Source organism: Lepisosteus oculatus, chromosome 9, assembly GCF_040954835.1.
Source record: "Lepisosteus oculatus isolate fLepOcu1 chromosome 9, fLepOcu1.hap2, whole genome shotgun sequence".
In the NCBI taxonomy this organism is placed as follows: Eukaryota; Metazoa; Chordata; class Actinopteri; order Semionotiformes; family Lepisosteidae; genus Lepisosteus; species Lepisosteus oculatus.
In genome coordinates this window covers 13224384-13352131 of record NC_090704.1, presented here as the reverse complement: position 1 = coordinate 13352131, position 127748 = coordinate 13224384, and the positions used below count along the sequence as shown (strand labels likewise).

The following is a 127748-nucleotide window of genomic DNA, read 5'->3' as shown; positions in this document are numbered from 1 at the left end:
CAGATTGTACGATATAGATGAAAATGTGTCTAATCCTGTTGTTCAACTAATGAAGATTCATTTTCCCCCTGTCAGAACTGTCCAGTGAATGTGCTTGAAGAACATTGATTTAGGAGTAGCTCATTCTATTTACATCTTCCTTTTGAAACCTTGATTAGTTATTACTCATCAATGATCAGTGCAAGATGTGCTTTTATTCCTTGCTGTGGAACATCAGTTCAGGAATAACATGTTCTGTTTCAACCACTTATTGTAGTACTGATTGTTCACTGGGTAATACACTGCTGTGAGCTTTAAAGCTTTGAAGCAGGAGTAGCTCAATCTGTTTACATGATAAACTGCAATTTTGTCTCAGGCTATGGTGTGTTGTCTAAAATAAAAATTTAAAATTAACATCCCTTTTGTGGGGGATTCAGTTAACATTAAACTATTAAATTAACTTAAACTAACTAAACTAACTAAAATATTTAAATTCCAATTCATATAAACTAAGCTGACACCCCACTTGGCTAGGGTATTGGATGTCCTTTGAGGACCTTAATGAACAGATGTCTGGAAAGGGTTGTTTCAGTTCCCAACTCTGAAAACGCATGCAGATAAGTAGCCTAGAGAAAGATGGATTAGGTTAAGTAAAAAAAACTTTGACAAATGTGACCTGTATCTGCATAACGTTATACATACTTTTACACATTTTTTTGGAAGTTTTGGTAGCGCATGTACTTGTTAAATACAGTAGCTACCTTAGTTGCACCTGTTATATTCCTAGTCGTTGAGTAGCTTAAGCTACTGTATTTTTGTCACTGTTGTGATATAAACCATCACTACATCTTGTCTTTGCTGAGTATTTTATGTCATAATAGAATCAAATTTTAGCAGAGCAGAAATTAAATCTGAAAAATGAACTATTGGAAGGCTATATCTTTGGTATCCTGTGTAGTTAAGCTAAAGTAAATTGTACATATTTTTAAAAAGAAAAAGCTGTCCGGAAGTTGAACTATAAATACTTTTCCCAACAGCTGCTTTTGTTTCTTGTAGTTCTTGTGCAGTGAGGTATTTTTTGTGTTAATATAATATTCCAAAAAAAAAGCAGAAGACACTTGGTGCTTTATAGTTTCTGCAGAGTAAACAGCACTGCAGGCAGCATAGTGATAACACTGTAGTTTGGGTCTTCTGGAATGTTAATTTAACCTTGAAAGTTTCTCTAAAATTTTCCTGTTAAATGGATTTTTACACACAGCATGATACTTTCACAGCCTGGGGGCAGTTTCTGCTGTAACACCCTAGGAGCTTCAGGGTTCAAGTAGCACAAAATCCATTCTTGGTTGTCAAAAGGTTCAGTCACAGCAAACAAGATTATATTTTTTGAGAGGAGGAATTTTAATTTGCTGGACTAGTTTTTCTCTTTTGTAGAGATGTCGTCTTCATACTGAATGATGCTCTGACCAGTTTAGTAAGAGAACCAAATTCAAGGTTAAAATGTTATGAGACTGTTTTATTCATTCATTATTTCACAGAAAAGTTAGTCGAACTGTTCATGTGGAGTGTTTTTTTTTCTTTTACGCTCAAACTTGAGATCAAAGTGATCACATTAACTTATTGTTTGGAAGTTGTAATTCTGTGCCTTCTGTCTTCATAAAGGGTAGACCAATTTGTTTTTAGAAATTGCAGGCAACTTGAATTAAGATTTGGTATAAATAAAGAGTTCAGCAGTTAGGTTATATTTTATCTCAGAAGTAGACAGTAATGGAAAGTACATAAATAACACTTCACATTTTTTGGTGCAGAAACAGGATTAAAAGGTTAATATTTAGTTATGAAGTGTGTGTATAACAGAAAAATAGACCATTTTAAACAGAAATCAACACATTTCTATTTTAAGAAGGAATAATTTTATCTATTAACAAAGATGCAGTAGTTTGCTGCGTTTGAAAATTTGTGCAGTCTTAAAGGTATGGTTGAGTTAGAAAACCTGATTCAGCCTTAGTGAATTATCTTCATCGGTGGGTGGATATTTTCAAGTTGATTCATTTGAGATTGAGCTGTTTAGTCATGGAGTAGGTGTGTGTGAAGGTCTAGTTACGTTCGGAATTTTATAAAGGAAAGAAAAATGGAATGACGGGCTTTGTTCTCCTCTCTTTCTGATCAGTCGTTTTTGTGAATTACTAGTGTGTATTTTAATTATTGGTCCCCTTCATAGTGTGAAACAATTAACTTAAATATAATGGGGTGAAAAGATAAGACAAATGTAGTTTTAGGTATAAAGGTTCCTGTTTTCTAGAACAGACTTTTTATAGAAAATACATTTAGGTAAAAAGCAGAATGAATGCTTTATATTAACAAAGAAATGCAGATGCTTCTCCATCTTTTAAAATGCATAAAATAATACAAATGATCTGCATTCTCGTTTATTAAATTTTACTTCAGGTGTTATTTAAATGCCTTTGTTGGCATTAATCTGGTGTGGTTGGAGTTCTTAGAGGGGTATCACATCCTTAAATAATCCATTCCTAAAAAGAATCTTGAAAATCAATATCTAACCCATAATGGGTAGCTAGCAGGTAGATATTGGAGACTAGGAAGTTAATTGTTGGGATTCAGTGGCACTTAGTTTTCATTATGACAAGTAAAACCATTGTGAATTGAACATTTTCATGAAATTTTACTGACTTTTTTCTTAATTACAAATTATTGCTCATCAATGTTCCTTATTTCATGGTGGATTGTTGATGTTTTTATTTCCAGCTTTGAAGTACTTTAAGTGTGTTATTATCAAAGTACTTTAAAGAGGTTATTCTTTTTACAAAGATTGTGTAATTTGTCATTTTATGGTGGAGATAATTGAGTGACCCAGAGAAACTGATGCACTGTAAACACTGTAAACTTGCACTGAAAGATGTTTCTAAAACTCTTCAAATATTGTCTCATGTGAATGTGAGTTTTCTGTTGAATAACTTCAGAAATGTACAGAGTAGGGAAATAAGGGCACAAAGAACATGACTTATTCAGTTACCATGTATAAGATGTTTGATGAAATGAAAATGTTTTACATGACAATGATGCTGTTTATGAATCTCACAATAAAGAATGTCTCCTGCTTTAATTTTTATCCAGTTTTTATTTGCTTTGCTAAATATTAATCATACCTTATTTATTTGTAGGATTACCCATCAGTATGCTTTTGAAGTGAATGTGGATTTAAACTGTAGCCCTTTGAATCTGATCAAAGCCTCACTGAAATCTCATATTCATTATTCAGTACCTATAGGCTCTTCATCTCCTGAAGAATTTAGCATTTTTTTCCCCATGTCTTTTGTTAGGGTTATTTTAAGATGTACATCTCTAATATAATATGGATATTTTACAATCTTTGAATATTTTCATCTGTACGTTATATTTTAACACTATTGTGTGGTATTCTGTTCACCTTACATAATCTTACAGTGAATCTTTTATTCACTCTGATACTATACAATAAGCATTCATACAAACTAAGGGCATCTTAAAAAGGGCAAAAGTTTCACAGTTTAGAGAGTGATGAAAGTAATAAAATATTTGCATCTGCTACCATGTTTCTTTTCTTAGAATGACATGTGTAATGTACAGTTTTAGGAATTAAGTAAAATGTAATCCAACTAGCTCAAATGATTTAATTATCAAAAGTTACTACTTGACAAAAACAATACGAGCAGTACAAGTTGTAACGAGTTCAGAACTACATATGTACAGTACATATTCATAGCTACAAAAATAGCCCAATTCAAATAATAAACAAAATATGAAGTATATGAGATTTAATTAGATTTTCCTCTTGGTTTAATTCTGAATCTTACTTCTAACTTCATGGTTTGTCTTTTTTTTAAATAAAAGCAGGAACAGTAGGTGAAAATTCATTTAATCCCATTCATAGAAATTATGTCGCGATGATATTACAAAACCACTAGAAGGCAGCATGCTCCTTTAGCATTTCTACTCAATGTTAAAAACATTAGCTCTCTCCTCAGAGCATCATTGAACTAGTTTTGTTTTTCAGCCAAATTACATTCAATAGTTGTTGTTGGACATAGACCATTCAACTTGAGGTAGTTTTGAAAACCTTGTATTTTAAAACAAATGCATTAGATATCAGTACATTGTAATGTAATCTTATAATGAAGTATGCTTATATTTGTCTTCAGTTTTTGTAATACAAAATATAGGAGACTAACTGGACCCTCTCTAAGTAGATGAAGAATCACAAAATCTTGTCCAGTCATTACTTCACAAATTTGTCTGGGCATTCTTTTGTAGAGCTTCACAACTCTTCAAATAATGAAGTATGTCCTGTTTTCAGGTAATCTTAGAAATTAGCAACATTTTAGTGGTCTTTCATGTTAACACACACAAAAAAAATATCCAGCCATTTATTAAGCTTAAGTTTAAACTATGTTAAGTTAAACTGATTACAGTCCTCCATACCACAGTTCTGAATTCTGAATGTTTTCTTAGATTAACACGAAATGAATAATAAAAGGAGAAAGATGAGCTGTCCTAAATACTTAGGAAAATGCCACCAAAATCAGCAGTTTAAACTGCTTTTACTTACAATTAAAAAAATGTCTGGAGGTTTTAAAATCTCCAGGCCATTATAACAAAACTCTGTTATTCAATTCTAATTATATTACATTATTCTAATTTATCATGATTATTTATTCAGGAGCTGACTGCCCAAAACATTAGCAGACTGCTCTTGCAAAGTTTTTATGAGAGTCTGTTTCCCTCTGTATTTTCTGAAGAAGTTTCTTAGCTAATGTTAGCCCATGATTATGAACAAAGATACTGAAGATCTGTAATGGAAAATGAGGTATTCCATCCTTCTTTCCGTTTTCCTGCAATGAACACTAGAGTTGTTGTGCCGATACAGAAGATACCCTCTCTTCCTGAACTTGTAACATTCTTCTGTTCTTTGGTTGTTTCAGCTTTGCACAGCCTGAGTAATATTGAATGGCTGAACTTAGAATACCAGTTTCTAAAGGTCACAACTTTCAGGATAGTCAATAATAGCAGTATTGTCTAGGGATTATGAACTTGTTTTTTATGGTGTGCACATAGCCAGATATCTGTGAGGTATGAATAGAATATAGGCTTTCACAATGACTCTGCTGGTTATCAATACAGCTCCTGAATGCAGGGGGATATTAAAAGAAATTGAAGGACATGATTTTCCTCTAACAACTGTGCTGTTGTGACGGAGTGGTTATATAAAGGAATTTTATTCCTAGTGACCCACCATTTTTTTGCTTACAGATATATAATTATTGCTTACAGATTTTTCAGAAATCAGTCATTGTGCCATTAAAAAAACCCAATTGTTAAGTTTTATTATGCTCAAAGCTCTAGAAATGATGACTGTTTGATGGTCTTAAGCTTATAGTGCGTATCATGATGCCTCCAAAAGTGAAAATTAAATGTAATTAAAAAGTGAATAAATTATGGTTTGTTCACCATCTTATATTTGGACTTACCTTTTCATAATGTGCTTCAGTAGTATGAGCTTCACTACTTCAGTCCGAGTTCTACAATGAAGGACTTCTGGGTTAACCTCTGAGAACTGTACTCCCCTCCCACAGTATGGTTCCAGCTAGGCCCACTGTGACAGCCTGTGAAAGTAGTTTTCTCTTTTTCTCCTTGGTGCTCCATCTGTGAACTTCTCCTACACCTGAAGGGCTTAAGCATGTACCATAGTGAGTCAGATACCTCTCGAGCTAGGACTATGGGGAATGGTGTCTGACAGTGACATCAGCACTGAGTTCTACCCCCACTCAAAGTGTGCGAGTTATGGGTGGCTTTAGGCAGTGATTGTTGGCTGCCGTCAGCGATGATTTCAGGGTAGGCCTCTTAAGGACATAATACTGTAATACTTCGTAAACAAAGTGCTCATCAGTACTTGGCTGCACCTCATTAAAATCCGAGGTACTGATGACTACCTTGCAGAACTCCTGTCTTGCAATGAAAGAAGCAGATATTACATGGCATAATGTCTGGAGGATGATAATTATTAATTAATTGCTATTTTTGGGAAAAAAGAATGAATCTTAATAACATAACTTATTTTTATACAAAGCTCTTATATGTGCCTCAAATGAATGGTAATGAAATGCCTCCAAGGTATAAAACAAAACATTGTTATTAGTATAAGTATAAGGCAGTGCAACATTCTGATCTTTGCCCGGTTTTATTTTGGATCTTGGAAGTATTTCAACAAGAAATAGCTTAAGGAGAAAAAAAATGTTTTACAGCTGTATTTGCAACCATTCTTTATGTGTGCTACTTTTTCATGCAATAAAGAAATGGCTAAAAGCAGACTTGGAAGGCCCATCTGCTGTGCTGCCAAAATGTAGTACATTTTAGGGAGAAAAGCTTTGTTAAGCATGCATCAGGCACTCAGGACGATTGCTGAAAGGTGACACTTCATTGAGTCATAATTAATTACTTATGATTTCTTTCCTTTAAATTTTTGGAGTGCATGAGAAATTAAAAGAATCGAGTTCTAATGCATGATAAGAAGACATTTTAAAGCTCAAAAGTAGCCTACTCTGTTATGGAGCCTGGACTTTTAGTTTAAGTAAATTCTTGAGATTCCCCTGAAAAGGCTTTCTGCTTCTCAGTGACTGCTGGGGAATGCAGATAGTTTTTACAGCATACAGTACCCTAATCCAGGCTGTGCTATTTGCCTGTTGCAGCCATGGATCCCTGGGTACAAAACTGCAATTGAGACAATCAGGGCATCCTTAGGCCCTGTCACTATGGTGATGCTAGCACTGCATGAGAGGATAATTTAATTGGGAGTGGTCTCTAGTTAACACTTAGCTTATGCTGGTTCCATTTCACAGTCTCAGTGCAGAAAAACTAATTGCCCTAACAACATGTCTTGGAAGGCTTGTTAGTGTCTGCAAGTCCCTTAACTCAGTGTGGGGGTAAGGCTCAATAACATCTGATTTGAGCATTTCAAATTGAAGGGAAATTGTCAATTCTAAATAGTCATAAGAAATCTGCATCTTATTGGCACATACATGATAACAGTCAAATACATCAATTCTTCTGGCCACAGGGGGACTTTGGCTTCTCTATTTTATTTCTAACCAGACTTGTGTGTAGAATTTCCAGATCAAAGATGATACTCCTGCAAAATCACACAGTCCACAGACAAAGCTGAAGGCAGATTGATAGAAAACATTGTGCATTTGTCCCTGAATACTAAACATGCTGCATGGCACACTGCACTTAGAGACACAATTACCACCCAGCCCAAAATGAGGCTGTGAATTATTAATGAACCCTGCGACTACCTGAGAGCCGAGCAGCATATAGATGTACCTGGAGACAGTCCTGGCTGCCATCAGGCAAGGCTACCTCATTAAAGGAAAGAAGAACATGATTTTGCCATAGCCTCCTTATCTTAGTAACAATTCTTGAGTTTACAACTTATTCCATGCCATCATAGTTTACCCATCTATCAGAAAGTGGTTTATTCTAGTGGGAGTTCCAGAAAAAACTAAACACTACACAAAACTGAGAGCACCTCAAACTGCTCTTTCTGTGGAAGAGACCTCAGCTCAGATTGCCAGTCATCATAACGAAATCGTGAATATGAACTGTTAGCAATTTATTATGTCTTGCACTGGAAACAAATCTTCATCATTACAAAATCATTTGATATGAAATACAAATCATATCATATGAAATACAACCTATCTCTTGGAGACAATAATTTGTCCAGTTGGACAGGTGGATGGTCAGATAGAAATATTTGTCCTTTGATCAGTCTATTTGACAAACATGCAATTCTTCAGTTATATACCCATGAAGCTTAATTTTTTATATAATTAATAATTTATCAATGAAAAGCAGTCTGTGCATGAATAGCTGACTTTGAGTGTGAGTTTTATTACTTAGCTTCATATCTTTAAAACTTTTAAAAATTGTAGCTTTCATACAAATATAATCATTTTAAAAGCTCATTAATTTAGAATGAGGTTTTCTTTTTAATGCTTTATATAGAAATCCATTACATTTGGTTACACATTATAATGCCAAATTCCTTTATTCATTTCTAGATTAATCTCTGACGCATCAAAAGTTTAAATCTACTTGAAATTTTCAAAGCAGAAAATCAGAATGGTATATTAACTACTGATAGAGTTCTCTGAATAACACATTTTTACCAAGTAGCTTTGATTTAACTTGATCTCTGCTACTATACCTTTTCTTGTACATAATTCCCTTAGGTGTTTTAATATAGATATATTTTCCACACATTACTGCATATATACTACATGTTGCTTTTGGTTGAATATTTTTTAATAAAAAAGTTAAAGCTATCACTGACAAATCCTTTAAAAAGAAAGGAATACATTCTTATTCCACTGTGTGAACCAGCTACATCATTTTAATTTAAATGTTCATTTCATACATAATTTTTCAATGAAGATTTTCAGTATGGACTCACTACACCCAATGTTTTTGTGTTCCATGAAAAACCAGGTTTATTCCTTTAGCCCTCCTTCTTAAGATGTATTCAAACAACCCTATGATTAAAACATTCATGCCTACTGTAGATTTCCCTGCTTAGACCTGTGTTAATGAGACTTAACACCACAAACATTTAAAATTTAGCCATAGCTTGTCTATGTATAGAACTATAAAACAATTTCCACATATGCATATAATTATATAAATTGTACGTATTATCAGACAGTAACAGAATCAGTCAACGAAGACAAAAAGTTTAAGTAAATTGTAAAGTAAATGTACTGTACAAATAACCATTAATAACCTCTTTGGATGTAACCACATCTTGAATGACTACATTTGCAGCACAGGTGAAAAAATAAAAGGGTGACCAGCTGGTGGAAAAAAAATATCATTCTCTATCAGGCAGCAGCAGTTTTTAGGTTTTGTTTCATTTTTAATTTTAACCTTGGAATGATGTTCATACTACCCCACTAGTGTGATGGCTAGGCATTAAATGGGTACTTTCTGTGTGCAGTCTGTTTCTAACAAGGTAGGACTGGAGAGAATAAGCATATTAATAGTGAGGCATAACTTTCTTCCCCAGCTATTAACATCCCCATTAATCAAACAGCAATAAATATGAATATGAAACAGTTATTTTACACTTAAAATTTCATCAACAACATCTTATAAAGCAAACAATACAACACACAAAAGTTTATATCATTTTCATTATTTATGGGTTCTAGATTTTTTTACAGAAAAAATGTAAAATATTAACAAGGCCATGAATCATACATGATCTCCAGTGATAAATGGATTCTTGTTTACAAGCTAGATCTACAGAAAGCTAATGCAAATAAATAAATCAATCTGATTTACATATTAATAATTTTATCTTGTTTACAAATAGAAATGTCAGTAACCTTACAGAAAAGTATTTCGGTTTTACAAATGGAATGTAAGAGCACAATGTTTTAAAGAGAACATCAGATTTATTACTGAAGTCAAGCAGAATATCCCTTCATAAGTCCCATATGTGGATATTATGTATCTCTCAGCATCATTTGAAAAAGTCATACCTGAATTCTCATTCAGAAAAACAGAACAACTTCTGATGCAGAAGGTCATTTACTATCCTCACTATTGATACTTTTAGTTTTTACAACCATTGAACTTGCGCAATATTTTCAAGAGACATGCAATTTAAGTAATGCTTACTAACCTGAGAAACAACAGTCCCCTTGGAAATTAGAGCCTTATTCTGCTTGAAAGACTAATTTGCTTCCTTTTACTTTCCCACTGTACTGTGTCTCTCAAACAGTTATTAAAAAATGAGTACAGTATGTCAATGAAATGGAATTCTGTAAGCTCTTTATACAGAATATCATGAAGCACTACCAGTTTTAACAGGCTCAATGAGTTAAAAAGTATTGACAGGTCAGCTCTTGGAAAAAGCTAGCATTTTTTATCATGCTGCTTGCAAACAGCATACAGTAGGATTACAAAACAACTGTGGAAAGAATTACAGACAAGCCTATGCAATACAAAACAATTAGAAAAAGAGATCAATATGCATAAAATAGGATTTATGAGGTTTAGTTTTTAAGCAACTAAAAATCATTGCAAACTAAAGGAATGTTAAGCTGAAAAAGATCTGTGTAATATTGACTACCATAGTTTTCACGGGAAAACAGAAAATGGGAAAAGTCTTAAAACTGAAAGGAAATCAGCCTGTAAACTAAACATATCTATATCTTACTTTTTTAAACTATTTTTACATCAAGAACTGCAAAGGTTTCTTGCCATCATCATATTTTTACAATTTAATATTACCCTTATATTAAAAAAGTTATCTATTTTAATGTCTTAGGAAATGTTCATATTTATTTTTAAATCTTAATGCTACTTTCAACCTTTCACCTTAATTCAGTTACTTTTAATGTCCCTTCTTCTGACATGTTGCCAGAAATATTTTGTACATTGTACAGTAGCTTTGAATTTTTTTTAAATACACAGTTGCAGATTATCTTTAACATCAACATTGTGTTATCAAAAGTTACTAAGTAGACAAAATCCCATTATGAGTAATGTTTTTATTAACAGCAGCTATTAAATAAAACTAAGTTAATATATTTATTAAATCCAAATAATTATTCCAACTAATGTACTGTAATTGTACAATGACTCAATTATGTTAGGCGATTCCTACCTGCAAAAGCATTTTGTCCATAGCAGCATGAATAGTGTATTGTATGAAATGAAACATTCGTCAGTGCTTTATAACTCAAAAGCCTGTGGTAGCGCTCTCTCAATTCCTTTTACATGTCCTTCATTTTGTTGCGAATTCAGAATTCAAACAATCCAATACTTCTGTTCTGTTTTTTATACAGTGATATTATAATTCTAAAGATAAAAACAATCTTGTGAATCACTCTTCTTACATAAGGAACAATCCTCTTAAACACTGGCATTTTCAGTAGCCATTTTGAAATTTGTTTACAAACTTGCAATTTGTTTTTTTTACAATGAGATTTTTCTACCTAACACTTCTAAAACCTAATATCCTCAACTGCACTCTGAAAAATGTCAATGCCAAAGTTAATAAAAATCAATTTTAGTGGTTTAGTGTAATGGTAACTTTTTCCAATCTAACGGTAAAAATACAAAACAATTTCATATTAAAATACACAAAACAGTGTTTCTGACATCTATAAAATCATCAATGCTTACATCAATGGGTTATGCTTACATTTCAGATATAATTGTAAAGTTCTTCGATAAGTATGAAATCACTTTTTTTCCCCGAGTAATTGTTTTACTCCTGTGAAGCCCTTCATGTCTTTTAGATGACACGTTGTGACTTAATGTATGTGCTATAAGCCTGATCATGTATAGTAATCAGACCAAAAGTTTTATTTTTATTTATTGTCTTAAATTCTCTTACAGCTGTCTTTTTCCCAGATTAGGTAAAAATAAATCCCCAAATAATCTTCGAAGTCCATGGAAAAGACTTACACAAACGCACACTGAAACAGCCATGGAAAGTCTCACAACTCAACACTAGAAATGGTAGCCACTGACAAAAATAAACCTTAGTTGTATCTAGATAGAACCTGCAATTGTATAACTTCATTCTTAACATTCCCAAAATGGATTCTGTGCAGAATTGTGATTGAGCACTGATGACATTCATGCTACTAAACTAGATGAAAGAACCCATTCTTCATTATTTTTATGGGATATTTTTTCATTCACTGTTTAATCTTTTGTGCTCTAATGTCCAGAAAAAATTAGGAACATAAAAAGAAAGGGAAGTCTATTAGTTCCTCTCTCACTCATTTCTGGTGGCTGAAAATACTGTATTTGTTTATACAGTTGCTCATAAAATACCCCATTATTCCAGTAGTAAAACTGTCAGTCATCTGTTATTTTTTATGAAAAAGCTCCAAACCCTTTTCTTAAATATTGATGGATCTAAGAAGATTGGAGTTTACAGCCAATCATTCTACCACAGCTAGAGAAATGATTAAGTAGGGTATATTTTTTTACTTATATCTTGTAAAAACTTTTTTTCTCTCTCATACAGCAATAAATAAGTGATGGCTTGTATATTTTGTATGAAAACAAAAAGCAGCAACCTAACATTGTAGCACTTTCCTGGGCTAAACAAAGCACTTATTCTAACAATTCTGATACTCTTTAAAAGTCTTATCATACAAGTTTACAGTAGCAGTGGTGTGGTGGAATGCTTTTCTTATGTTCTCAATCCATTCACTTGCAATAAAAGCAATTAAAAAAGACCTTTCCTTACACAACAGGGATTAAGAACAGTTTTCCATGTAAACTCTGAGAAAGATCAATAAAAAATAAATTAATAAAGAATAGCTCTGACTGATTTACAGTCTGTGTCTGTTATTTTATTACAAAACAGCATTTAGAGATTTTTTCTTTGGTTGATATTTTTTGCCAGTTTGCCAGGATTTAGAACCTACCTTCTGTATAACAAATGTTCAATTATACCACAGTGTTTTATTCTACTCACTCCACACAATGCACTTCAGTTGAAATATCCTGGCAATTATTCAATATATTGTTAATGATATCTAAAAAACGTGATATTTTTTAAAATAATAAAAATCATTAAATATCATCCAGCACCAGTGGTTTCAAAAACAGGATGCATAAAATGGTGATTACATTACAAATGTGTCTGAAGTAAGTAGTAAGCCATTTAAATCTGTTAATAAAAATAGACTTTGGTCTTTCCCCCTTCTATAAACTTTTGCACTGTTTCTGACGATTTTTATGTAATCTCAGTAAAATGTTATTAAAACAAAGAATTAGTGATTATACCTATAATTTGTGAAAAAAAATATCAGTAGGATTTATGTATCCTGCCAAGGATGTGGCAGACTCACAAAGACACGATATCAACTGATCGTTCGAAAACCACAGTCTACATTACAATATTGTACTAAATCAGAGTGTTACTCAAATGACAGCAGGTCTGGATGATGCTCATCATCAACACAGGATGGCCTCTGTCTGGACATGCCTGCATCTACAGATCCATTCTCCAGGAATCCATCTTCGCTGATGCTGATCGGCTGACCTGTTTTCCCTAGACAGGGAGTGGAAACCATTCCGCTTTCAGGCCCACCTGGCTTTTGTTTCCTGCCTTGGGGAATCTCATCTTTGTGGATGAGGTCAGGTACTGAGAGGAGATGAGGTGCATCTTCTTGGTTCTCCTCACCCAATCCAGAGCTAGTACCTTGCACGCCCTCCTTGGAATTTTCACCTTCCTTGCTTTCTGGACCACATGAGATGGGCAAACCAGTTTCACCCCCCAGCTCTTCCTCTTCCAACTTTTCTAAGGACTTTTCTTTCTTGATAAGTGGGGTTTTATCAGGCGAGGACGTGTAAGAGGTCTCAGAAACCTCGGCAGTTGTCACTACTGGATCAGAAGAGATCATCATATCTTGAGTTGTCTTCAGTGCCCGGGGCATGCGTTTCTTACCTGTTGCAGGTGGTGGGTCCAGTCTAGGGATCCAGTCAATTGAGGTGCGACTGGAAAAAAATCAGAAGTTTATGTATATCAAACATGGGAAAACCTGCTCAGTAATATCAGGTAAAATTTAAAAAAAAACAATCTTAAAATAGATATATGAATTTTAAACATACAATTAAAACAAACTAAAGAAATCAGAAGTGATGTTCTTATTTAACATAAGAATAATGCTACTCATTTGGATTTATATTTACAAAAACCTAATCAAAATAGGTAACAATTTATCTGAGCTATGCCAGAATTGTACTTTAGTTATCATACAGTAAGTAGTTTGAAAGCTGTTTGTTAATTTTGCTTTTTTCTCCAATTTAAAATAATTATTTTCTTTAAAGAATTAAAGGTTAACAATATATAGATTTTTAGCAATAACAGGAAGCACGGTAATCTCAGCACCTATTAGTACATTCTCCTCCAATATGCTATACTTGATTCTCATTACTCTTTGGAGAGGCAAACTACTTAACATCCAATTTTATTTATGAGCCAATAATAAAATACTTCTTTCAACCAAATTCAAATTATTGCAATGTGGCGAAACCTGTATAGCAGAAAACACGCTAATGGTTATATAGCTCTTTTAAAAACATTTTAAGAATTATTTTTTCTTTGAGAAATATTAGCTGCTATGATATCAAAACTAGAAAACAAGAAGAGGACCTGAATCCAATTACGCTGTTTAAAACCGGTTAGTTAGAAAACCTACAGTATTCACCCCCTCCAATACCCTTTAATAAAGTACCATTTAAATTAAGATATGTACAGTAAGTACTGGTGACAAAATGAAATATAAGGAAATACTCAGATTCTTCAGTCCTCTTTGAGGCAGTAGTAAAAGCCCTGGCAAGCATTATGATTAAGTGAGCAGAACTGCACTACAAATGTAGGGACAACTTTCTTTATCTTTAAAAGTCAATGCTGGTGAATGTGTTCTTAAATCTATCAAGCTTCCTGTGCCTATCAAAACAGTGACTTGTTTCAAGGATTCAACATAATGTTCATCCTGTTATTACCTTTATGTCAATGCCTGCCTAAGGGGTTGTAAAGTTGCAAAGTCATTAACAACCCATTAAAATGTATATGTCAAGGACATTATGTTGGGGAAAAAAAGAGGCTGTGTTGACAGGTCCTATTAGCTCTTACATAGCAATAATTTAATGAATCAATAATAAATTAGTTTAATGTGTGTGTTATGGGTTTATAGTTGGGATTTTTAATTTTAATTAATGTAAAATACAGCCATACAACAGATATGAAATATATTCCCTCTGTTAAGTCTAAATACTGTACTTTGAATGTAACTACAGGGTGAAAGTTTGATTAGTCACTACTGTAAAAGTGGATCCTGAAGGACTATGTGCTGCTTAGACTGATATTACAATAACACGAAGCTTCACTTTACCTGTGTCCCGAAATCCCTTGAACACTGCTCTCAGTGGAGGACAAGACAGCGCCCACATTCTTATTCACCTCAGTTACTCCAATGTCTCCCAGGCTGGTTTGCTCTTTTCTGCGCAGGAGGTCATTGACCTTTGCTCCCATGGCTTTCCCCAGATTAAAGGCGTTTTTTAAATGCTGACTGCTGCCAGTCTTTGGGCCACTGCCAAAGACTTCCGCAGGAGTGGCTGGACTGGAGGAACTGGCTACAGAGCGTTTATTCACGGTCGAGGCAAACTTGGCATTCTGAAGCTTTGGTGTGTGAGCAGCATTGGAATTCTCAAACATGCTTTGGTCAACTGCAAAGCACAAAAAACAGCAATCAAACATTTGAGAATTATCTGCAGTTACATCACTAACAAAAGAAAACAAGTAAAATCTGAACCCAGGCAGTTCTAGCTAAAGAGTATTTAGAAGATGGATGGAAAGAAAATGGTTAAGGTGTAATGATGTGGTTGTGTGTTGTCATCACAACCATAAAAAACATTAACATCTTGTTTTCCAATAACAAGAAAAGAGTGTTTTACACTTTGTAAAATGAGCTTTGTTGTTTAATGTCACAGGTAGACTCAAGTAACAACTTGATCAATTTAAACATAAAGAAACCAAACATTTAACCAAAATACACAGACATAACAGATAGGCAGCACTTAACACAGATTACATATTGGTGAGACAGTAACTAAAATAATAAATCAACATGCAACGACCATAACAGTACACAGGCATTCTAGACAATGTAAAACTGAATCTTGCCAAAAAAAAATCTGAGGTGCTGTATCATTAAAGAATTCTTACCTCATGTAGACAATTGTTACTCGGGAAGCATTTGTATAAAACAAAAGCAAAACATTTTTTGAAAAGAGATATTGTGAAAATCTTTAAAGTCATAACTACTTCTTTATTATATAACTGATTTAAAACATATAGTAGAACTTAATTCCACACTGAAAAGTAAAAAGTAGAACAAATAAATTTAGCTCTGGTTCTCTTCTGATGTGTGGGTCATATTTTCTTCTTGTTTTCCTACTTTTACTTTTCAACAAACCTCCATTTACTTTGGAGCGTGCTCGTTTACACATTTCAACTCTAATTTCTTAGTTAAAACCATTATGGAATCATTCTCCGAATATAAAACAGAAGTGATGCCTCTGTTTTTGTTAAACTTATTACAGTGTAGGTGTTGCTCTGATTTTACAGATCATCTGAAGACCCAGAATTAGTACTTTTTAAGAATTCAGGATTTAAAAAAAAAAGGTTAACATCCATTGGGATATCTAATTTTTTAGTCTTGCTTTCCTTTTGTGATGAAAATTAATCATACAAATATTAAACCAGACATAGACACTTGAATGTCAGTTCAATACCTAATTAAAATGAAAACCAAAGGAGTAAGAAGTGACAGACTGTCACTTCAAAAAAGCACATTACTGGCTAATAAGGAGGACCGTTTCATGGTTTCATCAAAAAGAGATTAAGCCAGAGAAACATTTTCATTATATTGTCAAGACATTTTACGGAAACAAGATATGTAAAAATTCCTAATTGTGTAAATATGAAGAACTTGAAAATGCCAGCATCTACATTAATGTACACATTTAAAGTATTATATTCAGATATAATACTGTGCTAGCTAAAGTAAATATTTAATTCCATATTGTACATGGTGTCAATGATTAGCATTTAAATTTAAAACCTGGAGATGACTTAAGTAATGTAATAAGCATCTAAGCTCATAATCTCTTGGTTTCAAATAATTAATAAGGATTTTTTGACAGCTAGAGTCAGGAACTGAGAGTAATAGGGACTGAATTTCTAAACTGTACATTTATTGATTAGGACTGTTTCATTGCTTGATTATAACCTTACCTTAAGCAAAAAAGTTGATAAACCAGATATATTTTGTTTCTTTAATACAGCCCTTTTATATATGCCAAAGGTATTAACTAAATAAGTCTATTCAAGGAGTAAAGCTATTGCTTATATCAAAGCTGCAATGCTAGTCACAATCACAGTTTACCATTCAGTATTAAGTTCCTATATCAACCTACACCCTCTATACAGGAAAAATCTCAGGCATTTGTCTAGGTTTTATTAGTTATTATGAAGGAACAGGCTTCAGAGCACATGGTATTCTGTGAATATTTTTAATCAGTTGCAGGAAAAGACATTTAGTGCCCTCAATAAAAAAAAAACAAAACTTAGATTTGTTTGAACTATGTAGTTTGAAACCAAATCTTTGGCCTTCCAATTGGAAAGCACATAACACATACAAAAATATCTTCCAGCACAGAATCCTCATTTTCAACGTATACAAATAACGAGAGACACATTATTGTTTTAGTAAGAACAATTTCATTAAGTCATTTTCAAAGTCATTAAAACTTCATTCTGTTTTTAAACTGTCTATAGCCCCCTTCAAATTCCGATCTCTGAAGTATTACATTTGTAGGAATTATTATGCCAGTGGTATCATAAAAAGCTTTTTTTTGGAATAAAAAAATGTGACCATAGCAGGAGTACGGATAGCCATTCAAAAATCATATTTATGATTTACCTTAAAATTATTTTATCGACACAATGATACAGCAAAATATCTGTTGATCAATGGGGTAACTGTGGGTAGACAAAATTAAGGGCTGAATTACAACAAAATGTTAAAATACTTCTCTATTGAAATCTACAAACCAAACTCTAGATGTCAAATTTTGGTGTTCGATAAATGACTCATCTTGTTAAGCTTTAGAGCGCTTTGTACAACTTGTGGGCAAAATTAACTTTAGATCCTCTGAGTAAGCTTTTATAATATCTCTAGAAACAGAGGCCCATTTAGGCAATGCAGACAAAACCGCATCATCCCAGATACCTTGGTAAGTGCTTGTCACTTCGTTACCATTCATTTCCAACTAAAAGAAGAAAGATCCTTCCGCAACAAGAGGAAACACTGTACAGAGCACCACTACTGACAAAGACAGAAACCATGGCAATACATAATGACCTATAGAAAGTACTGTATAAATGATCACATGCTATGAACTGTCAGTTTCCGGTAGTCATCAAAACACAGACCAATTTTATTCATTAGGACACATTAAGAACAAAAATGGCTCTCTTTCTGGATGCTTGCACTTGTAGCCAGTTTACTGTGGACACAAAACAGAATGCCCCCCCTTTACAGAGTTGTATACCTTCTATTTGCAATTATTAACAGACCCAAAACAGAAACCAAATTCAAACTTGTTATTCCAGTCTAGGGGTACTAAAAGTAAAAAAGAAAATGACGGGGGAAAAAAGTAGAACAAGAAAAGATTTATTCAGCAAAAGCAAGGTTAGTGACAAGGTACAGAGTAAGTGCACTTACGCTCCCATAAGTGTTTTAGACAGAGAAATCTCACAATATGACTGACAAAAGCTTCCTTTCTGCACTCTTTTTAAGAAATGTCAGTTGAGAAATTAAAAAGAATATATCAGCAAGATGATAAAGTCTTCAAAGTAAATGCTACATAAATGTTAACTCAAGACACAGCAATTTATCTTTGAACAGCAGGAGCCTTGTTAATCGGAAATCTTGCAAAATTTCTATTCAAACATTATCCATGGTCCAGTGCATCTTTTTGGCATTAATTATAAAACCAGGAATTTAAACTCATTATTTAATGTCTTTTAAAAACCTGGCTTCACATTTTTAGCAAAAAGAAACATCCAATATCCGGATATAGTAGCTATAACTTAAAGCACAGTTTGTTAAATCATCTCCTAAATGAGCTAAAGATAGAAAGGTTTGCTTTTGTACTATTGCTCCTGTTGATTCTCAGATCCAGCCAGACAGAAACCACCATTCTTCTAGTTCTGTGATAGCACAAGTAGAACAAGCACATGTTAAAAGAGAAAAAGAACAGTTACTGTGGATTTCAAAAGAAAGATCGTTCATTCACGATTTAGGAAGAGCAAGAGACTGAGGCAGTGAAATTTAGATTTTCTTTTAAAGAAAAATCTTCTTTTCATTGTAAAGTGTCAGAAACAGACATCTGTTTGATGAGCTACTACAAGGGATATGGATATTCAAATATGATGTCTATTGCAAACCATATTACAACTTCAAAACACACCAGCCCTGTTTTGCTTTCAAGTTGGGTGAGCCCACTTGAAGTGAATACAAAACCTGTTCAGCTTTGAGTTCTATAGAATAACTTTTATGTGTGCTTATTCTATTATTTTAAAAACAATTATAAAAAGGCATTAAGGATATGTCATAAACATAAGTCTGTAGCACACTGTTGGAGAAACTGTGATAGCCCTCACAGTCTTTAATTATGTATAAAGTTCAATGAAAGTCCTACTATCCCGATTCATTAAATGAGGTGCAAGGTTAAACATAAATTAAATATAAAGAGAGACAGTCTGAATAAATGTTTAATGACTTGGTCTGTTGGGGTCACCACCAACAGCCAATTAAACATACTAAGAGTCTGCCTTCTTAGTCAATAGAATCCCATGAGGAAGGTATTGGTTTCTGAACACTGGAGTTCCAAGAATGGACAATAATTAAGATTTAAGATGGAATTAGTTGTTGGTGGGGAAAAACACCTTTTTACAGTATTTTTGGTAGGGGAGAAGAAAATCAAAAGGTTTTTATGCAAAAATGACAGTAACAACAGTAATGTAGCCTTTGTTCATATTGCATGTTTCCCTTGCATCAGTGAGACAATACAGATTTCGACCAGAGTTTTAGCATGTATAAAAGTATATTAAAAGGATTTAAAACTTTTTATCCTGTACTTCTGTTACATTTTTAATGCTTCACAATAAATTTTTAAAATCTTTCATTTGTGCAGAACCATTAATAAAAAAAGACAAGTTTTACCGTTATTGCAAATCATTACTCAATTCTAAGCTTTACAGCCAATTTTACCAAACAATAGAATTAAAATTAAATGGCTTTGGGTAAATCAATGGCTGTAATAAGATTGTTATTAGTATTATCCTTACACCTTTAATTAAGCACTTCTTTGGGACAGTTTTAAATAACTGGGACTGTGAGACAAAGGTCCAAGGTGGAAATTTGGACAAAATATGTTGAACACCCAAAGGACTAGGTCACCAACTATGTCAATGATTTAGGTTAAGTTATTCAGATATTAACTAGGAAGAGCAATACTCCTAATACAGATCCTTATTTCACTATTGTCACTCCAATCTGTACCATGTTCTCTATTGTATCAACTAGTTCTCAAACCAACCAAACCAAATGCAGTATATACATTATCTTGAGTGTATACCAAGAGCAGTTTAAGAATGAATCTTTTGCGAGAAATACCAAAAGCCTTCTGAAAATAAAATTTAACAAACTCTGCCTTCTGTGAATCTATTAATGCTGTAGCTTGTTTGAAGAACTGTAACAAGTAGGCTCCACCTTTTCTAAAGCCATGGGGACTAATTCATACTATACTATTTTCATACAGATGTATGGCAGTCTTCAGAACTGTTTCCTTAACCTTACATGCAACATGTACATGCCTTTTTAGGCAACAGAGTTATGGGCAACAAATATATCATGAAATAAAGGTTTCAGTATAAGAAATCAAAATTGACTGATGCAGGTGGGATCATTCTGCTTCTATAACTTCTCACTACTAATGCAATCCAATCAATATTTCATCCAACAATTCACCACAGACCTTATGACGATTGTTGCACTTTCTTGACTAAGCAGGTACAGATTATTTCCATTCCAGTGAATATACTCTTCTTAAAATGGATTGAAACTATGTATTATCCCTCCCAACCTCATTGCAGATCATAATACATAAAATACAGAAGGAGAAGAATGTAAGTGTGGCAAAAATGTAAAGTGCTCCATTGAGTTCATTTTGAGTGCAGATGAATTAACCACGTATTCCTGACATTCAAGATATATTCATATTTCCCTTCGTCAGCATAACGTCTTGAACAGCCAGTTATTTTGCTTATTATCTAAGGTGCATTCATTGTTCACTGGGGCTGGAAGGATCTGTGTTAAATCATAAGGTGATCTAAAACATTTGATAAAAGGAAAAACAATGACAAAGGCAGATGAATAAAAAAATATATAATGTGTATCTTATTACAAAGCTTATCTCCTGTATAAGAATCAGAAAAAAACAAAATCAATAGCATGATTAATGTATTTTTGGATCCCAATAGATATTGTTTATGTATACCTTTACCAAAACACCTCCCTAACTCTTAAGTCAATAAGAAGACATGTAAACTGATGATTTTGTGAATTCTGTTTTTACTAGGACATTTTTAATAGTCTTTAAAATGATTTTAGGTGCCTTAAGACACTGGCTAATTATTATTGTGCACAATGATAAGATAAGAAGAATAGTGAAAAATCAAGTCAAAAACCTAAAGATTATGAGATTTTACAAAGAAAATAAATTACTTTCCAAATCGATAAATTCCCCAAAGCCCCCTTTTTTTGTTGCAGTGTATTTATTTTCAAGAGCTGATCTCTGAACATGGGGTGGACCTACACAAACTCTTATCAGAGCAGCTTTATTCTTATCTTGAAACACTGGAAGCTGTGCAATATTGGGACTTGTATTTTTTTAAAGATTTCAATTATGATTGAACAAAATGCCTGAAACTATGACAACGGTTTGAAAGTCTTGTTGCAATGATACGTTGCTCACTTGTGTCAAAGTTTTTTTGTTAACATCTTGAGACTTCATCTGAAAAGTCACAGTGGATTATCCACATCATAAAACAGAAATAACTCGGGAATAGGGTCTGTTCTGGCTGGAGTTAATGCATTAAAAGTATATCCAGAACTTTTACTACATCCATCCTTTTTAGATGCAGATTTTGAGCTACTAGAAGATACAGTATGATACAGTATATCCAGCATAATAAGAATAATAACCAATACCTTTAATAGTTAAATGCCCATCTAATTACATAATCCTTACCTCTATCACAGTTAATGTAATTTGCATGACATTAGCATTAGTCTTGGTAAAATGTCACTCACTGTTGTGAACAAGGAGAACAAAAGGTGTTTAATCTTTATCGGACTTCTGAAATAAAAAGCAGCCTCTCAGATTTCATTTCCCTGTCGCTCCCAATGGTTTCCTTAATCAGAAATATGTATGTTATACTTCTACATAAAATTCAGTAAATATTTTGTATGCCTTCATAGTATACCTCAAAGGAAACAGCTCAACCTGGGAATATGGGATTTAACTTTTTTTTCCACTTCGTGAAGGCTGTGATGTTTTCTGACTAGAGGCATTTTAAGAACAGACGGGGACATATACAACAAAAAGACACTTAATGAAGATCAGCTACTTTAAAAACATTACCCACACTCTTGTATTTTAAATAAGTAGCACAAAGACACAAGGAATATACTAACATGTGCTTACAAAGCCTTGTTTAAGTATTGGGTGGCTACTACATCCATGTTATTAAGACAACAAAGACCACAGTGATTTGCTTAACACAATATTCCAGTTGATTGTAGAACATGTCATTCTATGTTTCATGTCATCATGGAAATGATGTACTGAACACAAAATACTTAATTGGTAAATGTTTTACTTGAAGAACTCACATTTATAGTAAGTAGCTGCAAATGCATTGAACATCCTTATTTCTTTAGAGACACATCCTTGGTGTCGTTATTGTATATACAGTACATGACTTTAAGTGCATTTGATCTATATACGGTAGAAGTCTTTTGTTTTATTATTTGTCTGTTTATGGCAGTCTTCCATTTAAAGAATTTAACTTGGTCTTTCTATAACTGTAGCAACACAGGGCACAAATTAGGACTATATTCTGGGCAGGACCAATTCAAGGCATGCGCACACAGATATACAGTATAAATATAATTTAGAAACCCCAGTTAACAAAGCCATCATTTCTTTGGGAGGTTGTAGGAAACTAGAGCACTGAATACTCAGGTAAACATGGCAAGAACATAAAAGTACAAACTCCACAAGGCAGCCCAGTCTAGACACAAACCCAGGACCTCCAAGAGTTGTGAGGCAGAAAGCTATGTCAACACCGCACCTATGTAATGTGCCTCTCTCTTTTTCACACTGGAGTTATAAAGAGATGAACATTTCGGAAGATGGTTTAAATAAAAATGAAGTCTTTTTTCTTTACAGGACAAGGTTCCAGAAATTGCAATATTAGCTACCAGGCTCCTCTTTCTTTTTGAACATGTGTCCATTCTGCAGTGTGTGCCTATGGCATCCCATGAGGGCAGGTGGGATGAAGTGGGCAAGGTTACCTAGATACCAAATAGATACTCTAGGTGCAAAACAAAGGGCTTGGCTTCCTCAGTTTATGTCTTTTTTAATTGAGGCTTCACATAAATCCACCACACCACCCCTACATTAGTTTCTAAATGTAATACTTATAGACATCTCAAAGCACATTTTTGTCATTGAATTGAGATCATTATGAATACAAGATTAGAGTGTTTTTCATAAGAAACCAGCATTAATAAAGAACCATTTCCAACTCAAAGTTAACGGACTCCAAATGAAGGCTCCTTGTGGGAGCTGCGAACAAGTAAAAAGCTTGTCAAACATACAGAGTACAGAACTGTCATCAGCTTACATTGAAAACACATTTTTACAGGTTGTCTAAAGGCTGTGATTACAGCGAGGCAACATGGAGAATTGCTGGTAATGTTAGGAGTAGAAGCAGAAGCATTTCCAAACAATTGATTTAGCAGTGATATTTTGTGCAATTTACATCTACAAACATCAGTAAGAAGCATACTAAAAAAAATTTAATAACAATGTCTTGTTAGGTCTTTCTCACTGCAGTTTAAGACAAAGCACTGGTAGCTCAGCACATATAGACTTTGACCTCAAATACTAACATGTGACCTTGCTTAAGATACGCACTCAAACGTTTTTCACAGTATTTCAAATAATGCAGTCCTTGGTAGTATTTTTGTACCTTAAAAACTGAAACCAAATAATACAGCCACTTAATCAATGCAACCACTTAATCTTGCTTACTTGTTTTCAAAATGTCAAAAATTATCTCTCTTCAGAAACCTCAATAAATTTAATTTATTGGAAAAGAAAAAGTACAAATGATATGGCATCAAGTGAAATTATTGATTACAATAAGAATTAATTAATTAAAGGTGGCCATATAATCATGTAATTCATTGTACTTTTTTTTTTAAATAAACACAGTGCAGTACCAGGGGTATTGATAAGTGGTTTTAACTTACATTAAATTATTTAACTTATTAATATAATAATATGTTCTTTGGACTTCGTAGCCTTAGTATCTCCTGACATTGGATACCCTTAAGAGATATCAATATCTGTATTACACAGAACATATCATTCTGTAGCCAAATGTAATGGCTAATGTTTCCTTAACCTGTAAGGAAATTAAAGATTTAGGTACTGTATTTGGCTTTACCGTAAACTTTAAAGGGTACTTCCCTGGCCAGATCTTCCACATTACCAGAACATGTTCAAAATAATATTAAAGATATAACTACTTTAAGAAAAGTCTTCTGCTGATATTAAGGACATTTCAGTAGAGCTGAAGTCTAAGACCAAATCATTTTTGGTCAAATGAACAGATGACGTACAAAATATACTTTTTATATAGATCTAGTTACATGGTGTGCAATATCTCCATTAGCTAGGAAATGAGATGTGCAACATCATTACCATGCACAAGTAAGCAGGAGCGACAGTGAAAAATATAGAAATACAGAAAATACAGAAATAGTCAAATAACTGCTTATGAACTAGAAAATTCTTGCAAATGTAGCTTATTTGATATTTTTGTTGTCTGGCATGCTACAAATGTACATAATAAAGTATTAATGTGTTTAAGACAAAAGTAACAGAATGCAATAAATGCTTTAAGAATGTGAGAACAGATCTTTCAGCATAGTTTGTGTAATGCTGCCTATAGATTTAAGAATTGGTTCCAGTGGTTGATGCATGTAGGATGACCTCTGTTTTAAAAAAGAACCTTTATCCTTAAAAAATAGAAAACCACCTTCAAAAGGATATGGCATAACAGGTGGCAAACATTTCCGTTTTCTCTCATTTTACAGCAATCTGTAAAAAGCAGCTGCTGGAGCATGACCCGTTCTTAGTTATTCTTGCAATTTCCTACTCTAGGTTTCTGATGTGTCTCTTCTAACTACGCTGAAGTGAGTGACAGGAGATCATCCTCCACCTAATAAAAAAAAAACAGATTCTCTAAATAATCTATTAAATAAATGCTGAGAATATACAGACAGAGGCAGAAAGAACAGCAAAGTGCAGGCGGTTTGTGGGGTGCAATTTCATTATTTTACACAAGTGATCCGATTGGCAAACTAGACTACTGCGAAAGCTGAAGAAAAAGAACACCCTAGATTCAGACCGCAATCTCGTCATCCAGGCTGTCTGGTGGTCCCTGCTTGTTCAATACATTGTAAAGCCGAAGTGAACTATCTTCTTGACCCCAGCTGTCCCGGTCATCACTCTCATCTGTATTAGACTCATATTCAGAGGCAATCCCAGATTCCCGGAACTTGAGAAGCTCTAGACTACCCAAGAATTTGTCCTGGACTGGCACTGGAGGTTGCTGTGACTTGTCCTGTTCTTCCTGTGGTGGTCCAGGGAGAAAGCGGAAACACTCAAGTTTTACCAGGCAATTTTCCCTACCTAGGGGGCTGCCCAAGGGCAGGGAGAGCTGGGTCCCATCACTGAGCTGCGGCAGGGTCACATCCTCTGGCTTTGGTGTGGTCGGATCACACAGCACTGGCGGCACGTTTGCTCGGAATGTGATCTCCAGCAAGCTGTCCTGAGAGCCCACTGTTGAGGGAAACCCAGACGGAGACAAAGAGGCCCTCTTACTGTACATTCAAGAATAAATTGCCCTGGGAAAAAAAAGCTATTTTACATAACAACTGTAATTCAGACTATGCACTGGTTATATTAACATCATAAAAAAAACAATGTACTGTTATTTTAATTATCAAAATGTATATGCCTGGACAGGATTCAGTTCATTTGTCATTACAGCACAATGTACATTTACAACCAATAAAATGAAAAAACAAAAACAAAATCACAAGTGAATTAGATCAACCTGCCTAATATTTTCACTCTAAAACAAAAATGTCAAAGTTTTAATAAACTGCATTGTTCTGTTGTAGCTAGTCTTTCATTTGAAATACATCAATTGTCACCGACATGTACTATATACTGTGTCAAACACAGCTTCAATCTATCCTTGCCATGATATACATTGGTTCACACAGCAATATTTACATTTCCAGATTGCTATATTATTGGTCTCCACACAATTCTTCCAATGTTTTCAATGTCTAGATGACATGAACAAGATATACTTCTATTTTTGCAATTGGTGTTGTGGTGTTGTTGGAATGGTTAAAGTGGTTCACAACTTGAAACAATACCATTGTGAAATTGAACACTTCTTGAAACAGAAACCAGTCACAACATATACTTTTTAGTAAAAAGTACATAAAATGTAACTTGTAGTTCTGATGCTCCTGTTTCCTATGTTACAAACTATAGTTCCTGCCGCAAGGAAATGCTTTTCTTAGTCCCACTATTGAAAACAGCCAAAAGATCATGGTCACCATGGCTGCTGCATTTGGGATACAAATTTCCACAAACAGGAAAAGGAAAAATACTGTGCTCCAATAAAGTGTTTACAAATTTGAAATGTCTTTATCTTGTCCTTTGTGTAAAGGACATCAGGCCTGGCTTTTAAGCATTATATGTTAATGTTTTCATAATTAACGAAAATGGTGATAAAATTATCAAGAATATGATGATATGTTACTTTAAGCCTCTTGAAAGGGCTATTAAAAATACCATTCTTCATTTCTGGGCTCTACTGGGTGAGAGAGCAGTTTGAATCAGTGGGTAACACTCTGAACTTCTGACTGGAGGACTGTAGGTTTCAATCTCACTAAAGGACACAGCTGCTATATCTTTTAGGACACAAGTACCTCTCCATCATCCAGGCAATCCAGTTGTATAAACGGGTACTAACAAATGGTAATTGTAACCCTGACGTCACTTCAGATGGAATCATCAGCCAAATGAGCACCTCCGAGTTCAAAGGGGAATTAAAGGGCTTATATTACCTCTATATCAAAAGGGGGAGATGAATTTGATAGCTATATGGACTGCTTTGATTGCATAGCAAGAACATAGAACTGACGACATTAAATAGGCTCTTCACAGTCTGTAGTATTACTCGCTCAACTATGAATTCTCTTAAGAGGCAGATCATTATGCACTATGGTGGATATTAAGCTGCACAATTCCCAGATTGTTACATTAGGTGGTGTCTCGCCCTGCAGCTCTTTAGGTTCACTGTAGCTCATTGATAAGGCCCCGCCATACTCTTGTCTGTGAGCAGCATTACATGGAACATGACATTTCATCTCCACTGTGAAATCGGTATATTAAAAAGATCAGAAATCCAACGCATTCATGTCTGTTACATGTTCACCACAGAGACAGAATAACTAAAGACACTGTTAGAGGATGTTCTGTACTTGCTTTCTGCCGAGTGGCAAAACTCTATGATCTGCTAATCAATATTTAGGAATACTGCTACATGTTAATTATTGAAATAACTGCAGTTGCTAACTGGAGCTTTAAATACTTTAACTCTAGCTCTGATTAAATATGTCTGTTACAACACTGAGATTTAAGATAGAAATGTCAAACATCATGAACTTCAGCTATTTTGAATACCCCAAAAATATCAGTGAATTTGGTAGGGCCCTACTTATTGCCCAGGGAAACAAAACTCAGCAGCAGACTACATGTTTTTCATAGCTCAGATTGCATAAGAGATATATTTTATATGTTATATATTTTTATAATAATTTACACTAGTGCCCTGGTCAACATTACCCTAACATTACCCTTCAGCCAGCAGCCATATCACCCTGCAACTCACAACTGGCAACCCACTGAAGCTAAGCAGGTGTGAGCCTGGTCAGTACCTGGATGGGAGACCTCCTGGGAAAAACTAAGGTTGCTGCTGGAAGAGGTGTTAGTGGGGCCAGCAGGGGGCGCTCACCCTGTGGTCCATGTGGGTCCTAATGCCCCAGTATAGTGATGGGGACACTATACTGTAAACAGGCGCCGTCCTTCGGATGAGACGTAAAACCGAGGTCCTGACTCTCTGTGGTCATTAAAAATCCCAGGGCGTTTCTCGAAAAGTGTAGGGGTGTACCCCGGTGTCCTGGCCAAATTTCCAATTGGCCCTTACTAATCATGGCCTCCTAATAATCCCCCTCTATGAATTGGCTACATTACTCTGCTCTCCTCCCCACTGATAGCTGATGTGTGGTGAGCGTTCTGGCGCACTATGGCTGCCGTCGCATCATCCAGGTGGATGCTGCACATTGGTGGTGGTGGAGGGGAGTCCCCATTACCTGTAAAGCGCTTTGAGTGGAGTGTCCAGAAAAGCGCTATATAAGTGTAAGCAATTATTATTATTATTATAAGATGTGACGTCATCAGCAGTAGATGTTTAAGGATTTCCTAGTAGTTGCTGTGTTATACAATTATTCTTAGACCACGCAGTTAAATACAAAAATATGATCAAAGTTTCACTGTTCACTGACTATTCTTGATCTTGAGGTTTCAAACTGAAATTCAAATCTGTCAGCTTGTGCTAACACCTATGGATTTTACAGGGCCTGATTTATGAATGTCAATGCTTTAAGCATCATTGGATGCACTTCTCAGTAAATGGTAGCAGAGTCAATGCGTATAAAGATGACATTCAATTTATTGCAGTCAATAATTTCAAAATTAGGTCACTAGAAAGTGCTGGTTCTTTTTCAAAACCTGATGGCTTCCCACAGTTAAGATATTATAGGCAGGAAACAGGCATCACACATGAAATCAAAAAATAATAAAAAAACAGGAAATGCAAATAAGATCAACAGACTTGAGCCGTGTCCAGAGAGTTTGAGCTCCAGTTCCTGGATTTGCTTGACCAGCAATGAGATGTGTTGTAGCATGTCCTTGTTCTGCAACAGGAGCTGATGGACTCGGGCCTGGGCTTCAATTCGAGCTGTGGCCTCCGCTGACAGCTGGTCTTTCAACAGGTGAACCTGTGTAAACATGCAATATATTGCTTCAGTTGGCAGCATCAATATGAAACCCTTAATATCCCAGTAGAGTTCACTATGGTGTCTCAGGGTGAACAGAAAGAAGCTAGTCGACATTATGCGACATGTTAGACTCCACTGGCAAAACCTAATACAGTGTACCTTTAATGCTCTTGGAGGGGACTGTCAAAAAAAGTAAAATTTGGTGCCATGTCTTTTTTTTTTTAGCTCCATCAGATTGCAGCAATATTAAGCTAAGGCTCATTTAAAATTTAATGCTGTACAATGGCTTCTTCCCAATAAATTAAAAAAAATGATTTCCATTAAGTCTAAATTGACAGACCCATTATCAATTTATATATAAAAATGCTCTTGAATCATAGCCCTCAATGACTTCAATAAAAATGCCAAGAGAGATTGTGACCATACCAGGTGAATACAGCCTGGCTTAATTCTGTGCCTTTCAACAGATTTTAAGTTTTAAATAGAGAAATAACCTGCAGCAATTTCATTCTTTCAGTATCCAAGTCATTTTCTGTGGCTTTTTTAAATTGCCAATCAGACATGGAACCACACTTTTTTCAGCTGTCCCTCTTTCCGAGATAGCATAATTTCACAGAATGCGATGGGAATTGAGTATAATATGAACATTTCTTCAGAGTGGCACAAACTATTTCCAGGCATATAGAACAGAATCATTAACAAGAAAAATATTACCTTATAGTACTATTTTTCATTCTATGCAGGCACACATTTCTATGAAATTAGCAATCAACTCTGACACAAGAGCCTATGTAATGCGGTTAAATGAATATAGTACTCCATTGCCCACTCCACATAGGTGAAGAGTGATGAAAAATGAGCTGTCCAGTCAGACATATTAGTCAATGAGTCAGTGTGATGTGCTTTATATTAGTATTTAATTCTGGAATGGCTGACAGAGCATTAAAATCCTGTCTCTTGACCCACCCAGTTAAATTACGGAAATACTATCAAATAATATTCACTGAAGACAGAGTTACAAGTGTAAAACAAAATCATTACATCAAAGCTATCTTAAAACACAGTAAGAACATTTCACTCCATTTACAGCTGAAAAGGTCAAAGGAAATACTTCTTGACAAGAGGCCTTGACCTTAGGAAATGGACTCCTGGGTTACTGAATCTTCCAATAATGCCTACAATTATAAAACTCTCCAGAGAGTACAGGGATTGATTTATTCAAATAATACAATTTTGTTTAGTGCAAACGACCTCTAATTACCCTTTTGCACTGTAAATCTGTTCTAATTGATCTTCACTTTCAACTTTATTACCACATCACAACTGGTATTTCAATAAGTTGTCTTTATCACTTAGAGTTTAGCAGCACATTTAAGGTAACAAGGATCTACAACAAAAGGAAAAGATTTTACCAAGGGAGTTAGCCCCAGTTTTCAGGCTCCCATCATTCATTAGTCTCATTGGCCTAATGTCACAGCCAAGTATGACTTGAACATGAAAAGTGACAGGTAAGAGCAGTATGGGCTTGACACATTCTCTGGTGGATTGAGCAAGTGTTGTTTCTGTAGATACCTGGTCTTCTTACATGTGCAAATCAAATGCAAATAAGCCTGAACTCAAGTGCTTGACCAACCTATTTTAACAGCTGCCTCATTGTCAGATCATCACTATGAGCTTCAACAGGAGCAGGACGATGATCTCTGGATGTTAGTGGGCACCCAAAGAACTTGGGAGAATGTGTTCAGGACTGAAAACACCTCTGTATGACATTTTATTGAGGAGAAGCTGGTGCATACCAGCTTCTACATTTCCTGGCAGAATACATTCTTGATTTGCATGATGTTTGCATAAATGCTTCCAAAACAGTATAATTCACAAACTAATATGAAGAGACAGTATAGGAAAAAAAAATACAAAACATTATTTTTCTCACCAATCAGGGGCTATAATTTTCACATCTGTCTAAATTTATGATCGACTGAGACATTTTTCTCGAATGCTGGTTTACATCACATTAGAGCCAAGGGAATGTTGACAAACATTTCTAAACTGGAATTTTAGAATAAAATTGATCTCGTATAACAAAGATGCATTAGGGTGATTAACATCTGGCAACGAGTAATGCATTCAGTAAATTCAAGGAGATAAAAAAATGACTTGACATTGTAAGCAGATAATTTGCAACATTTTTTAAGTGGCGTTACATTAGTATATAGGCCTAAATACATCTGCTTCTATGTGTGTGACATGCATATAAATTGCAAAACAAAAATGTTGGGAAAATGGTCTTTTCAATGTTTGAGGTGTTCAGAGCAGTCAGTTGCTGATACCCCAGGTAATTATAAGGCCGCACAACATCCTGTGATATGCTACTGATAACCACTCACATCTGTTTCCCCTACAGCATCTCCATCTCTGTTGTCTGACAAAGCTGTAATGTCAGGCCACCACTGAATGTAATCAAGAGGGGATGTGCATTTTTCTAAGCACTCTTTAATGTTTGCAAGGCTGTTTCTGAAAAGATCTAAAAAAGGAAAAACTTAAAAAAAACAGTTTGAAAGAAATGTATTTTTAGTATTTGATCTTGTATATATATTTTCATTCATATTACATCAATTTTATTCCTTTCATGTGCAGACTGACCATCATAACCTGCAGTACTGTACCAAATTTGTATAATGAGAGAGTGGAAAAATATGAACACGATATACAATTCTTACAGGGTATTCACATTGCAAAACTGCAAATTGGATGTTAATGGTCACATTTATTTACTTCTTGTTTAATTATTTCATTTTTTGGATTTATCCATTTACTGGATCAAAAATGATGGAGTTGTAAAGGCAAAGTCTTTCAAAATATTTTGGCATGTACCCAAATTGGACTCCCACTCAGTAAAGCATGGAAATTTAGACACATATGCAATGTGTGATTCATAGCAATGCAGTATTTCTGAAATTTAATATGGCAGACCTATTTCATGCGATTGCTTAAAATAAAACGCCAATTGAAACCATCAGTTATTTACACTAGTTAATATTATTTACTCAGGGGGAATTAATACAATCAAGAAGCCTTATTATCCCTTAATGTTAAATAGGCATCTTACACTTTTTAGCCAGGTGAAGATAAAAAGTTGCATTTTAAGAGCTCTACATTTTATGTCTTCTGCGGTCATTTTTTTATATTCATAGACATTCATTTAATCAGATTTCACAAAAGAAAATCACTGAACTATAAGCAGGATGGATCTACCCATTGGTATGGTAAGAATAAAAATCATTGGGGGTAATTTATTTAAAAGCATAATTGTACTTGGGAAAAAAGGAACCATCTTTTTAAAAATGTCCTCAGATATCACTAGATCATGTACCCTGAATAAATTTAATAACAGGCCCAACAAGGCAGGCAAAGTTATTCCCCTCTAGGAATTGACCACACAAAAATATCACAGCAGTTTTAATACCTGAATGGATAAATAAATAAATAAATAAATCAAACACCATGAAATGATCAGTTTAAATAAAAAAAACAGCTGTTTAAAAATGTATATGGAATATAAAAAAAGCCAGGGTCATCTTGACTCCAAGCTTGACTCCACTTGATAGCACTTAATGTATATTTTCCCTCCAAGAAACCCATTCTTATGTAGACAGGGTGAGGGACAAATATGAACAAATATAACTTTTGGTAGAAATGTCCACATTTATGTGGTCAGGTAGAGGTTCTGAGTAGTTGAAATTATTTTTCCAAAAAAGCTGTGGTAAAGTGCCAAAGAGTGAAATAAAAAGGATCATCATAAGAAGTAAAGTTGGCCAGTTTGACGACAAGTCACTGTAGCCTTTTACAGTATGTCACTAAAAACTAACATGGTGTCCCAAAAAAGAAAGAAAACACTTCTCATAACAGGCTGTTCAACCACCAGCAGTGAATGCTACAAAATGTAACATGATCAATTCCACTGTGTCTTCAAATGTCCATGGAGTTTAACTTTAACTTGCCAGTGTTACCTACACTGAGATACTCCTTCAATCCTGCCACCTGTAAAACCATTTACATTAAGCTTCAGTTCCCTTAGCACAGCATACTGGAATAAAGGCCTGGTCTCTACTATTTTATGTTCCTCAGGAACATACCATGTCCTGAGTTCTTTCTACAACATTAGAAGTATACTCAATTATTGTGGGGCAGCACATATATTACACTAAACTTATCTAACAAATATTTACCTTTGGGTTAGGGTGGACAATAAAACTCCATTACAGTATTAATTTTCTGCATTAAATATATCAACCCCCTTTTGCAAAATATTTTACAAAATGACAGAGTAATTTGGGGGAAAAAAACTTAGGCAAAGAACAGCATTTCTTGCAGTGGAGGGTGTAAAAAATGAAAGTGGTGTGACATTCTCAGAAGGCTGTTAATCAGGCAAGAATGATAAATCTGACAAGGCACTGCTTTTGATCCCAACCCAACATACACCTGCCTTTGAATGTCCTCTGTATCCCCTGACTAAAGCATAACAAACCAATGTTTGGTTCATTCTGTGAGCCCAACTGTTTGCTACAGCTGCTAACAGGACTAAGCAGAGCTTGAAATCAATCAAATGTCCCTAATTAACCTCACAGCAAGGGTCCCCAATGGAACAGGTGACTGTCTCTCCAAAACTGACAAATGGAAGAACGTGAGCAGTAAGAGCTGCTCAGAAAAGGAACAAGACAATTTCTTATTTTATTCACAATCAAATTTAGTTTTTTTCTGCATCGAAAACACCTGGTAGATTGAAAGACACTAGCTAGTATAGTCACAAAAGAAACACCAAACAAATATTCAGTAATGTTTATTAATCGAGCATCCCAATGTGCTCATCAACACATCATAGGATTAAAAAATAAGGAGTTGAGACATCTTTATGTTATTATGCTATATTTTTTAAAAGGGAACAATGAAAATGTGTAGGTTACCAACAAAAAAAACTTAAAATACCAAACACTTAAATATAACAAGTCTAAATTAATTGCTGCTCATTCTGCAGAATATACTGTACAATAGTATGTCTACACTGCTCATGCATTAATTTCAGAGCCACAATTTCTTAAAACTACAAACTTGCTGACAAACTACATACTTGCCACTTTAAATACTGTTCTGTATGTAATCAGAACTCTCCCACTATTAGGAATCATATATCAACTTAATTATCTTACTGCACCACACACTGAAGGCTGGTTAACAAAGACACCTGAAGAAACCAGGGACACATTGATTTAGTCATCAGCCTCAAATTAACAAATTATCAAAAGACTTAACTGCAAATACATCATGACACATCATAGCAATTTCATAGCAGTGGCCTCACTACATGAAACAAAGTTCTGGACTCCTGGGCTGCCTCCTAATAAGCCAACAAGACCAGCAGCAATTGCTTTGATGCGAAGCAGCAGGAAATGAGGATGATATACAAGACTGGAGGCTCTCAATGCTATGATGCCACTGTGAATCAAGAAACTCCAGCTGCTGTTCCTACCAAGTGGTAATTTTGTAACATAGCAAACTCTGGCTGTGCAATTCTTACTTCTGTTTGACAAAGTTTATTTAAAGAAAATAAAAAAGAGGATATAATCTGACAAGACTTATAGACTGAACTCATCCAGCAAGAGTTCTTTAGAATGACATACTGCTAAACAACAACAACTAATTTGTAGAGTCACATTTAACATTTCCAAGGAATTCTTTATGTTATGTTCAAACGTTAACTGGTAAATGAAACAATGGAACAGGGATAGTTTTAACTGTGGTCTTCTAATGTGGTTATTAATTTTCAAAACTAGAGAACGATAGCACAATGTTATATTTTTTATCTACATTATCTATTATGGCCTACTGTATGCACACAATTAAAAGTGTACATGGAGCATAAAGGAATCTACTTGACTGTGGTGCCAGTTTGAATTACAAGAAGTTGAAACACCAATGTTCTACTGCCTTCATGTAAATATTAGAGGCTTTTGAACCAATAATTCATTCCAGAACATTCAGCTTGGGAGAAAACAAATACACCTTGCATAAAAAGATATACTAAAAATACAAAAAAATATTTTCCATTGATTGTCAAATTAAACCCTGCACACATGGTATCCTAAACATTTCTGAATTTGTGAACGCATCTAATACAGTATATGCGCCCATAGGACTGGCAATCATAATGTGGTAACTTTAACAACACATCTTTACAAAGATGTAGATCAGTGGTTCTTAAACTTTTTGGACCAAGTACCACCCCTGATCAAACCAAAGTCGAACCAAAGTAGTACCACCTACAACTCATCTTCTCTTAGGAACCACAGAAAATCTAATTGACCAACATGAGCATGTGTGCGCACACACTCACATACACATATAATAAAAATAGCACTGAGCATTTACCACTTCAGTGAGAGGGGTGAGCCTGTTTAGTCGAGCAAAGCAGATGTGAATTCACTGGTTAAGCCTTGAAACAATTCACAACTTAGAGAGAAGAGTCTAACAGATTTTAAATCCTCAGGCATTTTCTTGACTGCCAAGGCCTCGCGGTGGATGCTGCAGTGCGTCCACTTCATATCTGAAGCAACCTCTCTAATTAGTGCAACTACACCACTGTGTCGGCTTATCATTACTCTAGCACCATCTGTACAAACTCCGACGCATTTTTTCCCAGTCGATGCCATTCTCTTCGATAAATTAATTCAGAAGTTGAAATATGTGCTCTCCTATAGTTCTTGTTGGTAGCGGCTTACAGAACAGAAGTTCTCATGGAACATGCCCTCAAACTCATATGTAACGTAAAGGAGCAAACTGGCCAAATCAACGACATCTACAGACTCGTCGACTTGCAGTGAAAAGCTCATCTTGACGTGCTCTGTCAGATAATGTGACGTTTGACATTATCTGCCATATCAATAATTCTACTGTGTCATTTGAAAGGGGCAGCAGGTCAAGCGGTTTAGCAGCTTTTTCTCCACACATCATACAGTACAGTACGTGTCAGCTCTTGTGCCAACGGTAAACAAAGTTCTCCACCAATAGTGTGGAGCTTACCTGCTTTAGCAATCCACAAGCTGGCATTTTTCCATGTTTCCCCTTAAAAGACAGTCAGGAATCCATCTCAGCAGTTAAAATAAGTTTTTATTTCATGAGCATGTGAGCAAAACACGGAGACGCTCAGTGTATTTTTCTCAAAATAACCTAGAAGTACTATCAAATATTCAGTACTGTCAATATTCAGCTGAATATTTGACACCAACTAATTTTATTAAAATAGAAAATATAAAAACCTGTCCCAATTTTTCAGTGCACACAACAAATTTCCAGGGTCATCTGGCGTACCACCTGGGGGTGTTCCACATACCACAGTTTGAGAACCAAGGATGTAGATTATTTCCATGAAATAAGATGAAACTGGCTTTATTTTCTTACCTGTGCAACAGCTACTTGAGTTTGCTGCTGCTGTTGCTGCAGCTGTTGCTGTAAGAGCTGAATTTGGTGATGCACAGATAAGGGAGTTCCTACTGGCACTTGGCTAGATGATGGCAACAGCATTTTGGGTGTAGCCAACAGAATGCTGTCTTCTGAGACCTGGAAGAAATGAGATATTATGATTAGGAAGATCTTTATGGAAAAATAGAACTATGTTAATCGATACTGAAAAAGCTCACAGTAGCTCCACAACAGCAGTAACGGTAATAGTCACGTCATATAACAAAGGAAGAATAAGCATGACAAGCTAGAAACATTTCACTCTACAATTATGTATACAAAGTGTCTTCTAGTAAATATAAACTATACTGTTAACACTACACCACACAGTAAACAAAGCAGAAAGCATTAGGATATTTCAATATTAACACAACAATGAGAACAACCCCATTCCTTTAATAAAGTCCTATAAATGCCACCTTTTTAATCTTATGTAATATAAACTCTTATTCATCTTATTTAAAACAAAAGCTATTGTAGTTTTATTAAAACAAGTCCAGGGTAAAAGCAATAACTTTTGATCATTAGAGAATTCATGTGGAAAATAAAACCTGTGAAGTTTTTTTTTTTTAGAGAGCAAGACATCAGTGTACATCACATAAAAAAAAATGTTTCATGTATGTAGTACAGGTTTTTCACAAATCTCACCTTTGTCAGTACGTATGGTCAGATTACATTGTATAACTAGATGGAGGAGTATTTTGGAGAGCTTAATGCCATGTGGAGCAAAAAGGACTCAAATTCAGTTTAATTTGTTTCACCTAGAATGGTCACTGGAATGAGCACAACATAAGTGCTGAAAATAGAAGGTAGTATTGGCATCTAAAGGTCAGCACTCATCAACACAGACATAAAACTGCTCTGGTCATTCCCTTTGATTGCCTTTGCTTCTTTGGAGAACACAGAAGTTCAGAGTCAAGACTAAAAATAAAAATTCACAGGTGATCAAATACAATGGATTGCATGGCAGAGACAAATTGTTAATATTCTTCTGTGCTGTAGGTTATTTATTACCCTTGTCTGAGATGAAAATATGGTAATACTGAGAGCCAAGTATTGAACTGCTAATACATTTTGTGCAGGTAAAGATATTGAACAAAGCATACAATTTCACAATGACAACACTGTTTATCAGAGGTGTGATGTGAAGTAGCTTACCTTTAAGTGTAATGGTGGCTGTTAGTAGCCAGAATGTGGGTTACAAACGGAGACACAGTTAATAGTTCTAATGGTCTCTTTTTGTACATTTCTCAATTCTGTTTACTGTTCAGGTAACTACAGCTCATTTCCAAAGAAAAACATATGCCTCTAAAATACATTTTGTGTGTATGGTGAAACGATAATAGACTAAACAATTTAGTTTTAATAAGTTTACAAACAATAAATACATTTAACAGTACCCTAGTTATTTTTGCAATATCTTTTTTAAATTTAGGTCCACGAGAACACAAAAAAACATTATATTGACATTTATTCCTAGAGGTGGTCATTGTAACTTGCACAGTATAATGTAACATGCACTATAAGTTTAACCATGGTAAAATGGACTAGGTTTGGATCTCTTCTGTAAATATAAACAGACATACAGTACAGTGCCTTGAAAAAAAAGTATTCAGTCCCATCCCCCCTTTTCACACTCAATCTCACAACTGGGAATTTCATTTGTTTAGAATGGGAATTATTCGTGAGTCCCTCATGCATCTTCACAGAGTCCCCCCCAAAAAAGAAAGATAATAGTAAAAAAAACTATCATCATATATTTAGTTGCCATAATTATTTTGGCCAATTACCCCTGGCAGGCATTACAGCAAGCAGTCTTTTTGGATATGTATTAACTTTGCAGGCTGAAACAAAGCAATATTAGCACATTCCTTCTGGCAAAATTGCTCAAGCTATGGGCTTGCAACCCTTGCATAAAGGCCCTTATGTGGAATGCCTTGGAGATTGTTGACCCATGCACATCATCTTGCATCACAACTTCCGTAGCCCATACGTTGTTACAGTTGGCCTCGCAATTGCTTCTCTAATAAGTTCACTTCTTTACTGGCAACTAAATGTAGTAGGGTGGCCTGATCTTGGCAGTATGGCTGTAGTTTCATAATTTCTCAACTTCTTTATGATAGACCGAGGGATTGTCAATACGTTGGCAGTGGTCTTGTACCCTTCTCCAGATTTGTGCCTCTCTATAATCATATTGCCGACTTGTTTGGAATGTTCTTTCATCTTCATTTTGAGTCATTTTTTTGGAAGGTCTCTACCATGCTGAAGCACCTCACAGAGAAAGCAGTATTGTGAACCTTATGAGGTAATGTATTGCTCCTGTGCAAATTTGAGCTTGCATTTACAAGGGGTATGAATACTTTTTAAATTTAATCATTTGTTTTTTATTTTTGTAAATTGTAGAAAGGTTTTGGAACATTTATTTTGTTTTGACATGGTACTCAATACTTTGTGGATCTGTGCCAAAAAATCCTATTTTAATTTATTTCAAATTCAGAATCTGCAGCACCAAAATGTGAAAAATGTGTTGGGGGCTGAACACTTTTTCAAGGCACTGTAATATATTAATTTTATGTCAGCTCCAATCATTTTCCATTAGCAAAGTTCTGCTATGAATTCAAAAACAGCTTCAGGGTTCCAAACAAAAAAAGTAATCATTTTAAGAGCCCTGACAATCAGTGCAAAACACCATCCTTTAACACAAACTACAGACTTTTCAAAGAAAACTGTATCAACACAAACCATGAATATGAGCTCATATTCCGCCAGATCTCCTTTAAACTGTTTTGTAATGCAATAGACAATACTGAGAGAGACAGACTTCCACTGCTACACTTTGGTTTAATAATCTCTTTGATACTATTTCTTGTTGCTTCAATTTAGAAAATCAAATGTAACTGGGTTAAATCCTGCCTTCCAATACTCTTCTGCTTGGAGGTTTAATGAATAGCAGATGTTTACTTGGGCACAATACAAAACATTACCATGTAACTGCCACCTGTTCAAAACCTCCTTTCAGGTTGCTAAGTATCTATGCTTCAGTGGACATACAGCAAGTAAGGATAACTTCCAAACTTGGCTTAACTATCCTGAGCAATGGTACGAAGAGAACATCTGACACTACAGTGTTTACTGAGGTAGTGTTGTAATATAGTACTACAGTAATTCTGAATTGTGTGCTAATCTTAAAAATGTCAGCATTGCAACGCCATTTTAATAATACAAGTGCAGTAAACCTGAAAAACTTGAAATATTTTAAGATTTTTACTTTGCTTAGTAATTAGGGTATTAGCAGGTCTGTGTTTATCCTAGTTAAACTGGTAGATAATGGGACCCCAGGATCATTCATCCATGAGATATCCCTTGTATTGCTGTTACCTTTTTAAAGTTAGGAGTGAGTTGAGCAGTTGTGGCAGGGGACAGTACCCAAGGATATGACAGCCCAAGGGTTTCAAACCCAGAGCTTACAGGTAAAGGTCTAAATTTTCAACCACTACAGATTTTTTTTAAAAGCTGTGTGACTGATAAGATTGGATAAAAAAAAAAGATATTGGCTGCTTTGATGCACCATAAATGGTAGGAGCGATAACAGAAATTATTTCCCTAGCTGATCATGTGTTCTGTGATTTAGTAAAGTATATAAAAGGCAGATTGCTTTTTTGCCATGCTTTGAAAGAAGACGGACTGTGCAGTTCAAAACTCAATAAAGTTCACCTGTGAACAGCAGAGATTTATAAAGAGGAGAAAAAGTCAATCCCCCTGCAGAATAGATATCTTAAAGTCTCAACTTTTATAGTGAGAGTCATGTGTGTTGAAAAGGGGAAAATTAGATAACTGAATAACGCCATAAAGTAAAAAAGCTCAAACTATTACCTTTTAGGCTTGAACTGTTGGTAAGCAGTTGCATGATTAAGTTAAGCAGATATGCATTTAGACTTTAGCTAAAACTGCTGTCTCACTGTAGTCAAGTCAACCTTCACAGTGTGAAAATACAATTGGCTTTTTCTCATCACAAAACGCAAGAACTGAAGATCACATGGTGACTGGTGACCAGCACAACAAAATAGCAACCCAAGGTTAGAGCTCCTGTTACTAGCTTCCCTAATTTATTTAGTTTAAGCCCCTGATTAATTTGTGAAGGATGAAACAAGTTACTTGACTCCTGCTTCTTTCCCCAAACAAGTAGCTTGATTTTCCTCAAAAAGCAGCATTGATAAAGTATAGAATGCAAGTTAGTTGAGCAGGGTGATCACTCATGATGGATAACATTTTCATAGCAAGTTTGACAATAGCAACTATCCAGTCAGGCTCAAGAAAAGAACGTTCCCTGTCCCTGAGGTGTCTAAACCACACACGGAGACCAAATAAAGGTTTTGAAACCTTTTATCTTTCTTAATTAAAATTAATAAATTGGTTAACCAAACAAAACATGTTTTAAATAGAATAAAATAGCATTTATGATTTATCATACTAATTAGATGCAAACAAAATGTCTCGCATAGTATCAGATATAAAATCCTAGCTGAGCATTCAAGCTAACAGATTGTTCTGCTGTTTCCTCAACCAATAATTGAAGCAGCAACAGTCCTGTGGCAATAATTTTCAAAGCTGAAAAGAATGGTATCTTAATGTTTCTATGCAAAAAAAAATAATTTGTTGATGGATGAGGCTGTCAGTTGCAGCTATGGGTTAATGAGGTATAATATCACAAGGTGTGACAGGCTGTTTAGTCTTCATCCCCTATGCTTCTCAGTAGCCACAAAGAGCATTAAGAATTCTGCTGCACTACACAAGAATTCCACCTCTTGTTGATATACACTTTGTTTCTCTTTCAGCATTTCTGCTCAATTACTCACAAGGGATGCACCTTTCCAGTATCTCTTTTCAACTGAGCATATGACAGTATAGAATGTACAATTGATCAAGTACAAGTGCAGTTATTCTGGAGAAAGAAACATCTTATTAAAGCACTAAACGTTTTAAGGCCAACGTGTCTGTCATTATAGGTACTGTACATTGGATACGGTCATGCTGAACAAAGTAAAAAAAAGGAATTTAGAAAAGGAACTATTTGAAAAAAGCAGGTTAAGATGAACAATCAGACTTTATACTTCACAAGTATAGTGCATCAATGTCTCTTTTTATCACCAAGACTTACAGCAGATGGTATTAGACATTCAGAGAGTGAATGTTCATGAGTTATCAAAGCTAACCTCAGAAGAAATTGAATTCAACTGGCTAGTCCTATCATCAAATATCCCAAGGGTCCCAAATGGATTAACATCACAGTTATATTATCAGTACCTTAAAAACTACATATCAAATATTAATCTCAATTCTACTCTGGAGTGTAAAGGTGCCAGAGATGGACAGAAATTCACCTGTCAGCAATGATCAAGGCAGGTCTAAATTGGTATTAATTACATTAAATTTGCACTGAATTTCATAACTGTTTTGTTCTCACTGGAAGAGTTCCAGAATCCCACACAAGTAGACAAATGTACAAGAAAATGCATTTTATGCAAAAGAGAACCACAGTTTGGTCGTTACCTTTTTTTAAACGCACATTATCATTAGAGCTACGTAACTTACTTTCCCTGTTATTTGGTATATCGTTAAGTAAACACACTTGAAATATTGCTGAAGAAACAAAAAATGAAATGTATCTGCGTTTACATTAGAGTGACACCTGATGTAGGAGATGAATGTTTGTCAAAACACTGAAGCATAAGTCTCTGAAAACCGATAGGTTTAAAACAAGACCTATGTCTAATGAATAGAAATGAGAAAAAGTGCTAAAATTTACTAATTTAATTGCCACCTTTCACCTTGCATGAATACACAGACCTAATGAACACATTTCCTCCTACTGTATTATTCAGTCCTCTCCCTGAATAATACCTTTCATCAGTCCAGCAGAGATGAAACACTTTATAAATTAAATGTACCGTTGGTGTTTCTTTAGGCAAAGAAAATAATGGATCTTAACATGTTAGCCAAATGGTTTTGTCACTCAACTGTATTAGACTGAAGAACTGGATTATCGCTATGACATTACTTTATCTAGAAGAGCACGGTGCCACTATTTGTGACTACTAAATATGCTATAGACTGTAAAGTTTTGCCTTTTGAAACTTTGCCAGAAATAGACCAAACAGGATCCTATATTAATACAGAAAGATGCCAGATTACACAATTATTAGAGTGAACAATTCTGTACAAAATACAAATACACTGCAATTAATCATGAGGTTTTTAACATTTCCTAAATTTAGTCTCATTGTAATAAGATGTGACAAAGGGGCTTCATAGAGAATTAGGGGTTGGCAATACAGACTTCTCTGTGAACTGGACTTATTAACATTTATGATGGAGAACACAAATATAAAAATGAGAATATACTTTTGTTCAAATGCTGTTTGCTAGCAGAAATAAATGAAAAGAAGAGACCCCCCCCAAAAAAAAATGCTTTGATGGTTTTTCTGTAGCAATACCATTAGTTTTGGGGAAAAAAATATAATACTACCAAGCCCTGATAGACATTAACACTAAAAAGATTTCATTTATCCCCAGATATGTTGATTTTTCTCATTGGAACCTTGACGTGCTGAAAACTGTTAAAAACTTGAAAATCAGAGTAAGTTGCACTATTCAGTCAACCCAAACAACTGCATATTAATTTTTAAAAACACTAGATGTATCTCTATGGAAAGAGTTTTCTTCTTTGACTTAAAAATGCAATTTTGGCCAGAATCAAACAGCCGACATTATTCTTAGAGAATCTAAACTTGTTTACTTCTTGAGTACTTTAACTTTCTTGGCAGCATTTAAATTGTCCAGGGTATCTGCTAAGATATCCAAACAGTTATAGTCCCAGATGACAAAAAGACTAATCCTAGGTCACTCTTTCTTTTAATACCGTCATTATTGGGTGAGAACACTCTCCTTGGCATGTCTGTTGCCAGGTTCAGCCCACACTCAACACAAAATTAAAAAGACTAAAGGCCCCAAATCCACAGCATGACTTAGCTGAATTAAAATGGACAAATGAAGCAATTTCTAAAAGAAGAAACCTAAGCACAATAAAACAAATTGGTTTGGTTAAAATTGGTTCAACACAACAGATTTCAAACATTGCATTTCCCAGGTAAATCTTCTTTGACAGTCCACCTGAACTGTGAGCAAACTAAGGGAAAACTAAAATGTTTCACTCAACGTTTGGGTTTTGTCAGTTAGATCTACAGTATGTGGAGTTTTACAAAGCTGATGACTTTTTTTTAAATCCATGATAAGTATCACCACATCATGTGAGGTGGAAGCATTAAGGGAAAATTTAGTGTGATGAAACCTGGGAAATCTCAAGTCTATCCAACATACAGTCTATCTTTATACCCAAGACCTGGAATTAATTGGCTAAACAAATTTTACTTAGTAGTAGTTTTGTAGTATGGAATGCATATTGCCAAGAGAACAAAATGGACATTGGGGAGTCAAATGGGGAGTGGTGTATGCAGGGACATTACTTGACTATATTATAAATACATTGGCAGCAGTATTACGCCCAATTTGAGTTTGGAGTTAAAAACAAACCTTGAACAGGAGCAGGTTGGGTAAGAGGCTGTGTTTTGCCAAGCAGTTGATGACCTAGTGTGGGTAGGAAAAGTAGAGTCCCAAATTATGAGGCAATTCAGAAGCAGTTTTGTTTTTTCCTGAAGTCTGTGTTGATTCAGTTCAATTGTTTCTACAATACATAAGATTCTGGAGGGGTTTGGAACACATTGGTCATGCTGTCACCTTAACTGATGCAGGATCGTTTTAATGTTGTTTTAGTTAATTTAACGTGTCTGTCTAGTTCGATATTCCTAGGCAGCCAGGTCTAGGAACACAAGCAGTTTCCAAGGTGTAAAAAAAGCCTCATAATCATTTTACATTTCCACTGCTGAGAAGCCTCCATATTAAAATGATTAGTATATGTCAGTGGCATTCGCCTAAAGCAAGAATATATCCAATGCTGCAGCTGCAGGGTTGTCTGCTAACTGCCTCTTAAAAAAAAAGATTGCTGAGCAAAAGCATTAAGCCTGCCTCTATAGAAAAAAAGTCTCTTACTCATCTTCTAAAACACCCAAAGGGGGGGGATTATTCATCTGAAAGTGCAAGACATCATATGGTATCTCTCTGCTTGGTCTCACATGCGTTGGAGTATCCAAAGGCATCAAAGAGCATCAACATGGGAATTAGCCCGGATTTGCCCTTTTAACTAGGGGCAGCATTTTGCTGGTTCCATGGCTGCCACACATGTGGCATGAAAGAAAATACTAAATAAAAACTCTGTGGCATTAAAATACAGAATTGGACAGAACAGTCATACCACAGAAGCCTAAATTTGTGTCTTACTGGCAGCATACGTTAGGCAACAATTAAAGCTCTAATACAGATGACACATTACAGAGATATTTTGGAGGAGTGCAGAAGCTAAAAAACCATGCTGGAAAAGTGGCATTCTTGATAACCTGTTGAAACAGCACAAACTGAGTTCATTTTAAAAAACATGAGGTTACTATCTGAAAGAGGAAAAAAAACAGTGCTAACAGATATCCAGTAAAGCACTTCTATTAAAAGTCTTTACAATTCATTTAAAAATGATTCATTTTGTCACGTTTCGGTCACTGACACTTTTGCATGGGATTTAAATTCACCCAAAACTACATTTTTGTACTGTATACATCTCAATTTCATAAATGTTTAAGAAGACAAATATTATAATGATATAATTTAAAAGCAATGTTTTTGTAATGAAGCAAGACACATGCATCTCACTGTATTTAAGTGGATTTTCTAAACTATGGTTGAATTCTGAAGCTAATATATTATTTTCATTACTTTTTCAGAAAGTTGCCAACAAAGCATTTCTAAAAAAATCACTTTACATGACAGGTTTGATGTAATTTGGGTTTTAAAAGAGTTAAAGCTAACTGCCAAGGTTATCACAAGTGCCTTATTTTGAGGGAATTTAAAATGTGAAGATTAACATTTGTAGAAAAGACTGTAATTTGTAAGCTTGAAAATGGAAGTAATTTTTACTTTTCTTCACAATTAAGTAAATTCAAAGGCCTGATCATCACTTTACAAAAAGATACCACTGCTCTGGAATCAGTCCAGAGAAGAGTAACCAGATTATTTATTATCATCATTATCATTTTTAGGTTAAAGACATTTTCTACACTGTTTAGAAAAAAAACCTCTTAGTCTTGAGCATGGAAAACTTCAAAAGGAACCTAATTCAATTACTCAGAATCCTCAAAGCCATTGACAAAGTCAACCCAATGGATTCCTTAAGAATCAACATGGTAACACAAGCAAAAACCGTGCAAAAGTCCAGTTAACTAAAAACACATTTCACTATATAAAAGGTTTGTGGGAGCACAAAACAAGCTGTACAGTCACACTGAAGAATCTGATTTCTTTCAAGAAATGGCTGATTGGCTACTATCGACTACTGTAAATGTGTTAAATGGGCCAATTGGCCACATTTGTAACTGGTCTTTTTTTTAAAAAAAAGACCTTCACAGTTTTCTGTAGAGAAAAAAAATAAAATGGCTTTCTTGAAAGCTGTTCACCTGGTTAATAATTGAGCTAAACAAGAATAGCAAAACCCTCAGATTACATTAAGTCTGAATTTATGTTTTTGTATTTAACTTCTGTTCTCCAGAGTACTAGCTGAACAGCCACCTTTAGATCAAATAAGGCAACAAAGCAAAGTTGTGCAAAAAGGTTTCTGAACATCTCTAAAGTTACATAGTCTGAACAGCATTGAAAGGCAAACATGAAAACATATTTGAATACAGATGCAAAGTGCATTAATATAAAGCTAGCTCTAATGCTTTGCAGAAGATTATTAAGTCATTTTTAGGTTAAAAAAAGAGGACAGAAAAATAGTTCTTATATTAGTGTGCTTTAACTTTTGTATGGAAATCATTAAGTTCCTTAAGTATAAAACATCTAAAGAAAGTTACTTTCCAGTAAGAAAGTTAAGAAACAAAAACATGAGATTTCAGTTTAGTTTTAATAATTTACTCAATTCTAAGTATGCATGTTAAATTAAACTGGATCAGCACGAGTTGTGCGCTATACTTCAGGTAGCACTGACCTCCTTGGAGAAACTGTGATTCAACAAAACATTCACCCATCTAATATAGTAATAAAAGCACACAGAACTAAGTTAAATTCTACAGAAAGTAAAGGGTCCTATAAAGGAGAGTTAATACAGGAGTGAGGCCACTGCTCTTGCTAATCTGCAATAATCTAGACCAAATACTAGACTGTGGGTCTAGTCCTGGGTCACCAGGAGCAGAGCTGGGGACCCCTGACAAACAGTGCCATGAAAAGTATTTGCCCCCTGTCTGATTTTCTGCAATGTTGCATAGTTTTCACAGTGAATGTTATCAGATCTTCAACAAAACCTAATATTAGATAAAAGGGACCCTGAGTGAACAAATAACACAGCAACTTGATACTGCTTAAACTCAGCGACATTTGTAGGTTTTCGAGCATGAAAAGCTTGTTGCAGGTTATGCAACAACATCTGGGGTTTAGGTTTGGATTTTGACTTGGCCATTTCACTTGTTCTTTGATCATTCTGAAGTAGACTTGCTTGTGTGTTTTGGATCTTTGTCTTGCCGCATGACCCAGCTGCACTTCAGCTTCACAAATAGATGGCCTGACATTCTCCTGTATAATTTGATATTAATTTTATTTGATGATACAGAGCAGAATTCCTGGTTATTTCAATGATAGCAAGTGGTCAAGGTCCTCCTGATGCAGCAAAAAATTCCCAAACCATAACACTGCCACCACCATGCTTTACTGCCGGTATGAAATGTTTGGTTTTCACTAGATATAACGGGGCCCATGTTGGCCAAAAAGTTACACGAAAGTCGTCTCATCTGCCCATTCAACATTGTTGAGGATCATCTTTTTGATGGTGGAGTAATGAACAGTGATCTTAGCTGCGGCGAGAGAGGCCTACAAATCCCTAAATGTTGTTCTAGGGTTCTTTGTGACTTTCTGGACAATTTTACACCTTGCTCTTAGAGATTTGTGCAGGACAGCCACTCCTGGGAAGATTCACTACTGTCATAATCTTTCTCCATTTGGACAATATGGCTGTGGCTTTGTGGAGACCCAGAGCCAGAGAAATGCCTTCATAACTCTTTCAAGACTGATACCATAGTATAAAAACAGCTTATCCTATTTATCCCTTTAATTGGGTTGAGTTCATTAGGGGGGGTTAACTTCTTCACACCCAAAGAGTGCATGTTTGATTACCTTGCACATCAAAGAAATGAAAAGTTTAGTGTCAAGACTCTCCTTTGTATTCTGCTACAGCAGACAAAAAGATTTGACCAAATTCCCTTTTTAAAAAAAGTGCAAATATACAGAAAATCAGGCAGGTGGCAAATACTTTTTCATGGCACTGTAAACTCTGGGATAGTGAACAGACTTGGTGAATTTGCAGATGATATAAAAATGGTGAAAAAAGGGTAGAATGTCAACAGATGTACAAGCCCAACGCACTTGCAATATGAAATTAACATAGACAAGACAAAGGCAAAATGTAGGAAGCAAGTATGTAAAATTTAAATTAGATAAATGATACCGAACTGGAAGTTCTAAGAATTTATATAGACTCGTCACTTTTTTCAATTAGAATGTGAAGGGAAGCAATACGAATAGGCCAACAAACTTCTTGCATATACAGTATATACACTTGTAAATAAAACTGAAATTTCAAAATCAAAATCCTGAAAATCATTGACCAACTTAAGGGACTCCTTTAAAATCCACAGAAAAGGACTGAGGAACACTGTGGAATTCAAGTTGAAATTAAGGGTAATACGAAGAACAGGAGACGTTTCTTTCAGACAGAAGTCTGGAACAACAAATAGTTGCAATAGTTAACTCTCATTTGTAACGGTTATGTTCTGTTTTAAGAATAAAATGTACTTTTATAGTTCTTTCCATGACTTATGGAAGATAAGGTCATGCAAATTCCTTACAAAAAAAATTTCCCAGAAATGGCTTAAACACAGAAGGCATAACAATGTGTATATTTTAAGACAAATTTGAAACTGAATTTTTTTAAAAAAAGTGACTGAATCCACAGCACTTGGGGTAATCCTAACTGAAGTATATATGTGTACCGATGAATATATGCAATACACAATATGATGTATACTGAGTCACATCACTGAGTCACACACCTGACTCATCAGGAGTTTGTCCACAAAATCAATTGTCTGTACACAAAGTAGCATGACTAGAGATGCAAGTTACAGATCTATAAGGATTAATTATTAGCGTAAATCAAATTAGCTAAAATGTTAATAGAAGATGCTATAAAAATGTCTTGGTGAAAAGAAGAAAAAATAAATGAACTAAATCACTTGATGTACTTAGTTTTCAAGGGATAATGTCCAAAGCATAATCATGTGCCAATAATGGAAGATCAAAAAGTTTGAACAAGAATGAGCAATACTTGAAGATAATATTCTTAAGGAATAGAAAGAAGAGAAGTTTTGAATTATAACAGAACTAGCAGAAGACTCAGGCGTCATCCATCAACAGTACAAAGGTTCCTTTTGAAAACAGGAATTAACTGAGGAGTTGCAGCAAGTAAAGTTCCATTAAGAAATGTGAACAAGACAAAATGGCTAAGACACAACAAAACCTTGGTTATAAGCAACAGTTAAGCTTGGACAAAGTTCAATTCAAGTTATATACATCTCCATGCAGTTCTGGAAATTTGCTAATATAATTGAGATGGTACAACCAAATCGTGATCCAGCCTGGTGTCCCCAGTGATGAAAGTTCAAACTTAATCATATTGCAAGATAATGATCCACAGCACTCAACTGAAATAATTCAATTTTTGTAATTTGAAAATATTTTTCATGAAACTATTTGGATTGAGCAGTTTCAGTTTATGAATCTCAATAGTACAATGCAATTGTCTGATATTTTGTACAGCAGTGTTTACATAATCTCTATGGACAACTTTTCGGTGAACGTTCAATTGGAATAGAGCTCTCATTAAGTATTGAAAAGCTTGCAACGTGTTTAACTACACCATAAACTGTAAGTCAAAATTGGATTTGTAACAACGGTGATTTGATGATGTCTATTGCTTCAGTCTGAAGTCTAATTAGATCTTACTCTTGGCTTACCTATGTCACTGCAATGACGCAGATGTTATAACTGCACAAAAATTAAATTCTGAGATACCTTGAAACAGGATCCTAAATTTAACATGTTACAAGATTTGTCAATCTACACATATTGAATCTTTATAATCTCAGGTGGTGGCACCAGTTGACGGTTATGATACCTACCCAGGACTGCTTATTTAGAACAAGACATCATTCCAATCACTTCACAAGGGTTCAACGAACTGCAGAAACGCTCACTGGACTTTACCAGATTAATGCCAGAACTGTGCTGAGGCTATTATATGAAAGAGGAATCCATGTTCAATGATGTTTGCAATAATCATGTTTTGCTCCCTGACACATCCAAGTTTGACTTCAATGGCCTAAGCATCACATCAGGTTCAATGGTCTAGGGTGTTTGTATTAGATCAATCACAACTTAAATTGATTTGAGCATCTCTGAGACATTATCCATCATCAGACTTGTGTGTCTGGCAGACACCCCAACAGAGTTCTGAGTGGGAACTCATCCGAGTATGGAATGCCAGTCCCCAGTGTAAAACTAATTACATCATTCCAGCACTGTTGCAATGTAGTGATGACTGCAAGTAGTGAACACATCTGGTATTGAATCTAGGTTTTCTCATTTGAAATGCAAATAAAATTGCTTGTAGCTGACTAAGGTGTAACACTTGAAAAAACGTTTTCTTCTGCTGGAGAGCACATTACACAAGTACAGTTTTCCAAAGCTTTTATACAACTATAGATCAACATACACAAACAAATTGTTATTTTACATTTGTCTGTTTAAATTAGGTCTCAGTAACATTCAGAAGTTTCTGGGGAAAAAAAAACATTGTACAGTAAAAACAGTAACAATGCAAAATGAAGGCAATGTAGTGTATGCAAATGTATTGTGCTATACAGATTTACTGAAAATATAAAGGTTTAAACAACTATGGGAGCATTGGTTCATTTTGAAAGCAAATCACATTGTGGCATAAAGCAAAGAATGTATTGATAAACAAGGATGTGCAGCACTGTTCTAATTATACATAAGCTTGTATTTGTGCTCATACTGCTAGTATTTTTAGACCTTAAGAACTTTTGAAGCAGTCCTACGTTGGTTCCATTAAATTAAATTCCTAGATGAAACCAGTTATATAGTATTGTGTCAGGCACTATTCTTTCACAATCTATGAATCTACATTTATCATACAGACTTGGATACCCATTGAGTTCTGTTACTATTAAATCAAAAGAGACCTGATTTAATAGTATCGGTGATACTTTATGGCGATTATTTCATGATGAACTGATACGCACACACTAATTTTTAAAATTTTTTGCTTATGTCTAATTGGTTACATTTCTGATAATGCCTGAATAAAGTTGTTCTGAAACTGGATATTGATGGATATTGAGTTGAAACAAAATTAAAACTCATCTAATTTACCAGTCAATTTACCTGCAATTAATAATGTGACTCTGGGGGGGAACAGTGACACTGATTCTTTTGGACAAGGGCTAGGAACCATTGGCCTTGATAGTCACAGCTTATTCCCATAGTCTCTGGGAATAAAAGGGTGTGTCAGAGAAAGCTCCGAGTTGTGAGACTGTGTGCTGTTCACCACAAAACATCTGTGTGCTTAAAAGAAAACAAGTCTGTTGGAGGAAAATAAACTGGAAAGGGCTGTAAACTACCTTTTGTTAGAGATAAATCATCTGGGGGAAAACAGGAATTTATCTGGTGTTTTGTTAAAGAACAGTTTAGTTTGTATAATGAGAGGATTTTGTTTCCCTTTACTCATGTAATACCATTGCTGAATCTTAAATCATGTGGAAAATCATTCCTATGCTACAGAATACATTAAAAGAACATGGCTTTATTGACCACCAACCCCAAACTGTCAAATTATATTTCATTAGATGAATTGTAAGCCACTGGAGGCAGCAGACAACTGAGAAATAAAAGTTTTCTAATATCAGAATGGACATTAGTTTCCTTACCTCCCTTAAGACAAAATATAGCTTTGCATTTACAACAACTGGCGTACTGAAGTGTGCATAATTGCATGATATTTTCTTATAATAAAGTGTGTTGCTTTTGCCTTTGGCACACTGCAATGAAGTGACTACATATTGTACATTGCTGAAGGAACCAAAAATGGCTACCAAAGGTCTATTGATTCATAGCCTATAAATTTTGTTTTAAAGGTTTTCAAGCTGATTTAAATTTATTTTATAAGACACCGTCTCACTCCCTGTAAAATGACAGCTGCATTATTTCCTACAGCCAGATCTCATCACATCTCAGCATTTAGCAAGGTTGGGTTTGGTCAATGGGTTTGGAATGGGAGACCTCTATTAAAAAAGCAAGTGTAAGCTATGTTGGTAGACCAGTAGACACTTTCCTCTGGATTCACATTTTATACAAAATGTCACAGTATCAATACAGGCACTGCCTTTCTGATGCAACATTAAACTGAGGTCCTAACTACTAAGAACACAAAATCAGCAATAAACAAGAGGAGGTCATTTTGTCACATATGGTCATTAGAGATTCACTGTGACACTGCACTGTTTGTAAGATTAGGAGTTTAACCCTTGCTTTTAAACTCCACTTTGGTTTTTCACTATCTGGTCTCCCTCAATTTATAACACCCAGGTCAGTACTGCTTTATCTACACTTTAGTGGTAGATAAAGTGGTTCACATCCTATACTTGAAGCAAATATATTATTGTTATGAAACATTATAATATCATAGTATGGCTTATTTAAGGAAAACACTGAAAAAACTCTGGAAAATATTAATTAAATAATGTTCACCCTTACATTTTCTTACCAAAAAACTCAAAACTCACCAAAGGTGGGCAAGGTGCTAGTTTTATCAAACAATACTGTGTTCAATTCCAACTTTAACCATTACCTTGCATTTGCAAATTCCATTTCCTGCAATCAAAAAAGACTTACCTACAATCCACCTCATTAGTTCTGCAGCTCTAAAAGATAAATCAGGAAGTTTATCCAAAGGCAAGAGGAGAAGATACATTATGCCATGTGGACAATGAGACACTCCATCAAGTCCCAGAATGCCACAAGTTAGCCAAAGAGGTAATCTATTACCCTAAAGTAATCTCTGGTGAGATCATAGAGAATTTGTTAGTCTTCCCAAGGTCAAGTGTCAGGTTGTTCCTGAAACTGGCATTTCAAATTACCAGCTCTCTTTATTAAAAAAGGATCTTTTAAATATTGCTGCTGATAAAATCCTAGGGCCACCACCTCTTTCTTTGATGTTTGTTTTTACAACCACTTCAGATCTTCCTCTATTACAATATGCATAGTTAGATTCAAGGACAAACCAAATATATTCAAGGAGAAACCAAAAGACGGCCCCATCATCTCATATTGCCGACCACTTAAGCTGCGTAACCTTCTTATTCACAGCTCCCTTGACCACCCTCAGCAACCATTCACACCAGGCACTCTCCATTGCAACAGAGCTCGCTGTATCACCTGCAAGTATACATCCAACACCACACTCATTCAAGGCCCCTCAGGACAATTCCAGATCACTCAGATGACATCTTGTAGCTCCAGTAACCTTATTTACTGTATCTCTTGCAGTAAATGCCCAGACATCTACATTGGAGAAACAGGAAGGAGACTCGGAGACCAGTTCAGAGAACATGTTAGGGCTGTGAAGATTAAAGATTTCTCCAAGCTTATTGTTGCTCATTTCACTTCTGATGGCCATGATCACACTAATCACTCCATCTGTGTTCTCCAAAATGGTTTTCCTAACTCCCACATCAGAAAGACTACAGAAATTAGAATTATCCTACAGCTAGGATCACACCTTCCCCCTTATCTCAATGACAGACTAATTGCCTTCTAAATTCTCTCATTTCATTGTAGATTTCATTTCACACCTCTCTTCACCTATCCTGACTTCACACTACCTGATTGGCCACTCTGCCTATCCCCTGCTCCCGCTCCTCCTCTCTCCCAGCTTTTGTTCTCCTGCTACATTACCTTTGCTTACTGCCCAGTCTTCCTCAGACCTGAAGAAGGCTCCACAGCCGAAACGCTGTTTTCTTTCTTCTCTTTTCAGCATGGAATAAATTTATTACTTGTTCCTTTGCAGCCTACACGTGCTGACGCAGCTACCCACCAAAACCAAAAGATTCTGTTATCCTTGTAATCTCATTGGCATGATCTTGAGTCTCAACACATTAGCTTGGCAAGTTTAGACTTCTTGTGCTAAGGAAAGGTTAAACAACTAATTATTATGGAGGCAAATGTATGAAGATAAGACCGGATATTTGTAACCTTAGATGCAAATGAATGATTATGTGTTGATCTGACTGATGCTCTTAGAGCTAGCTAGCAAAACATGGTACCATCAGGAAAGGAAACTTGCAGATGAGAAATAATTTTTATATGAAGAACCACTTTGCTGGATCTTTTACAAAGCTGATTCCCCTTAGGACGAAAACAATTTAATCACTGCATGCTGATTCTTATTTGAATCGCACTCTTTGCCTTTGGAACTCCATCAAGGATTTTCCTCGACTGAAAACAAATCTGCAACAGAAGCCAACTCTCTCCACACCTTCCCCATACACCTGCATGTTGTTTTATTGTTTACTGAGGGCTCATGTATTTGGGGAAATAAAAGCAAAATAACACATCTGCAAAAAGTAATTAGTACTATCACAGAAATATGATGAAATTATGCACAAGCCATTAGGGGAAATCCACTTGAAAATTGCTGCATCCATCATATTGGCCATCTATGCATTCTAACACACGTCACTATCTACACGGTCTTTTAAAAAAATGTGGAATACCAGGCAAACAAATTATTTTCTTTGTGGCAGGCAGGAATAAGTTTCGAACCTATTTTGGTTAGATCCCTGTGTTTGTTTGGATTATTTATGTTATATAGAATGCCAAAAGCATAGGTTGCCTCATCTACATCTGGAATTGATAAAAAAAAGTCCCTTGACAGTTGGCCATTTCTGTTCCAGGAGTTCCTGCTTTCATTGTTTCAAATTTCTCAGTTGCCCTATATTAGCAGCAATATAACATTAATCACCTCTGAATTCAACAGAGCATATTCTACTTTTTATGATTCTCAGATTTATGGGAGGAAATGGGGTCTATTCCTGATGTATACTGTAGCTTGTTGAATGACACGTACAAATGATGACTAATTTCTATGCATGAATGATGAGCAAAAGATTGATATAAGAACACATCTACCAACAATTCCCATCAGGCTACAGTTGAGAGAATCAGCGGGTTATCAGTTTTATGATGGGTGCATACACCAATTTAACTGAAAGTTCAGACAAGAACATTTTGCACATCTTGCTAGTTTAGTTCTTAAAGGTCAGTGGTCTTGCTCAGTATTCGTGAAGCATCATCTGACAACACACCCACACCCCTTTACACTCCACATGATACTTCTTTTTTGTTTATCCTGTGTCCAACAAAGCTATGAAACATCCAGTTATGAAAATGGCTAATTTAATTCTTTTACTTGATGACCAACCGCCCCTATATGATTTTGATCATTTTCATCATGTATTTCCACCAAAAAGAAGGTACCTTCTTCTCCTTTCCCACATCTTGCTCCTTCTTGGCTTCATCCAGGTCTGTGACCCCACGGTTAAACTCATCAATTGTGCTATCGGGTAAGGGAACTTCCTCTGCGTCAATATCTGTCTCCTCTGCCACAGTTTTCTCTGCACCAGTCAACTGGCGTGCTAAAAGAAATATGTACTTAATTCAAACACTCTACAAAAAAAACAACAATTTAAGGACTGACCTATTAAGAAAAAGAAGAATGTATCCTTTGGTATCCTTTGAAACAATGTATAAGATATAAGAAGCTTTGATAAGAGCATAACATAGGCTGATTTAGACCTACAATATCAACTATATTTTGAGGAAAAGGTACAAGTACTTTAAACAGAAGCAAGGTGTACTATAAACAGAGGAACAATCTTATTTTCAAAAAATGTACAATTCTTTGCATATGCTTGGGAACAGGCATTTTAGATTTCTCCTTACATGTTACTCTGTCACAATATATGAGTGGGTGTTTACTGTAAACTACATTTAGAAGGAAGACATAGAATACTAGCCTAGTTTACAATTGCTTTAAATGTCTTAACTGAGATAATGATAATCTCAAACCTTCACCAAAGAAATCCCAATGACAGCATTGCTTGTAAATGCTAACCCCGCCCACTCCCCTGTCTGCTTAAACACAGGGTGTCTAAAGTAAATACAGAGGCTACATATGAAACCTTTACTTGGGAAGTTTACTTTTGTTTTAGGAGCTGGATATATTAAATATGACAGAAAGTGAAGGAAAACAGTTTAATTTTAAAAGAACAAAATGTACTGATTACCTGGATTGGTTTTTTGTTTTAATCTTTCAATGGCTCATGTAAGAAACGATGTACATTTCAAGAATACAGATTTCTAAGACTGTAATTAAGTTCTGGGTCATACTCTTTCACCTGAATATATCATTTAGTCAGTCTGTACCTGGCACATCCGATTCGTCACTGTTCTTTTCACTGTCTCCATCCTCCTGGCCATCTGCATTCTGCTGAGTGTGCTGCAGACTGAGTTTGTGACAGACCTCAAAGGCCTGGCCAACTGTTCTTACAATTCTCATGGCTTGACTCTATGGAAGAAAGAAGAGCCTATCATCAATAGCTTCAATCCTCAAGTACAGTAGGTGATGCTTAGTCATACAAATGTCTGAGTCATTTTGAGTAAATCTTTTTTTTTGTCAGAAGACAGGTATACAATTTGACATTGAAAAAAATTAAGATCCCTTGCAGATGGTTACAGTTTTTCCTAAGACAGCGCTGGGCTTTCTATCACACCATATGGTTAAGCACATCAACGGAATGCAAATTTGTTTTCGGGTAATGGTAAACATTTAACTTGGATATCAGACCTCAACAAATGTAATTTACAAAAAAGTACAGGACCCAGGGTATCCCACTTGACAACTGATGGAGCCTTCTCTATTGGTATTTTACTTGAGATTAAAAGGATCCAGCAGACCTTATCTTCACCTTATTCTCCATCGTCATTTTCATAAAGGGGTTTTACTTTGAATTTTCATGACACAGCCCTCAGCACATACTATTATGGAAAGGAAAAACTGCCTGAATTATTACAGAAGAATACATCTATCTCATGACTAAAGGTCACAAGATGAATCAATTAATTAACACTAAAGGAAAACTTCAGCTGCTAATCAATTTGAAGCTCATAATTATCTTCAGAGAATACTTCCTTCTTGACTTCCTATCTCTCCACAGCAAAGTCAAAAGCTTATGAACACCCAAGGGGATACAGCACAGCACTAAAGAACACTAAAATAACTGCCGCCTCATGATAAATTTGTCTTTATAAGATGTCAATTACCAAATAAACCATTCAAAACTTCTTAGAGACATATCCCACTGCTCTTACATGCAGGTGGATGCTGCACATTGGTGGTGGTGGAGGGGAGTCCCCATTACCTGTAAAGCGCTTTGAGTGGAGTGTCCAGAAAAGCGCTATATAAGTGTAAGCAATTATTAATTATAATTATTATATCATTATTCACTGTTTCATTACAAAGTTAAAGAACTAAAAATAAAAAACAAAAAAAGGTAAGAATTCTAAATCTTAACTATTTAAAGTTATAATTTGCTTATGTACCAGAATATCAAGAATACTCTTATTGAACAGAATATAGTACACTGAGACAGTACAGGATTTTAATACTAAATTTTAAAACAATTGCTAAATACATCAAAGGTAAATCTAAAGAATGTAAAGTATCCATGAGCTGTTATATACAGTAGATTAGAAGAAAACTAGGCCCAGAATTTTCTAATTACTCTGAATGGTATCGAAATGCTGAACTTCAATGATTACTTATGTGCCTTTGTTAAATGAACCAGTAGAGGCTATGAAAATCCAAAGAGCAATTTACTCCTATGGGTTGTAATGCTATTTCCATCTCGATTGCCTTGTTCTGGTAATATATTTGATGTGTCACAATCAATATGAATAACAGAAATCTCTCGTGTCTACTGAAGGGAAAAACAGCAGAATTAAATGTCAATGCTATACTGTGCAATTATATTTACCTGTGGGTCATATACTGAGAGGAATTAAAAATGCAAAAAATACGCATTTGAGTGCATAGTATTTTTTGCATTTTTAAGGCCTCTCAGCATATATTCTGTTGTACTGTATTTAGTAAACCTATTAAGTGGTCCAGCTCCACATATTAGCATTTTAACTGTAGCAGTCCCAGTTTTAGAATAGTACTGAGTACCTATTTTTTTTCTCAGGCTTTGAGTGAGAATATTACCAGTTTACTGTAATAGAATATAGAGCCAAAACACCTGTTCCCTCTCATTTGCATCTGGTTTAATTAATTACTCATTAAATTCGGGAACATACTTGCCACAAATGAACAATTCCTCATGAATATAAGCTCTTTGTAGACTGGATTCAACTAGAGCAACTTCAAATGCATTAAAAAAAAAAACTCAGTGGGGTTCTCTCTAAGGGTGCTTGTGAGCTGCTTCTTTTTCAATTTCTTGTCCAGGTAGCTATGCTTCTGTAACTACTTTCTCCACATACTATGTATCAACTAAATAGGTGTGTGAAGTATACATAGAGAAAGTGTACATATATATATACAGTGAGACAGACTTATGTTGCATTTTAATGCTTCTCAGTATACACTTAAAAATACTATAGTCAGGTTTAATCGAAAATACCATAAATTCCACCAGTCAAGCACATAAGTTAGATGCTTCACAACTACACCACATATCATCAGCATAGGCAATAAAAGAAACATCATGATTGCTCACAGGCTAGACATTTCCTTCAGAAATTATGAGACTAATAAAGAGGCTTAAATTATGAAGTAATTTTCTTTAATCTGTTTTTCTTTATTCTTAATCTATTTTATCTCTCCAGACTAATGTAGATGAGTAATGAACAGCCCTCACTGTCCACTAATTTTCATTGGACTCTATCTTGGTGATAGAATTCTAATGACACTTCTTTCAGCTGTTGCCAGTTACACTTCAACCACTATTAACGCTGCAAATGTGGCAGCAAGTAACCTTCACATTCCTTCTTTTTCTTCCTTAAATTGCTAATGATATCCAAGTAACATGTAGACTCGGAAATCAGGAAATTGACAGGACCAGGTCCCACAATAGTATTAACATTCTAATTAATTCTCTGAGGTGATGGTAACATGCCCTGCTAAAGACACCACAATTAATTTTATTCCCACAACCCATTTTGTGTGGTAGAAGTCTCTCAGGGAAGATGTAAAGGAGTCCTGTAAGTTCATGCTCATTATTTACGTGTTACCTTTCCTGGAAATAAGCAGTAAGAGGGAGCTTTTGCAATGTCATAAATTTACCTGCTTCTATCTGCTGATTCCAACTTTTCTATGTTTGGCAATAAACTATGAGAGAAAAGGTGCTTAATACTGTGTCTGCGAAAGCTATGAACAGATTAACTGATACTATGGTAAAGTAAATATTAAGTTAGTGACATGACATCTATCAGTTTCTGCAACAGGAAATAACAGCATGATTGAAGTCTCCTCGATACCAGAGTCAGGGCCTGAATTAATCACAAATTGGTCACCCCTCTCAACTTAGTCATTTCCTGATAGAGGTTTTATAACAGATATGTTGTTTAAGAACACAGACATTATCATCTTATATTCAAAAAATACAAAACCTTAATGTATTTAAAATTTAGAAAGAAAACGTTTCTGGAATGTACATGAATGAATCTCTGTCCAGAAGTGCTAGGACCTGTCCAGTGCTCTCAGGGACAACAAAGCCCTGAGAAAACCAGAATTTCTAAATTTGTGCTGCAGCTTGGCACTACAGTCCAGAGACGATCTTAGAAAAAAGCCTCTGGCAGAAGATCAGAAAACCAACCAAGCAGCATAGGGCACATGGGAAAAAAAGAGGCTTATGGAAGAGATCATGACATTGTTTCAACTATGCAAGAATAACCACAAGAGGGCAAATTTCCGTTTCAAGCAGGATATCCAAAAAGAACAACAAAACTGATTTGTTTACACTGCATTGAAAAACAGCCTTTTGAAAAATATTTTACCTTACCTTTTTCTTAGACTTGAAAACATTGCAGCGGAACACGTTACTTTGACCATCTCGTGCAATGTAGCTGAAGATTTTTAGGTCCTGGGAATCATGAGACACATAGAATATCCTGAAAATTAAAAACCGAGTGCGTTAATTGATATCATAAACCTTAACTAGAAAACAATGTGGAGAGGCAACCTTTGTTGCAGTCTTTCTCCCTAGGGCTAGTGTGAGAGTTAAAGCTAGCATAAATGTTACAATTAAAACTAAGAGCTAGCAGCTAACAACAGGGTGAGAACTAAGGCTAATTGTAGGGTATTAAATTGTATTCTAACAGTATTGTGCTGAACAAAATAATTTCGCTTCTATGTTTTGGGAATTAACTTGAGAAAGCCAATACAGTAAAGTTTTGTAGGAAAGATCCCACAAAGGTGAAGAGCAAGTTTTGACATCAGAAAAAGTCATCTGTCCTGTGAAATTCCAAAAGCACCCATTTTCTTTAAACAACACTTGATCAGATAAGGTTTCATTCACTTAGTGGTTTTGCTGAGCTAATCTATATTTCACTAAAGAAAGTTAGAAATGAAATGTTCACATAAAAACATTCCAGGGGCAGGGGCTGAAGCTTCTGGCTCTCCCTGGATCAGCCCTCACTGTCTCGAAGTTTACGTGACTTTCCGAAGACGAGATTGGAAAAAAAAAGCAGGGCTCTTTATTACTTCAGTTTCTACAAGCCGAGAGTATGAACATGCCCAGTGAACTGAAGAATTTAAAAAATAACATTACCAAGTAACAAAACCCTCAGCTCCTTCAAAATAAGAGGAAAAAACATTCACAACACTGTAATGGTAAAGAATGGGAAAGCAGACTGGTTGGTATTAAAACAAATGTCTATTTAATCAGATTTTGCTGCCAAACAGAAGAATCAGTATAACCAAAAGAGTGTAAATTTATCTGACACACTGGAACCTGAGAAGCAAATTCCATTCAAGTAAAGAAGATGCAATGAGTAGTGGTGCTACTGAGACATAAGTATTTATACTGGAACATTCAGACACAAAAACCTAACCTACAGTAAATGAATCAAGGGTCAGGGCTGGTTTACAGTTTGCAGAATTTCACACACAACCCAAATCCATTATTTCAGCTAGACATTATATTAGACATACTTTCAACAAAATGACATTTGATAATTCACTGCTTCCTTTAGTGTAGATGCCCAGAGTATTGAGTCAGCAGTTTGTCAGTGCAGACATGCTACTAAAGATGACATATCATTTCCAATGCGTTTATTCTCCTACACACAAACGTTTTTTAATTGTATGAATTCAAAGTGAATTCATACAATTAAAAAAATGAAGAAAAAGGCAATAAAAATAGAAAAGTCATTTAGAAATGTTTTAGTAATAATATATTACTTAGAAACTGTTTAAGATTCTTCACTGTGCCAAGGTAAAAAAAACAGTAACCCGAAACAAGCATTTTCACAGTGCAAAAATATATACTCGTGAAGGTCTATCTACAAGATGGCTTCTCTGATTATTCATTCTGTGTCTTAAAATAATTGTACCAAGTGCTAAGAAAACCCACACATTTAATGTAAGTACAGTGCATCTCAAGATCTCAATTTAAATGAAAACACCACACTGTCTAGAATTTGGTTTCTTTCAGACAGCTGTTTATTGTAATTTGAAAAATACTTCAAATGTATTGTAGAGATTTGAAGCAGAAAGTATTTTGTAGATAATGGTCTATAGCACAGCATGCACTCACTGACACTGGTAAAATATTGATGTTTATTCTTTGTTTTCTTGCAGTCAGGTTTTTGAGTCTATACAGGGTAAGTCAGAATAGGATAGCAAAGGTCATCCTTAATTTAAAAAAGCATAAATCTAAGATGAGCAAACTATTATCACTCCTGGGAAATGAAAGGGAGATTTATAATGTCATCCTCTGGTAAAATAAATATCAATAAAATACTATACAGGACCAACTGGCTAGCAGGGCTGGATGTTTTTCAAAAAGAGGCAATGTATTTGAGCCACTACATGTCAATTAAAAGTCCAAAAATGTTATGTATAATTTTTTTAAGTGGCATCCCATCCAGGCTGCATCCTGCCTTGTGCCTGTTGTGTTGCTTGCTGGGATAGGCTCCAGCTCTCCCGCAAACCCTGAATTGGATAAAGTGGTTAGACAATGAATAGATGGATTTTATTAAGTCCTAAAACAGCTTTTTTCAAAATGGTTATACACTACACAGAAAGAAATGTAAGGGGAAGAATGGAAATTTCTTCCCATTGTATATATATATTTTTTACTAAGAACATCTTCATTATAATAGTTTTCATCTGCCATTCTACAAGATGAGTCATACCAATTAGCTCGCCATAATGTCTAGGCTTACAATTAAATTTAGAATTGGTATTTAATATGTGAAGACAAAGCAAGCTGCCCCTGCACAGATTTGGAGTCTTAAACCAAAACTAATGCCAAAGAGGTTGCCAAGAATGTTATTAAACTGGAAAAAAGTGTGGTATGCCTGAGCACACAAATCACTAAAAAAAGTACTATACAAAGACAGTTATTTACTCAATTATCTATAAAAACTAGTGCGTGTTAACCCACTTTGCACTGCACGTAAAGGATGTTTCAGTGTTTATGAGATAAATTACCAAAATAATAATAATAACAACTTTTATTTATAAAGCACCTTTACAAACCCAAGGACAGTGTACATGGTAATAAAATGAAAAGAAAATGTAAAAGAAGAAAACCAAACAAGAACATACAGGATAAAATGCAGGGCACTCAGACACAGGCCCTAGAAAATTGAGATTTGAAAAGAATCAAATAATTTGTCTCAGAGTCAGAGGAAGGGCATTCCATAACAATGCAGTAGCAACAGAAAAGACATGGTTTCCAAAAGTCCGAGATTTAGTCTTAGTTACAGTGAGAAAAGTACAAGCCTCAGCTGAATGTAGCCTTCGGGAGGGAGTGTAAACATGGAGGAGTTCAGAGATGTATGATGGAGCCAGATTACTTAAAGCCTTAAAGGTCAGTAATAAGATAGTGTACTGAATAAGTTATTTCATAGGCATCCAATGCAGATTCTTAGGTGTAGGAGTGATATGCTGCCAAGGTCTGGTGTTCGTTAGAAGTCAAACTGCAGAGTTTGGGAAATATTGCAATTTATAAATGAGAGTGTTAGGGAGCCCACAGAAAGTTTAAAAAAAATCAAGCCTTGATGTGATAAATGCAAGAATTAGGCACTCAGGATTGGACATAGAAATGCTGCCACATTAGGCAATTTCTGCCTAAGGTGGAAAAAAGATTCATGTAGGTGCTGTAAAGTTTGACTCTCAAAATCCTGATTACGGCTGATGAGTGAATGGAGAAGCTATCCTTGATTACTGTGAAGCTTTCCAGCTGACATTTGCTGCCCACCAGTAAAACTGCTGTTTTGTCAGTGTTCACCGTTGACATAACAAATCTGTCCTGCCTGCTGACAAGTGACAAGTATACATCAATGCTGTGTTTGTCCAAGTTCAAAGGCGATAAGCATTTTCACCAGCCTTGTCAGAGTGCACAAGTGCCATAATCCTTTCTGCATTGTTAATACTTTCTCTCAGTCCTTGTTCACATAGGCTCTTACTTCTTTTAGGGCTAGCATCAGTACATCTGTTGTCAAAGGGATACTTTATGCCGTCTATGGGCAGTAGCCAAGGAGGCAGTTCAAGTTGTCTTCTAGGGCTATATAATTCCTAATTTAAAAAGTTAACTTTTCTTTACACTAGTATCTATCTTTAGTAGATCTGAACATTTATGTTTTTTTAAAGATACTAAAGATGTCTAATGACTGACATAACTAAAACCTGTACAGTAGGATGAAAAGAATTAGAATTGGATTTCTGATCTGTTTGGATTCTGATTAAACCAACATACTAATTCACTACCAAGTTTAAGGAACACATTTACTCAGCTTTTGTACAGGATTTTCTAGCTTTTACCCAATGCAGCATTTTTAAGACAGTAGCCCATATCCTATTTCTACATTTCTTAAATATTTATGAAGTATTGACTTCATTTCAACTAGTATTAATAGTGATTTACATACAGCAATTAATGAATGCAAAAGTAAAACTGTTACCCTTTGAGAAATTCTAAAATGTATGCAATGACATTTATGCAGATCACAAAACTCTGAAAATGTACTAGCATTTAAAAACTAAAAATCATAATTCATTGGTGGGTCTGTAGGAATGAAAAGAAGTGCAATTACAATTATAGGTCTGTGATGAAAGAGGATTTTAAAGATTTCCGACAGCATAAAGCAGGGATTACAAGGTTCTTAAATACAGAGGTACACAGTGCAGAAAACATCCGCTTAGCAGCATTACAGAACTTTAAATTATTCCATTGCTCTTTCAAATTGAGTTTAAAAAGACAGAAGGGATGGTTTTAAATTCATGTTATAGCTGCTTATTTTATTGTCTCATAAGAAAGCTATGCACTGTAACATAGCTTTCTTATGAGACAATAAAATAAGCAGTTATATCACTGTAAAATACAGTGCTTGTAAAAAATACCAACTGGACCAAAAAATATCACCTTTGTCCATTTTATGCTTAAAAACACCACATTTGTAAATAGCAAAGGAACATTTGTGGTTGATACAAGAAGAAATTATTTCAAGGGCTACTATAGTATAAACATGAAAGTTGATTACTATCCATAGGGATATTGAACATGAACGTGTCCCATCATGTTAGTTTGATTAATGACGGCGTATTCAGCCACTTCTCGAAGGATCCCAGGAATCCATTTCAGAAACATGGCAGGGCACAATGTTCCAGACATGTTCCATAATGCTCCAGCTTTCTCATCTTGGATGTTGAACTTGATAAGAAACAATAAGGTTTTTCTCGAGAAAGGAAATTCTTTTATCTTAAGAGTGTTAGCAGGCCTGGTAAAGAGGCAAAAAGACCTTTATGCCTACAAATTAAAGATACCTCAAATTCTTAAATATCCAGAGTGAAAAAAATATATTTACAAAATAATTTTGCAGACATGTTTGGGTTCTTCATAAGCTGAGCAACATCACTGCGGATGTACTGTTTTTCCAAGAATGCTTTGGCTCTTTTTCACAATACAGTATCCATTATATCTCCCTATGACACCTGCAGCTGCAATATTTAATTTTAGCTATGAAACCATATTGAGACCATTTCTGATAACCTTTTAATTACAGTACACGTCTGTTGGAAATGTGAAGGATGGAAAACGGGAAGAAAATTTGACTTCGAAGCTGCTGAAATGGAAGCAGAGGAGTGACAATTAGCTATGACCTCATTCCCCCAAGTCTGCACACTGACAGAGATCTAACGGAAGACTATTTTATCCTTTAATTGTCTCTCTTATCTCAAAAGCCAGCTTCTTATCAGTCGAGATGTTTTATACTTGGAGTTTTGGGAATTGGGGTCAGTTGTGAACGTGACTGCTGATAAATCACCTGGAAAAATATTTGGACCTATAACATGAAATGTGTCCTTATTAACTTTTTTTTTCTGTGATTTAAAGGGAAATGCTACCACTTAAAGAAAGAAGGATATGGTGGGCTACCAAAAGTAGTTTAACAAATTCACTCCATTTTGCAATATTTTTAAGTGGGATAGCTTCAGGTTGGGGAAAAGGACAGTAAATAGGCTGATGCCAAACATTAAGTGACAATCACTGTGTAAGGAGCATGCCGAATTGCAATATTTAAAAACAATATGCGTGTTTGAACACACTGTGTTTACCTTGCTTATACAGATCACGTATGACTTCAGATGCTTCTTAAACTGATGTATGTTTGTTTATAACAATAACCTCCTTGAACATCATCCATTTGTCTTGAAGACAGGATATTTTGTAGCTGCAAGCTATACTCTTTGAAGATATTATACCTTTCCACTCAGCTACCACTTATCAATTTAGACAGACTTTACCAGGAGGTGGTTCTGCGTGATTCAAACGTATTGGGGAATTATGACCAGTGTTTAGAGTGCAATCACCATTGTTGTTCATAAATGGCTGTTTCATGCTTACAGTCACCAATTAACTTTTCACGGGCTTCCATGGGAGAATCCTTCCCTAGGTTTGCAGAAAATCCCAGACTCATAAATTACATATAGCAGGGCCACTGTACAGCCCATGAGGCCTATTTCTAGGATAGGACATGCTAAACTACAGATTGACACAGGATGACCAATTCAATTCCAAAACCCTGGCAAAAACCCACCACAAGATTTTGCTTTTTGTGTAGATGAAGATGGAGATCTGCTCTTTCTTCTGAAATAAGGCTTAACATTTAATTTGAATAATCCACATTTACAGTTATATCCCCTTTTGGAGGGGCAGTCAGAAGATTTGGAAGCTTTCATAGTACTGACATTCTAAATATTCTAGATGCTTACAATCACTCCAATGCAAGATGTATTTCATGTATGATTACATCTCCACCTTCCCAAGAAAATTAGCAATTTACTGAATAAATCTTTCTCAAGTTTTCATATCTAAATCTTCAGATGGGAACCTTAGAAGCAACAAGGGATGTCCCATGTGCACACATCTATATAGTGCAACTAAATATTCAATTTCTATGGCAGATGAACTATTGTTTTGACTGAAATAGCTATAAAATGTAATCATTGTTGTTAAAAACTAACCAAGGTCATTCAGATTGTTTTAACTGTGCATAATACATGCATATTATGAGCATCCGTATTCTCAAAGCTACCACTAGTACTTTATACTCTGGTTTGGATAAGAAGAACCCAACCATGTCACTTATCCATCTTTAATTCATATTGATCTGAATCATCAAATACCTGATAAAGTTAAATAAGCAGCCAGCATGAAGCATTGTAGCAGTTTATCCATCACAGCTATTAATCAAATCTGAAATTTGAGATTGTGTTATTAGCCAGGGCTGTCTGGAATTGCTCATTAAGATCTTGTATTTGTCACAACAACTACATAAAGCTAAAATGTTGCTTTTTGAGCTGTTAAAACAGCTTTGTCAAAACACATAGAATTGTGTTTCTGAATATGGAAGGAAAACAAAAAGTGAAAAGATATCCAAAAGATGTGAACATTTTGCACAGTAGTTCTGTTCTGTACTTTTAATTCCAAGGGCTTCTTTCATGTTATTATTACTGGTATGAATTCCTACCATAAACTGGAAAAGTCAATCGTGGTATAAAGTGATCTTTTGCTATTGAAATGTGGCAAAATCCCTCAACACACCATGAAAATCTTTCACTTTGGTGGAAAAACTCATTTTACCGACTGTTGTGCTACAGTAAAATCCCTTTATTATACTGAAAAAAATAAATGACTCTCGAGAGCAGTGCTTTACTTAGAACACCATTTGCTACTCTGAGAAATCACTAGCTCATGATGAAAAAATGGAACTGCTCATGCAGCAGATCAAATCCAATTATTTCCAAAATTCATGACATTTGTGTAATTTACTTTTTTGGTGATAAATACATACTGATTGCTTTAATCACTTGCAATGTAACTTTCTAGACATTTGTGAAAATGTGTCAAGAATAAGGCTAGTCTGTCAATAAAAATAATATAATCACAAATTAACTTAAAACTGATTTAATAATTTGTACAACTTTGCCCTAGCTTGGAATTGTTTTACAAGCAGTAAAATCAATATATAAAATGCATCACTAAAGCACTGCTGAAAGAACATCCTTCCTCTTTTTAGATTTTTAAAATTCTACAAACTGCTGAAATTTTAAAAACAAAAATTCTGAATTTGATAAAATAGAACCACTCACCCCACAAAGTTCAACAACATTACAAACATTTTGCAGTGCCTTACATGCCTGTCTTTCAATTCCCACACCTGCTGCCAAAAGTAAAATGATGATTAACAAAACTGTGATTTAAGAAAAATCACTATTCCTAAAACTTGTGCTTTCTGAACAATATTTATTTTATCTGTTTAAATCAAACAAATAACACAATGACACTCTAAATTTCATAATATTTAATGTTTCAATGGAACCAGTCATATGTTTTGTTTAGGCTTCTCATGGGCCTTATCTTTAAAAATACATATTTACCAACACATTGCCATTATCAGGGTGTGAACATTCTGAGATCACTGCTACAGCAGGAACACGACACCCACATACAGAGGAAAACATTAACACAGTAACTACTATTTCAAATGAGAAGGTCACAGACGGAGTCGGATTCTTTCTAAATGTTCTTTTTTCGTAGATGTACAGCAGGGCTTTGGCAGTGAGCAAGGGGAATTAATCCGAGCTGACGTGTTCCATTAATCTCCTTTTAATTAGACCATTTACACTCAGATCAAAGATACCACTTCCCCATTATGGAATTCCTACTGTCTTCACGACACTTAGTGAGTCAAATAGAAAACTAAATAACCAAACAGAAGCCACAGTGGTTCCTTGTACATTTGATCCTTCAGTTAAAGAAAAAAAAAAGCCCCGCAGAACTTTTCATAAAGAAATACCAAATTAACTTTCTACTTTCAAAGATTTTAATTTTTTTTAATAAACTCATTCATTGCTTATAAATAGTGCGGTAGATGTATGCGATTCTAATAAAACATTTTCAACCGAATTTAAGGCAAAAAATACAGCTACATATGAGGTTAAATGGAAAAAATGCCTTTTTTCCCCATAGAAGAAAAGCTGGTACATTATGTTAAAAATAAATGGGCTAGAGTTTTAGAATTCAAATTCCATTGAAGTCAACAGTCAAACTTATCAGTCTGCTATTTTCTGAGATTCTGAAAGCCCAAAATATTTTCAGTACTTTTACTTACAGATTAAACCACGCAGCAAGAGGTGATAGACTTACAGACTACTTAGGTGGTCTCAATTTAGCTATCAGGTGAAGCAGAAGTGACTGAGACATTCTTAAATAGACTGTCATTCACAGACAGAACACTGGAATCTGCTCTGCCTGTTATTATGGCCCATCAGCAAAGGTTTTCGAGGAAGCAAAACATTCAGCACTTAAAAGCAACAGTCTTAATTGCCCAATTTACAATTTATAGAATTATACTACAAAATCTCAGTTTAACTATGACAAGAACAATTCCAGCAAAATTGTATAACTTCACACCAAAATACAAAGTAGTTATTAGGGTAATTATTTTATATTACAAAATGAGGCAAATTCACAAATGCACATTTAAAAAAAGGGTAGCATTAGATCTCAGGGCTTTGGCAGTAATCATCTACTCAAGACAGTTATTTGTATTTTGACTCAAAATTTAGCATTCAGACTACTTGCAGAGTAGTTGAACCTTATCTGAGGAATACTGTAAAAAGCATGGGTGCCTCTGCCATGAAAAAAATTAAAATTAGGTGCTCTGTCTGCCAAATTGCTAATGTAGTTGGAAATCTGTGCTATTCTGGAGTTCTGTATAGTATGCCAAGCACCCATGTTTAATTAACATGCCACAATAATGCTTTGAAATCTTAATATGGATATGGACTTGGTTGATTACACCTTATGATTCAAGTATTTCAGGTTGTTACCCAAATAAAACTGAAAAGCTTTTAAAGAGTGAGAAGTAAAGAAATGTATTATTCAGAATTCACCTCCTACCTATTACAGTATATCCAGCAGGCAGAATTTAGATGTTCCAAATACAGTAGATCAGCTGATGTTGCAAGTTTACAGTGAGTTCCTTTAAACAGATTTGACCAAAGAACTCTTTGAAGCTACAACATATGAAGCTCCTTTGTGTTGCAATATTGACCATATTGCTTTATAATACAAGTAAAGTGCAATTGTTATTCATGTCAAGAAACCTCTCAATTATTGTAAATAAATGCAACAGCTAAACTATACACTTTATTTAAACTGTATTTTAATTCTTTATAATTATTCATTATTTCTCTACGAAGAAATAACCAAATGTTTTATTTGGTAAAACCATCAAATGATTTTACTGCAAATCATACAATAGTTTCATTAAAACCTTAAGCCCTGTGCAAACCCAAAATGACAATCATCCTGCCTACATGCTTACTCGATTCACTCTTGTTCACTGTCTAAAAGCATGTACTTCACTAACTGAAAAAAAAGATCTTGTAGGTATCTAGTACAGCGTGTATATGCAATGTTGTAGCTGAATAAAGCTGCGCGGATGGTAATTTGTCAGAACTCAAGCACAAGAGATGAGAGTGAAAAGTAAAAGGAAGTGGTAATGAAATAATTGATTACTGGCCAGCAGGGCTTAATCAGCCCAGACCGGTCAGTAATGGAAAAGAAATGGAGAGGCACATCGGTCCCAGGAGAAGCTGGCTAACTGCATCCCTGGCAAAAAGAGGCTGCTAAACACAGTCGTCAGTCAGAAAAAGGGAGTCTCGTGTACCGAAAAAAAACGAATAGCGAGAGCCCTGAAAAGGGAACTGAATGGGCATTGAAGGGCAGCCCTCAGGAGAGCCAGGGATGCAGTTTGGCAAGTTTGAGTGTTGACACAGTGACCAGTGAAAAGAATAAGTGCAGAATAGAGAGCAGGCCTGAGGCCGCTGAGACTGCTACGCAGAGCGAAGGCTGGCTTGAAGCCGAAATTGCTCCAAAAGTCGGAAACAGGGAGCCTTGGGTATGGTAGAAACCAAATAGCGAGCCCTCTTGAAAAAGGGGACCAAATCAGTTTGCAGGGGAGACTTGGGGCTGCAACTTCTGTGCAGTGTGGAGCGTCTTGCTCAGCAGAGATAGGTAGAGAGTGAAAACAGTACAGACAGTGAAGAAAACCCAGGATGAAGTGAACAATGATCATCAAAGCAGTGCCCAGCTTTAAATAGAACACCAGGAACTGAATAAGTAGGAAGTTGCCAATTAACATGGATCGCAAAAAGGGGATCCGGTCAGAGCAGGAAACCCTTGAAAACTGTGAGCTCTCCTGAGAATGCGACTGTTTCCCAGGGCAACCGCTACCCGAAGGATGCTGTAGGATGGCTGTCATGACAGTATATGGGCAGATACCCAACAGAAGGAGCAAATTATCAATGACTAAGATCTGTAGCAAAATCATGATCTTCAAACAAATCAAAACAAAAAGATACTAAAGGGCTGGGCTACCTCTGTGATAAATTTTAAATTTAAAAAGTGTTTTAGTCAAAATGCCTGCCACAACTCAGATCTATAAATGAGTTCTCTGAGCTACAAATACTTCTCAATTTAGTTTAAGAATTTACCCTGCTAGTTTTTTTTTATGTCAAAAACTTTGCTAGAAACCTATAATTTCTGTAGGTTGTGAGACATGAATCTTAAAAGCACAATAAAAACGATTGCAAAAACATTAAGAGGAAATTATTGCAGTCTATTTCTCCCAAAAACCACATCTAAGTACAGTAATTTTTTAAAAACATTTTCCTAAGAGGAGGATCCTTCCATGATAATTAAAAGGTACATAGGCCTTGAAGAAAAATAAGATTTCGAAGCACTTTTGACAATGTGGGTCTGCCTGTTGGATCGTGTCCAGTAGATGTGGCCAAGAATTATATTAGCTCTTTTCTGTCAGATTTAAGGCACACAAAAAATAAATAAAAAAAATAAAAAATAATGGTAATCAATAATCAATAATAGATTTACACTATTATTCTTAGTAAACTATTTTTCATTACTAGAAACTTTGATATCTGTTGTGGATCATTTGTCCTTCACTCTTATTTCTTGTAAACCCAATATATCAAAACAGTATCAGAAAGTATTGGATTTTTTTACCTATTGTATTCATTTTTTGACTTACTGGGTATTTGTGTCTTATCTTTTAAGTCCACCTGTTTATAAAAAATCTCCAGATTGCTGTTTAAGTGGGCTAATCTGGCAATCAATTTTGCTGCCAAGAAAAAGGATTCATATTTCCTAGCCGTTTCTTCATTTCAAGCTTTGACAAGTGATTAAAGACGGCACCAAAGCAAAATTGCATCTGCATGAAGTAGAACCATCATACCCTCCATTACACTGAATACTACTCTTACTCTTAACATTTAATTCAATATTATACCATTTGCACAAATTCTCCTTATATTACTTATATTTAGCATTTTGCAGAAAATATAAATTTGAAATCTCTCAATAAGGTGTTAAAAGATAATTATAGAAATACAAATACAGCCTGCCTACAACAATTGTTTATTTTTTTTCCTTTATATCTATTGTAGAGTGTGAAGCAGCTGAAACTGTGTCCCTTAAAAGCCATTCCATGGCAGTAATCTAGTGCAACCAACACCTGAACTGTTATATTGACTCTGCTATTTATCAAAGAGCATGGGCTGATTGCACTTTTGCAATGAAGTGAATTGGAAGGGTCCCAGTCTGAAAAGCTTAAGCAAAGAGTGTATACAATCACTTTAAAACCCTGTGGTTTGAATTCTTACCATAGCATCTCATTAGTTCAGCTTTCACTTCCATTAACTTATGGAGACATAAATATCCCTATATGACAAACAAAATGTCCACCTACCTTCTAAATATTTTCAGTGGCTTTCACAGAAATCTAAACTTGCCTACAAGATGAACGTGATGCTACTTTTTGAAATGCCTTGCTAATGTATCACATAATACAATTATCGCTTATCGTCCACTGAATCACTTACAGTACATGGTGAAAAAGTTCTTGCTTTCTATACTGTAATAGAAAGATAATCTAATATCAACAATACAAAATAATCAAACTAAATTAAGGAAGGTTTTTTGCTTTTTAATTATTAATAGCCCACAATGGGACTGATCATTGAAGTTAGAGGAATTACTCTGCATTTTACTCATTTTTTCCTATTTTTGGAATTTTATTGAATTTTTTCCCCAAAAAAGTAGAAGTTAGCAGATGCTACTTTTGAATTTTTTTTTAATTTGCAAAGCAAATAAACTATTTATAAATATTTTACTTTTTAAAGATAAAAGGGAAATTAACATTAGAAAATCAAACATTAGTAGACTTTAAAGGGTATTCTCAGCACATTGGGGTAAAGTTTAATTTATCAGGGGAATCTCTTAGCCGAAATTAACTTACAAGTGAAAATTCTCACAGCATCTGCTATGGTTTCTGTGAAGACTCAAAAGCAACCCAGCAACTGTTTTATGTGAATCAATGGGAAAAATAATCCATTTAATCATTACCAAAAAACTGATCAATTCTGATATTCAGTAAGGACTGACAAGATAGTACTACTTCACAAAACTGTGACACTGACTGAACTAAGTCAACAAAATGCCGTCACCATGATTGCAGCCCTTACCTGTAAATAGGGTCCTGCATCACCATCATCTTACTCTCATCCCATGTCCATTCTTTTTTCTGTGAAAACATAGAAAGCTACAAGGATTAGACCAATGTGAATATAACCCAAAAGGACAACACCAAACAAAAACCTTAACTCCATTTTTGTGGTGAAGAAATTGTTCAAATATTTGTTTCCTCTAAACCACTAATATTTTCTACAATTGGAGTTTTCTGAAATTTAGGCTCTCAAGAAGGTTTTAGTCCTTTTTAAAGGAAGCATTATAAATAACTACTATTATTAAATCATTTTAAATTATTGGGGATTAGAAAACTAATACAATTAATAAATTGAGGAATATAAATGCTTTGCAAACACTGGCATCAAGTCTGTTCAGCTCACAAAATCAATACAATTGTCAGCTTGTTTTAAGCAGTACCACTAGAAACTTTACACAACATTTCTACATCTACAAGTAACATGGTAAATAAACCCAATACTGTGAGATAAGGTCTGAGAGGACATCCTTCTCTGAAATTGTGCTTTACCCCCAATCTACTCAGTTTATAAAAGTCTTAGGGGGTATTGATTCCCTGCCTAACCTGAACTCCATCATCGGACCTTATCTGGTCAAGAAGGTTTACTTTAATGGGAGTGCAAGAATGAATTCAATTACAAGAATGTATTTGGATAGGAATATAATTGAACACACTAAAAAAACAAAGAATACTGGCAGATTTGAAATGTCAATCTGAATAATATTATAGAAAGTTTAACTGTATTCTGCTTTTTGGGATGCATTTAAATGCTATAATTGTTAAATAGACATGGTTGACATATTATAAATATTTCAGGTGGGTAGTATGCCTAGTTATGACTAGGCAAATTCAAACTCTTCTATAAATACTGATAAGAGTTTTCCCCCACAATCCATAGTTAAACAGAAAATGAGTAGATGGCATTAGATGACAGACAAAACATCTACATTTCAGACACACACAAATAAAAAGCTTCCCCATGAGAAATGTTGCCTTATCTAAAATGCTGAAGACTGCTAAGCACAACTCATATTAAATTCTATGCAAATGAAGTCCATAGAATTGGTTTGTTGATCTGTATTGTGTCCTAAGTATTCCTGACAAAGGGTGAATTAAAGCTTTGATGCAACACATTTATTGATAACATTTCAATTTTGTACTTAAATTAAAGCTTCTATTAAAAGCTAGAAATGATCACAATGTAATAAAGAGATTGGTTTAGTAGAAAAAAAAAGAGAACTACTTAATGAATCTGCAAGGACGATCCAACAGACAGTTTCTAAAACTGAATATAGCAAGGTCATTTAGCTATATAGCACTATATATAAAACTATATAGCAAGGACAGGAATTCATTCGAATAAGGTAAAGTGGTCAACACTTTGTCCCTTTAGCCTTATCATTAACATGAAATAGAGATTTCCATACTTGATGTGTGCCATCTTAATTGTTTAATACTTCTGAGGCACTTAATTAGAACTTATGTCCTTGGGCTTCATCCAGGGATATTACTAGTCTTCCTCTTCAAAAAGAGTTAAATTAAATGTCAAAACACATTACTGCTAAATGGCATCTAAAGTTGAAAGAAACTGTCCAGTCCTTAAAAACTTAAAGTTCAAGGAGATAACCGTTTTTTCTATTGTATAGCCTTGGAATGGCAACATACTTCTGTATGCAGGTACACATTCTTGGTCTATTGAAAAGCAACACCTCATATTCATGTGCACCTTATTATTAGACATCAGAAGGGAATAAAATCATAAAGTTCATTTTCACTTAATTGTATTTCAGATTACGGTTTTCTTAAGCCACAACAATCACAATAAACTTTAAGCTTTAACATGTCGAACTTTGACTTTCGGTCTTACATCCCTTAATTTCAGATGGTTGCTTCTAAGCTACATAAACTAAGAACAGTCATCCAATTCCAATATTCCCCTTCCCGTTTGGTTACAATATTGCTGGAGATAAATATGTCAGCTTTAATCAAACCAGAGGCTCTAACATCTTCCTCACCGGATATTTAAAAGGAAGACAATGGGAGCAGAGGTCACATATTGAATATGTGAGGTCTCTCCAAAACAATATACCTCCAAGTAAATTGTTTTCAAATGTGTGCAAGCAGAACATAAAGACGTCAAGCATTAGAGGGAAACTGCCCTGACTTGCCAGCAAAGTTTTACTTTCCAGTCCTAATAGACACTAATTATTTTTTACTATCTAAAAGTAACAAAAAATATTAAGAGACTCACCTTTTTCTTTTTTCGCAGAACAACCTTGACCCCATCCACAGACACCATTATATTTACTTTTTTCTTCTTAATGTTCTTTACTTTGAATTCATACTAAAACAAGGAAAGAAAAAGTCGACTCAACAAGGAAACTTAACACTTTGTTGCAAATGCTAGAAAACTGTTTGGAACTTCTAAAGAGTTTGTCAGTTTACATTTCTTTGAAAAGCTAATTTTTATGTTTGGAAAAATAACACGCTTGAAATTTGTAATTATCCTCTCACAAAAACAACCATATTACAATTTCCTTCACAGAACAAAAAGGCATAAGTGCTAATTAACCAAGCTGGTGAGAACACGTATTAAGTAATGAATCACTTGGACAAAGGAATAAAAGGACAAAAGTGCATATACTGATGTACAAAGGAACCAGGCCATGCAGGTCTAACGGACTTAATCAAATATTTTGAACACAGACATTGAACAAAAATCATAGTTAAAAGAATCAAGGTACATTTTCATTATGAGACTTGACACAGTCAGATTGATAGCTTTTCAAAAGCGGGTAGTGAGTCTGACCTCCCTGACCATTAATTCAGATAATACTGATGTACAGACCCAATCACCCTCTGGGTAGATAATGTAGAGGGTTCTGAAATTTTCTTCCGTTTTGAAATACATCAAAGAGTTAGCCCCACAGTTATATAGGAATGAAGCAGAAAAAACAGCCCTGGGCTCAAGAAGCAACACATTGATAAAAACATTGATGCACACTGAAAATGTAACAGTTTGTCAGGTGCAGTATGTGTATTTGCAAAACAAAAAGCTCTGAACACAAATCAGTGAAACCTGATTTAGATAAAAATACATCTAAAATATATATAGTTTTACAAAATGTTACTGAAAATTAATGTCCTTCTGCAAATTTACTGGACACTTTCCAAATTAATTTCAGCCATGCATATCAGACTTCATTGCCTTTTTTAAAATTAAAAAATGGTCTTGGTTATATCTTGTCTACACAGATTATCATTTTTCAAAAAAGAACCTTAATCTCTAGACATCTCCCTGGGTAAATGATTCAGGAACTTGTTTAATGCAAGCTTGACTGCCTTGGAGACTTAAACAGGCCAGTCCCAAAGCCTGACATGATAAGCGTATTTCTTAAGAGCTTTTTCTGTGAAATGACTGCCAGCCGTGCCCAGCTGGGCAGCAGAATCCTAGCTCTTGTAAACAAGAATCCACGAGAGACAGTGTGTGAAACAGCACAGTCTCAGATAACACAGTTGTGTATTTCCTCATAAACTATTTAAGACTTGCAGTGATTCACAGATTTTTTTACAACCCATCTATTTACATCTTAACAAAGCAGCCCTGGATCAATTATGGGAATATCAAACAAATATGACAATTTAACAATTTGTGCTAAATAATTACTCATCAAGAAGAAATGAAAAGCATTAAAAAATGCAAAAAAAACTTTAGTTTCTTAACTTTACTTAACATACTTAGATGCACCACCTCAACATGACTGTCCACTGTCGTTTTTTTCACACCCACAGTCAGTGATAATGAGTTCCTGTTTTTTCTTGCCACTAATTGCTTGACCACCGCTCCAGTCTATTATATCACAGCAGGAAACCAGGAACCAGTGACGCACTGACAAAGCACAGAAGGCTGTAAAGGTGGAAAGCTTGAGGCCTTACCAAATAAACTTTATTAGGGTCCACAATACTGTATTGTATGTGACTTTGATGCAACAAGCCACATTACACTCAAGATGGGAACAAAATATATACATTAAATGCTGGCAAGCATTAAAAATACATCAAAAAAAGAGAACCAATAGCACTTACTATGTGTATTTTTAGTGTTGCTCATGCACTTTCTGCACAGCAAGGGTACTAGTTTGAATAGACACTTTGGGCCTTTTTTCAAAACCTATTCATTTAAAATGTTGCTTTTTGCATCTATCCATATTACCATTTAGAGCTGAGTAATAAGTCCAAAGTTTTTTACAATTTTCCCCCTCCATTCAACTGTGCTGCAAAATGTATATGTTCATTATTCCTAGAACTGAAGGAAGAAGCTCGTGAGTAGTATATAGGGAAAAGCTGGAATCCTGGATGCATTCCTGCACAAAGGAATGTACAGATGAGAATATTGTGATACCGAGACAGAAATGCTTATCACTGCAGAACATCAGTTCTTATTTAATGGCATCCAGACATCTGTCACCATTGCCATTAGAATACAAAATCAAATACAACAAGAAACACAACAGAAGGCAAATGAAAATATTTTCAGCATACGGTACGGTGGAACAGAAAAGGCACTGTGGAAGCTTCTTTCCGAGAATGATCCCCTAATGAAAACTAGAATGTGGCAAGATCAATGAGACCTTGAATATCCATCAGAAAGTTTTGTCTCCCAGGACGCATTTCTTTTAATTTTTAAGGAACTCCAATGCAATACTGAGTATTTAAATCTCTTTCCAAAAAGACATTTTCATTACTAAAAAGTTCAAGTAGGTAGCTGTGTCAGCATGCATAGGCTGTAAAGGAACAAATAAAAAGGTTTATTCCATGCTGAAAAGAGCCTTCTTCGGGTGTGAGCAAGAGAGGAAAGTCAGCTGTTAATAAAGCAACCAAGCTGCTCCCATACTTTATTAGCTGCAGACTTTCCTCTTTTCTCACACCCAAAGTTTTACTTCACTTTTCAACATAGAATAAACCTTTTCTTGTTCTTTCATTACTAAATGTCATGGTTCGCCAATGCAAATGATATGTACAGTACCATCCATGCAAATTCATAGCCACTCCATCCTCTGGGTTACTGTGAGCTAAAGCGTAACCTGGCATACTGTTTCACAACAGGGCATAGTGTTTCACACAGGGTAAACACACAGTCATTTAGAGACACCAATTAACACAGCCAGCATGTCTGGAAGGTGAAAAGAAACCGGAGCACCCAGATAAACAACAAATATCTGGGAGAACAAAATCCATCTCAATCTTTTCTTCTGCAAAGAGCCGACATGCTTTAATTTCTCTGAATTCAGTCATACAGTCAATAGGTTTAACCACCCCACTTCAAAAGTTAAAAGATTGCTACAGGGTTTTGAGGAATAAAGTAAACAATTCGGATATTAAACGTATCCCAATAAGAACAGAAACTATCTTATGTAAAGGAAGTGTAGCCTTAAACAGCTGTGGTTCTTTAGTGAAAAATGAATACATTTTCCTGGTTTCCTTCCACTTGGAATCCGGTTTCTATGGACAATGGTTAAAACAAACTGTGTTTGTCATCTTCCTGTGGGTCAGTGAGCTACCTCTACAGGGTTCAATATCATTATATGCATCAACTTACAAACAATGGCCAGCAAAATATTTGACAGTTCTTTTTATAAAGGTATTGTTGTCCTTTACATCCGCTAAAGCATCTTACAAAATCCATGTTTTTGCTCATTGCCTTTTTATCCGAAATGAGCCGCACAATTGTAAAATTAACTACAGATGTAGAAATCTTAGATCGAATAATTTTCTACTTGATAACACACTAATTGCCCAATTAAACTATAGAAACAAATACACCTCTTTTGCCACTAGAACACGTCGTCACTAATTGTATTAGTGGTAATGAAGATGCTTGTCCTAATTTCTTGCTCTTTAGCATATAAGAACATTTCTAGAAGTGTGGTCCTGCAAATGTATCTGAGTCATTGACTTACAATACACAGTCTGTAAAATCATTATTGCCACCTGAATTTTACCCCAAATATGCAGGGGTGGCACTGTAAAAGAGCTAATCCAGACAGGAATATTAGGGAGGAAGGGAAATATTGCTCCTCATGGAAATTCCAATTATTACAATAGCCTGTCTGTGGGGAAAAAACAAAAAGTGTGAAGAAAACCTATACAAACCCTGGGATACCTGCCAATTCAACACAGAAGTGTCCCAGTGCACAATAGAAGCCTAAACCCTAGGCTAGCATCTCTGAACACCATACCATCATGTCACGTTACACTACAGTGTGATATTTTAATAATAATGTAATAATGTTTCTTTATTAGCCCTATACAATTTCTTGCATTAGGAATTCGTCTTTTCGCATACCCCAGCTTTTCTCCATGGAGACACAGACACACAGACAGGGAGAGAAGCTTGGGGTCAGAGCGCAGGGTCAGCCATTGTATGGCGCCCCTGGAGCAGTTAGGGTTAAGGGCCTTGCTCAGGGGCCCAACGGAGTAGGATTCCTCTGCCGGCCGCGGGATTTGAACTGGCAACCTTCCAGTCACAGGCACAGACCCTTAGCCACAGAGCCACCGCTCCGCCCCAGAGATAAGATGATGATTCTATTAGACTGCGATGGACTGGCACCCCATCCAGGGTGTACCCTGCCTTGCGCTTGTTGCTTGCCAGGTAGGCTCTGGCTTCCTGTGACACCGTATTGGTATAAAGCGGTTTGGTGAATGGCACGACATGATTCTATTAGATGGGCACAGCACCAAAATGCTTCACTGAGAAAATGTTCTATGCCAAGCTCTCATTTTGCGTTTTTGTTTTGTAAACAGCCAAATAAAGATTATATCAGCAATTTATTCACATTCTCATTTGGACTGTATTTAGCATTGCTTACTTAAAACAAAGTCACATTTCTAGCCTTTAATAAAGTCTCAGTCATATGACTAGTTCAAATGTTTATGTAGACAAAAATATACATCAAAATACAACAAAGGTTCTATATACCAGCCTCAAGAAAAAATAAATTGTGCAAGTGACTTAACTGAAATGAAAAATATTAAAGCACCTGCTCACACACCTTGAGAAAATTAGTCTTTCTAACTTTTTAGTTTCAGCCTGTTATCTAACAGATTCTGCACTCAGATAATTTAATGTCCAGCAGTTCTATTAAAGGTTCATTACCGACCTGTTCCAGCGGGAAAGTAATGATTCAAATCAAAACTAAACTATTCAATAAGAGGCCTTCTTCATGTGTGAGGCCAAAGCAAAGGCACTGTTTCTGTACACACCAGATTAGAGTTCTCCTCCCTTTTAATAAAAATGTAGCTGATTTTTTTCAGAAGCATCATTATTAGAAGTGGACAAACATTGTTCAATATATTGTACACTGTGTTAAACCCAGATTTGAATGCTTCTGTAGGTCAGTTTATAAAAGGAGACTGCAGGGTGACAGTTTACATTCATATAGTTAAGCTCCAGCTTCTCTGCCATTATCATTGCAGCTCTATGACCTTGCCATGATTCGCTTCAAACATCTGACAGTATTGCCTTAAATTAATCAGATTCAATTTACTCCCTTCTGGCAGGCAATCATTTAGTGCCCAAGATGGCACAACTTCTCATGTAAGACCAGGTCACACGTCTATAAATCTTTCACTTGCACTGCTGACTAGTTTTGTCTTTGTAGTCTAAGGCACTCTTTTTAGATCATAGTGAATCATGGAGCAGACATACCATGAAACAAAAAGTAATTAAAGGGGCCATTTAAAAAAAATAAATGACCCATGATTGCTGATCATAGGCACCCACACAGCTCTAAAAACAAAATATCACTGTTTTGAGATTGGACTATGATATTAAATATTCCAAGCTTTAAACAAGAAAAACAAGCACAGTTAAGACTTTTAGAAAGAATCAGACTGTTTCCACATACACATTCTTCACATCAAGAATGCAGGAAGATATAAAATAAGCAAGGTCTTGTCATTCATGAAGTTACTTTATTCCACAGAGATAAAACATACAATGTACAGTAGCATTGGTGAAATATGGTGAAACATTACCAGACTTTATTTTGTAAAGGTCGTCTTGCTATCTTGTTTCAAATCTCACATGATAGCAGTATTGTGTTTGACAACTTAATTGCCTGTACAAAGAAAACACTGTGTCACAAGCCAAGAATGCAGATAGGTATTGGTAAAATACTGAACATCACATTAATAGGATTGGTTGCAACAGTTACATAATACTCAAAATTGAAGCCAATAACCTATCTTAAGGTATATTCATGGAAAAACAACGGGAACATTATTCTTCCGTGTTTGTAATCGGGGAAGATTTTTTTCAGATAAGGGCACTCTGTGATCTAAATTATCATTCAGTATCATTAGTCTGTGGCCATGGCTACTGAAGACTCTGTAGCCTGAAGTGTTTCCATAGCAACACAGACGACGTTCTTATACATACCTTCCACAAGTATTCATGTGGGCCAAAAAATTTAGTGTGCTGCTAAGACTAAAAAGATTTTATTTTTGACAGTCTTAGAGTAAATCACTCTACAAGAAGCAGTAGAGTATAGACGACCCTATAAAATCTCATTCTTAGGCTAATAATACAACAGTTTCATCTACTGTATGATAAAAAAGACTATTTTTTTAAGTCTTACCCGAGTCCAAAGTATTTATTTCACTGTCAGATTAACCTGAGATATTAGCATGCAGATGTAATTTCAATGAGGCTGACTGTGAAGAACAGGTTTTAAATTAAAATTTAAAGGAACTAATAATGTAGATTTTTTAAAATGTTATGACGTATTCCTTTTTAAACACCCTTTAGTTAAATGAACATTATTTAACTGACATTTTAAAAGAAAGGTCCATCAAAAGCAAACTAATGTTTAGATTAGAAGACTGTGACCCGAAATTAAAGTTACCCAAAATGTAATTGTTGTGTAAAAGAAAAAAAAAAGAGACCCTGACTAAGCAAATATTGAATTTCTAATACCATCAATAAAAATATGCAAGAACAGTCATGTGGACAACAGCAAGTACTCTAAAATGCAATGAGGCTTAAAGGAACATCACACAACATCAGTAACTCCTAGTGTTCTTAAATGTCATTTTTGGGGGTTTGTCCGGCAAAAGCTGGTGTTTCAAAATAAATTATAAAGATACAAAACCATTCAATGGTTCCAATAATTTGCATTATACAGTACTAAAGAGTACCTACATTTTATGATGATGAAACGTTATGGGGAGTCAAAAAAGGAATGATCACATGATCCATTTTCTTTCATAAGCACAAGCTATTAGAAAAACACATAAAACATTTCAGGGACAGTGGTAAGGTTTTTATGTGAAGCGGAAGACAAACTAATCTAAATCACCAATAAATCAAACTGCAACACAGTAGGGCGACAAGCATCCTCTTTGCCGATTTGCCTTGGTTACAAAATACACAACCTTTTCAATATCTAATTTTGTGGATAATAAAAATGTCATTCTCCTTGTTTCCATTTATTTCTTTTCAGTAGTCCCTTTGGGGTGTTCAACTAAATAGAATGTAAATATTCTGAGTAAATATAGTCAAAATGCATAGACTCTGAAAGTGGATTAGCAAACACTGTTAAAGGAAAAAAAATTAAACTGGGCAAAACACGTGCCAAAACAGACAAAAGTATTATATGCAGGTAGCAAGAATGTGAATTAGAAAAATAAAATGGGGAACACTGGACATGAAGAAATGACTGTATAACCAAAATAATTGGTTGTTTTAAGCTGACATTTATATCTCCAGAAGCGCAGTGAAATAATGAAAAATTTGTGGTCAAACGTATGAGATCCCATCCTACAGATCATGGGAAACTCTCGTTACTTTGACTTTTACTGGTACTTATTAATACTAGATTGGTCATGCTAAAAAAGCATGGCGACTACTGGAATGCAAACTACCAGAAGTGCAACGGAGCACAACTAACAGTTACAGGAATATGGGCATTACAATCTCTCCTGTGATACAACAAGCCTCTTTGGTCTACAGTCCGTTGTGGTCTAGGCAATTCACTACTCACTTTAAACCGTACACTCCCTCTTTTTTCATTTTTTATGTGGCTTCATCAGTTTTGGAATGCTGGCTGAAAAATGAGTAGTGAGCCTAGTATGAGAAGGCAAACAAAAGAAAAAATCTAGATACTTTATTGTCCACTACTGTGTAAGTTTATCTTTGGCTTCTCCCATAAAAGTACCAAACACACAAGCAAAACATAAAAGTAAAATCACAACAACTATGATCAGCTTGTGGCACATAAAAGTTACATTTGGAGGCTTTCTAGGACCAAGACTGGAAACCTGCAGTTAAAAAAAAAAGGCAGTTGCATAGGTTTAATCAAAATCAACTTTTAAATGAAAGGCTTTTATGATATTTTTACTTTAAATTTCCACTTTCCAGTGTGTATTGTTAAGCCAATGACTTTAAAATAACACTTATCTAAATCAATATGAAAGTACCTTCCACTGCTGTAAGATTCTATTTCTTCACCACAGGACTGTCGTGTCTTTTGTTATACAATTTATTTTCTTAGTACAGAAAAATGCTTAATGTCATAGCTTTTAAATTGTACTCTGAGTAGTTTATTAAATTTCCATCTCAACGTGTTGTTGCATCAGATGTAAAAGATGATGCCTAAATTAGCACTAGCTTTGGCTTTTCCATATATTCCAGAATTAAGCACAATAGAGACTATTTTTTGGAACAAATGACTAAATCCAACAAGAATTCTGAAATTCAAGTGGGAGAGAATTCATTCATACTCAATGGAATAAATTATATTACATTGATGCGATTGATGTATTTGAAGACATAAGGAATTGCAGGAGTATATTTAATGCAAGCCTAACTAGATTCTAATTATCATGAATGACTTTTATAATAAATCTTTTAATATGAACTATTGGCAGGTAAGACTAATTCTTTTCTCTAGGTACACAAAAACATCACTGTATGACAAGAAATAATGTATAGTAAGTTTAGAATTCTTTAGGAAGAGCCAAACTGAGCTACAGATAAGTGACAGAAAGAAAAATCTTTATAGAAAATTGTTGTTGCAAAGGCTTGCTCTGCAAAACACCATGTGCCAATACTGAGAGGACAATAATTTTAAAGTTTGATATTGGCTTTTTGATAACAGTTATGTGTTGATTGAGAAACATTTTAAATACGCAATCTTACTTGAAGTCAAAATGTGCTGTTCTTTACATAACCTGCTTGTCCATGCTGTTTGAAAACTACAGCCTCCAGCAAGGGAACCATTTAAAATGTTATTCATTAAAGTATTCTTACGTGAGGGACAACAGACATTAAAAGAAGTGATCAATGTTATTTCTGTGCAGTTGCAGATTTGTATCAACGCTTTCAGAGAGTGATGTTGACCAGATTTGTAAATGGATCTTTGAAGTCACAGAGTCCCCTTGCATTTATCTTGCTTAGTTGTGCACCACACCTCAGTGACACTTCTGTCAGTTGAAACATTCCTTTGCTGTATATCACATACATCATGTTCAGGGTCTTTTACTCAGACCTCACCCATAGGTTATCATCAAATGGGTCTGGAGCCCAGAGACCACAGCCAAAATGAGTGCAGTCCACATTACAGAAGTTCATTATATCTTCAGCATACTCCTTTATACATCTTTTCCTGATTATCACCAGAAATTTTGTATAGGATTGGATCATTAATATTACTTTAAATTGTTTTCTCACTGATGAGCAATGTTCTTTGCTACACAGATATGAGTAAAGCACCGAGGTCCATTCTTAGAGTGTACTGTTTAATAGAAGTGTTTTAAATAAATTCTGTTAAACAATTCTCCTCTTATTTAATGAAATTGGGTTTTAAAACTCTACACAGTTGTAATATGTTTTTTTTATTTTAAATCTCTTATTCAGGTTGACTGCAGTTGCAATCTACTTGGGAAGGCACAGTTGTGTCTTGGGTGGTTACATAAATAAGCAGGAGCTTGAGTAATTTACATAAAAATACATTTGTGATAGATGCTTGCTTTGTTGAATGAGTATAGGCTGTTGTGCTATATTCTGCAGAGCTGTTTCCCTGGTCCACTGGTCTGTTCAATTGCTTTTTTCACACTATCTAGGAAATCCTAATATTACCTGTTCCCTAGCTTTTCTTTCTGTATAATTATTTGGTTGCAAAGCTAAATGGCATGTCAACCCATAATGTATATATCTACATATATTGGCTAATCCTTTTACAAACTGTAGAACAAAAATAAAAGAGGAATTTCTTTCCAAAGAGAAAACCTCTGTTCACCCTTTGTTCCAAGCCTAGTCTTATTTCCTTATGTAATGATGTATAAGCACTGCCTTGTCTTGTAATAACTATGAACAGGACTTAAGCATTAATTCTGATTTTTTACAGGATCAATAAATACATCACATGAATAATCAATAAATTAAAAAAACAAAAACAATTGGAAAAACACTTTGTAACCTGAACACCACTGGAGTGTAGTGTCAAAATGCCTTTAACAGAATAAAGAAAAGTTTGATGGAGAAATACACACATGTACTGTAAACTGCCAAACCCTAGCTGAAGAATCGGTGTGGTCCATTTAAATCACACTGAGGGTTATTAAAGTAATTTCTGGAGTTATGCCAAGAATGTGGCAGCGCAAGAAATGCTCTTTAAACAGCAGTACTCCTGTTGCCGAGTCTCAAAAAGAGGAAAATTGTACACAAGCAAAATTAATTTAAGCAGCCTGCGTAATTTTAAGCTGTGCATTGATTACACAGGATGTCTGAGCGGCAATCTTCTACCACATTTCTCAGAGGGAGGTCTCAGATCTTTATTCACCAGTAGTCTGATGCACCACTGTCAGCCTGTGCCTCCTGCCTCCATAAGAACACCATTGTAAAGCCATTTGTCCTTTACAACAACATTTGTGCAACTGCTGGGAAAGATATTTGCATACGTAATGTATGCTTGGACATAAAGCAGGAGAGATCTAAAGTCAAACACTACGTGCGTCTGCTGAAAATTGCCCAAGCCTTCAGAAAGCTGCTTCACAGAGGAATTTTTCCAAGGTTATTCAAGTATATAAACACTGCAATATGAAAGGCATAAACCATAGCTTTCTTGGCTGTCACCCCATATGGAAAATCATAAACTGTACCAGTCATACATTCAGTTTTGTTCAGAATGGGTAGGGGACCATTGGTTAAAGTTTACAAGGTAGTGCAGATATCTGAAGTTCATGATTTAACTTTTTCTTGCCTCACCTATCTAGTGTATATGCTGTGCTACATCTTTTTGAAAGCTAAGTAATGATTGGTAACATCAAAGACTGCTACTGGATAGCAGTATAGCAAAAGAAATACTATATCATACACACCAACATGATATAAAAGTAAAAGCTTGGCAAATTCACAATGGCAGAAAAAGCAGGTTAATAGATGGTCACAAACATACATTGTACTGTAGGACAATTTGACATTAAATATTCCATAGCTCAGGTTTCAGTGTTAGGTCAGGTGTTAGACTCTTAAATGAGTAATGTGTGCAACACAAACTGAGTGGCATACAATCTCATTACTACCAGTGAAGAATTTGTTAAAAACACAGGGTTATTCATGAGATAATGTAGGAAACACTAAACTCTAGGAAGCATTTTTCCTTGAACTTTAGAAAATAAAGATACTGAACGCTGATAAACGAGATGCTTCACCTAAATGAAGACAAAAGATTAGTCATCATAACTATTGGAAATAATGTCCCTTGGTGAAAAGTTTCAAAGCAAACAAATGTAAAAAGTTTAAAGAATCAAATCAAGTCATAAAAAAAAATTCACATGGTACATTCTTCACAACTGATTTAAACATGTTTAGCAATATTAAATATTAATATTGCAGATTATTCAATAGAGAACACAAAAATGATCCTTCTTCTGAAGTACTTAAACAGTTTACTTAAACTTTTAAACTGTTTTTTTCTTGGTCTTTGCATTCTATTGCCAATGGAAAAACACCTCAATTCTTTCCCTGAAGTCGTTTATCAACGTCAATTTCAATCGGTGCCTGAATGTTGAACCATATTGAGCCTCCTTTTCCTTGCAGAAAAATGATACACTTCAATGGCGATATAATGGGCTGACGAAATAAGTAGAATAAGGGAACAACTGTCTTACATCTTGAAACAGTCACCACTTCACAAAAAAGATATTGATGCTCTGGAATCAATCCAGAGAAGAGTGACTAGATACATTCCTGGGCTCAAAGGAATGTCCTAGTCTGTACAGCTAAAAGAAAATGAATCTTTTTAATCTTGAACAGAGAAGGCTATGAGCCTGAGATGACAGAATGGACTTTTTCAGAATCAAGTGTCCTTTGGTTCATATTTTACAAAAGCGAACAAAATGTGGAAATTCTTATTTTTAAAAAGAGGCACATTTTACACAAAAGGATTGTGGGGGTATATACTGTAGCAATCTATATAGCCATGCTACTGAAGTCAACACCCAGATTTATTCCAAGAAATATGATTCTTTGACCAATTTGCAAGCAAATGCACTAGACAGACATGACCTCTTATTTGTAACCTTTTGCTCTTAAGAAACATTACAACTGCTAATTAAGGACAGATAATGTATCTAGGCCAGCCAATTTTAATATTAGCAGAACATTGACAGACATTGACACCATCTGTACAAAGTCTTTGCAATAATGTAGACAACCTAATCATAACTACATTAAAAAACAAAAGCCAGAAAACTATAAATGGAGTCTGATATAGTGCTTCACACTGTTTGTTCATCTGGAATGAATATTTGAACCTGTAACAACCTTAAATGAAATGTATAATGTAAGTTTTCAGGCAACTCCACAGGGAATGCAATATGACATGGATTATCTCTTCAGTTCCTGACATTTTGCGTTTTTTCTCGAGTATAAGCAGATGCATGCAATACGAAGTGATGCTATATGACTGATGTATCATCAATAAATTAGTTTTAAATTCTAACTGTTTTATAACAACATTTATCAGGATTCCATATAGATAACTACCAAATAAGGGTTATGTTCATTTAACTAAATGAACAGAAATGTTCAGAATGTTCAGAACATCCTGAAGACAGGCTATTAAATTTACAGATTACTCCGAAGACTAGATGTGGATGACAGCACTCAACTGAGCTAAATACTTCTAAGCTGGTAGGCAATTAATTTGAGGAAAATACACTTTATAAACTGTTGCATTGAAAGAAGCTTTTCAGTTCAGTGGTTATAAGTAAAAAGATTTTTTTTAAATGATTCTGTAAGCAAAGCATTCATTTTAAACAAGGTTGCCTCCATATCTCACAACTCAGGTCAGTATGACCCAGCATCTCCTTCTATCAAAAAAACCTTCAGGACAGTCTCCAAAATATCCTTCATTTACTTAAATAACTTGAAAACAGTTTTTTTTTTTAAATTTGTATAAGAAACGTTTTCACTTGAAAAGGCAAAAAGCAAAGAAAAAACAGACTACAAATGACAATGCACTACTTAATATTTATGTTTGTTCAATTTCAAACACAGAATCCCTCCCATGCACTAGGTCCTCTCATCAGAAAAAGCCTATTATATCCTGCAAGCACAATTAAATTCCCTATGTCCACCATACAATTTTCAGAATTACAATTCTTTTTCAGAGGGCTTATACTGAAGTTTAGCAAACCTTTTTGTATTTTGTTGCCGGAGTATTTGGGAAAGTACATTTTAGCACAAAAATGTACAGTATGTTTAGAAAATGTTTCGAAAAATAAATTAGATATGCTGTTATAGTGATAGCCTTCACATGGTTAAAGAAAGTGATACTGCATAGATTGTATTTTTGAATGCCATTCATCTTAGAAAGGTAAACATTTCTAAGGCAGTGGTGTAAAATACAAACATAAGTGACCATCACTTGTTACATTTAGCAGTAATGATAGATGACCAGTGAAACTGAACAATGTAGGCTACTATGTCATCGCAGGGAACAACAAAAACTGATGCCTCCGCCCTTAAGAGCCCCACTCAAGTTGCTGGCAGTAAGCCCTGTGCCGTTTAGCACTGCTCCCTTCCTGTTCTCTTCCAGATTAATTCACACTGACAAAGTTCAAAAGGAACCTAATGTAAGTACTGTTACAGACTAGTGGGCAACATCAGTATAAAGGGTACAGATTTATTAACTCCTTTTAATCTGTAATACAACCTCAATAATCTAGTAATAATTATTTACTTGGATATTCACTGCAGTCCCATATCCATCTTTTATAATACCAAAGTAGACAATTATAAAATTTAATAGCTACTTATAATGCTCTTATAAAATGTGATTTGTACTCCTAAAACAAAGTTAAGACTTTGGTTTATATTTTATCAAATGAGAGCAAAGGAAAAGAAAATAGACCAGAGTGTAAACAAATTTTGAATTTTGAATCTTGAAAATTGCAACTTCTAGTTTTCTAATACTATTATTGCTTACACTTATATAGCGCTTTTCTGGACACTCCACTCAAAGCACTTTACAGGTAATGGGGACTCCCCTCCACAACCACCAATGTGCAGCATCCACCTGGATGATGCGATGACAGCCATAGTGCGCCAGAACGCTCACCACACATCAACTATCAGTGGGGAGGAGAGCAAAGTAATGAAGCCAATTCATAGATGGGGATTATTAGGAAGCCATGATTGGGCCAATGGGAAATTTGGCCAGGACACCGGGATTACACACCTACTCTTTCCGAGAAACGCCCTGGGATTTTTAATGACCACAGAGAGTCAAGAGCTCGGTTTTACGTCTCATCTGAAGGACGGCGCCTATTTACAGTATAGTGTCCCCATCACTATACTGGGGCATTAGGACCCACATGGACTGCAGGGTGAGCACCCCCTGGTGGCCCCACTAACACCTCTTCCAGCAGCAACCTAATACTGTAGATGAATTAAAAAAACCCACGTTCACTTAAATTACAAGGCCTAATGGCACTTGCAGACACATACTGTATGTATTGAACTCTATAAATAGAAAGTCCAAACACAATTCTACAATACCACAATCCCAGTGCCATTGCCAAAGAGAGGTTCGCAAAAAAATAACCATTTGAAAACACTTAGTTTATTCGGCAACCAGAGATAGTACTACAAAAACATATACTGGGGCTTTGTACACAATGATGCTACCTGTTGTGAGGCTTAAACATGGTAAGGATGAAATCAAAATTTATAGCCTTGGGGATTGTAGTACAATCGCTGTCCAAATTCTTTGTAAGGGAGTCTCTGGAAGTTGCTTTAATAAGTACATTCACAGATTTTGGTCCAAGATACATTCCAGTGACTGTGTGGGGGTATGTCCTGAGTGAGGGGAGCCAGGCTATAGCAGACATCTGATGTCATGACTATGTGAACCTTCTTTAACAAAAATACGCACAAAAAGTGTTGTGATGAAATGGACATGACTGGAAACAAAACACCTGCCCAAAGCAAACAATATGCAGAAGGTAGACTTCCTAAAAAAACTGTAGGGAAAAGAGGAAATAAATCCAACTTGTTTGACAGAATGATCATGTTTTAACACCTCTGCGTGTTATCTGATATTTTTCATTAATGGATTAAATCAGTCTCCAGTCGAAACTGAGGATGTCTCACTTAGAAGTGTATAATTACTAGGATTTCTTCTTTAAGTGCCTCATATATCGAGCTATTAAAACAAGCTAACAAGATTTGCCAATCTCGCACGCAAAACGTAGAAACTAATTTATTGTCTAGACGTTTTTCTGACTTTTGAGTTTTAAACTGCTGTACCTCCTCCATCTCAGAATAAAATTAATTTTCCCCAACTACTTCAGCACATACAGTAAACCAGTTTTATCCATCCATCTAACTCCTTCATCTTATTCAGGGTCACGGGGGAGACAGAGCCTACCGGCCCGGCAAGTTATGGTTACAAGTCGGGTTACACCTTGGGCAGACAGAGATAAACAAAGACACTCACACCAGGGCCAATTTTCCCAGAAGCCAATTAACTTACCAGTATGTCTTTGGACTGTGAGAGAAAACCAGAGCCCCCCTGAAAGATACCTACGTTATGGAAACCCAGGGAAAACATACAAAACTCCACACAGATAGCACCCCAGGTCTGGAATTGAACGTGGGGCCCCAGTGAGGCTGTCAAGATAAAAAAACTGCGCCACCATGCAACCCTAAACCAGTTTCATAATTATCTAGCAGTTGATGCTTTACCTTGTCAAAAACAGCAAAAATATTTTGAGAAGCCCCCACATACATGAATGTAGTTCAGTAGAAAACCAAGCTCCATGTTGTCAATGATCAAATTAGCAAAAACTGTCATGCCAAATGAAACATTTGTAAAAATGAAAAAAATAATATTGAACTTCAGATTGAACAAAATGTGGATGAAGGCTTTGACCGGAAAAGGAAACAAACCAGTGAAAGATGAAATTAGAACACAGAGCAGGTCTTCCTATAGCTTGGGTGATGCTGAGCGCAGTGATCTTTCAAGTGTTGAACTGGCCTTGTTTCATGCCATTTCAGCATATTTCAAACCACTATAACTAACCCAAGTCTCTCAAATCCATAACAACCAATACTTTCTGCTTACCCTAGGTTTCCCAATTTCACATCCACTCATGGAAAAACAAAGCATGGCAATTTTTAAAGCTCAAGTAAGGGTTCTTTGAGAATTTCCTGTTTGTATACATGGCTAAAAATACTTTTAAAAATAATTTATGCTTACTTCATAGCCAATAATTTCAGCTACCACAATGAATCACATTGCATTCAAGGTATGAATTGCCTTTAAAAGCATCTATATTTAGTCCATGAAACCTAACTATATAGTGTATGTAGAGACTACAATACTTTTGAAACACAGATATACGGAAACATGAGGATGAATGCCCTACTTATCTACTTATCCCACTTCCTGTTTTTTTTAAAATAAACTCTCCAAAGGCCTTCAGCTTTGTAACAAAAGATATGCAGAACCTGTTCAACACAATTCTCCAAATTAATGAGTAATAGATTTACTCTCTCTCTCTCTCTCTCTCATTAGGTGAAAGGTTTGTCTCAGGGAAAAAATGGTCTTGAGCTAGTCTTCTGTGAATGACAAAACTCTACTAAATCTACCACTTTTGGAAAACGCATGAAATCAAAGTTACTTAATGAATTTACAAATTTTATTTGTACAACTTAGTGAACAATTTTTATGTAATAATTTTCTATGATAATACATTTCCTCCAAGGAACATGGGTCTAAAGATTTATCCAATTGCACTGAAATAACGGTCTTGCAGGTCTGCTGGAGGTCTTATATCACACTACTGCAACACTGGGAGCTGATATACAGTAAGTGACTCTCAAAACTGTGCACCATGGAACATGCCTGTAAGGTGTAGTACTATACAGTACATATCATTCAATGGTGCACAATTCTCACAATATGGTTGTTTTAACAGACAAACTAAGTACTCTTTACTCAAAGTAAAACAAGTTAAGTTTGACTCTACATACAGAGAGATCTGAACACAGATAAGGAACCGTTTTTTCTATTCGGCAAATATTAATTCTAAACAATCACAAAATAAGGTATTTTGTATTACAAATACCTAAGAGCATATGAAAGGTTAATCTTTTTTTGTAGGACAGAACTACTGTATAATCAATTTCAAACATTTTTTCCAACCTGACTTACAGGAAGACATCATTAATAGGGACTCTGTTTTGCATGTCCCATTAACTTAATCAAAGCATCCCTTTATATAATTTACTGTAAGAGTCTGATGTATGTCATTCTGGCAGAGTTTATAGAATGATGATGATTTAAAGCATAGTAAGATCACAATATTCAGTTCTTGAACATAAGTACAAACAAAGTCTCCATTACAAATTTCAGAGACAATATAAAATGTCTAATAACATTGTTTTGTGTGTTGAGCATTAATACAAGCTCTTGCAAAGGTCCAGAATTTTCTCATTACCACAGTCCTCTGCTGGGACTCATTCTGTCAGGCCAGATTTACACCCCTCTAGTCTCTCCAAGATAATAAGCACATCAACCCTAACCTTTGAAACTCCAGAGCCAAGAAAGGAATTCCGAAATTCTGTACAGTACCATCCCCAATGAATTCCTGAGGCTATGAACCTGAAAAAAGCAGCAAGACAGTTTTCCAGCATTTTACAAAATCCATGTAATTGGCATAGGTCTCAAAGCTAAGTAGTTTCATTTATGAAATGTATTAAATCAGACAGTGATCTCCACTTTATAATGGTACTAAGTCATGCGATAACATCTTTCCACCTCCCATTTGATTCACTTCAATCCCATGGCAAGAAATTATATTTACTGTACTTCATAGGAAGTTAGTTTTTGTGTCTTTCGTCTTCTCCGCTAACCCCGGAACTGCATAACTTTGAATGCATAACTAATTTTTAGACCACCTTTAAATTAAATATATTCTTGTTTTGTTACAGCTGCAACCATACAGTGAATCATAAGATGTTACTATGGCAACCAACAATATTTCTATTGTCATATTGCTGAAAATTAAAATCTTTTGGGGCTTTAATTCACATAATACATTTTTATTGAGTAGCTAAAACCCTTTTCATTGTCATTTTATAATACGTTTTCTCAATTGTCAATAAAGGGATATCTTCTATTTTGATCAACAACAATGGACAAAATAAGTCGCAGATCACAGATCTTTTTCCAAAACAGACACCATTTCTTCAATAGATTATGCACCAAATGAAACAACTGTAGACAAAATATAATATTGTATAGCAGCTATAAGCCCAAGAAACTGGAGATACCCGTTTAGTCTGGAATATAGATGCAGTTTGTATCTAGTTTTATTTCGTACTTTGTTTTCTGAATTTACATAAGTTCTGATGTCATAAAATGTTTTTAACACAATACATCCATAAGGTTATAAAACAGTTTTTCTATGTTGTTTATGTTTCTACATTTTTTTATGATGCTCAGAAAAAGGATCTTAATCTGAATTCCATTTTATTTTCTGCCCAAAGTTTTTGACAAAAAGCTTACACCACATTTTAGTGACAATGGTTGTTTTAATTATTTATTTGATTCTGTTTATGTACAGGTACAGAGATAAAAAACAGGCTATTATTTTTTGTTTATAATGAAACCTTTTTTGAATAGTTACCAAATCTTCACTATTTTGATTCTCAGATTTTGCAGGGTTTTTCCTGTGAAACTTAATTGTAACTTAATTATTTATCACAACCAAGGCATTATAGTTACTTGCTAGCAAGGGGCATTACCTTAGAAATTGAAAGCTATTTAGATTCCTAAAAATAGAAAGTTTTGCACTTCAAACAATCTATGTGAGTTAACTGTTCATGAACTAGAATAAAGAAAATAGTGACATTTAAGAGAAATGGAAAAGTGATTTGGCAGTGATGTAGTTTAGTTTGGGCTGTCTGAAAACTCTTAGGAATCTAATAGGATTTATTTCACAAGATCTAAGTTGCACATTTTTTCAGTTTGAAACCAGATCATTTTTATTTAGTAGACCATCAAACCTCTGACTTCCTCAGTTACTATTTTGCTCTTTTTAAAAATTGTTTAGTTCTTATTTTCTCAGTGGAAAAACTGGGCATAAAATCCATTCCACACTCAAGGAATCACAGAATATGAACCATTTATCCACAGAAAAAAAAAACATATATGGACTAACAAAAAATATCTAAATCCTTTTTGCAATTCCCCAACAATTTTACTTAATATGCTGAGGCTGAATTATATTCTAGCTTTCAATATTTGGATTCCCCATTATTATGCACATTTATATACACCTACCCTAATTAAATATGATTATACAGTAGGCTACAATCAAGAACTTAACCAAGCTAAACTTGATGAATGTGGAATACGTTTTCCTATGGATTTTTGGGATCACTTTTGCCCTGTTTTCATGATCCCAAAGGTTATATGTTTCCTCATTGACAGTGTATGCACTGTAGTAGGGGTACTTCTTGTGCTAGAAAAAAAACAACAACTTTTGTGGCTCAAAAGACTAAACTAAGATGACTTCTCTTAAAAACTGGCACGGTTTATAAATTATGGATGTTTTGCTCACAGAAGAGTAATACATTCTGTACTCTAGTTTTGTATAGTTTATATGGATTTTTGCTTCACACAAGATTTACCCTTACAAGTGTGGTTTCTTGAAAATTCCATGTTTTTCTTTTTCTCTGGTTTGCAAATGTTTTTATTAGGCTCATATTTCTACAGATCGTATTTTCCTTCAAAAGCAATGTGAAGTCGGAGAGAATGAGAACTTGTTTTTATGAGGAGCATACAAGGCTTGTGTGACCTATTTGCTAATCTCTGGGGGATTGCAGGTGAATTGCTAACAAGAAGGAGCTGGAGGAACTGAAACATCTCCAAAGAACTTTAATGAAGCCAGTGAGCAAATGGGTTGAACTTGGCAATTCATAGTCGGGCAGTAGTCAGCTGTCAATTTTTATAAAGATAAATGTATTTTACCTAGTTAGGTCCTTCTTTTTATATGTACCAGTGTACTATTAATAAAAATAATTCCTACAATTGTATAGCTTTTTTCATATACTCTTAAGTGCTTTACAGATAATGGAAACTACCCCATCACCAACGTGGAGCACCCACCTGGATGATCCAACGGCAGCCAAAGTGCACACAGGACACCCGCTATAAGTAGAGAAGAGAACAGAGTAATGGAGCTAATTCAAAGACGAGGATTTCAGGAGGCCATGACTGGTAAAGACCAGGGAAAATTTGGCTATAACACTGGGGTAACACCCCTACTCTTTTCAAGAAACGCCTTAGGATTTTTAATGATCATGGAGAGTCAGAAACTCAGTTTTATGTCCCATCCAGAGGACAGTTTTTTTACAGTATGATTTCCCCATGACTACACTGGGGCATTAGGACCCACACAGACCGTAGGGTGAGCACTCTGTACTGGTCCCACTAACACTTTCTCCAGCAACAACCTTAGCTTTTCCAGGAGGTCTTCCATCCAGGTACTGGCCAGGCTCATACCTACTTAGTTTCAGTGGGTTTCCAGGTGTAAGATGCAGGGTGATCTAGCTGCTGGTTAGAAAAAACCCAACAACTATTCTGTCAGACCAAGCAATACTTTTCCTACAGAGACACAGAAGAGATGTAGACAAATGTATCTAACAGACCATTTCTATCCACACTGCCGGGTTTGTGCATGAGGTTGAAGGTGGCTCTACAAGGTGAATGAACCAGTAAAACATGGAAGCACTAGGCAAATACCTTTTTCACTGTGAGAGCTGCCTCAAATAAATAACCAAAGCCAAGCCTGCAGTGCTCATTTTCCGTACCAAACAAATGAAGACGCCTAAAAAACTACGGCTAATATCATATAGTTGAAACAATGCAATGACGGCAACACTGCAAAATTAAGGAATCAATTAAAAAGCCTATGGTTTTCAGTTAAGAAAACTGAGCCACATAAAAGGCATCCAATTAATGCAACTACTAGCACTTGCTAATGTTAGGTCTTACTATCATCTTTGGTTTGACAGAACCCAAGCTAAACATCTACCTCTCTTTCAATGACAGTTCTAGCTCATCCTGCACAAAGATTGAAACAGGCTCTTAATCTATTGACAGCTGGTGTGTGTTATTAGCTGAAGCTGTCCTGCTTAAAAACTAATTCAAGTGAAGTGGTGGCTTGTTATTCTGCACCCACGTCATCTTCATCATTCACATTATGGATGTAGTAAAATGATGGATGGCCCAAATTCTAACTAATTATAGGTGAAATGTCTTGACCTGATACAAGGTTGTTAAATAACACTATTCTAAAGGACATGACTGCTGAAATGAAGTTACAGAAGCATGCAGGCCTACACAAAATAAATATATTTTATTTTTTGCAGATGGAGAAGGGGTGTTGGCCGACATCTCCATGAATCTTTTTTTTAAGCTAGAGGTCTCAGTAACCTTTTTGTACTGCTATATTAGTTGTCCAGTGATTTTCCGAGAAACAAGTGCAGGAGCTCATACAGTGCGAAATCAGGATCTTCTTGGCTGTGAATGATAGCTCAAAAATCTACCGTGCCCAAATCAGGGGCATTTCCTTCATCAAATAAAAATTGTCACTCAAAAGTATCTGCTACATAATACAATACAGGCTGATTCCATAATACAATGTGTAAAATTCTACTGTATTGTGGTTAATTGGTATTTTAGCACACATTTAATTCTTAATTCTTTTCTTTAACAGAAATATGAATGGAGATTCCTTTCTCCTTCTTATCACATACTGAGAATCACTTCATGAAATCAAATAAGTGCTTTAAAGAACTATTGAGAAAACCCAACTGAACAAAGGACACTGGCTTATCTAAAGCTGTGAAGCCTATTACAGATACAGTCTTGAACAAATATAGAAAATAGGAGTCTAGGTTCGTAGACAGAAATAGCAAACTAAAGGCCAACAGATTTCAAACAAAGTAAGGGAAAATACAATAGACTTTCTAAAACCATATCCTTGGGAGGTTGTCTCCTGTTTTTTGTTTCAAATGAGTAGTTTGGTACTGTACATAATTTCCATAATAACACAAAAATGTTGATATATTAAATGCTGAAGATTTCAGATTATCTAAATATGATATCAATAACTTAGGAAAGCAGTTTTGTAATGCTGAAAAATTAGAACAGACTATTTAGTAAAGGGTTTAGATCACAGAAAAAAATAAGATCAAAAGGTTGAGACCCTAGACTTGGAAGTAAGGACAAGGACTAGGATATTCACACATTAAAAATATTTTAATCTTAATATTTTAATGATATCAATAACTTAGGAAAGCAGTTTTGTAATGCTGAAAAATTAGAACAGACTATTTAGTAAAGGGTTTAGATCACAGAAAAAAATAAGATCAAAAGGTTGAGACCCTAGACTTGGAAGTAAGGACAAGGACTAGGATATTCACACATTAAAAATATTTTAATCTTATAAAATTCTGTACTGATTTATGAAATGATGCTGTACCTGCATATTTCAGAATTTAAGGTACAATTTTACAGGTTTTACCTACTGTAATTAAGATTTAAAAGTCCCTGCCAAGAAACTGAACATTGATCATTTTCATCATTGCACAGTAAATCATACAATGATTCTTTGACTATGCAGGTAGCAAACAATTTCCTACGAGACTGAAAGCAAACAGTACTCAGAGAGACGGCTACATAAATGAGGAGAAATTGAACTGCTCACATTTCAATCTCATTTGGCATCAATCAAGCTGTGAGAAAGTCAGAAAGACTGCTGAAAACGGAGGAAGAAATGCATTCTTGCTTCTGCCAAATGTCTCGTCATTTCCAGAGAAACAATATGCTTTAAGATTATATCTTGGAGGTAACCTTAACAGTATCCTGAAGGCAAAACCCCTACTTCCTTCTAAAATGTAACTAACTTTTGGGTATACAGTATTTTTACTCAAGGTACTACCATTTCAAAATTTAATGTTATCATGTAGCCTGTACTTCACCTGACAGATCATTTACTAGTAAATTTAATATTAATGGAATAATATATAGCATCTGCAACTTCCTCACTTACATAAAACTCAAGTCCAGTGAATTTCTCAGATTGTTGCAACATCGCCTCACATATCAAAGTGTAAACTAAAAACGAACAAATTAATCAAAAAGTAGGGACTTGGACTTAATTTTATAGTTTCAAGCAAGCATATGAGCAAAGAACATGGCTTTGAAAGTGAATGAACTAACTGTGCCTAATGTAGGGCAGACAGAGGCAGAGAAAGACCTGTCAAACTTCAAAAAGAAAGAACTGCCTCACAAGGGATGGTAGAATTAATCACAATAACAGCATATTTGCATAGAGAGAAGTCTAAGAGGAACCTAGAGTTTCTCTCTCCATTATTTTTCTAAACAAACACCAAAATACAAGTACAATTATAGAAGTGAGAAATTCACAAAGTACACATCATTGCCTTATAAAGATCTAAATAAAAATACACAAGCAACCAGCAGTCTACCTTACTCTGTTTTCCTATACAGACCGATTTCAGTTTGTATCTCAAAATAAAAAAAGCTTATCATTAAAGCAGATTAAATCTGAATTGAGGAATATTCCATATGCTTTTTATGTTTCCTATACCTCTTAGTTTCGTTTTAGTACCTCAATATGCATCTTAATGAAAGAAAAATATGAAACCTCAGTCAGCTCTTTACAGAGAGGAAATTAGTTACACTGCTGCTGCTCCTCAGAGAGTTTAAGTCCATCTTATTCCGTATTCTACTTGACTTTGTACTGTAAGTGCAAGGTTCCGGCAGGCTTAATGTGGCCTCTGGGACAGCCTACTAAGTGAGGAAAATCCACTTTAATTCTTCAGAATTTTTTTCCTGGGAAACAGACTGGTAGAACGGGCAAAAGCATAGAATTTTCTTTCAAAAGCATGTTCTCCCCAGTCTCCTCTACAGAACACTTTGGGTATACGTTAAGCTTCAACAGCTGAGTTCTGTGAAACAGGTTTGAGCAATGTAGTTTTGTAGAACTTGCCTTAACACTATTACCATAGGAACAACATATTCATGTTCCCAAAAAATTTTCCAGAATTATATTTTCTACTTATCTAATGCTTTAAAAGGCAAGGATGCGTCGTGTGTATGCGACCATGTAAGAAATCTTAAAATATTTAAACTCCAAGAAAAGGTATCTTAAAATTGCAAACTGTTAATGGTATATAAAATAAGTCTGACTTAAATTCAAGAAGTTGACATATGAAAGGCAGTACCTGACCAGTAATGGGACTAAAATTTCCTAATGAAGACCTAAGCATAGCGACCGAGAATCAGTAGAAGATACCATTAAGCACATGTCGTCACTCGTCATCCTCACTACCAGGTGGATGAAGTGAGTCTTGCCCAAAAGTCTTGCCCAAAGTATAAAATGCACAAAAATATTATCAGATTAAAAGCTCTATAGAACAAAAAAAAAACAGTTATAATAAGGTAATATTATTGAATTAAAATAATGTTTTTAATTAAAAAAACAACTGACCATTGTAGGCCATTTCAACATTTGAGTAAGGTTTTGCATTTTCATTCTGAGTAATGTTTCAAAAAGAGGTCCCTTTGATTATTCCAAGTTCACAAACCCCTTTGAAATGGTAATGATTTTATTTAGATTGTGCCATGACACATATGCCTGCTCTGGATAACACAAACCCCTGAATTTGAGATTTTCTTCCTATGTGCAACAAAGCAAATCACCACAAAGGGTTGCAAACAGATCATTAACAGTTGTTGAAGGTACTGTGTACACTAAAAAAACAAACCTTGCTTGAATTAAAATGCATAGAAATGAAAATGAGGCTAACTGCACTGTTGTAACCTCTTGATTCAATCGTACATTTTAAAATTTCAGAATATGTTGGCGAGGCCTAATTCCCCTGTAACACACATTTTGCAAATTAGACTATTTTAAAAAAGTAAACACCCAAAGAGCAAATTCTCAATGATAAAGAAATGTATGGCTGAAAAGTTACTGTAAATGAATATTGACAAAACAAAAGTGTTCAACATAAAATGGAGCCTTTTAAATAAAACATAAATGGCTTTTGCAAATATTGTCTTAAATCAAGGAGCAGATGGTTTTTAAAATTAAGTATAGTAGTCCAAATCAGCTCACAAAACTGTCTAGACTACCACATTGTATTTAAACTACTTGCCAAATTGTAAATCCATTAATGACCTTGAAGATCTTAAATCAGTTTTATAATCTGCAATTCTGTTACCGTTGATTCAATCTGAAACCACATAATGAGCAATAAGTCTTAGTACAGAAACACAAAAGTCTAATTTACCAACATGTGGAAGAATTTATCCTAGTACAGTGGTTTATTTCAATGTTTAACACTTTACAAAAGCCTTAGAATGAATGCCTCAGCAGTTACTGGAGATCAAATCTACACAAAATACACCAGACAGCTTAAAGTAACAAAAATGAAATTTCATAAATTCTGCAATATAATTCACATAGTATTTAGTGCATTTTCCAGCAGCCATAAGTCAAAAATACAAACATCTTGAACAATCATATAACTATCAAGAGCAGAAGCCTTAAAAAAAGAGAGGTACTAAACAGCACACATACTTTTCTCACTATCTCAGAGATTAAGTCTACCTACATCTCACTTGCACAACACATGCAACACACTACTGGATTTGTCATATACACTATAACAAATGTTTACATTAACAATAGGAATGGAATTGTTAAATGTTTTTTTGTAAATGACAAATGTAGCAGTAAAATAACCTTAGGAAATTGTTTCCTTCTGGTCCCTTAAAATGGTTTCAGAGTGCTTGTACATAAAGTTTAAACATTCATATAATTTCAGAACATCAATATTCACATAGCAGTTCGCTTTAAAAAAGGTCATTAATTGGTACAACTAAAGTGTTTTCAAATTTATTTAATCAATTATTGACATTATTAAACAGATTTTAAGTACTAGTTTACTGAAATTGTAAAATGTGGTAAGATTCTGTAGACAGGCATTAAATCACTATATATGAATGAGTGCTTATGCCCATAAAAAAAAATCTTTGCAGTTGCATCTGTGCTGATCAAAATCATGAATAATAATGTTCATAAATAACTATCCAAGAAGTTAAATGACAGTTTCCTGAAACTTGTATATATACTGTAAATTGCCTGTTGATCAAAAGCAGTACCACATTCAACATCTGATTCACAAACCATATTTTCCATTGTGGATGAAAACATCCCTTTTTTTGTCCCTTTCAGTGTTGACATTGCATATGATGGGCAACAGGGATGCATTACTGGTAAATATGTCATAACACGTTAGCAATATTAGTTTTACAAGCAATGTCTTTACATTCTCAGTATTAATCCACTTCAGAAATTACAGGCACTGATATTAAGTACCACTGAAACGTATTTCATACCGACGTATACTGTCAGGTTCTAAGAGGGGTATCGTTTGGATAGAGGATGGAAACACTTGGATGGAGGTAGTAAACAATGCAAGTGTTGAACCATTTCCCTGGCTTTGCACTGCAGTAATGGGGTGGGGTTGGGAGGCAGCTTGCAGGACTCCACCAGGGCACGTTGTACAGTAGCTGCTTAATGGTGAACTGCAACATTATATTTTTTTATATTTTGGGGTTAGAAAAATTTGACATTGATGTGCGCATTTCAAACCATAATAACAGTTAAATGTACTGTACACAGTAACTTCTAAAACCTCCAATTTTCTTCACAAAATAAGATATTTCCAGGTAGACACAGTGTCACATTCTGCGATTCAGAATAAAGCAACGTCTGGTGATGTGAAGCAGCCATATTACACTGTAAGCAAGTGGGCTTGTGAATACATCTCTTTAATCCAATAGACATCAAGACAGTTTTGCTGACAAATACTATTTAACTCTGCATACAGATTACATTGAAACATTTCTGCAGTGAAATGTCTGCATCACAACCTGTACTTATTTGCTTACATTACATTAGTTATTACAGTGACTAGTGAGCAGAAAGGGGCCGACTCATGTCACTGTTCGCAGGAATTCTTGCTCTCGCCTGTGGCGAGAACCAAGGTTAGCGACAACTTAGCGACTTACAATACTTTCACAAAGTGACTGCAGTTTAAATGCCTAGGGAGCACAATGAGAGCATTTTGGTTCCCTCTTTTCAGTCCCCTCCAAATGACATCCTTGTTCGAATCTCAACCCAAATTACACATAAAGCAGCATATTTCACATGGTAGCTCCGTTGGCCATACTGTATACTCAGAGATACAGTCTCAAGTTTAATCAGGCATTTTTAATAACAGTCATTGAAATAAAATATTTCAGTGAAGATCAGTCTGTTAATATGGAGTATTAACTTCAGCTCTCAGACAAAGTGTCAATTCTTGGATGGCATACACATAAAAACAATAATAGAATTAACCATCTACTGAGTTTTTAGACTGGCCTGAAATTCAACTCCTTCAGTCAACTCCTTATTCCCCAGACACACTTGATTGTTCTTCTTTTTGTTCCTCACTTACCCTCTTCTTTCCTTCACCAGCCCGTTTGTGGATGAAATTCACGCTCTTATCAAAACCTAGACCCCCAAAATATCCGATTTGCATACTTATTTTTTTCCCCACAGTTTAAGAGTTAAATGCCTTCACTACATTCTTACATTTAGAGGAATGTTACTGTATAACATTTTGGCAAGATTGCACATCAACATTAACAAGCACGTTTATGATGTTAATTCAGAATTGTTATATTAAAAACATTTAGTAAAGAACCTCTTCCCACAACTGTTAAGTGAAGCTATGATGCTATGATATACAGTATATACACACACACACAAGCTTAAATGGTTTAATAGTTGATGTATAAAAGTTACAGTAATTATTTTTTCAGAAGGGGAACACATGTAGAAAATTAACATTAATGCACTCAGTATAAATCTTAATTTACCTAGAACAATGAGACTACTGAGAACAGAACTCAGGAATGAAGATTAGAAAAATCCTAATAGTAAGTAACTTCAAACATCCACAATAATAAAGGGACTACTCCTTCATATTTTTACTTCTATGCCATCATTTATTTTACACAAGGACAACTGACTTCTGCTTATTGATGAAAGGTAAGGGAAAAATAATATATATGCATGAAACTGAAAACAAGGAAAAAGGTTTGTTGGAATCTGAATCTGCCCGTCAGCACTCTGCTTCAAAAACAGATTTTTGCTGTTGCTCATGTTAAATCGAAAAGAGCGGCCACAAACAGACATGCTTACAAGTTTTAATTAAAAAGAGAAATTTTAAAAAAAGGAAAACCAAAATTGTCTAACATGAATTATGGAAATTCCACAGTAGAGCGAAAGTGATTTCAATGCTTAGCAAGCCAAGCTTGGAAATGTCTGAAAGCATATTTCCTGTAAATTAAAAAGCTGTACATTTAAATGACTTTTCAAGTATTTAGAAATATTTTTAATGGATTTCATAACTGCCTCATGGTGACTGGATTTTGAAGCGCTTTTATTGTCAGAGCAGGTGTTTAGATTTTTATAGTATATTTTTCTGCCTGTTCAAGTCTTAGTGAAATGAAAACTGTGGTTGTGTTAGTTAATCACTGAAATTAAAAATAAGTTAAGATGTCATAGGGGTGCATGCCTAACATCCTGACCTTTTCTTAAACTTTGTCTATTGGGTACTTAGAGCAACTGTAAATGCACTCCCTACTAAAACAAAAACTTTAAACATAAATTCTATACCTTCCGAAAATCTTAAGTTACAGAAAAGTATTTCTGCATTGCCTTGTACATTCTATGCAAACTTTCCCATACAATATAACACAAACTTATTGACTTCCTAATTAACGACTACTTTCCTCATTTTCAGTGTTTGTTACAATGGCGTAATTATCTTTAAAATGCAATTAATATTTATTGAGACATTACCATCTCCCAGTGTATCTGGGAAAAGTTAAGTTTAAGGCCACATTACATGGTTAAAGATAAAGTCCACAACAGTGTACCACTATTGACAGAATTCTGTGTCCACATATCTGGCCACTAAGCTATAAAATCTCATAGCACTCATCAAAAGGACTAATTTTTATTACTCTTTGTATTTAAATAGGGCTTTTTCAAAAGAAATACATTTTGTTTCTTGCTCCAAGATAGAACAAAAGCTTTTTGGTCTTCATGGCTGCAATTGTTTTTATTAGAATTTTCTGTATTTTCTGAAGTTTTCCAGCAGTATGAAGATAGTCTAAAGTCAAAAGAAGGAAAGAATGCATACATTTCATAATCACTTGATTGGCATCTCAGTGTTTGTCTTTTGCTGACTGGTTTAAGAAGCAAACATCGTACCACACCACATGTGAAAATAGCAGATTACAATTAAACCAGCCAAGCAGTTCACAGAATGTTTCAAAGAGAGGATTAGTTTCTTGAAAAAAAAAAACTACTGTAGTATAACCATAAAAGTAGTAATTACAGTGTGAATTATGGAATAATTTTACCTAAAGAAAAATCAAGATTTGCTTTAACAGCTGAAGTGACTGATCAATTAATGACTGGAAAAAATCAGATCTTTTTGTATTTACAGCCTACTGGACAGAAAGGATAGGACCAAATGATCTGTTGACCCTGTAAGCCACAACTATGATCTCACTGAATGATACAAGTCCCCTGTTAAGTCAACCACCCTAATGTGGCTCCTTGCAAGAGTCACAAACATCTAGGTCAGCTCTGAAATTATCTTTGACAATTATGTCAAGCAGACATCACTTCATTGTATGCTTTAGCATAATTTGACCAAACTGCTCGCATGTCTTTAAGTTAGCAAATAAACACACAACAGAAACCACCATGTTTGAAGCACGATGTTACTTACACTGGCTCAGTTAGGATGTTTAAGATTATATTTCAGCATGCGTAGGAGTATCCATTCCCACTATCGTTAATATCTTGATTTTTTATTTAAATTTCTAAACTTCCCTTGTGGAATACCAATTTAAGAGAAACCCGAATGCTGCTGGGGTTATACAAAGATTTCAGTATTTAATTAGAGGCATAAACAGTGAATTTCCCTGTGCTAAAGAGTGCAACCCAACCCTTTCTTTTTTTGCGCGGTCCTTTAATTTTTTCAGTTTAAAAATGTATCTTGAATAATGTATCAGATGTAACGATAATTATTAAAATTATTTGTGTGTGTTTAAGACAGGTTTTTCGACATAGCCAGTCCGGATGCCTAATTGCTGTTATTTGCTTGCCCAGACAGTACCAGACAATTATTTGTCTGGATAAAAAAAAGTATGCAGGGACTCCAGTCATTCTTTTTTACCATTTCAAGTAAACTCTTTGCACTTGAAAATGTTTCAAAGATTAAATGAGAAATGCAAATCCAATGAGCTGTAACTGATAGGATCCACTGTCTGGCATAACAGTTTACAGTACTTATAATACAACAATTCCAACAATTTACATTGAAACGAGCTTACATTCTCTCCAAGAAACCTTTTAGAAACAGGATGTTAATGTTGTGTAAATCCCATGTTTATGAAATCTATTTAGCGCTGAAAAAGTACATAAGAGCACACATACAGTAGCTTTCAACAGATGCTTCCCACCTCATCGTCCAGCAACAAAATAAATTGTTTCTGGGAAGACATGCCATTTTCTCTGCTTAATGGTCAAATTTAAAGCTTCTCTCTCAAATGAGATATTCACCAATATCATCTTCTGTGAATATAAGATCAAGAGCATTTTATTACTGTTAAGTTTCATTACAAAACTTTGAAGTTTTGAGGTTTTCATTACTGCAACATTATTAAAAGCACTGAACCTTCTTACTGCCAAATCTTCACTGAGGGCAGTCAGGTCAATTAAACAGCCTGCCTTCCTGATTGCTGGAGCTTTCAAACTGCCATGACAGAAAAACCAAGCAACTCAGTAATGATTGTGTCCTATCAGTACCCAGTTTCCTAGCAGATTTCATTAATGTCTTGTTTTAGCCTTCCTCCGGGAACAAGCTAAAGGTAATCTTACCCAGCCCATAGCCAAATAAAAAGACATGTCAAGGTTATGAGGAAGCAAAAGGGAAAACTCAATGTACCGGTTGCCTCTGCACAGCATACTAACAGGCCATGACTCAGTGCCAACATTTAAAAATGACTGGTAAAAATCACAGCTTAGGAACAATAAAAAAGTTTCTAAGAACATAGACATTTGGAAAGAAAATCAGTTAATGTTACCATTACTTTGATAAGACACCTATATAAGCAACAAAAGTGAGCTTCAATTTCAATCATATGACCCCACTTAAAGAACATCTGGCTCAATTGCTTCAGTTTCTGAAAACTGCCTTTGTTGCAACATTTGTCATTTTTATTTCTATCACCATCATTTTTAAGAATGGAAACTAAATTCCAAATACTGTACACACGTTTTGCTTACAGTATACTGCAAGTAATTCTCCAAGTAACAGATGTAACTTGCACAATTAACGCACCTCTGCACAATTAAAGGATCAATCAGAATTGCAAGAAAAACCATCTTTGTTTTCCATTCATGAACTTTATTTTTGCAACTGTGACACTTCATGCAACTCTACCTTTGTCAAAACATTCATGCATATAACTCCAACCCCTGAGTGATGACATTTTTATTATCATTATTATTAACCAATATAATGGGTGTGCGTGTGGGGGTGAGTTAATTTCCATTCCATTCAATTTTGTCACTGCCTTACCAACAATCAATGCACTTGAAGACAAAAAGTGGGAACTACTTGCATTTAAAGTACCTATTGTTCCATGTTTCTTTTTTCAAAGGCTTATGGAAATATATATGGATCAAACTATCCATCCATGCTGTTGAAGCCTGTACTCTGGTTTCTTTCAAGATATAGCTGGGTGAGATAGTTGTATCAATCTCCTACTATCAAACAGGTTACAAATTAAAGGCTATTTTGCCCATCTAGTGGTTAAAAAAATAAATGTCCTTAAAAAAATATTGCTGGTCTGGAAACAGTCCAGAAAAGAACAAACATATATGTACCCAAGTTAAAAACAATTGTCTGCACTGACAGGATATTTAAAAAATATTTGGGTCTTGAACTGAAAAGTCTATGACAGGACATGATCCAGGTTCCAAAGTTCTAAAAAGGCTTCACACAGCCAGCCTGGTGGACTTCAGAAACATGTATCCAATTGGAAGTGAAACTATGTGGAAGTGAATTTTAAACTAAGGACATAATTCTATACACAAAGAGTTGTGGGAGTATGGAAACCAACCGTGTTGAAGCCAAACCCTGGCTTCTTGAAGGAAACGGCTGGATTAGATTAGCCAAATTAACTCCTTTCATTTGTAACTTGTGTCAATATTATACAGCATAATTTCTTCCTTCCTAAGTATTTAAATTTTGAAGATAAAATATACATTACAGGAAAAAATAACCCTTGATGAAAGCTTACTGGATTTTATTATTAAAGCAATGTTATTTTACTGATGTATTAACATTTGTGTACTGCCAAGATGAGGCCAGAAATAGGCACCATGCTTATCGTAATTGGGGAATTCATTATATTAAAAAAATATATTTGTTAACTAGGGGTTTACTCTCATTCTGGCTCTGGTTTTGTAACTAACGTGGTAATATCTTAAAGGATTTTTATTATTGTTGTATCATAAGCTTAGTTTATGAAGTGGGTAATGTAATATAATGCACTAGTAATAAACCAAATAAAGGGAAAATATCCCTTCTATATTCCCGATAGCTGCAGTTTTATGCTCCACTAACTCTTATCAGCTTTGATTTGTATCAGTTTCCGAGCAGTATATTAAAAAAACATTCCAACACTTAAGTCTACTGAAGTAGCCAAGATATTTTCACTCTGCAAAAAGACAGCATTTAGAAAAAGGATCCAAGATTATGTGCTGGATCTTTAACTCAGAATTATGATTTAATTAATGCCTGTCACCAAATAAACAAAAGTCATCCATTATGTTAGGTTTCAATATAATATTAACTTGCGTTACGTGTTGAAGAATTACATTAAAGATAAGTATTGTGAACATACAGTCTGTAAAAAGTAGCACTACAATTCTTATTTTTGCGTTTAGGAAATGAAATATGTTGTTCCTGGGTAGCTGTTTTGCTTGAGTGCAAACACTGTCTCAAGAGGGAATCTTTTCCTTACTCTACAACATAGTCACGACCCCAAACAGAACCTGATAAAAGCATCCGGCACTAAGGTCTATTTCACCTTTTTGTGCACTGAGGAACAATAATGGAGAGGCTCATCTTGCACACAGAGAAAGAATTTCTCTGCATCAGGGACTTTCATTATTATGCATGTCTGTATACAGTATGGACATGATGATTTCACGTCAAATCAAAACAAGCTGATCCTGTAGCATGAGAGAAGGATCAGTTTTACATGAATTTATTGTAATTGTAAGAAACCTAGAATATGCAGTTTTCAATTATTTTTGCTTAAGACTATGGGGAATTAAAAACAAAATAGCTCTGTCTACCACTAAAAACCTACATTTTAAATCAAGGACTTTCTGACATAGTAAATTACTGGAAGAGGGATTTCGTTTTTGTTAACCAATTACATCAGCTGTTCATTTAGAAAGTGCTGTTGACAGACATGATGAAAAAGGGAGAACAAGCAGCTTTGTTCAGGCCAAGTTTCTTGAGGTGACTGATAGGCTGTTAATGAGACCTGTGGAAAGTGACAGGTATACTGAACAAATGCAGCAACCACCATTCTTTCTTACACATACTGTAAGAATTTTCTAAAGCTCTTTATGATTGCACAACAGGTTGATAGAAGGAACTGGGTGTGCTGTTTATCTACTGTACCACACGTGTACCAGTCAAGCTGGAAATGTGACATGAGGTTAAGTCATAAAAATATCATCACCAGGTTTGTCCCTTTCGATTACAAGCCTCACAGCTGACATGGGTTTTTAGAAAAATGGGGCCACATATAGATTCAAAACCTTAGCTTAAAGATTACAATCAATACAAAAAGATTAGGTGAAAAATGCCATAGTAGTTTAAACAAACTATTGGTGGCGACACTTAAAACTATTCATGCTCACTGCAGATCTCTTTCAGGTACATATGAAAACCAGTCTATGGGAATTAAGCAAACACTGCAGTGTACTGTACAGTACATACTATACTGTAAATCTCAGCTGAAACTTTAACCAGAATGCAGGAGACCTCATTAATTATTCTGTAAAGTTATTTCCTACTGCATATTAAAAGGGGAACTTCAACGCTGTTTTCACACTTCAGGGTTATAAAGAATCTGAATTTATGAATTAATTTCAAACCACAGTGAATGTAGAAGTACACGGTAACATTTAAAACCTCCAATTTACATAATGATTTTTAGATACTTTATCTAGACTGCCAAATGAGTGCCATTGAATTTAATTCAACATTCCAACTTTGCCGACAAACACTACCTGTTAGCTCTGCATGCAGATCATGTCGGAATATTTCCATAGTGAAATATAGCACAACCTGTACTTATTTGCTCATACTTCAGGCTGAATCTCGTTGAGAAATTTGTCAATGGGATCAACATCAGTGCCCATGTTTATTACCCATCTCTATATAAGTTGGAAAAGGAACCAGTCTGACTTTTTGCTGATCCGCTCCTCCGTTTTGCATGCAATTAAAACTTTATATTTTGGGGTGAGGACTGGTATTTATATTTTTTATGGTTTTTCAAGTACTGTATACACACAAACATTTCAGAAATCGATATTGACATCATAAGTTTTAATGATGGATTGCTTTAATGTTAAAACATGTATTACTCAAAACTTTAAAAAAAAGGATCTGATTGCTTATATGCATTATTTTTAAATGTTTAATATGGCAGGTAGAAAACAGCAGTTATTCTGCACATGATGACAATGGTTAATGCCTACATTGATTTGCAAAAGCAGCCAGAAATGAAAAAGATTATTAATTTTCATAGTCTGTTCTGAAATTGGTGGATTTCAAAATGGATGCATATTATTCGTCATTTAGCTTAATAAGTCATTTCTTGGCTGCAGCTAGAACATTATTTAAATGATAACAGTAATAAAATGCATTAGATTAACATATTACAAATTCTAAACGGTTCTTGTTTAATATCAATGACTAGCAATGACTTATTCCTCCGTGCTACAGCATGCATGACTAAAACAAGAATGAATTATAACAATACCTTTTTTGCTACATAAGCATTACAAAACAGATACCTCCATAAAGAGGATGTGATGCGATCAACCACTGTGATCTGAGCTAACCAGCTCTTCAGATCACTGTGATGAAAGGCAAAACGTGACATACACTGAATAATGTTTAGCAAGGGTGCCTCACAGGACGGGAAAAAAAAAGACTGATTTAGAGATCCTAGTCATTACGGCAAAATACTGACCAAGAAAGGATGTGTTAGTTTACAGACAGGTTGTCAGTTAACTGTATAATGAGGTCATTATTAAAGAAAAGCATAAAATCTTTCATAGATTCAGAAGTGTTTACTTGCAGGAACAAAATGTAGTACTAGTAAGAAGACTGGCTTCCAAAAAAGGTTTGTAAAAAATCCAAATGATTTGGCTCTTCTGTTGCACTAAACTAGATGAATCAATCTAATAACCTTTTTCTAAAAGGCAAATGTAAAAGTAACAACATCCTTAGGGTGTTTGCATCCAATTTCACTGAATTTCTGAGCTATACACATTGAACTAAAAGATAAATGGTTTTGTCCAGCATGTTAAACAAGATATTGCTGTTGCTTAGGTCAAACTGCAAATTCCACTACCATTAAACGAATGCACCAATTTGAATTTGATAACTGAAATTAATCACACAGCAAGCTGTGCTCAAAACCATAATCACCTCATTCACTAATCAGGGCCATCCCCGTATGGGCCACCATTGTAATGGATCTTGGGGTTTCCGCCCTTGGTGCTCCTTCCCTGCCAGTTCGTCCCTCACTGCCTGGGCACAAACCCGGGTCTCCAGCATCACACAACAGGGAACTTGCCAGCTGAGCTATAGGAGAACTCCCCCAGCCTGGGCAGCTATTATATGCAGGGGTATATTTGTTACACTAGCAACACCGTAAATTATGGATTTTACACAAATAATCTATATAGGTCTTAAAAAGAAAATCTAAAAGTAAAAATACCATTAATGGAAACTTATTTATACTATATCTTTCTTATTAAGAATTGGTTGTTAGACCGAAACCTACAATTACTGTATATGAACTCTCCAGAGTTTACAAAGTATAGAACAGCATTTTATTACCATTTATCAACACACATCTAGGATAACTTTACAAAACAAATATCTACAATACTGTGAAACTGGTAAACTGACTAACATCTAGATAGATAGCTGAGTCTTTAAGAATATTCATTAACCTTTCAAGTATCAAAATTACGGTACACATGATATCACATATCAAATGCATAAAGCACTTTTTTGATTAAAATCAAGGGCACATAAGATTTTAAATCTTGCAGACTATTTCAATATCAGAGGTTTATGGTAGTATGTGCAATATGCAAGATACAAGATTGGACAAACTATGAAAGGGTCTTCTGACTCATAGCATCATCAGGTTAAGAAAGTCTGAAAAGAAGAGCATTAATGATTCATAGGCTCACCTTCATTTGACAGGCGTCTGGAGGATTAGTCGTTAATGTCAATCACTGCATGGCAGGTAAACAGAAGCTACTTTTAATTAAGCCTGAAGATAAAATAAATTACATATATCCCCCTAATATTCAAGCTTTATTATGTTTTTAACACTACTAAATGAAGGTAGGAGTGTTAATTCCAGACAAAAGGATGACAAAGATACAAAATCCTAAAAAAAACAGAGTAATGGTGGAGGCTGACTTTCAGCTGCTATCGCTGAGCTTCAACAACTGCAAAATGCGCTAGACAAGAAAACCATGTTCAGTTTTTTTTATTATCCTTTGATAAGGCCTATTGCACAGCAAACATTAGTCTTACAAGACAGAAACAGCAGGCTTAGCAAACATCTATTTTACTTTATACCAAAGTAAATCATTCCATTTCCTAAAAGGGCAGAAATGGAAAAAATAATTATTTTTAAAACAAGCCGGGTTTATGATTTCCAAAATTCAAAGCCTCAAGAAGAGCTTGTGTGTTCTACATAAGATGGTTGCACCTGAAGGCAATGTAACGAGAAACAATTCAAAATTGTTCTATACCTAAAGAGGGTTCTGCTTGACTTGAAAGTTATACAGGCTACTACACGGTTGCACAGTTATGGCCTTTGTTGATTTTCACATAAAAAGGGAAATTCTGTTTTGCTTATGCATAGGCTAATAGGATATGGATCAGATGGTTGCTGCTGAAATGGTTGTTTTTGTTGACCATGTAATTCACATTTTATACAAATACTTTTTCTCAAACTGGCACCAATGCTGCAATTTAGTCTTTTTAGCAAACTATTTCTTGTCCAAGTGTTCCCCACAAAACAAATCATGCACTGCAGCAGACATTTTGTTATTCAGTTTTTCCAAATTCAGAAACTTTAGACATCTTATTATCCTGCATTAAGGGACAATATAGAAAATCTAATTAAATGTATAGTAAACTTAAAAAAAAAATGACAGTGTTCATATAAACCTGTAATTAAGACTTTCAGAAATCTTGTCTATGCAGGCTTCCACAGATTACAGCTGTGAGTTGCTAAGCAACTGTAACCTCTTTTGGGGGGCGGAATTAAGAAGTAAGAAGGGTTATTATGATGTAAATAAAAACATTTTAATAACATGAATATGCTGCAGTTTAATACATGGCAATGTTAAAAAGCACATGGAGGTGATTACATTTTTTACATTGCTTGAGAATCTTCCATTACAGTGTATGTTTTTCTAAACTTCCACTTCATTCCATCTTACCTATACACACAAAAGCCAGATCAATGTGAGGAATATAAATCAAATGCAATCATCACACATATGAATACAAAAACAAGAATGCCAGTTTTTCAATGGAATAACTGGCTCAGAACTCAAAGGGGAAAATAGATATTATTATTAATAACTTATTGAGTCATATTTAAGAATACATTCTGCACCTGGAGCCTAAATCTCGACATGGAGATGGTACGGTTTTATGCGAGTGCTCTAAGAGAATTGATTACATAATTTGGAGAATTATATAATTAATTAGCCAATCCAGAAGCCATGTTTACTTTATAATATCTATCCCGAGTGTCAGTAACCAATGTTGTAAGGATTTAACCAAAATAAACACCACTGGTACTAATCCATTACATTCAGTCACTATTTGTACAACTACAAACAATTAGTCTGATAAAAGCTTCAACAGCTGTAGTTTTTGACAGTCACTTCCTACTGTACATTGTTTTAAACCTCTCAGTTTTTTTTATTAACTATTTCAGAACTAAAAATCAGGGAAATCTTAATCAAGGATATTTGTTTAATAAACTAATTCCAAGGAAGCACTGCAGTCTAGCTTCCTGGCCTAAACCTGTAATTATGTTAATTGCTAATGTAATTAGGTGAATTGATGAATAAAATAAGCGCATAATACAGATGATCATACAGAGTAACAAACATATGCAGAAAGTGCCATAATGTAGGAAATTCTCCTGGGACACTATCAGTACACCATGTTTTTCTTCGATAGGGAATGTTTAACAATCACTCCCATGCTAGTATTACCAGTGCCTTTCCCATCCCAACAGCTGTTATACCTAGGGAGGATGCTTTTATGCTTCCATTTTAAAGGTTAATGGGAAAATCTGCACTTAGTGTGTACTGGCCAGAAAGAGATCTGGCCTGAGGCAGTCACATATTGATCATTTTAGCTCACTCATGTCCATCTTTAATGCCATCAGCTTAATTACTGTATATGATTTAATAAACAGTTACATCAAAGTGTTAAGCCAGATATGTCAAAATCCTGCAACAGAATACATTTAAAATCAGTATTGGTTATGCCTGAAACAGGCTATTTACTGTATAATCTTAAAACTTCTTGCTGAACACTTTTTCATTGTACTTTTTCCCCTCATCACTGGCTTCACTTTGTCATAAAAACAGATCAGTCAAAATAACTAAAATATATGCTTATCTCTTGAGTTTTCTTTAGCTCTTTATGAGCAGAGTCCCTGCCCTTCAGGTTTTATAGGTTTCTTCATTAAATTTCATTAGGTAAACAGTTTCATCTTGACTAATCCAGAGTGGTTCCAGGGGCCCAGTGTCTCTGGATTTTAATTCCTATTCATCACCCATAACAAGTCAGTTCTTTATTATCTTAATCGAACCAATTTACCAACTTTATCCCAGCTCCTAAGGTGATGATGCTTTAAAGTTGAATTAAACTGAATTATAGCAATGACATCAAATTTGGTGAATTAGAACTCCATTGTAAAGCAGTCAGCAAGATACTAACTGTCCAGCACTGGGGCTAGAGACCTTTATATTGTCACATTTTCTGTCAATTGTAGAAACAGAAAAAGGGAAGAATTTCATTTTTAGTGATTTTTTGTTTTTCATTAATACCATTTTCAGCTTTATCAATCCAGAGCAACATGGGAAAAAAAAAGCTTTGACAAAAGAAAAAAAAACCCAACTCATTGACAAAATGGAATCGTCAAGTCAGGAGTTAATATAGACAAACAGAAATGTCTAAAAAATAAACTACTCAGCAAAAAAGTTTTACAGACTAGATAATTTAATAATAATTGCTTACACTTATATAGTGCTTTTTATGGACACTCCACTCAAAGCACTTTACACGTAATGGGGACTCTCCTCCACCACCACCAATGTGCAGCATCCACCTGGATGATGCGACGGCAGCCATAGTGCGCCAGAACGCTCATCACACATCAGCTACTATCAGTGGGGAGGAGAGCAGAGTAATGAAGCCAATTCGTAGATGGGGATTATTAGGAAGCCATGATTGATAAGGGCCAATGGGAGATTTGGCCAGGACGCTGGGGTTACACCCCTACTCTTTTTTCGAGAAGTGCCCTGGGATTTTTAATGACCACAGAGAGTCAGGACCTTGGTTTTACATCTCATCCGAAGGACGGCGCCTGTTTACAGTATAGTGTCCCCATCACTATACTGAGGCATTAGGACCCACATGGACATCAGGGTGAGCACCCCCCGCTGGCCCCACTAACACCTGTTCCAGCAGCAACCTAATACTGTAGATGAATTCAAAAAACCCACATTCACTTAAATTACAAGGCCTAATGGCACTTGCAGACACATACTGTATGTATTGAACTCTATAAATACTTATGAATAGAACGTCCCAAAAAGATTCTACAATACCACAATCCCAGTGCCGTTGCCAACCTTAGTTTTTCCCAGGAGGTCTCCCATCCAGGTACTGACCGGGCTCACACCTGCTTAGCTTCAGTGGGCTGCCAGTTGTGAGTTGCAGAGTGATATGGCTGCTGGCCCTACCTTGCAAGATAGAGCCCTCAAGGTTTTTCTAATTTAACAGTCAACATAGCCAAGGCAGTCAATGTAACTGCTTTTTTTTCCCCCATAGAATGTCAATAGAGTATAATACCACATCACTTTTGGTTAATATGTGGCACATTACAGGCCTTAATACAAGCACTTGCAGGCCAGTTGGCAATGACATGCGTCTTATCACTGCAGTTTCTTCTCTCTTCGGGGAACAGCCAAAGGTTACTACAGCATATTAACCTTATGGAACAATAGCCACAGTTTATTTGGTGGTCAAACCACTTCATATAATTAGAAGCATCCTAGCTTAGCAAGAGATAAGACTAATAAAAGAATCCCTTTTAACAACTGCCCAATTAGCAGTTTACAGAGAAGAGCTGAAATCCAGAACAACAAATATACAGTAATGTGGCTGCACACTTTAAAGAGTGTAGCTATCTCTGGTGGAATCATACAGGTAAGACAGGTTTATAGGACTCCCTCATGCTTATTCGTTATTCAGTATATAAAGGAAATTGTTTAAATGGACTGGTAATAAGCAATAAAATAAAAATATTCAGATACGTTGAAAATATTTTCAAAGGTAATGGTGCTATATCATTATAGTAGAAAAATGTCACATCCCTTTTTCGTTTTACTTGTCATACAGTACCATCCACCAGCTTTCACTTCCCGTTTGGAATCAGCCAATCAGTTGTGATGACTTAAAAAAGCCCCACACCTCATCACACAGGTAATTCTTATTTAGAATGTTAAATACCACAGGAAGCCCCTTCGTTTCTCTCCAAGATCAAATTTCTAATTTCTCCGTTTTCTCCACATTCAGGGGATGACTTGAAATATTTCTGCTCTCATACCCCAAAAACATAAACATTGTGAACTTCAGTAAACCTATTTCATGAAAGCCACCTTCTAGAGAGATACTGTAAAAATGATAGAGTTGGCCCTTAAAGTACTACTTTCTGTCCGTCTTGTTACTTCCTTTTCAACATCAGAGATGAATGTCTGCAGCACACGTCAGCAAGAAATCACTACATTCAGGCTCTCAAACTCAGTGATAAAGCCGATATACCAGCTCCTCTTCCCATCCCGTTATATGCAAAAAAGCTTCTTGCTGGTCTGTGCAAAGAAGTCAGTTTCTGGGTTACTGATAGAAATGACAGGTAACTGACAGAAATGTTTAATATTGATAGCATTTTACTAAATAAAAAAATCACATTGGATAGTTTCACTCAGCATGACCACTCAAAGAATTATCAATGACCCACTTAATTTGTATTTAACTACAAAAATACAGTTAAATGAAAGTTATAAAAAGTATGGATATTTTCAGGTGCTGTCCCCATAATTTACCATCAGATATACCATTATCAAAAAAGCAGTAACCTTGGTAAGATTAAATGTTTTTTAGTCAACCAAGTCCTCTAATAATGTAATAATATGGCTGTTGTAAACAGCATGCAATAAGATTATTAGTACATTTATATTATATATGTAGTCATCAGTCTTCTAAGAAATTATACCCCGGTGATAGCAAGTACAAAACTGATATACAGTATCTTTACATATGATAGAACATTCTATTCTTTTTTCCATTATTCATTAAGTGTAGTATGGTCTGTAGTGGGTGACAGTACTACAGTACCTCATAACTCCAGGAGCACCTGCCAATGAGGGCAATGGGATGCAATAGGATTTCATACGGGGGATGGGTGCTCCCAGTACTATCTATGGGACTATAGCTGAATTGAACCAGATGAACGTGATGTGCTGAAAGGTGCCCTTTCATCGGAGTTCTGGGTTTAATTAAAGAGAGATACAAATTATTTCAGTGTTTATGTCTACTTAAGGTACACAAAGAAAACTAATTTACAGAAAAGTAAACAGGCACCACCCAAGTGCGACAGCTGGATTGCATTACTGCTAGTCAAGAAACCCCCACACTGACCCTTTAAACTTGAATTGTTTGTTTACAAAAGCCCAGTTGTATCACTTCCAGCTTCTTAATTCATATCCTATAAGTCAGGGTCAAACAACTCCAGTCCTGGAGGACAGCAGAGTTTGCACATTTTTTTCTACCAAGCTCTTAATCACCTAAATGATCTAATTGTTGGCTTCAAAGGACCTGTTTAAGCCTTTTTCCCCATTCTTTGAGGATTTAAGACCTCCTCCAGGACTGCAATTTTGTACCTCTTGCTCTAGGTGACAAAATAATAGGTCTATTGTAAACTTGTGCTAGGGTACTTGCCAATACTATTGTTACTGTAGGTCTGTGTATTACAGGGCATTGTGAGCTTGGATATCATTTCCATAAAATATCCAACATAGCCTATACGTTTCTGCAGTCCGCTCATTTATGATAGGGATGTTTGCTGAAAGGGGGTTTACTTTGACATGAACCTGTTCTTACACTGCGTAGGTATGTGCTTTCTCAATGACTACAATGTGTCTTTTAAGTTTGTATAAATTTGGTTTAAAGACCACAGAAGCCCTAACTGAAAAATAAACTAAAATAACGCCACTCTTCATTCACTATTACCTGTGAATCCAAACAGACTTTGCCTTGGAAATGTAATCAGCGGCGTAAACATTTCTTACACTTTGCTCTACGTCTTGGAACTCGGCCAGTAACTGATCCTGCCTTCTTTTCTTCTAAGAGAAAACGAAGCCATATCAAGCGTTTTACTTTTGGATAGTCAGCAATCCGTCTTTACGAAACCCAACGAATAACTATGCAAATAGATGCAATATTGAAAGAGAACAGATCAGATCAGATGAACAGATTGTGTATATCAAACGGTGAATAGTTATACAGAAAGAATCGTGCGTTATTAAACGTTCAGGTCAATGTCCATCAGAGAACCTATCACAGGAACACACTAATGAACAAGAACTTACCCTAATTCTTCTCATTGCAGCCACTATCTCTACTCGGCTGTTCGGTCTTGACACATCCAGACTACCAATGTACTAAAAATGAAAAACAGTTGGAAAGAACCTAATAAAACACCCGTAAAGCTTGCGGGCAAAAAGGCATTAAAGATCCAGCATAGCTGCATCATATGGAGTATTTAAAAAGTATGGGTTAATAGGCATTGTGAAAGAAATAAAGTTGAGTTTAAAGGTGTCAAGATGTGAATCTTAAAGAGAAAAGTTTATCAGACATCAATAACTAACTAAAAAAAGGACAAATAATTTTACAACAAAAACAACAAAGACTCTGTTTTTTAACATTCTCTCAGGTTGAGTTGCTACTGGGACTCGTGAAAGGAATTCGAAATATCTTACCTTCGCTTCGAAATTGATTCCATGTTGGAACGCTTCCTCGTTGTGCAGTGGAATCCTCAAATCATGACCATCATCAACTAAATTGTATTTGGTTTTCCCCGGCATGATCACCTTAACGAGTGTATCAGTATTCAGAAATCAAAACGGGAGACTGAACGATAACCGATGCGATTAAGCTGATTCAACTTCCTAACTCCAGCAGTCCATTGCAGTGCGTTTTTGTCCGAAAGGTCACTGTGCTGCTAGTACCCAATAGGTAGCTAATGTAACTTTGAAGCAATTGCAAACACTGAAGTCGACACACTTCCTCAGTTCAACGTAACAGTTCATATGTTTCAATAAGCGATCCGCTTTCCCTACAGTGAGAAAAAGATAACCTAGCAAAAATGCGGAAGTCGAAGAAGGAGTATGGGGAAAAATTACCTTACACCGTGATTTCTGCGTTAAATTACATCAACAAACTAGCTTATGCATTCGCAGTTCACGGCAGCGCCATGTCTGGGATACATACACACTCTCCTACTTGGATAATTCGGGAAGAGACAGTGATTGGTTGTATCTGGGAATTCCACCTGTTTTCATTGGAACAGCGTTGCATCATAGATTAGTAGGAGGGGATATAGACTCCCTTTTTTTCCTCATTCATTTTAAGTTTGGGAAACGGTGTATGGTTCCTAGTGGTACCACAGAAAAAAGGAAATGTGGCAGGCAAATCAGTATCCCTAGTGGCTTAACTGTGTTATTAAGGCAAAAAGAATTGTAGTTTATCTGAGATACTGCTATCTCATCTTGCTATAACACATCAAATAAGAATTAAATTAAAATAATCACTTAAAATCTCTTCACTGAGGCTCAAATTAAAAGGGGACTTTCTAGACTTGCTTATATTTTCTAGCAGTAAAACAGGAGGATTTATGTTTTAAATGATAGACACATACAGGTCAATCCTACTTTATTATCAGATTCCAGAGGTAATGTTAATGATAATATAAATATTGTGATTTGCTGGAGCTCTTGTATTTTTAAATTATTAAATTAGTCAACAAAATATGGTTTCCTTTAAACTAATATCCAGTATTAGTTATGATATAGAATTAACTTAATAATTTTAAGTCTATATTTACAGATGCTTAAAATGTTTGTTTACTGTAATTATTAAAGTTGTTCCAATTAATTTAATTAAAAACGACTGTAACCTTTTTTTGTATGACTTAAAATGTGATTAAATTGTTTGAAAACTACAACTTTGGATAATATTTTGAATAACTCATTTGATACAAATATGACAAGACCTGATTTCCCGTTTTTTTACTAAGTGCTATATTTGTATCGGTTCTACTGTATATTTGCTATAATTGTATCTTATGAATATGCTATATGCAATAGATACAATTCTTCTTAAGTTGTTTTGTTTTTGTTACAAAACTAACTGTCCCAACTATGTTTATTTTTATTGAAAAGTACAATATAGAGTATATACCGTGGCTCAATACACAAAATGAAATGAAATGACAACATTTAATTTAGAAATCTGTTTTTCTAAAGCGCTGCAAGTTCAGGATACACATTTATGTTTTCCATGGTTAACTAACAAAACATATACTCACATACTGTACCAAGCAATACATCTGACGTCCTGTATGCAAAAAAGAAAAATAGTATTTCCCACGAACTACTACAATTACAGATCAAACTCCATTTTTAGCATTAATGACCAATTAATTTAGTTTTCTGATAGGAATAGAGAGCCTTTGAATATAATTTTATTATATTTTACCTAGCCCTTGAGCAGTGATTCTGAAAATCTCGGATTATTTTCACGCAAAAAAGCTCTTTAACTGTTGTAGCGGCAAAAAGATGCGCTTTCTTTCTTGGATATCAGGTTAGCTAAAGCATTCTGCTGTTTTTATTTAACACAGAGTTCTCTCCCGGCCTTATGTTTTAATGGTTTTGTACCGTCACTCCAATGTTTAATATTGAATATTCAGTTTAGACATTATTCACTGCTGAGACAGCAAAGCCAAACGGCCAGAAATCTTAAGTAGATTCACGTGCTTTATGTCATTCTACAGCAAATACTCATTGAAAGACAGACGGTGCTTCACCTAGTGGCTGTAAATTAAGCTTCTATCTTAAAAGTCGGCTCTGTCATTCCCACATATCGGTGATAACATCGTACTGTACGATGCACTGTCAGCATGACTATTATTCTGCATAATATTAGTAGCGCATTAATATTGGGTATTTTAGACATTTACAGTACTTCACCTTGCCTTTTTAGTTTTTGATTATTTAAAAGAATAAAAACTGACTGTTGCAAATCATCATAGCACATTTATAAGAATGCTGGACTAAAGATACTCAGAAAATGTATGTTATGACTATACAAAGAGAAATAACAAGGATTTAACCTTGTACGATAAGAGATCAATATCTAAAAGCTCAATTAAAATGTTTTTGAAGCATATTTCACGCCACCCCTACAAGCGTCTGCGGTATGAAAACCACGTCCTTTCCTCCTTTAATGTATATATGCATAAGTTATTCTATAATATTGTCAAAAACTGTATGACTGTTTTTGGAAGACAAGACTACCTGCTAGTGGTCACAGCTTATAACACCATTTTCCAAATATGTATACTTTTTTAAAACATTGATATTTACTGTGAATTTCAAACATATGCAGTCAATTATACAAATAATGATGCAAAGGACTTCATTATTATAATTTTGTAACATTATGAAATATACTACCTGTTCAAATAGCATTGTTTAATAACACTCTTTTTGATCAAAAAAGCATTTACCACATTACAGTAAAGTGCATATCAAGTTGCAAATAATATTTCAATGCTGTGATTACTCAAAGCTGCTTTCAGCAGAATAGTCCGTTAAAACTAAGACGTTTACTGAAGAGTTTTTACGGGCAGATACAAAGCATACAATATATGGAAAACTATTTTTTATGACACAGTACATTCTGAGTAATCTCAAATCTTGTACTTGTAAAAATATTCATATTTATTACCCACCTGTCCCTTTGTAGGTAGTGGCACACTAAATAATAAAAAGAGTAAAGAATAAGGAGATACAGTACAGTGACAATGCTTCCTCTATGAAGCTCTCAAGAAAACAAGAGTCAATTACACAGGTAAAAAAAGAACTAACAAACATAAACAATATTGTGATAGTTATCTTTTCTTTTTTAAGGCTTTTCAAAGTTCAGATCTGTAAGCATGCCATGTTGGTAACATGAAATACATCTATTGATGTGAGATGAATGAAAATTTGTGCAGCTCTAATTCATTTCTTGTCTTGAGGAGCTTAAGGCAGAAATGTAATTCAGGTCACAGGTGCTATATACTGTACTTGGATAGGGTTTATTGTTTGCGGGCTTGGTATTTCTATTTTTATATCCAGTTGAAGTGACTCACAGAAAAAAATTCTATTAATTAAGAGTCACATTTATTAAGATGCACTTTTGGGAGACTTGTCACATTATCAAGAATTTCCTGAAGGAAAATAGTCATTCAGTATTAATAATAAATATAAAGCATCATCATCACTTTAACATTATGCAGTCATATAGCCCTCAATTCATCCATGGTAGTTCTGTACTGGCTAGACTCTTCTGCCAGAGTAATCACTCTTGAATCTTCACTTCAATTGGTTTGTTGTACACAACAATTAGCATATTGCTATAAAGTGTACAGTACATACTGTAGCACCACAATCACTATGAGTAAACATAATGCTACAAGAAAATAAAACATGAAAAAGGTTTATGTGTTTGATTGTCTTTGATAGTTATGTTTATTATTGCAGTAATTCTTAGTTGGTCTTCCCCATCAATATCTTTATCTTTTAATATCTAATATCTTTCTTGTCCAAAGGAGAACTACAGTATTTCTCTCTCAAGGGTATCCAAACATATCACATTAATCTGATTGTTTTCAAAGGAATCATGTTAACTCGACAACTTGTAAACCTGTAAGTGCTTATTCTAGTTAATTGCTTATACAGGGAACAACACAATTGATACTGTATGTATACCATGAGTTTAATATAGCATATCCATATACCAAAAAGCGGTAAACACCGACTACTATTTTCTGTAAGTAAGCTACTGTATTTCTATACCAGTGAGCTGTTACAGAAGGTTGAAAACATATTGAAAAATGTCTTAGTGAGCAATGGATCCTTCCTCTCCAAAAGTAATGATATTGAGCATTTTTGAAATGTGCAAAAATCTGTATTTAGTTGTTCCAGTTAGGGTTAGTAATATTTAAAAATATATAATTGGTAATATTTCAACAGTTAAATTACCCCAACCCATTTTCTGTCCACATTATCATCCATCTCTTCTCATTCATGGAAAACATCTGTAATCTTACTTTTAATTTCCATGCTGTGCCCTCCAATTCATAAAAGACAATTGTTATCCAACCTGACCATCTGCTGCTGTCACGCTGTGATAAATCTTCTTAAAAATGTTCATAGCCAAGGCATTTTTGTTTCTGCAATCTGGAAAGCAAGTTGTGGCACTTTAGTGCCAATCAGAGAACAGATAACACAGCTCTTACTGATAATGTTCAGCCTCACTACTGTCCCACAATGAACACAGAAAACTGCTAAAATAAGAATGCCTGATCCAATACGATCAAAAGATAGTATAACTTTAATTTTAATTAGCAGTCAACCAGCTGCAAGAATAATGCTGCCTCAAGGAAGGAACTAATTTACATTCTCTGACATTCTCTTAAAAGTTAATTTGCATTCATATATTTTGAATGTAATTCTCCGTAATGAGTCACTCATGTTACAACGTTTTTTGAGAAATGCTGATGATATCTTACATGTATGTACAATCAGCTGGTAAGTATTACATTGCCTTTTTACTTTCTAAACACAGTGCTTTTTACATAAAAAGCACTGGCACTGATAACTGTTTTAATTTAACGTGAAAGTAGTTGAAAGCCAGATAACTGGATGGCTGATTTTTATCATTGGTACTGCACATTTGTTTTTTAATAAAGCTGCTGTGATCCTTCTCCATGACTTGGGTTTATGACGTTAGTCTATGCTTGGCATAATGCACTGCAATTAATCATAACTGCAACAACCTACACAGCTGTTATTTGCAATGCCATCATTAGAATGGTGGTTAACAAAACAAAGCAGCACAGTGAAAGTGCCGCTCTCTGTTACGTATATGAGGATGTGCTCCAGCATATCATTTTCTAAGAAGAGACATTATGAATGATTCACATAAACATGTTTTTATAATACCTATGGTATTAAGTCTAATTTCTAGTTGACAGCCTTTTACCACATCATGCTTTCACTCGAATTAATAATGATAAATGTCCTGGAAGGTTTTCCAACTTTAGGCCTACATCAAACATCTGTCCTAAACATCTAGTTGATTCTCATGTTAATGTTACTTTTTTACCATCTGGATTGTGTATGAGTGTTTGTGAATATGTAGAATTATCATCCTTTTTGTGTCACCTAAGATTATATCTACTGTAAAGTGTGAGGTTTCCATTGGTGAAATAACATAATAAATCAAAGCTAATTTTGGTGTTGCTACTTAATGTTTTAAACCCATTGACAACCTGTTACTTGTGGATTACTTGTACCTTAATACCTCGAAAAGAGAGCAATTCTCTCTAGGAAGCAAAATCAGAACAAAATATTTATTTTCCATACTAGAGAAGTTTTTCAAAATATTTTAGCTTTATTTCTCTTAATAGTTCATGTATAGTCCTTTGTTTGTAGTGCCTGATTCCCTAAAGACTGTTTCAGGACCATACTGCACAGTACATGTTCTCAGTGTCTTACATTGTCCATATCGTTTTTATATGTTTACAAATTACAAGTATAGTACACAAAAACAGAAAAGTCTGCTCCCAAAAATAAAAGAAACATGAGCTTAGTGTTTTGTACATCAAACATAAAAAAAGAAAACTCAGCTCCTGAAGTCTTCTTCATTCTCTGGAAGAATCAAGCCTGGAGATCTCTGGAGTTACCCAACTTATTAGAATTTGACATTTCGTTTTTAGTTCTCTTGATCATCCAAGATGTCCAATTCAGAAGACCAAGATGGTCTGTAAAGTCCACACCTCCAAGCTAATCTTTATCATGATTGCAATATGAAGTATCACTGAAAATGAATCAAGATATCTATACTGATCTGTTTATTCATCATCCTTTCTTTGAGATAAGTGCAGTGTTTAAAGTATCCAGAAGAGGGCGTCAGTGCTATCTATACAACACCTCAAAACGAATGACGTGTGACAGGAACCACTTGCTTTTCCAGACAGGTGGGTAGCTGCGTCAGCGTGCGTAGTCTGCAAAGAAAGAAGTAATAGGTTTATTCCATGCTGAAAAGAGAAGAGGAAAAACAACGTTTCGCCTGAAGAATGCTTCACGGCACGGAATAAACCTATTACTTGTTCCTTAATGCAAAAGTGATACGATAATCACTATAGACAGATCAACATGTATTTCTGTTAATAAGATACAGTGAATTGCAAGATTTTTTTAATTTGCTCTAAACAATGGAAGTAGGCATTCATGGCAACTGTATATCGTGTCCAGGTTGTGTCCTGCTTTACATAAGCATATACGTAACTGAATCTCAAATATATTTTGTATAATAGAACATTAAGTATTGTAGCATAAAAATGATAATAATAATAATAATAATAATAATAATAATAATAATAATAATAATAATAATAATATAAGGTCGTTTTTGAGATAATAAACCATTTGTTTCTTAAAATACAAACTTTTTAATGTTTCAGAATATGTTTGATGTACACAATTACTCCCCTACATACTGTAATGTGAAAAGTGGATTATGAGTTTCCTGAAAACCATACTGATACAATAAGCATGCAAGATAAAAGACAAAACTATATATATATAAATCTATTACTATATATGCGTGATGCACCATCAGTTCTGTTCTGATACACCATCACAGCTGTCTTGTCAGCATGCTGCAGGCTTTTCAACCCACAGTCTTATGCAGAATAAAGCAAGAATAAAGCAGGTCTCCTAGCAACAAATACCTGGATTCTAGACATTCAAAGAGACAGCGGAATTGTTGCTTTCATGTTGTGGAACATGCTAGCCCTGCTGTTTTGCAATAGGATTTTTAGGAGCTTCTTTTGAGAAAAGAAGAGAAATGTACAGTGCTGAAAACAAAAAAGAAATGGAAATTTAATTAAACTACCTAGAGTATTTTAAGAACAGAAATTATGTTATGATCTTATAGCTAACATAAAACAACAAAAACTAATAGCAATACAAAATATTCACTAATTGTACTAATTTAACTAATTAAATTAAACAAATTCATCTAAGATTAAATCTTAGCATATATTTCAGAAAAACACATTGAGGAAAATGAAAAGGAAAAAATTATAACTTGAAAGGTGAAGTACAGTATATATAACTCCTTGTTCTTCTTTGATGCAGATGTTTTTCTTCTTTTAGAAGTGGCGCTCCTGAAGATTTCCTTTAATAATATGGAACAGAAGTTTCAGATCTCATGATTTGGAAGCCTCAATAATTTTTTAATATTTCCACAGATAAATATGTATTTTAATGTTGAATAAGATCATAACAGGAACAGGTGTAAATTCTCAAACAAACAAAACAATTACTGTATACAGTGATATTTTCTTGAGCCACAAGATGTCACTGAAGTTGCATAGATTTTGTTCGACAAAAAAATAAATATACATGAAAATACTCCTCGGTGTCACACGTGCATGTTTTAATTTGGGGTATCACCATCATCCAGAAAATTCTGTAATAAAATAAAATCTGCTTAACCTTGAGACAAAGTGTCTCTCATCTCCTACACATTATACCAATGGCCGGTTTATCTGGAGATCTCAAAAAAAGCTGAACTTTGTTTCACAGATCTTGATCCAGCTGTAATCCATTGTGTGTGAGTATGGGCAATATGTACATTGGCTAAAGGGTATATTTTTA

At 35.0% G+C, this 127748-nt stretch overlaps 1 protein-coding gene across 4 annotated transcripts; it reads right to left on the bottom strand.

Annotated features, from left to right (window-relative positions):
* Positions 1-9207: 9207 nt before the first annotated feature.
* Positions 9208-120265, bottom strand: nos1apa (nitric oxide synthase 1 (neuronal) adaptor protein a). Of its 4 annotated transcripts, XM_015355617.2 has the most exons (13): positions 120159-120259; positions 119736-119846; positions 119346-119417; positions 75601-75693; positions 73330-73406; positions 60056-60164; positions 56424-56565; positions 55476-55633; positions 36594-36752; positions 28973-29138; positions 25687-25836; positions 14961-15294; positions 9208-13560 (listed from the first exon to the last, which is right to left on the bottom strand). In XM_015355617.2, exons 2-13 carry the CDS (start codon positions 119838-119840, stop codon positions 12981-12983), a joined length of 2145 nt encoding a protein of 714 aa, XP_015211103.2. In that variant the 5' UTR covers positions 119841-119846; positions 120159-120259; the 3' UTR covers positions 9208-12980. The 4 variants fall into 4 exon arrangements, with proteins under 4 accessions (XP_015211103.2, XP_015211102.2, XP_015211104.2 ...); XM_015355616.2 differs by having other exon boundaries at positions 119736-120265; XM_015355618.2 differs by having other exon boundaries at positions 73330-73388; positions 119736-120265.
* Positions 120266-127748: the final 7483 nt, after the last annotated feature.

Coding starts and splice junctions, on each gene's coding strand:
- nos1apa (XM_015355616.2), bottom strand. CDS start 119,840: ATGCCGGGGAAAACCAAATACAATTTAGTTGATGATGGTCATGATTTG. Junction 60,165..73,329: donor ATGCAGGACCCTATTTACAG/GTAAGGGCTGCA, acceptor TTTAATTTTCAG/GATATTCTATGTGTCTCATG. Junction 25,837..28,972: donor ACTCTCTGGACACGGCTCAA/GTCTGTTGATCT, acceptor TTCCCTCAACAG/TGGGCTCTCAGGACAGCTTG.